The sequence below is a fragment of the Thunnus thynnus genome, chromosome 9 (assembly GCF_963924715.1).
Source record: "Thunnus thynnus chromosome 9, fThuThy2.1, whole genome shotgun sequence".
Lineage (NCBI taxonomy): Eukaryota > Metazoa > Chordata > Actinopteri > Scombriformes > Scombridae > Thunnus > Thunnus thynnus.
Window position 1 is genome coordinate 2,992,283 of NC_089525.1, and position 144,179 is coordinate 3,136,461.

Genomic DNA, 144,179 nt, shown 5'->3' on the forward strand with positions numbered 1-144,179 from the left:
TTATCTGTACATGGGGTGTCGGAGAAGAATAAACACCTTAAAAGGGAAATAAGTCTCCTTCAAAATACAACATATGCTAAAGATCCAAATATACAACCTGCACAGCTGCAGCATGGATGGATGGATGGATGGATGGATGGATAGATTAGATAGATAGATAGATAGATAGATAGATAGATAGATAGATAGATAGATAGATAGATAGATAGATAACCTTTATTTACTCAGTGGAAACCAATTGAAAGCAATGCTTTAATTTCCAATGGTGCCATTCAAATTCACAACCAAAACAAGTCATAATAAATGTGTAAAAGTGTAAAACCAACAATCTTATACCAAACATAAATACAACACAAACACAAGACAAATGACTTATAAAATACAAAAAGAATGCAAAGACAAAGACAGTTATATAAGTACAATTACACAGGGATAAAACAGACACATTAAGAGAAACAGGAGCATTCATCACATAAAACATCATACAACATAATCTTAAAATGATCTTGGGTTAAAACACTTTCTAACTTAAGGGAGTCCTGAAACTTATTCTACCTATGAGGAGCATAGTAGGTGAATGCAGTTTTTGAGAATGCAAGGTAATCCATTCTTGTGAATGGATAAGGTATCCCATATTTCCAAGTCTTAAAAGTGATGATAAATAAAATGGCAACTTATTTAGGATGGCTTTATAAATAAAAAGAGACAGCATTGTTCCTTTTGATTGGTAAGTGATGTCCATCCCACTTTCTCATAGAGGATACAATGATGGGTTCTAAAACTGTCACCTGTAATAAATCTAAAAGAACTGTGATAAACAGCCAGCATCAAGGAGTTTGAGGGTATGAGCAGCGGCATGCATGTAAATTACATCTGCATAGTCACACACTGATAAAAATCTTGTCTGTACAATCTGCAACCTACTGCTAAAAGAGAGGCACTGTTTATTTCTGAAAAAGAAACCTAATTTAAATTTAAGCTTTTTAGTAAGTTCCTCAACATGAGTTTTAAAAGATAATTTTACATCTAACCAGATACCCAAGTCCTTTATAACATGGGTTTTTAATTTGAGCCCCAGTTATTGTAAAACTGGATTTTTCTTTGGGATCTGGTGAAGAGCCGATGAGCAAATTACTGTGTCGTCAACATAATAATAAATAGAGCTCTTCCTAAACAATGAGCCCAGGTCATTTATATACAATGTAAACAGGATAGGACCTAGTATTGAACCCTGTGGGACCCCTTTTGTAACTTCAAGGAAGTCAGATTGATTGAACTGTGAAACCAGTTGCATGCATTTGTGTCAAAACCAATTTATCTAAGTCTATCCAAAAGAATCAACGAACAGGGCAATACAACACTCCTTATCCAGAAAACAGATGATATCATTTACTAGCTAACATGCTGCTGTCAAAGTGATATGTCAAAGTGATATGTCTTAAAACAGACTGGGGGTTTAAAATGCAATACTCAAACAGATGCATTTGATTATTGATGAGCTTTTCTAGGATTTTGGCTAAATGTGACAGTTTAGAGTTTGGGCAGCAGCTATTTGGATCGCTAGTGTCTTTATTCAGCGGCAGTAAATGTGCTGCTTTCCACACTTTAGGAATAAAGTGTGGAAATCTTCTGGATATAAGAGTTAAATTAGAAGTAGAAGCTATAATAGGTAAGAGTCTTGAATTCAAGAAGTCTGCTCCAGTAGCCTTTTTTGGGTGAATTGAGGCCAGGGCATCAAATACCTCCTTAACAGAGAACTTTCTAAATCTTTCCCAAAAAGGGCTATTTCTATTACAGCTGTGCCCATCGTTGACTGAGGCAATTGTAGATAGATTTGGATTTTCAAACAGATGACCAGAATAAATGAAATGACTATTAAAAATGTCACAGATTTGTTCTTTCTCTGAGACAATGACAGAATCTAGAGAAACATACTTGGGTAGGCAGTAAACATGACCATGCTTTAGTGACTTCATTGTTTTCCATTTTGCTGGATTACCACTACAATCGGACAGGATATCAACAAAATAACATGTTTTTCATTTCAAATTGCCCTGACACATTTGTTTCTTAACTGTCTAAGGATCTGCCGCTCTATAGAGGACTTTGAGCCTTGCAATTTTGCCCATGCTACATCCCTTAACCTTAGCATCTGAGAATACAGGTGTGAACCAAGGATTTGATCTATTTTTACCCTGTATTTCTTAAAGGGAGCATGTTTATTTGCCAAGGAGCTAAAACATCTGTGAAATGGCTTAGGGCTAATTCAGGGTCAGGAATAGCACATAACCTTGTGATATCACTGAGAAATAAATTACGAAGAAAAGCCTGCTCAGCAAAACGTTTAAAGTCTCTCTTTATAATAATATGTGATGGATTTTTTTTGTCTTGAATCTCTAATGCAGAAAATTGGACAATGATCACTTCAGTCTCGGGCAAACACACCACTGGCTGTGAATTTATGTGGTTATGTGGTTAGGATTATATCAGGGTCGACTTTTCTGGATTTCTGGTGTCTGGCTGAGTAGGTGAAGAAATGAGCAGAGTTAAATTTAATTCAATACAATGATTTTTTTTTAGCCCCTCAGAGATAGAAGATAACCAGTCAAGGTTAAGGTCACCCATGAGCAAAACTTCAGAAGCCTCATACTCAGATATAAGATTTACCAATTTATCTAAGGCCCTTTGATGAGCAGACATGGGGCGATAGGCCCTGATTACCACCATATTATTATTAGCATTTAGAGAGACATTTTATGCTAGGAATTCAAATTCTTTTGGCAGAGACACAGAGAGTTGTGAGAGTTGTTCAGTCCACCCTATATGTATTGTAACCGTCAAGTGCAATAGCATCATCCTTAATTTTATCAGACAACCAGGTTTCTATTAGAATTAAAATATCTGGATTGGTTTGTTGGACCCAGATTCTAACAGAGTCTAGTTTTGGTACAAGTTTCTCACATTCATGTGGATTAACCCAAGAAATCAAGAGTCAAGAAGTCAAGAGGAGTTAAAACTTGATTAGTAGTCTCATTTCTCAAGCCAAGCCCTTGGTCATAAAATGAGTCACAGGGGATTAGCTTTAGATTGTCAGTATTTACACCATTTTGCCAGTATTTACACCTTTTTGGCCGTGCCACTTGCAATTGGTATGTGAGAAGCTTGTGTTCATCCCTGTCTCTCCCTCCCTCTCAGTTTGTGTTGTGTTGGTGATCAGTCTGACAGACGGAGGCTAATTCATCCAGGTGATAAGGCGTGTCATTGGCTCTTTGTGCTCTGCGACTGTCGCTACTGTGCTTAATTTGACCTGCTGCATGTCGCCGAGCGCGCTGGTCAATATTAGCTCTGCAGCCACTGACTCAAAAGGACATGTTTGTTCACCCTGCACCTCCCCTCTACCACAGAAAACAAACACACACTTCCAACACACACTCACTGGCAGGCACACACACAGGGTGGTGATGGCTCTGATAGTAGCATGGAACAGTCACTCAGCAAGGCCTAGAGCCAACAACAAAACACAGGAGCAGCAGATGTTTGATAAAGAAGTACTCTATTTGTCTGAGGCGGGTTGTCACATGTTTTTTGTGGTTTACATGTGTGCTTATGATTTCTTTGTTTCATCACATTTTTACAATAATCCCCATCAAACATTTTCATACCATGCCTAACTGATGCCTGGACACTTTGATTAAAAATATTTTTTCTCTATGATTCTATATTGCACTCATCAAAAAAAAATAAACGTATCAATTGATATATAACCAATATACAACCTATAGAAGTTAAACACTAACATACACAAATGAAATATGACAACATGACATTAAAAGTGAACAAGTACATAGAGAATAAATTGCAAGTTCAACAGTGTTATAGAAATTAATTACATTATGATGTAAGAAACATGTAATCATCTCTCAGAGGAGAAATTTAGCAGAATCATATTAATTCCATAGTCCCTCCATGACATTTATACCAATTTCTATCAACTCTTAGTGGAGTGTCAATGTTATTAATTAGGGTTCAAACCCCAAAGGGGTAGAACCCTTCTATGTTTGTGGTTTATTATTATTATAATCATCGTCATTATTATTATTATTACTCATGTTTTATGATTATGATGATGATGATGATGTTGATGATGATGATGATTATACATTTTATTCTGCCACGGCTTAAATTGCCGTGAGTTGGAATGAGTGAAAACCATGAAACTTGGCCCAATAACTGGAAATGATGTACATGTGCTTCCCAAGAAATATTAGTCCAATCGGCCAGATGGTGGCGCTATAATTAAGCCCCAAAAATTCTTTTTTAGAAAGGCCACGCCCCTCACACCATAAGTCCGATTGATTTGAATTTTTAAACACAAGACCAGCTCAATGTGCTCTACAGAAAAGCCTCCGGACCATAAAAGCCCACCATGATGGATTTTTTGCTAATTTGCCTAATGTGAAAAACAGCAATATGACATCTACTTTTTGGATTTTGACTCAATCAACACCAAACTGGGTATACAGCCTTGTGAGACTGAGATACACATATATAAAAAGGTAGCACATCTTAAAATTGTATTTTTGGAACATGCCTACTGGATTTTGGGTTCAGCACTCTACTGATAATTCTATTGTTGAGGCACAACCTCCTTCTCCAACTGAGATACACATTTCTATTATAAATGAGTAACATTTATCAAAAAACATGACTGACATCAACCAAAATATCTTTGCAACAGATGGGACTAAGAGAATATTGGCCATAACTCATTAACTATTTGTCCAATCATCATAAATCTTGGTACATAACTTCAGTCTAACATTGGCATCAGGTCTACCAAAGCATTTTGAGCCTGTCCCATAACAGGCGGACAGAATTTCACTAAAATTGGTGTGCTTGCTCTGGGGGCAAGTATCAACCAAAATCTGAAGCGTGATATTGATCAGTGCAAGTGGGCGTGACCTATCACGTATTTGCTCATAACTCAAATGCTTGTGAGCAATCCTGATTAAACTCACTGGGGGCATCCTGTGCTTCCTACTGAACATACACACCAGGTTTCGGTCAAATCCGCTGAAGTGTGGACGAATGGCGGAACTTTGAGTGCACAATTATTGAAATGCTGCAGGCATTCTGATGATGAAACAAGTGTGTAATTGTTCTCACTCTTTTAAACAGAATTAAACTAGCTGAAGTGACTTTGCTCACCTTTGTGAAGCGTGAAACCCAATCGTTTTTGCTTATGCCATTAATTTTCAACCATTGAGCTGCTTCCTTCTGTTAAGCGCAAAAAGGTTTGAACATGCAAATTGCCATTTGCAGCTATATTTGTAAATTATGTTTAATCAAAATTTGCCTTTCCCAAACAAACAAACAGAAAGAGAATCATTTGTTTCTCTAACATTGCTCATTTGAATGTGCCTCCACAATATATGATGGCACCATCTTCACTCAGATGTTTGAGGTGGGTAAATTGTAAATTGTTCATACCATTTTTAACTGAAAAGACCTTCAAATTAGCAGCACACTGTGGTGTATCTTAAAGTTGAACTGAAATTTTTAGATAAGAGAACAAAACATTTTGGACATACTGTGTGACTAAGCCTTAGGTTCACAATTTTTAAAGTTTGTCTTAAACCAACAGTCAGCTGTCCATATGAACAGTGAAAGAGGTTTTCCTCACTGTAATCATTCCTCCTGTTCATACTGGTTAGTAAAAGATCCCCTTCAAATGTGCTTTCAATGTAAGTGACGGGGAACAAAATCCACAGTGTGTCCACATTAGGGGTGAGCGAGTACACCATTATCTGTATCTGTATCTGTTCAAACAACTAAATTACTGTATCCGTATCTGTGCGTGGAGAGGTCTGGGCTTACACTGGAAATGGGTAGGGCTTAACTGGGAGTTGGTATTTTAAGCCTGAAATGGAAATGGTTTTATCAGAACCACATTTATTGCTTATTATATATTTATTGTTTATTAGAAAACTATTTACAGAACAGCCTCAGAATTGTGGTTATAGTGAGAAAAAGTGTCAGGCACTCAGTGCATGACCAGCCATATTTTAAAAAAAACATATATATATATATATATATTGAAAATAAAAATAATAATGAACTTGCACAAGTGTGTTTAGCAAATAATGTGTGTGGTCAAATACAATATTGACTATAACTCATTAACCATTTGTCCAATCATCATAAATCTTGGTACATAACTTCAGTCTGACATTGGCATCAGGTCTACAAAAGCATTTTCAAATACATTTTCAAATAAGTAAAGTAGCTATAGTATAGGTACACAGGTCAAAATTGAGCTTGAGTTATTTATTTGCAGCCTAGATTGTTACTCTGTTTGTTTTTTGTTTTTTTAAATGAACTGATGGTGTGAACCTGGGTGATTTATGCAAACAGCCCATGTTGGCGATCCAACATGGAAATATGCATTCAGCCTTGCAACTGTTTTCCTGTCAAAAGCACCGTGTCTGGTACGAGCCAAGTTCTCCAAGTAACTCGCCTGACTTTAGATATTTTACAAACCGAGATAGGACAGGTGTAGAGGCAGTGAGAGTTGCGAGCTGTTAATCCCTGTAGACAGAGTTGCTGTGACGATGGCAAGATTGTGTTGTGTGGTGCAGCAGCAGTCAATTTTGTATAGACTCTGTGTATGGCTGGCCTATCGCAGAACGATGTGGACACAGCTACCCAGTGAGGATTTTCCTTCATCATGAGTACAGATATTAACACATTTTACTCGGATGATACTTGTGTTCGTAAAAAGTACCTTATCCATACTGGATACTTGTTTCATTCGAGTATTTGACTCAGCCCTAGTCTACACAGTTATTTTATGCAAAAATGTATTTAAAAGTTTATCTCAAGCTTATATGAGGCTCTAGCAGTCTGCATTAGTCATATCAAGTGGATATCTACCACTATTACAGTCTTTTTAGCATCAAATGTTGAGCTGCAGTGGAAGTATAGTAACAAAAAGAGGGACTTTGGCACTAAAAAGACTGTAACGTTGAAAGATATCTACTTGATTTGACTCATTTGGACGCTGAAGCTTCATATTAGCGTCACATAAACTTTTAAATACATTTTTGCACAGAAGGAGGACTGTTTTTGACAACTGTTTAAGATGACTATGTTTATTAAGCAGCTGATAGCTCACATTTTGTGGTGATATGTAAGATTCGACAATTGACAATTCTATATTGCACAGAATGTAATTTTTGTATGGATGGAAAAGCCTCTAAAACAGCATGGGACACTAAAACTCTCCACTGAATCTCAGCATAATAAGTAACTATAAAATATATCGCTACAAATATTTCAAACATAATTCAGCAATCAGGAATCAATCAAACTTGAACATGAAAGGTAGAATACAACTTCAGCAACAGTATTTCACGTCCTCTTCACACTCAGAATGCAGAGGTGAAAAATGATTTTGTGTTTGTCGTTACACAGCTCATGTGTGTGTTTAAGTGTCTAAATCCTATATGAGGATTTATGGTGGGCAGGCGGGGGCGGACTATGTGAGTGTTTCAGCTCATATCCTGTTTGTTTAGACTCTGCAGCTCTGTGAGGGCAGCAAGGTAGCGGCTCACTGGGTTTAGATTGTTTGTCATTTGGCATTTCAAGTGGAACTAACAAGCCTATAAAATGGTAACGAGAGGAAGACGGGAGGAGGCGGAGGGCAACCTGGAGGGGCGAGAGAGACATTCAGAGGAGAGGGGAGGAAGGAGAGAGAGAGGGAGAGAAAGGTGGGTAGAGGTTAGCACAGGAACAAGAGATGGATGGGTAGAGACAAAGGGTACGAGAGAAAATGTGAGGTGTAGATATGAGAGACAGGAAGAGGTTGAGTGGGAAAAATTTCATGTGAAATTGTTTGTGAGATTTGGTAACAATATCTGGTTATTTCATGCTTGCGTGGATCTGCAACCCCTCCTCTCGCTCCTCTCTGATTATTTCTCCTTTTTCACTCCAACAGCAGTGATAGAATGCAGTTGATGTGTTGAAGCCAGCTCATACAGTAGACGGGTTGAGTGGAGTTTCACCGTGAAACAAACCCATTCCAAGAAACAAAAACCAGCAGCTACGGAGATGGGCACCATTGTCCAGCATGTCCAACACTGGGTCAAATCCAGTGCTGGTAAAGATCAAAACGCAATATTTTGACACTAATAACAATGACTGTATGATGAGAAAAGTAGAGTAAGATCATATTCACAAACTCTGTAGCTCTATGCAGTTTGTAGCTGATTTTAGCCAACCCAGTCTCACAGCAGTTTTTGAAATGTTTTTTCATGAAATTTATAGATTTGTGTACATGGACACAAATTTTCCATTTCTTTCATGACTCTCAGCAGGACTTTCAGACTAATGTATTTCAATTGGAATATATTTTGTGAATGCACCATGTTTTTTTCTGTCAGTTGGGACTTGGGAGCACAGGTTGTTTGTACCATGCACTCCAGAATGACCCATAGGAGTGTTTTCTAATATGGCGCTTCCATCGGCAGGATAACATAATGTGTCTGTTCTTTCCAAAACTGTTACAAATCACTGTTTAAAAAATGATGATGTTTTATGGTGTGACAAGGCTGTGGTTAAGGTCTGGTTAGGTTTAGGGAAAGATCATGGTTTGTGTTAAAATGATCACTTGAAATGTTGTGTGGGTTAAGGTTACTACTTCCTTAAAGTTAGGCAACCTTTGTTGTCATGGCAACAGTAAATACCATGACAAACATTAGTTATGTTTTTTGAAAAACAGTCCCACTTGCAGTTGGAAACAGAAAGTTAGGATCTAATTGGCCACTAAACCCGCCACCTCCGAATATAAATGGTAAATGGTAAATGGACTGTGCTTGTATAGCGCCTTTCTAGTCTTCCGACCACTCAAGGCGCTTTTACGGTACGAATCACATTCACCCATTCACACACATTCATGCGGTGAATGGGTGCAGGGGCTACCATGCAAGGTCCCAACCTGCCCATCAGAGAAAAAATGTAATCATTCACACACTTATGGCACAGCCATCAGGAGCAATTTGGGGTTAAGTATCTTGCCCCAGGACACATCGGCATGTGGACCGGAGGAGCTGGGAATCAAACCACTGATCTTCCAATTAGTGGATGACCCGCTCTACCTCCTGTACCACAGCCGCCCACCTTATGCATAGGTCATCTGAACTGAACTTCACCTTAGTAATGGCAATTTTTGGTCTTTTAAACACATAAATTCCACAGTATGACCGGCTGATTACAACTCACTGAACTTGCTGCTGGTCTGGTCCTCTGGCTGCTCTCTGCTGTAGAGAATACCAGACTGTTGTGCTGCATTTGGATGTTCTAAAGGAAGAAATGCCAAAAGAAAGAAACAAGGAATAATTTCATGGGCGAGTAGCCATTACACAACACTCTACTGTCACCAACATGTTAATGTTATCATAAGCCATGTTAGGTGGCTATTCCTTTGCAGTAGAACTTTATAGTGAATTATGAGTGATGTGAATTTGTAGCTTCCTTGTATCATTATTATTATTTATTATTCCATTTATTGACAGCAAACCTGGATATAAGGCTGCGAAGTTTGAGTGTTTGTTTTCCAGTACTGGGTGTTGAGCACATCTCAGGCCACTATAATGCTGAAAATTCAACTGTATGTTGTATCCTGACAAAATAAGAAATGACCTGGAGCAAATAACATTTCAATCAAAATGCAAAACAGTTATTAGCAGGTACTTAAGTAGTCTATCATATCAACCAAACTGTCTGCAAGCAGCAAAGTGTCCACAGGCTAACAAGCTAACAGGCTAGCAAGCACTGAGTCTACTGTCCACAGGCTAACAAGCTAACAGGCTAACAAGCAGAGTCTACTGTGTAGAGGCTAACAAGCTAACAAATGCTGTCTGATTCTTGTACATGAACAAATCTGGGGAGCCCCCGAGCTGCTGGCCGTGTTCGGTATTCTTCAGTGTATGTGCAGCAGAACGCAGTACGGGATGTGTCGAGGGCAGCAAGTCTGTACAAGAGCTGTTATCAGATCAGTATCAGTATCAGCAGTCAAGTCGAGTTTACAGGTTTTTAGTACTGAATAGTCTCAGCAGCATGGCGAGCGCATACAGCTATGGTAATTCCCGGGGGACAAACATGTCAGTCAGTCACTACCTGCACTTGCTTAAAGCAGCTAAATGTTGTCAAAGAGGGACTACACAGTTTAAGGTTGTAATGCTTCTATTTGTATCTCTGGCAGTTCGCCTGGTGACATATAAAACAGAGTATGTGGGAGAAAGTGAGGGCTTTTTTTAGTGTCGGATTTTAGAGTGTCAGTATATGGTTACTTCCCAGAGGCAGTAGGTACCAGTGCAGACCTGATACAAAAGAATCTGCAATTTGGATTTGTTCATTCATTTTATGCCAGCATTACCTGGATACAACCATATACACACACAGAAGCCAACCAGTGTCCATGCACCCACATGATCTCCCTCAAAGAATAAATGCTGCTTTCATGTTGACTAAATTTAAAATTTCTCTCATATAAAAACATGCAGCCCACAACTCAGTTTCATTTTGGTTTTGCTGCTTTTGGTTTTGTTTTTACAATTTGAAAATAACATGCAACTGTTACCCTGGAACTACATGCACGAACTGATGATATAACTTACTGTATGCCCCATTTATGTAAATAATGTGGGAAATGTCAGTAGAGTGTGTGTGTGTGTGTGTACAAATACATGTATACATGTATACATTTACATACATGTACACATACATTATGTAAATGTCACACTCATGTTGCTGTTAGATGAAAAGTCAATGGATACCTGTACCTTAGTACACTGTGACCATGAATATCTGTACCAAATTTTGTGCCAATCCATCCAGTAGAGATTTGAGATTTTGAGAGCACTAGCATTCTGAATTTGGTGTTGGAAAGTTGATGATTTCACAGTTGACTGCAGCCTTTGTTGGCATTCATATCCAGTTAAAGTTGATGGGAGACATCATGCAGTAGAGGGTCATGAAGCAACCAACAACACAAGGATTTGGACAAGCTAGTTAGGGACAACTGCAATGTGTGAAAAAATATAATATAAAATAAATAAGAATATAATAATAAGATAATTACTGTTGTTGTGTTTAAATACTGTTGTTATGGCATCCCCGCTCTTTGCCTTGAGCTGAATCCCAAAATATATCAACCTTATTCTAGAGTATACAGTATATTTGTATAATATTACTGTCTTAAACATCTGTCCTAAACATTTTCTCAAAATACTGACTTTATTCTTGAAAGCTGCAGTGAGTCAACATCAGTGGAATATGTCAGAACAGTGGTCTAGAGGCTGGAACTCAATAGGCCGTGGTTTGGATGTTATAATTTAACTGTTGCAACAAAATCTACAATCCCCTGTAAGCCAAACCAATATGAGAAAAAAGCAAAAGACGAATGAAAATGTGTCAAACAGTGCGAATGATTCAGATACAGAATAAAGATAAAACGGCTGCAAGCAGATGCTCCAGGGGCTAAGCAACAATGTGCCAAGCCGAATACACTTCACACAGGTACAATTAGAACTACTCTACCCACTGAGCAATTCTGGGATATGGCCCACTACTTGTTTGTGTCTTTGATGTCAATTTTGCCAAAATGGTCTGGATTAACTGACCTGAGGTGACAGAGCAGTGGGAATGTTCAAAGTATTTATTCACCACAATAAGTAACTGTTTTTCATTGTGAGTCAAGCGCAAGCCAATTATTGTAATTAATGTATTCAGAGTACATGCTGGCAGCTGAAAATATCCTGCTCACTTTTGGCTTTGAATTGTGATCTGAATAATAGTTCCTGTTGTCTGCATAAGAGACCACAAAAAACATGTGGTCTCTGCAACATTCAAACCCATAAACAGGTTGCAGTTAGAATTAAACTAACAGGGCAAAGTTTGGCCAAATCAGTATCATCTATCATCAACTGAGGTCAACTTCATCACTTCATATTCACACTGTCTGAAATATGAAAATCATTTTTAAAAATAATTTCTTGTCAAAAGGGCCCCCACTTAAACATATAGCCTAGAAAACATATATACACAATTTAATTGATAACATAAAAGATAACTGTGTTATCTGTGTTTCCATTGCCTTTGTTGCCTTGGTTTTACAAAACATTTGTTTAAAATTACTAAAAATGGCTGAAAGTCCACATTTCACAACTGAATAATATTATGTAGTGACAGGTGAATTTGACTGTCTTTGGTCTTGATTTGGAGGTCACACCACATGTATCCTTTGTTGCCCTCAGTATCCCAGTGCCTGCTGATCACTTGCTTAGTGATCTGCCTTGGTGATGCAATTTATGCACAAAGCCCAAAAATATCATGTCATGTCGTATGTATTTACCAGGTGATTGTCATTTCACTATTAACCTGGAACTCTACAAGGATTTTGGCAAATGTCCATTAAGTGTTTAAGTGAAATGTCACAACTTGTACTCAACTCATGGATGTATCATGTATCGTAGAACTTGCCCAAGTTGACCACCGATATTTACCGCTTCAGTTGGAAAATTGAGGACAACTTCCTGGCAGTGGAAACATGAAAAATTCCAGCTCAATTGTTTGATGATGACTGCCCAAATGCACAATTGGTTTTGGTCTCTTTGAGGTGGAGGCAGGAGTTTGGGAGTATGCTGAATACTCTACTGTAGAATGTCTTATTTGGGAAGTTTGGGCAGGTTCAACCAACTATTCTTCAGCCCTCCAAAGGAAAAGCATTGGTGTATTGTATCTTTTTAAGGATGCAGTCACTGAACTGGAACACTGCTTTCATTCAGTGAACTTGTCTTGACCCAAGGACTCTGAGAACCAACAAACATACAGATACATGCAAGGGTTTAGAGTGACAGGCTTATATATGAGGGTTGAACTTATACCTGGAGATTCCCAAGGAGATTCACTTTGGCAAAATGTGTGATGAAATATTCTAAAATCAACAATCACTTACTAGCTTTTAATGGAGCATTAGTTCCATTCACTGAAGGCCTTGGGATAAGGCAAGTTAGCGTGGAGCTCAGAAAATTTTGTCACAAATATGAAGGTAGAAGTTTGGACTGCTGGTGGCACTGCTGAACCAAAATGGTCCACCTGCATGTATTCAACTGAACCCCATCAAAGTGCTAATCTTGATAAAACTTCACCCTTGTTTTCTATGGCCTGACATGGACTCCCATTTTAGAGAAAAAAGCATACCAAATGAGTAATAAATAAAGAAAAACAACATAGTGTACATGATGTTAATAATTTTATTAGGCTGAATCTCTCTACCAGAAGCTCCAATCATTTGATCAGAATCATCAAACAAAAGGCTTGACAGGGGACAGAAAACAAGACGCCACGAAGCAATGACACAGTAGAGGGAGATTCCTGTTGGGAATTTACATTTCTTTAGAAGTTTTGAGAGGACAGCATGTTTTATAGATGAACCACATGAAATAACTGAATATTAGCGCATTAGTTACATAACATGTCATTCAGTGACCCAGCTGATGTTCCTCATACTGTAGATGTGGAGAATTTTTACTTTGATGTTTCCCAATCAGGCTCATTGAGTTGCATTCACTCCAATAGCAATCCAGGGATTTACTCACAGAAACAAGCTGCCATATCCTGGATCCGACCCAAGGAATCGCTCTCCTCCCATCCAAGTCATATTTGCTTGTTTATCAAGTGAAAATTGGATGAATTTAGTCATACTGTACATGGACTGTGGTTTCCATTCAGCAGGCAGTTCAAGCCACACACGTCTAATTAGACTGTATCCTGTGATGAAACACATGTAGCAAAGCTTCAGTAATATAATGGTCAATCAGTAACAGCCTGAGAGATGAACAATGATTGATTGGATGGTCAGCCAGATTACTATATAGTTAACGTGTATACAGGTCAAATTGAGGGTACAGCTGTAAAAGTCAGACACATTCGAACAATCAAATCTCTCAAATTATATTCATTTCAGGGGTTTTGATTAACTTTTATTACATGTTGGGACCTCTGCATTTTACTAATGAAATTGCAGACCACAACTGCATCATCATCTTCCATTTTCTTTGCTCAAAACTAAGCCTGCCCAACATCCTGTTGACTGTTGACTGTCAAAGTCCAGAATGTCTTTTGCTGCTCAGCTGCTGTGTATAGGGCTTCCACAAGCCAGAAGAAACCATAATGGAGATGTTTCTTATTGTGTCTTAAAGGGGATCATTATTACTTTGTTCATGTCACAGGTGAAAACCTGCCTTTTTACGTGTATTTTAAGTCACAGTCACAGATCACAAGCCAGTTAGAAAATGTTTAACCATTTATTTTTACAGTGTAGAATGATAAAGTACTAAAAGTAAAAGACTAAGTTAAACATTACTGATTTTGCCACTAAAAGTTAACACAGATAAAACATAAAAAATCTATAAAATGATGCAATCCGCTGCGGATTACTCCATGCTTCCAACTCTAACACTCTGTGCATGCTGGTGTCAATCGGTTCCAGGTGAGGCGGACATTTCTGAAAACAACCAAGGCCTAATCACTGGGAGGAATTTTTGAGGGCAGCTAGCCTACACATACGTATCCAACCACTTCAGATGTTCCTTTACTTATTGATTTAATGGCTCATCAACCATAAGCGCTGTCAGCTCGTTCAGACCACATCTGGTCCCAATCTAGATCTGTTTGACATGGAGGAAAGATGCACCCATCAGCTGATCATCAGCTGGGTGCCCTTGAACTGAAGAGGAAGCAGTGTGGCACCTTGGGCAGCTCCAGCAGAGTGAGCCAGGTATGTAGGTGGGACGTTCCTTAGGGGAGGCTCTGTCAGTGTTTATAGGTTGGCTTACATCCTGGTGGCAAATCATTACTTCTTCATTACGACTTAATGAACTATGTTGGGAGAAGGATACAAGCAGAGCACATCGGAGTTACTGCTTTTTACTATCTGATTGATCAGAGAAAATCCCTGCACTCACGTGCTGACATTCATACATGCTCCTATTATTACCAAATGATCTGCAGATGCAGATGACCAATTATAAGATTGCTTCTTGAACAGTTCACAATCAGTAGATGGATAAAATAGTTTTTGAGTTCATGCAAAAATCACATAATCTACTATTGCAGAATCCTGTGGTTGGTCTGTCTGTTTTCAGACCACAAACAAACCTCACCAGAGTCCACTTGGAAGGGACCGAGATCCCCCTTTTCAGATGGTCTTGGTCCAGTTATTTAGTCCATACCAGAGTCCGCGTGCAGCCCAGAAGTACTGTATGCACTACAAGCACGCCAACTGCGTATTTGCTAGAAAGTCAAACTGGACGCTTGTTTCGTGGAAGTAATGGGGTACAAATGGGGTAACAACATGGCTTAATATGATATAAAATATATGTTCCAGATTAAAATGGTTTGAGCTGTTTCAACAGTGTTGATTGATTGATTTATTTGAACAATTTTGATGAAAGACATGATAAGTCACTGAAATGTTTTTTTTTTTTCACAAGCCATTGTTGTGCTAGTGGGCTAAATATAACTGCTAGTTATTTGTTGAGAATAGCAAACATCATCAGAATTTATAAATATGGACAAATTAATTAAAATGATTACATTACAATGATTGCAGATGATTGTATGTTTGTGTCAGTGGTTGCTTTGTTACACTGTGAGTATCTGCTGTTTTAAAGAGAACATTGAATAACAAAGGCCATTAGCATGAGATAACCCTGGCACATCTACTGATTGGACTGACTGGATTGCATTAGAGACTTGAGCTAAGGTCAACACAGTTCACTGTGTGACAGGAAACTAAAGCTGAAATTAAATGATTAATTTAGAAACATATCTATATTGTCACTTTTACATATGCCATAGAAGTTAAAAACAAAATTCACCCTGCCACTTTCTGTCTAAAGACATTTCACCATTTTAATCTTGGACCTGTCTCACACACTCTTTTTCTGTTTTACATAGACGAGATCAAAACCAAAAGAAAAAACAAAGAGGATGAATAGCCAAAAATTACAGGTACAGTATGTTTTTTGGGGGGCTGCAAGAAATGCTGAGTATTTTAAATAATGTCAACAAGAGGGATTAACAGCTTTGTTGTGAATTGAGTGAGTGCAACAATTACTGAGGCTGAAAAACATCTTCAAAAACTAACTTTCAAATATTTTTTATACTCAGTAACACTTTGTACACTTTCTATACTAATAGTATAATAGTTTGCTTGAACAGTGCCTTTGTTTATAACTGATAGACTAGTGATATTTTAAACTTATTTTTATGAAAAAAACAAAATGTAAGACAGCAGAATTTCAAAAAAAAATGTGTAGGACTTGTTTGTGCAAAATGTCACAACATTCCATCTCATAGCTGTCAAGATATTTCACTAAAAAAGCAAATATGTCAACCTGCTGGTGGCACTTGAAATAAAGTCATGGAATCATGAAATCCTTAGGATCTATCCTCTTGCAACCATGAATGTCCATCTAATAGTTGCTGAAATATTTCAGTCTGGACCAAAGTCATAAGGGCTGATAACAATAACCTGAAATTCCTTTCCATTTAATTTTCTTACTTATCAGCCAACAACATATTGGCCTCTGACATCCCTACATGTGACATACTGTACAATACAGTCATGAGGCCACAGAACCAAATTGATAATGGGTGTCAAAACATGAGGAAAGGTCTTTTTAGAGGGTTTGGCAGCTGTTACTTATGTTTTGTGTAACATGACATCATTTCCATCACCTATAACATTTCTTATCTACACCATCATCAGCACATATTCTCTCCAGCTTGCTAGTTCCAGTGTATCTGTAGACCTTACAGCCAATTTGGCAGTAGACCTCCATGGTGGAGCCAGATGTGGTCACAAAGAAATGTATGCTGTGACTGCAAAGTCTCTATTGTGATGTCACAGTGGTTGTTATTTGATGTGATGTCACAGTGTTGTTCACCATATGTCTCTCCCTGGAGAGAGGAGGCTCTCTGCTGATTAGCTGAACAGCTTGTTGCCCAACAGGCCATGAGGTTGAATGACCTCTGGGGGTGAACAGAGAGGCATGTAATTTGCTTGATGGGACAAGGTTGTAACACTTCTCTGTGTGTGTGCATGAGTATGTCTGTGTGTGTGTATGTGCATATAATCAAATGCAATAATTAAAATGGACTCACTGATTGCAGTTTACGATTTGTAACTGACGCTGGAAAAGCTGTTAAGACATGAATAGAAGCATCCTGCCTGTCATTGTTTCTCTGCCCTCCCTCTGTATAGAGCTGATTCTGTGTAAAACAAACCAGATAGTTTGGTTAAAAATTCTAATTCTCCAGTTTGTACTTAGACTAAAATGTGACACTCTGTGGCATTAGCGTTTTGCAGACGCAAAATGGGTCTCGGCTGCTTCCATCACTAATTATGGATTGTTTACAAGTGATTCAAAATGCTGCTGCTACACTCTTGACCAGGTCCTCCAACAGGTCTCATGTGACACCAATTCTGATTGCTCTTCACTGGCTCCCCATCATCTATGTCACCAGCAGGTTTAAGGTCCTCTGGGTTTGCTGGTTTTTCCTCATTCTAGGCTTAAAACCAGAGGAGACTGTGCTTTTGGGGTTGTGGTTCCTAAATTTTGGAACTCTCTAGCTTTGGATTTAAGATCTGTGGATTTAAGATCTTTCAAAAGCAGCTCCCCATTTGTTTAGACTTGCCTTTGTGCATTTTTCTCTGTTTTTTTTTAATTTATTTCTGTTTTTACTGTTTTTTATGTCTATATGTATGTTTATGCTTTATTTCTCTGCTCTTGAAAGGTGCTATGTATATAAAATTACTTGCTTACTTAATTACAGGAACTGCATGTGAGAAAATACAAGCACACGCGATGCTAGAGTGTGTCGGTGTGCATGTATGTATGTGTGTGTGCTTGCTGCGGGCCTCTCTCTAACCGCTATTTATGGTTGGCCAGCCATTAAAGTGTCTCCTCCAGCTCCTCTCTCCTCCATTTATACAATCATCCAGTTGAGCGGTGCACCTAACGGCCCACACCACAGCACTGTGCATGAGGAGCAGCGCCACCACAGCACTGCGCTCCACACCTGCTCTGCAACAAATCCATGCGCCATCTACACTTGTGCAATAAGCACACTATAAATAACACGTGCTTTGAGCAACAAAATCTCACAAAATGTTTTTTATGTGTAAAGGGTTAGCTAATAATGTTAGTTTTAAAACATGGGTTAAAGTTGAGGTTGGTTAGGGTAAGGGTCATTTTATATTAATAAATTATCATTTTTCTGATGTTAATTGTTACTATGTTTAAACTACTATGTTTGTTTTAAACTGGGTTTAGGCTACAAAAACACTTTGGTTAGCAAAAGACTGGTTTTGGTTGGAAAAAAACACATCTGTGTCGTGTCACCATCAAGTTTTTTTTTCCCTGACCATAATCAAGTTTTTTTTAGTTGTCTAAACATAACTATAACATGATAAAACAATATTGTAGGGGGAAAAAATAGATACATTGACAGTCAAACATTTTTCTGATGCATTCAGTATGAATATACACTTAGTGATGTTCAATAAGTGTTTCCTTATATGTGTGCTGTTGCTAGTTTAATCCATACATGAACATAAAAGCAATATTTTGTGGATTTAGGGGGACTTACATAATGGGACTATTTCTTGGTGAACAATAGCTGGTCTCAGTGAGGTTGTCAGCTTTGGTACCATTGTGTCTGTACAAAGACCAACACCACAACTTGTACTTACTGACTGTATCCAGCAGCTCACACCATAGCTGGAGCTGCTCCACTGAAGTGTTGAGTAGACCAATAAACTGTTGTTAGTCAAGGAACAGTTACATCATGTAACCCTAAAACAACAAATAACTGTTTTTACTTTTTTCTGTTTGTGTATGAATTTAACAAAAGAGATCAAACCTGTTAAACTGTGAGCTTTAGAGGTGGAGGTAAGTGTATTTTTCACTTTGGACAGAACCCAGCTATCTGTTTCCACCTACTCCCACTCTTTAAGCTGATAGACTAATCATCTAATCTCACTCTCAGCAATGCAGAAAATAAGCATTTATCCAAAAATGCTGAACAAAAACTTCACAAACTGCAAGTATATATTTCCCTTGAGATCAGGATCCCGCAATTAATTTAGAACAGATGTCAACAAATTCAGTTATGTGCCTTTGAATGTTTACAGAATGCAAAGAACTTTAATTATTTAAAAGAATGAAAGATATTCCTTTATTTAAATTATTTTTCTGGAGTCTGGAGCAGAACATATAGGTTTTTAAAAGTCAGGAATATCACAAGAGACAGGCACATGAATGAGTTTACAAGATTCATGTAGAAACATTTTCATTACTACAGGCAGCGAGAGTTTCATTCCATTATTATTCTGTTGTGGTCTTACGTGCAAATGAAATGAAAGTGATGCTACAGTGGTTTAACAGGTGGAGCCCCTGCGGCCCTCTAAATGACCCCACTTTGTAATCCACTGCTTTAAAGAGACAAAATAAGTCTGAGGCTACATGTGGGGAAAGTGGCCCATTATTGTATTATTGCATAATACTCCCAAAGTTGCTTCCCTTTGTAGGTTCCACCTCACACTATTGTCGCCCGAGGCCTTTACAATCACTATAACAGTTCTCATATAACTGCATTTATATTTAGCCTATATTACTATGATATTCCTTTGGGAATTTATAATATTTCTCTGCACTCACTGAAAAAATGGGGGAAGCATCTGTTGAATAAACTAAACTAAATCACATCTGCTCAATAATTAATTATTACAGCTTAGAACATTATGTTGCCAGATAAAGTGAAACAGGCCAAAAGTGCTTTGATTGTGTTGTGATCAAGCCCTGACTACCACAGCTTGAGGCTGAAGCCTGTGTGGAAGTACCTTAAAGTGCAATATAGTGGAAACCACTCATAGTGTTCACGGTTACAGTGATCAACCGCTTATATGAATCAAAAAGCTCAGGACAGAATCATTCCTATACAAATGCTGTTTAGATAACTAAGTTATAGTAATCACGTAGTCTGCTTACAGTGTTCATTTTGGGTCTTTTCATACAGAACAACATATGGAAAAAAATGTACTTTACTCCTATGATACATGATACATGATACTATGACAAACTACCAAAAATGAGCCAATGAGATGCAGCAGCAAAACAAGTGTTTTAAACAGCTGTTCTGTATTTTGAAACAGTCAATAAAATTCAGTAAATAGCAAAGTTGCCAATTTTATTGCTTTATATTCGTGTGATAAATATACAAATAGATGGTGATCTGCATGAGAGATAAAGAAAAAGAAAAAAATCATCTGCTTACAGTGATCAATTTGATCCAGACAGACGTGATCAATATAAGCGGTCTCCAGTGTACCACAGATGGCCACGAGATGCTCCAACTGACTCCCATTCAAAAAGCCTCAACTTCTCTCTAGAAATACTAAATCAGTCATTATTTTCAATAAGTCATTATGGTCCCAATATCTAAATTCAGGTCCTCTAATAAGTGTGCTGGTGGTCATTTTGGAAATTATTGCTCTTAGATGAAGCTGTGGTGATTACACTTCAACTCAACTGTACCTTACTGTACTGTGACAAAATCAACTCAACTCAAAAGTCCACTGACTTCCTGACTCTTTCAGAAGAAAAATAACCTACCTGACCATCAGATGCAGTCAGTAATGTTATTCAATCTGTAATCTAGCTATAATAAAAATCTGATATATCATGTATGTATTAAGAAAAACAAAATTTAACATGGACCGATCTGTTCATTTTAATATATTTATATGTGCTCATTTATATTTAAATGTGATGATATTTGTACATATAAGGAGCCCAAAGTCTACAGAGGGAGCGCTGTTGTTCTGTCCAATTAAAACATGAAGTTTCACTTTATCTTCAGACAAACTCATGTAGCAGCAACAAGTATTAGATTTAATCTCTGAGACCAAAATGTATCTTTCAAAAGAATTATATCTTATATATGTATGGAGACAACAGGGCCAAGCGATAAATTACCAAAGAGATCAGACTGATCTCCACAGGATGTCGACAGAGGTTGACTGGCCAGTCATGCCAGGGGCGAGCGGCTCTTCCCATCTCTGGAAATGTCAGAGTGAATTTCCAAACAGGCATTATTTGGGTAAACTTACATAATGGAAATCTAAATGGTTACTTTCTCACCTCAAAAAATATCAAACTTAATAACGTGACATAATAACAGTCCTACGATGAACATTATAACAGCTTTGAGCCTGCATCAAAATCTCTGCCATTGCTGCTGGTTGGTGTGAAATGCATTCTGGGATACTTTGGATACTTAGAATGCATTTCTGTCAGCTCCCGATGTATCCTGGATGAAATGGGCGGAGCAAGAACACCTCCTGTCATTTGGACTGTACTTGGCTAGATGTGGACTTTGAATAGGAACAGTAGTTGGGCTGTGACTGATGATGTTTCACAAGAACACAAGTGCACACGAGAACACAGACTGAGAAAGACCTTCTTGCTCTTTAGCTGCTAAATGCTCCACTGTGTTCACCAGCTAGTCTCTAACTGTGTGTGTCTGCTGTTTGGTGCTGAGCAGGTAGTGTACCGTGGGTTTATCAGAGCATTTTCTCTGAAACAGCTGCCTGCTGCTGCTGGAAACCAGGTTGATGAGAGCAGAGAGACTGAAAACCAAAACAATGAGCTGAAAGAGGCTAAAATGCTTGGTGGAGCTGACAGGAACTGCAGAGTTGGTGATGATTCTCTGTGGGTTTGTAACTATGAACACAATTTTTTTTTTTTTTTACCATACACATTACTGTATCCATATAATAGTAATGACTAACAAGTGTTGGTATATTAGATAATAAAAACAATCATAACTGACTTTATTACATTACAATACATTAAGATAACACTCATCTATTGAATCAACACAACTGTATAAGTTGCTGTTAAAACATTAGGGAGTGACTAATGACCACAATTTTATTAACACAATATTATTTTAGAGACTTTCTAAAACGTTGCATCAAGTCTACAGATGTCTGTAGGCTGCATAATCTTTCTGTTCAGGAAATTTGAAGACACAAAAGCTCTTCTTCATGGAATTTTAAAAAGATGCATAAAGAACTCTGGTACAGTACTTTTCACTGCATCGCTTATCTGTAAGAGACCTCATTGATTTTTACTGGGAGTTGAAGCATTCTATAAAGTGTTCAAACCATTAAATATGCTATTTCAATAGACTGTAGCCGGGGTGGAGGTCATGCTTGAAGAGAATCAATTTAATCTTTGGGTAACTTATATTAAGTTACAACAAAATACAATTACTATCAATACAAATATTGGATTTTTTTTCAAAATTAATAAACCTGTTGGCATAGGGTGCAGATTTCAAAAGGCTCTTGTAATGACTTCAAATGCTTCAAAGGCAGTGTCTTTTTGGGGTAACAGGAATGTGAATTAACTAAAAATTCAACTTACAATATCTACTCATAAAGACCTCAATACACAGTCTATTTTCTTCCCTTGGTATACTATCCCTAAAGGTGATGATGATGATGGTGATGATGATGATGATGATGATGATGATGATGATGATGATGATCTGAGAAGGAGGAGGAGGAAGAGTAGGAGGAGGGATATCACCAGTTAATAACCCCAGCCTCCTCTGCCTGTCAGCATCATGATCGCAGAATGTACCGGGACCCCTTCACCAGCGGAGCCGCGTCGAGATGGGTGTCCGCGGACAGAGCTGCAGCCGGTGACGCTTGACATTTCCTCCATCCAGTAGTTGATTTCTCCAAGCAGCGCGGTGTGAAGCTGGAGCCTTGGCACAAACACACACACACTCTCACACACTCACAGAGGTTGCCTCTCCGGCGCGTAATTTGCTCCGACACATTCCTCCGAGGCTTCTCCTTCCTTCCGTCTGGGGATTTGAAACTTGAGGGGGACTTTACCGTCGCAGGCAGACAACAAAAGACGGACGGACTGGACGGAGAGTGTCGGTGCGGTGAATGTAGCGGCAGGCTGGGTGTCAGTCTGCGGGGCGCACAGCGGTGCTGCTGGACCAGCCGAGAACGCACCAAGTCCCGTCCCACATCCCGGTTTCCCCCCTCTGTCCTGAACACGGCAAACATGATTTTCCTCTGGATTGTGCTTGTTCTTTTCTTCTCAGGTAGGTCCAATTATTTGATTTTTTAGAATAAAACTGAAAGGTTGAATCTTTTGTGAAACTGTTATACCACACTCTTTGTCTGGATGCTCTTTGGCTCGCAACTTAAATGGAGATGAGGATGGAGAGCGGGAGGTGCTTCATTTGTAGCCACACATTTCACCCCAAAGTAAAGCGAGATATTTCTGCCTTCTTTTATTATTACCTCCATTACTCTGAGGTGCAGGTCTTTTGTTCGTTTGGTCAGTTTCACGGTCCTGGAGCCACAGGGATGTGAGGAGGTGTGCATTTTTTCCTCTCAACTTTTCAGCAGAGTAAAAAAAATGTCTCATAAAGCTGCCTTAATCCTCAAGTAGGATTTTTTGTTTCACAATAATAACAGCTGTTGGTTGTGCTTTTAGTTAAAGCAAAACAATATATATCGTCTAAAACGCCACTAGGCTACGCCCTTCCAGCTCCAAGCCCTGGACTGAAACTTTAAATATGATGATTGAGCTGACGGATATGTGTCAAAAGCTCCATAAAGACACTGGTGCTATTCAGTGCTTTTATATATATATATATATATATTTATATATATAGGCTACATATTTTATTGTTTGAGTCCCAGCAGAACAGCAAGAATTCTTTATTTATTTGTGAGGTTGTGGCTCTATATGGAGTTATGAAGCGTAAAGAATCTAATGATTTGTTATAATAAAATACAGTTTCATACATAAGATGTTTTAAAGTAAGTCTGTTTTAAAATCAGTGTTCTTTTTTCATACTGTGATTTCTAAATGCCATATTTTGACACATTTGCACATAAAAAAATCAGAGAAAGAGAAAGAAAAACCAAAAAAAGTTCATTATTGAGGAGCAAATAAATCATAATAAATGACAAAATGAGTACACATGAATGACAGAATGTCTTCATTGTAAACCTTAAAATCACATTAAATGTTCCATGTAGATTAAGAGGAATGTGAATGCAGCATATCCTAAAAAAAAACTATCAAACAAAAAATGTGATCCGCCGTCGTCCAAAATGAAACCCTGAATGTTGCTCCTCCATCTGCTCTGATAATGATTGTGCTGAACCACTTTATTTCAGGTGTATTTGTTCCCCTGTCTCTTGCAGACCAAGGGATGATTCAGACATGAAATTCAGCGGACACATCAGGCATGATTTATTAAGAGATAATTAAAGCATTCATGTTTTTAGGGGATATTTGTCCCCTTCATATACCTTCACAGATCTCCAAAGAGACGCCTTTTCTTTTTTCTGTCTTTACACAAGATGTTCTATATGCAGTAAAACCACTCTAGACCTTCTTTTATTTTAAAATGCCTTTTTTTCCTCATTGTATAGATTGTTTTCTAATGATTATCCACCCTGACAAGAGTCGTGACTATCTTTGGATGTTGGGAGAACCCTTAAAGTCCGTCTTTATTGATACAAACAACACTGAATATGATTCTTGATGGTTTGAAACTCCACCTCAATTCTACAAATTATTTCCTGAATTAGTGTGTGATTCACACATAAGACACTTTGCTTGATTTGGTTGAAATGTTAAACCAAATGAAAAATTGAACCTTTCTTGTTGCATTTGCAGAGCTGTATTTGTACGCTTGTATTCTCACCAAAGCAGCTTCTTGACGATCATTTTGCAATCAATGAACTTGCTGTTGGATGTATGTTGTCCTGAGGATTAACTTGTCATGTTTATTGTAGGACCTCTCTTTATCTCTTTGCGTGTGTTTTGTATCGAGTTTGGGAGTCTGTGTCTGGCGGCTAAAAGCTTGTAAATGAGAAAACTGAGAGAAAAAAGGCTTTTTTTTTCCAGCACCATAGACGTACTGTTAGAGAACTTTTTTAAAGGGCTGTTTACAGTACCATTCAGCTATGGTCAAGCCTGCAACAACCATTTTGTGGTTAATAATTGAGGAGGTTAGTAGGCCAAGTTTTTATCACCTACAGTAAAGAGTTTATGCAATCTTTCAGGAATTTAAGATAAAAGCAGTAAATTGGTCAACACAAACTCGTAGGTATATACGGAAGTTTAGTAATGACAAAAGAATGAAACTAATTTTTATCTCTCACCAGATTCTGAGCACTTGAGAATGTGAGAGTGCACACACACCAACAATTTATGACTAACGGGACACGCCCATGTCTGGCTATTAGCATGTTTTTCTCAGTTCAAGTCTGATGTGATGCCAAAAAAAAAAGCCGAAAGCTCACAGCGCACCTGCAAGTCACCTGACGTTATTTAGGAGGTGGAGTCTAACAAGATGATGCTTCAGTTTTAGTTTTAGTTGATTTGTATGCAGAACCTGTCCTTTACCGCTCAGCTGTGGACTTGACTTAATTGTTTTTTTTTTTTGTAATTGACGTGCATCCATAGATACTGTTCAATCATTAAGGTAGGATATATGTAAAAAGCATTTGAATCTTTCATTTTCTTACAATACATTTTTTGTATATGTGTGTTATTAAGAAAAAAAAGAATCACAGTTATTGTGTTGTAATAATTACGTTGGTGGTATCTTCTGTAGATTATATCAGCGACTCCCAACCTTTTTGTTTGGTGAACCCTCAGTCCTATCAGATCATTCTCACAGCTGCCCCCCCCCCCCTCCTGTTAAATGGGACAGCTTTATGGAATTGTGTGATAGTGTTACACTACAGTGGCTCAGGTTGATTCTTGGTTTACAGGACACGGTGATCCTGGAATTGCTCATGTTTATGCATGGTCTTTTTTAAAATTTTATTTTATTTTATTTTTTATTTTATTTTTTCCAGTAGATGCGGAGATCCATTTTGCATTAGTTCAGACACTGGACGTCAACCATTTATCCAGCTTTTTGCTTTTCGTTGGCTTTTTCCTAGTTTTCATGAACTTTCAATGGCAACACTTGTTTTTAAAGTATTATTCAGGTTGGTAGAAGTTTGCGTTGTGCAGTCAGACAACCACAGCATACAATACCATGAGAATAAATATATTTAAGATCAGCATCACCACAATTTGAAATCATATTTGTGTATTTATTTTCTTCCTAAACACACATATGTGGATGTACTGTCTATAATAAAATCATTATTTCTATATTTCTTTTCAAGGTATTTGAGCTCTTCCACAGTCTTTCCAGGTACCCCCTGGAAACTGTAGAAGAACCCCCTGGGGTATAAGTACAGTACCCCTGGATAGGAATCATTGAATTATATCAGTGCTGCTGCAGGTCTAATGAAATTCCCCCACAGTGGCTTTATGTGAGCGTGGTCTGCACAGCAGCATGGCCCCGCTGTGTTCATTAGCCGTGTTAATGATTGTCCAGCTTGTAGTGACACTATAATGTTGAGTGACAGGCTCATATATCTCGCTGTCTCTCTGCCTCAGGTTTACCCGGCCCCTCCCCTCCCCCTCTTTCTCTCCCACAAGGCTTTCAGGTCGTGTCTGATTTTCCTTTTTTTCAATCTCAATCTAAATTCCCCCTCGGATTCAGTGGCGCGTCAGAATAAATTGTTCAAGTCGTTCAATGAGGAAGTGCAGTCAACCGACGCCGGTGTGCAAACACATTTGGAACGGCGGTGGTTGACGTCTTATCGGTGCGGAGGCAGGTGTGCATGTTTGTGTGTATTTTTGGGGGTGGGAGGGTGCGTGACAGGGCTCATTTTGCATAGACGCCACTTGTGGGTTTTTGAAGACCTATACTGATACCGATACTTTGGGAGTGAAGCTGCCCACAGGGAATATTTACCTTCTCTTAGAAACATCTTGTTTCCCCTGAAGTAGCTTTATGGTTATTAAAAAGACCTTATCCCACACTGTCTGACCATATCATATAAATATATTGTATATCAGCTTGTCCAGCTCCTCACTGCAGCTATATGATGCCTATATTGAGTGAAATATTCAAACCAGTCCACCAAATGGAAATATGGAAATATAACATTCTTGATGTCTTGTTCATCATTTTATACACATTTGCCCAAAATTCAGCCTGACATACTTGATGTTTCTGGAAACTTTGGGATGCTTCAACTTGACTAATTTCTTGGTGAGAAAAAAAAATGCTATCAGTATTTGTCACAGAATTCTTTGCTTGACAGGGAAGAAAGACCTCAAAAACATTTATACTACAGGACACTACATTTCTCTTTTGAAAACCAGGGAGCTGGTGCACCAAATCTGCAACATGTAAGCTGCAATTGTAACATGAGATATATTCTTGATGCCATATGCAACCCATGCAGGAGCATGCAGAGGCCCTGAAGCACTACAGCAAATTAATGGCAACTTGCAAAAAACAATCATTTGTGATACATGTTGGTGTAACCATTTGTGACTTGCATGTAAGCAGTGCTCTTAAATCACTTTGTGACAATAATAATCATAATATAATAACACTCATAATAGTATACCAGATCCATTTAAAGGTGCTCTCCAGCAATTTAGTGTTACACTTCCATAAAGTTGAGGGACTTGCCAATGGCAGATTAAAAAAGGAATAGTCAAAATTGAAGAAGCAGAGGCTGAGATATCCTGACTTTTAGATACTAGTATGGGCCAGGCTCCAAAAATACTGGATCCTAAATTTCCCACATCATCTTTTCATTAGACTCTCCCTGCCTGGTAAATGCTCACATCTTTCAAACACCAAACTTTCAGTTTATAACGCAAACTTTTTGTTAAAGCAATAATTCAACATTTTGGTCTGAATATGAAGCTTAGCTCAGCACAAAAACTGAAAACAGGGAAACAGCTAATCTGGCTAAGTCTGAAGGTAAAAAAACACACCTACCAGCACCTCTAAAGCTAACTAACATGTTATATTTCATTTGTTTAATCTGTTCAAAAAAACAAAGTGAAGAAACAACAATTCACCATTTACCTGGGGTTATGTGCTGGACTATTTCTTGGCTGGGAGCAGTGTCCAGGCAACTAGCGGAGACTCCAGGAAGAAGGCCGTAGCCTTATATTTAATGGACAGACCAGAGCGTGGTGTCTATTCTTTCATCTCACTCTTGGTCAGACAGCGTGTTTCCCAAGATGTTAAACTATTTCTTTAAAAATACTGTGTCTACAAATCCTTCATCTTCATCATCTTGGCTACTTTCTTAGCCTAGCCAAAATCTCCTCCAGAGCCACAGAGGACATTATACAAATGTTTTCACAGGTTGAGTTGCACTCCTCATGCTGAGTAAACTGACCTTTAGGTGTAAAATCTGTGGAGTGCCCCTTTAAATAAAATGGAAGCTATAGGCAGATTATATAGTGGTGTGATGCAATGGTCTATCCTTAGACATTACCTCATCTAAACACACAACCTCCTCTTATAGCATATAAAACACACACACACACACACACACACACACACACATACACACACACACACACACAAACACAAACACACAGGTGTCAGGTGTTTCAAAGTATAGGATGGTTGTGTGCCTGTCTCACCGTGCTAACACACCCATTACTGCTGATTCAACGGCACTGCAGGGGTGTGTGCTTTGAACAACAGGAGACCTTCCAGTAGGTAGGCAGAGAAAGAGAGAGAGAGAGAGAGAGAGAGAGAGAGAGAGAGAGAGCGAGATAGAGAGAGAGAGTCTCATCTGTATTGATCTCCAGTGACAGACGATGACGTCTATGAAGAGCAATGAGGCCAGAGAAATGAGCATCATAAACCTGCTTTGATGATAAGTGTAAAAAAGCTGCTTGGAATAGGAGAGGCCATCATCCCAGGTCAGAGAGAAGGAGTGAGAGGGAGAGATGAAGAGGATTAGAAGTGTGTGAGGTGAATGAACTTGGTAAAAGAAGTGAGGAAATCCATCTTCCTTCTTCTGTCATATTTAATGAAAAATGAGAAACTCACCTGGCCTCCATCCACCTGGTTTCATCTGATCTGAATGCAGAGGTGTGTGTGTGGCGTGTGCATGCATGTGTTTGTGTGTGTGTGTGTGTGATAGCGTTCTTCTCAAAGGGAATGGTGTATCCAACGGGGTAGTTTGGAGGTCTTCTGTGTGTTTTGTTGATAACTGGGATTTGGAACTCAAACACAGGGGCGGCAGATGGTGTGTTGGCTTCTGCTTCCTTGGCTGTGTGTGAGTATGTGTGTTAATGTGTGAACAAGCCTTAGATTGAGTGCTGCGTGTGTGTGTGTATTGGTGTGTCCTCACCCAAACTCAGTGTCGGACACGATTCAGCGGTCCCTGAAGGTACCACTGCTCTCTGTGGTCAGAGCCTGGGTTGATCCCAGGCCTGACCTCAGGCCCATCTGCTATCATGATGACAGATGTGTCAGAAACTGGCTTCAGATCTGTGGCTGGACCCTCAATCCCCAGTTAGTCTTTCCGACAGACCGTCCTCCCTGTTGGCAGGAGGACCCCTGCCAGACATTTAGTTTACTTTAGGTTGGGACAAGACTCTTCAAACATTAAAACGTATAGAAACACATTCTTTACTCTTTATATGGAGAGTTTTGGCATAATCATGAAATTTAATTATAATTTTAAAAAACACATTGCAGCACAAGATCAGTGTCACTAAGTCAGGAAATTAGTGCTAAATAACAGAGCTGTTAATATAAAATAATGAAAAGCTGAGAAAACATAAGTAAAAAAAATATATACGTGTCATGAAGATTGCTAAAACTTACAAAAACATTTTTTGAATTAACTAAAATAATTTTACAACACACTGCGCTCTCTTTCTCTTTCTTTTCAAGAACAATATTTACACACATTTTCATTCTTTTCATGCCAGATGCACATTTTAGGGCTGGGGCCAAAGTGGGGAGTAAACACTTCCAACCCAAATAAAGCTAAAAACCAAATCTAGATTAAAGATGTATTTGTTGTTATGTGGAGAAGACTTAAGATTTAAAGCTCTGCTTGGGGCTGCAATATTCATTACACCCCATAATTACTGTTAAATGGAATGAACAACACACTGGCATTTTTCTGTTCTTATAGCCATACCAGTAGCGGGGCTATAAAGGTGGTGCAGAATGAAGGCCATGGGGTCATTCAAATCAAATGCATTTATTCTCTTGATGATCAGCAAATTTCATGACAATCTCTGTCATTAGTTACTGAATATAAAGCGTTTTTATTTTGACCTGTAGATGGCATATTTCATGGCAATCTGCTTTAGATGTTTCAGTTATACAAGAGTAAACTTGGGCCTGATAGTGGCATCAGAAGAAAGATCAGGGGGGTCACCAAATCTTTAGGATTCATCCTCTGGAGACTCTGAATATTTGAAGCAAGTATGATGGCACTCTGGCCAGCAGTGTTAGTCTAAGTAGTAGAAGATTAGAGTAGTAGAGACTGTCCTCCCAAGATAAACGACACAGTAGATCGTAATGTTAGTTGCCCAAAAAACAACATATAATCATGTTTGAGTGACAGATGGGATCTAGTGGTCAGAGTAATTGTGACTGGGAGCAGATGACGTATATAAATATATATATGTGAACAGATTTACTCATTCAGAGGAGGAGGGGTGGATGGAGGCATGAACTGATTTTATTCCTGTTTCCAACCGCAAGTCAGGACATTAAAAAAAATTTAAAAAACCTTAACCTTAACCCCATTGTTATTGTAGCCGTGACGACGAAGGTAACTTTAAGGAAATAGTAACTTTAAGCCACACCATGTTTCTCTAACCTTAATAAAGTGATCATTTTAACCCAAACCATGATCTTTCCCTGAACCTACCAGACCTAAACCACAGCGTTGTCACATCATAAAACATCATTATTGTTTAACAGTGATTTGTAAAACTTTTGGAAATCACAGACAAATGATGCGCACCAGCCGCAGGACATTGTTATAAACCAAACCGCAGGCAAAAATAACTGCAGATTTCATGTGGAATGGTTCTCCTGGAAAAAATGGCTAACTGCTAGCTTGTCAAAGGAGGCACTTTTTTGCTTCCCGTGTGTGTCTTCTGAGTAGACGGCACCTGGTCAAGAGCAGGTTTTAAGGATCTCAAGCATCTTTCCAAAAGGATTACCAAACATGAAAGCAGCGGGAGTCTTCTAGACAGTGCAGTAAAGTTGGGCTTGCTCAACCAAGCAAACGTAGCTAACGTTTCTCAAAGTGACTGCGCATACAAACGCCAGTTACAGGATTTTAACACCAGAGTCATTGAAAAGTTTGTCCAGAGGAAGAACCGCCGTACCTTCTGTCTCTTCAAGCGAGCTTTGAAGTGGTGAGTGAAAGAATTATAGTTTATCTTGCTGTTAAAGCGTGGTATGTATTTTTGTGTGTGATTCTTTCTTTTCTAATGGTCGTGGTTGGATTTTATGGTGAATCAAAGGCTTGGTGCAGAACTCACTGCTGCTGAACTGTTTAATCCTGTGAATAGTGAGATACTTATTTGCCTTTACTCATGTGGGTGTCTACCCCTGCTCCTCCCTTCCTACAGTCATCTTCTGCTCTCCTTCCTGCATTTAATTAAAACGTGCTCCCTAAAAAATGCCACTCCCTTCTCCTCCTATTGCTATCCTTCAGCCTGCAAACAGCTTTTGTATTAACAGTCACATTGGCATATTTTATCTAGTCCTGTAGTGCCCTGTAGTTATGCTGTAGAAGAGTCAAAATATCATTTCAGGGGGGATATGAAAAGATGATGATGTAATTTTTTGGTCATGCCTCTGTCCAAAGTAGTTGTTGCCCCACCATTTTTTTCCACCTAAAAATGCCACATTACAAGAGTACTGCTGCATATGTATTAAGCCTTTTGTGGCTCCAGAGGGAGCTGACATAAAACTCATTGGGTGTCGGGTGTCCCTGATCTTACTGTAAACAGGGCTCCCTTTAGCCAATGATGGGTCTCTACTGTCATCACTGTCAACCAGCTTCTCATTCGTGGTCTGTGTTGTGGATCCTGAAGATGCCAGGTTGTAAATTTCCAACATACCCTGTCAGATGGTCTAATCTTGCAAGGCATGATATGCAACCAATACAGCTTGGGAATTTTCATCTGTTTCTTTCGTTAGTGGAAGGCTTAACACTAGTGGCAGTGACTGTCTTAAAGAATGATATCATGACCCCCACCAACAGCTATCCTGCAGTTTGAACTTGCCTCAGCTGGCTGACTGACTGTGCAAGAGCCCTTTTCTTGTCATTATCAAATGTAATTTGTGAAAAACCACAGGCTGATGAGAGTCTTTGCCAAAACACAGGGAATGGAGGCAGAAGCTCCTTTACTGTAATACGCAACGACACAGCAGGAGTTCTTTTGCAAAATGTAAAGAAAAATGGGAGGCATTTATCACTGTCTGAGACCTTCGCAACCATTCAGACAGTATCCATTATTGTGCTCTTTGATCATAATTATACTAATTATGCCTCCACTATTACCTCGGTTTTTCATAAACAAGGAAGCAAGGGAAATGAGAATGTAGAGGCTTAGTGGTTCAGTCTCTGATTGTCTGTGAAATGTGATTAGAAATTTGCAGGTGACACACTGACTTTTGTGTGAATTATTCTGGTTAATTTAGGCGAGGGAAGAGCAGTGGGTTGCGGGCATAAAGTAACAGAGGGGGGAACCAAAGCTCAGCTCATATCGGTCATTTTCTGCAAACTGCTCCACATGCTCTTACTCCCACTGCTTTTTTAAAATGATTGGATTGGTTGACCTACCCTGAAACTGCAGAACTAATTTTACCAATATGAAGTTTTTGCTCTGTTAAAAGGTCAGACTCCCAATTATTGGCTCTCAACCTAAGCTTTTACTAAGGAAGCACAGAACATAGAGCCAAAGTCCATGCTGTGATCCTGAGATGTCCTCTAATCACAGGCTGGCAACACTCTGTTTCAGTTTCCACAAGTTCCAGCCATCAGCCATGATGGGAAACCATCTCTTCACATCAATGAAAGTTACTTTTCCAGATGCATTGCTCTGTCAAACTATCATGTCATTTGTTGAAATTAACAAGTTGCATTTTTAAGTGGCAGCAAAAACCTTTATCCAGGATTTTTGCATCTATGATGTTGAAACCAAAATGCTTTTTGCACATTCAACAAGATGGTGTCATGACTGTGGCTTGCTAGTTTCCTCCATTTTGCATTAGCAAAGATATAAACAAGACGCCTTAGCATGAAAGTTCATTCTTAAAATGGAGTTGTTACTTTTACTAAACAATCGTTTAGTTTCAGATTTTGCTCATCATCAACTCCAACTCCTGATGAGGACAATATGATATGGTCAAAAAATGGTTCATAGCCCCAGAAAATGCTTGTAGCAGCTGTAGGAGGAGGAACTTGAGTTGGGATTGTGTTGTTAAAAAAATGTTCAGTTTATTGATGGGGCAACTGGGCACACAATAGTGTATATGTGATAGTGTATAGTAATGGAGTAGTCTGTAGTTTGAATTGCTAAATATTTTTTAATATGACATTTCTAAAGAACAGAAAATTGTTGGTTTCTACACTAGTTTGTGGATGAATTGTATTTGTTTCAGTTAGTTTTTCCCAACATTTGTGCACGCAGTGACTTCATAACATAGTAATGTCTAAGACAACTAGAATTGCTGTGCATTCTTGAAGCCATCTGAAGTTTTTTTTTTATGAGAAGTGAAACGTCTTCAAGAAATATGCAAGTCCAGTTACATTTGACTTAGCATGTTTAGATACCAAAGCTCTATTTCAGCTTCACAGTGAAGTGGAGATGAATAATCAAAGTGGCTTCCTGTTTACTTATTGTTTATCTTATTCCCCAAAATGTAGACTCCACCCATCTGACACTGGCACTGAAGTTGAGAATTCTTGAGGTTATATCTTCGTTTTGTCTCTTTGATGCTAAACAGTCATTGCTGTCAGAGACACTGGTCACTCTTGTGGTATCTTTTCCCCGGGTTTTGTTATTGGATGCTCAATTGAAGTTTGTTTTTTTTCTGGATGGCTGTCTTTGTCTGTTCATTCAACTGTGGTTGGCATCACTTCTCATTTTAACCAACCACTTATTCCTTTTTTTCTTCCAAACAAACCCGCAATGTGAAACGCATCACTTCCATTTCTCATCACAGTGCTGGGAATACTTTCACCCAGAGAAACACTTTTCACCTGATTCTTCACCACAGCTAGTTCCAAGTCTTTCTGTGCCAAGTATAAGAGGGAGATATTTGTACAGAGAGAGGGATAAGAGCTGATAACTGCACATGATAACAGCCAGTATACAGTATATTCTCACCAGGTAATAACAGAAATGGAATAACATTGTGGATTAGGTGCAGTCATGCTTTGTGCTGTAAATTAATCCTGCAGCTTTCACATTAAAACCAACCCTGTGGCACACAGTGTAAACACTCTGTGAAGGCCAGGAGGAGTTGGTGTGGCTTGTTTATGGTAATTATATTACCACCTCAGAATGAATGCGGTAATGATTTATTGATGTTGAAGTGCATCATTATTAGATGATGAGCTGGTGTTTCAACTGTTGCCTGAAGTGGCCTCAGGTGATGTTGTATTGACCTCCGTATCACACTGATTGATTTGTTTATATGTACAGTTATATTTGTTCAACTGTCCTTCACACACTATAGGCTGTGTCAGAGATCTAATAGAATTATAATGAAACATGGGGAAATTATATTAAACCTTATTTTCAGAATTACACTGACCAAAAGAGGGCACTACAATTAAAAACAAGATGGTGTATGAATATTACCATGTATTTTAGTGACATTTAGTGACAGAGGTTGAGCTAACACAACCTCTGACTGGTCTTAAAACATGCCAAAAACTTTGCAATTTGCACAGATGTGTCTGAACAGTGTGACTTCATGTCAACTAGTTCCATTTTATTTCTAAACAGCCAACGTACCAACTGTACAGATGTTAGCTGTAAGCTAGCTAGCAAAGCACATACACATACTGTACATACACACGTGTTCATGTGACAGCTCAGCCTCTGATTTTGAAACTCAGCAGGAATGCCAGTTTTCTCTGATATTTTCCTCCAATTTATCTCCCTTCCCCTCTTGTCTCTGTATATGTATTAATTAGTCATAAGTCCCTGCATAAGCCCAGATTTTGATCCAAGCTCAAACATTTGCAACCCATGCCTTTGTTTTGATTGAATAAGGGTCACAGTACAGCTTTTTTACGTTGACTTCATGCAGTGGTGCTGCCTCTAAAATGTGCCACAAGTTCAGTCTGAAAAAAAGTATAATTCAATGTTTTGGAAAATATGCTTATTTGCTTTCTAGGGGAGTGTTAGATGAGAAGATTGAGACCACTCTCATGTTTGTAGGGTAAATGTGAAGGTGCAGCCAGCAGACAGGTAGCTTATATTAGTTTAGACTGGAGGAACAGCTAGCCTGGTTCTGATCAAAGGTAACAAAATCCAGCTACCAGCAACTTTAAAGCTCACTAATTAACATGTTATACCTTGTTTGTTTAAGTATAAGAAAGACAAATTGTGGTTTTATAAGGGGTGGGGGGCGTGACTTCCTGGAGTCTTGTCACTGTAAGGGTTGTCAGGCACCTGGCCAAGAAATTGTCAGTCATACATGACGTTTCTGCTGGAACACTTGGCAAGAAACGTGACCCGTGATTGCTGGATTGAGTCACTGTTAAACAAACGTGCTCAGTCTGAATGGATGTCTTCCTCGAAGCAGCGCTCCAGACTCTTCTGTGTATACACCACAGTGCTGGTGTGCAGCAGATGGCATACTGTTCATTGTTTTCAATATAGGAAAACAATGATAAACTCCACCAGCACTGATGGAGAGTGCTGCCTGCCGCCTGCAGACACAGTGTGGCAACAAAAGTTTAATCTTCCCTTCTGCCATCTACTGTAGCTGTGATGACAAACGGGCTTTTTTGGAAATTCTACCTAAACGGAGGCACGTACATTTATTTATCAACATGTACTTCTTGTTCTTTTCTGTGAAGATAAATTAGTGAAAAGCTTTCTCTGAACATTTTGGAGTCTGGGAGGAAAATGGCTTACTGCCAAAGTTAGGTTTAGCTAAACAATTTCACTTTCATGCTTGGCCCTCTTTGTAGTCAGCCTGGCCCTCCTTACTTGGCAACTTGCACACTGTGGCTTGGACTTCCTTTGGGAACACCTCTTGAGAAATAGTCCTCAGGCTCACATCTACAATAGCAAGGCAGCAGAGAACAAGGGCCACCTAATTCATTTCAATGAGACTTATTTTGGTGCGGTGGGGGGTGCCTGTTGAAAAGTGCTTCAGCCAAAAAGACAGAGTAGTGCATCAAAAAAATTGGTTCTGCCACATGTCGGCATAGTTCACTCTGTTGGCCAGTCAAGTACATACAACATTCATAGCAGCTATAATACAAGACAACAGCATTACTCTGTATTGAGATGGAGGAGAAGATTATAGAGTCAAGTGAAACCTGAACTCCTGGGTTCTGTTTCAGAAGAAAGAAAACCTCATTCAAAATCACATTATGTGCATTTCCATCCATGTGTTTTTATTCACATTTTGTATGTAATGGAAATGGACTTAAGGAATAAATCATGAAGCATGTGACTTAAACATTTGCATCTACTGAAGAGATGAAAACATCAGTGTGACTGGAAATTTAGCTCCACAAGCTGTTTGTCTCAACAACCCAACTGATAATATTTGTGAAACGTCAGTGGGTGGAAAAGCACATTAATTTGAATTTTTATTGGCTGATTTTTACTATTTAGGTGAAAACCTAGCTACTGACTGAAATCCAGCTTTGGAACAAGACCATACTCAACAGTATGTTGCGTGGTTTACTCCATATGTCCAGATAAGGATGATCATTCTTTTCAAACATTCTAATATTGTTCATTTAAAGTCCCACTTCACTCAAAAATGTGTTTTTCTTCTTGTTCCTTCAGTTGGATGTTTGCTGATGTTTGCATTCATCTGCTGAAGGAGGAAAGTTTCTCTGTGCTCACCTGAAATCTCAGTTTAAGGTGTGTACCTACATTCATGATTTGTGACATCATCGCTAGTTTGGAGCCAATCATGGGCAAGTATGCAACTTACACAAGTGTGATGTGGAATCTTGAAACCTCCAGTGCACAAACACTGAGAATGACTTTATGACAGACTTTATGGTGAAGGATGAAATTAATCGTATTTGCATATTTATAGTTTCTGGAATTTTTAATGAGGGAAAAGAAGGAGATTTTAAGAATTTCAACATGATAATTGATTTTTTTTGTGGAAAAACCGTATGAGAAATTATTATTCAAATAAATTTTATATACATCTTAAAACATGTCTGGAGGGGATCTTTAATATTTCTGTTTCTGGTGGTCTTAAACAAACACCATATCCCACAAACCTGAGACCTTCTCAGATAAAAAAAATCACCAGCTTGACATTGTTGCTCTGATGGATTTTCCATAGTTCATCTGGCCACAAATACAAGGACATGAAGTGTTATGTATTGACTTGGCATCGATAAACCTTCAAAGAAGCCTGGCTAAGATTTGATGTTCTTCACCTGTACCCTGTAGCAACATGCCTCACACCAACAATGTCTTTACTGTTGTTTTCTATACGGAAGCAAATTAAAAACAGAATTGAAAACAAGATAGGTTTCTACCCTAAGCAGCAAATCTTTTGTAAACAAAAGTGACAATGTATATTGCTTGTAATGGCCTTCCAAAATGACCCATATATGCAATTTTACCTGATCTGACACTTAAAAATCACAATTATAAAAAGAATGTGTACGAATTGTGTACGAAAACAGTGAGAGCTGCATCCAACCAGATATTGTTTTTGCAAATTGTCACACTCATGAGCCAATGGGATTGTTTACAGCGTGACAAACACAGCGCGGAATATCTAAACACAGAGCTCTGCTCACCTTTAGCTCATAGTTCCGGGTGACAGATTCAACATCAGAATTCCACATGATGGAATAACAACGATAAGATTCAAGACTATTGTTGTTGAAAGTTCAATCAGTGAAAACGAATTAGTGACAGTGAAAACATAAACGATGGACAGATAAATAACGATTTGCTACAGATAGTAGCTGGCTGCCAGACAACAACTCCATGGAGTTTCCACAACTTTATGCTTCAGAGTTCATCAACACGACACAGTGAGCATCGGCGTTTGTTTCACCGTTTGTGTGACCCTTACAGGCGCTCACCAACACACCTGTAACTCAGTGTTGGTAAAAAGTAAGAGGCTCTACATGGTGGCACAACTGCATCCTACAGCAAATCTGATGAACATTTTCTGACAGTTACACTGCACATCCCTCGTCTTCTGCATTATTGGTTAATATATTTTTACTCAGTTGAATTATTGACAGCAATTAACCCATAAACATCCCTACTTTCTATCATCTGTTTTCTCTGTGCTAGTAGGCCCACTTTTCATAAACTAAACATGGATGTAGGTGGATGTGTTTGAAGGCACCACAGTTGAATAGAGACAAAATAAATTTTGTTCTTCTATCACAATTAAACTTATTAATATAAACCCACATATAATATATTTGTATTATAACCTTTATTTTTATCATGGAATTATGCAAATTAGGCAAACTCATGTAATCAGAACGTATGTACGCATGTAAGTCAGAACAAATATAACTATTTCAGGTGCGTTGTCTTCCCTTAATCTTTTGTGTATAATAATTATTAATTAATATGAAAAATAGAAACATATGTACTGAAAAGTTATGTAGATGGCTGATTATTTAAAAGTAAAAACTGAGAAAAGCTTTGCAAAAAAAAAAAGAATCAGTCTCATTTCATAGACAGAAAATGGCATTGAAATGATAAAAAAACTAAAAAAAATAGAAAAGTTGCTCAAAAGCATCGACTTCCCTTCAAACACCTCTGCTCTAGAGTACTTGATGGCTGCAGCAATGGTTCTGTGTGGAGTGCTGCTGAAACCTCATAATTTTACATATTGTGTTATTTGTTTAGCATCAAGTAATGCCACTTGAAAAAATTTTCAGTCAAAAGATTTTTTTTTTTGCTTTAATCCCTGCAAACTACTTGGTAAGATTATGGAAAAATCATGGTGTCATGATCATGTTTACTATTGTTATGAATCCCACACACCAAGTCCAACACCTTCCTCCTCCTCTTCTGACAGACATGAGTCATACGTCACATGGTCTTTGTCAGTTAAATGTAAACATATTTGGGTTTTTTGGCATTTGGCTGCCTAATTTTGGTATATTTTGTTGATTGCAATCAAAGCTGAATTTGATGTGTTATCAGACTGGTGTTGAATAAGAAGCTGTGGACCAACACCAGAACTGTGAAGTGTTTGTTTAATGGCGTCTATGCCAAATAAAGTACTTAAAGACAGAGTTATAACAAATCTAGTATTGAATGCAAAAGTACATAAGCTGCAACTTACCCCGTGGCGTTGTTTATCAGTTGTAGCTATGGTGTTTATATATTTATGTATTTATATAACTTTCTTTGGACAAGAGCATCTGCTACATCCTGAAAATGTAGTCACAGCTTCAAAATAATCTATGTGATCCACATTCAACTAATGATCCTCTTGACTGGGCAACACCTTTACTGGTAAGAGGTCACTACTGAGGGTTTTTTTTTTGCAGTTTTGCAGTGAAAGTGTAGATGTGTCCTCTTACATTTCTTCTACCTTCTTCTGTTTATTCCAACAGAAGCTCAGTAAAGGCCAGTGGACAGCACAGTGTTTGATGTGGTATTAGGCTGTCTGGAGCACTGACACAGTGCCCAAGTACTCTCCTCTTTTCCTGCTTCTGGTCTGAATTTGCTGGATCCGCTTGTCCGTGTAGAGTGGAATAAAGCTGTTTTGATAGTGTCACAATATAGGAAAATAAATATCAAAGTATTCACGATCTATTGAGGAAAAATAAGTTTCTCATTTGAAAGCCATGAATGAATGGCAGTGTGATAGATTGCTCTGTAACCCAGTTTCTCTTGTCCTCTCTACTTGAAAACGTGTACTTTTATTCTATTTTTATTGTTCCAGAAGTTTTCTCATTGAAACCGCTGACTGCTGTGTGTTTGTGAGTTTATGAAAATGCTAAACACACCCAGTCAAAATACAACAATTCGTTTGACTTGTACTGTGAAGTGAAACACATTTTTGCCAGCTATCTGAACGGTAAAACATCTTCAACCCCATACAAAAAGTTTCAAAGGTTGAGATGATGATCTCTTACTGAGATGATGCTACACTATGGGTACAACACAAAAGCTACTACCTGTTTGTGTTATTAAATATGAAATGTATTCAGAGTTATAGCAGGAGTCAACTTGCTAAAGTTGGTTAGAGTGTCTAATTTTCAGTGTTAGATTGTATTCTAAAAAACAATTTATGCTCCATTTATATGTATGAGCTTATCTGCTCATTAAACACTAAATATCACATAACTATTTGTGAAAATGTGTGTGAAAATATTCAGAATAACTCAGTGGGTGATATTGTGTGATTTTTGTTTAAAGCGTGGACGTTCTAATGGAAGGAGGCCTAGATGGAAATATATTAAGTGCCTATGATAAAAAATGAGTTTGTGTATTTAATAGGAGAGGTCCTAGATGTAAATACATTTGGTTTGAAGTATTATATATATATATATATATATATATATATATATAATCTTTTAGTCTGTATTTGTTTACATTTTGGCAAATCTGCACTAGATTTGATGAGACAGATATAAATAAGAATATATACCGCCTTGAGCTCGGCTCAGGAAATACTGAGGAAAGATACCCGAACTAATGTCTCTCTGCTGCTGCTGCTGTGTGCTGCAAATTTTCCTGGAAGACATTATACTGTATGTGTGACCTGAGCATGACATGACCCCATAGGGAGCCGCTAACATCAGAGGATAGTGGCTTTAAAGGGATATGTAGTGTTTTGTGTGCATTTGTTTTTGTAAGTGTTTGATAATGTGATAAATGGCATCAGAGAGGAGACCCTCTGGCCAGACAGGCGGTCAGAATCAGGCCAGTTGGGTTGAGCGGTTAGTCTGATGTGCGGACAAAGTGAGTTGTGACGGAGTGTGGGGATGCAGCGCTCCACAAAGGCTGTTTGTTCAACCAACAATGTTTTATGTATGTGGTTAGTCTTTCATCAGCACACTCAGTATTCAATTTACATACTGTCTACTGATCCGGCACTGAATGTTAAGCTGTTTATGCTCTCTCAGCCACTTTATTCTGACACCGCGATGTGTGTGTGTGGAAGTCTATGCGCACGTGTGTGTGTGTGTGTGTGTATGTATGTGTGTGTCTTAGACAGATTGCTTTGCCCCCTCCGCCCCCTCCCCTGTGGTTGTGCAGTATTGTGTTCTGGTAATAATGATGGGTTCTGTGCCTCCCAGTCTCCCTCCCAGCAGGACACACACATAAAAGGGTCCTTCTCAGGGCAGCCATGCACGCGTGTCTATGTGTTGTTTTTCACTAGTGTGTGTGTGTGTGTGTATGTGCGTGTGCATATGTGCGCATCTTGGTGTGATTCTAAGAACATCATTTTCGGCGGTGCATGCTGATTGTGCCTCATACTGTGCGCGTGTCCAACCCATCAAGGTTCACATTGGTACGCTCGCTCTCCGTCTCTGCCTCGATCTCTCTCGCTCTCCCACCTCTCCCTTTTTCCATCTATCTTTCTGTTCCCCTATTTCTCCTCAACGTATGACATTTCTGCTGTCCTCACACAACTTCTCTGCACTTCCCCTGTGCGTATCAGCTATTGGATTTTTACCAGGGGAGCCTCTCCTTTTGCTACTGCAAATTGAAGCAGCCACACTTCAGAAAACAACAGTTCCTCTTGAAGAAACTTTGGGTTCCACCATCCAATCGTCCGTCTGTAACACATAAATAAATAAATAAAGGAGAACTAGCTCAGCTGGCTGTGTGTGTCTTTGGCTGAAGATCTACTGTAGGTTGCCACAAAAAGAAAAGAAAGGAGAGTGAGAGTAGGATGTTGCTCATTGAAAGTTAGAAGCAACTTGTGTTTGTGTTTGTTGGCGTGAAGTGTGGTCCCCAGTCATTTCTAACCTGTAGGGGTGCTTTCACACCTTAGTGCGGTTCAAATGAATTTTGATACATTTGCCTGTTTAGTTCAGTTGGTTTAGGCTGGTGTGAAAGCTGTCACTCAAACTCTGGTGAAAAAAAACAACAAAAAAATGGCGGAGAATACTTGAAAAGCTGTCTGTCTGTCTGCTTTGATCAAAACTGTGCGGATGATGTGTCAAACATGTATAAAACTAAATGTTAACACTCCATCTACTAATCATTTCATCTATGTAAAGCTATAATTCAGCTTTGTCCATCCTGCTTGTGTCTGTTCCTCCTCATTCATGACATATGAGGTCCAGCTGCGGGCTTGACTTATAATACTCATTATCAATTATATCTTGGTGAGCTCTTTGTGACACCAGAGAATATAAATAAACACATTAGTTTCAGGAAATTGCAGCATGATTCGCTGTCAGTCGCTCAATTCAATTTCCCCCATGTGAGTCCATGCAGCGCCGATGATGCAGATACTCATGATGTCACCAAAACCGTCCAATGAGCGAGTTACCTGTCAGTCCATATGACTTTATGCTTGTTTTATTTGTAATGAGTCAGTATGAAAACAAAATTCTGAAATGCTGTTCCCAGTCTTTATGACTCATCATCACAATACAATAGTCACTGATACAGTGCAGCTGTAGAAATGAGAGCCTTCCCTTTGAGCTTCAGTATATCAGCTTGAAAACAAGACTCCCTGCACATCAAACTTCTTGTGTATATTTAAGTTTGGGTTTATTTTTGCACATGTCTCTCAGTGACAAGTGAGTCATTCAGAAGTGACGTCTGTTTTTAAATACTTCGCTTGTTTCTGGGGCAGAATGTTTGTCAGGTGTAAAAACCTTCGAAAATCAGGCCTTCAGTGAAGTTTCATGCATAATGAAACTTACCTGCTGTGTAATCTCACAATGTTCTAACCCTAATAAAATAATTATATAAATGATATAAAATAAAAAATGTAAGATGAAGATATGCTTATATTATCTGGAAAGCAGGGAATTGGAATAAATCATTTCAGTAACCAAATACTTCAAGCAAAAATGTAAAAACACTCTTCTATCAGCACCTGTCAAGAGCTTTTTCAACAACTTTAAGTGACCTTGTTTTCTTTCAGATGACCTCTGTGTGTGCCACACATTCTTTTGATACTAATTGCATAATTTGAATTTGCATTCAATCAGTTAGTGCTCATCACCTCAGAAATAGTAGATATTATGTTAAAGTGAGCGACATAATGAGATTGAACTGTGAATTCAGCTCAGTCAGACACTACATGTTCTTCTATAATTTCACTCTGAAGGTTAAAATGAGAAAATCTGTTTCATCAGCATCACATGCAAGCCTGGAGAGAAAAGTAAGAATAAAATATAAAGTCATGCTGCATAAGCTTATACACACGCACGTGCGTGCGCGCGCACACACACACACACACACACAGAAACACACACACACACACAGAAACACACACACACACACACACACAGAAACACACTGGATTCAAAGAGACAAAAAACAGGAGAAAATGACAAATTCTGTATCTCATAATTATGATTTATATTCTCAGAATTTTGAGAAAAGATCTCATAGTTATGTGTCCCGTCCAGACCTGAGCTTCAGATATATTTACTCTGCAGATGTTTTCATCATACTTTATTGCATGCTTTATTTTGATAGCTGTTACCAAACATGGTGCCAGCTGAGATGTATTTCAGATACATGACTTTGTATCGGTGAAGCATCCGTACTGTTAGCTACTCCTAAACGAACAGAGCCACTTCAAGCACGTCAGAGTGTTTTCCACCTGAACAGACCCAAAGACTTTACATGCCTTCACAGTCTTGACGCACTACTAATAATAGCATCCGCATTACTCAGTAACATTAACAGTGTCTCAAGCAAGGAGGAAATAAAAGCAAACTAAATCACATAGTTCCATCACAGCCACCTGAGCCTTCATAACCATCATTATAACCGCTATCGTAAGCATCTTTCCTTTTCCGTATAATTACAAGATCATCACGAGATACTTTTCTTGTAATATGAAATCGTTTGATTCATTTGTTTGGTGCATTCTCTGAAATATGAAGACACCATGATGGTTGTTGAAGAAATCAAGTTACCATCCTGATATTTTAGAATAACTTTACCTGATTTATAGTGTCTGAAATCACTCATTCACTACTCTCTGTATATTAGTAGTTGCTCTATCATAAGCAGTAAATCGAGAATTCAGACACTTATGAATCGTTGTCCTGTGTGGAGGTGTGGAGTCACACATCTGTAATGTTTACAAAATACATAAAATGGACAGTTCATACTGTAGACTGTATTGTAGGTAGGGAGTGGTTTCAGATCAGCCATGGTTAGAGTTAGTATATGAAACATGGTGTAAAAGATGGACATCAGCCTGCTCCAGTGTTCCACCCCCAGTAACTGTGATTACAATCTGCAGCTGTGTAAAGCTGCTGTCTGCATTGTTTTATGAAATGATAATTGAAATATATTTTGATGAGTATTTTGGTGATATTAAGGTGCCTATAATGATCATCTCTTTGACTCAAAATATTACAATTCAATCAAGGCTGTCGTAAAGGAAGAAATAGCACGTTCATTATTTTGAGAATTAAGAAATAAAAAACAGTCTTGCTGAATGTAATACTCTAGCCTGGTCCAGTATGACTATTTTTCCTAGAATGGTGAAGTCATGACCTGGCCAACTCTGCTTCTGATTGGCTAGTACTGGTTGCCTTTGTTGGTTGGGTTGGTTAGGTTTAGGCATGAGGAGCGGGATTGGTTAGGGTTAGGGTAAGAATATCAGGGTAAGCCAATCAGATGCGGAGTAGGATGGGTCATGACTTCACCATCCTAGGAAAATAAATATTGCAACCGGTTTATGATGGCTAATGTTTGCTGATGTTAGCTAACTTTGGATGGATATTGCTGTGTAACTGATATTACTGAGTTTGCTTGACTGTGAAGTGAATATGTGCCTCACGGTACTCGCACAAATTTTACATGTTGTGTTTATTTGCTCCAAGTATCCAAACATTAGCTTTACCTAGCTAGCATGCTAGCAGCAACCGTATATGTGTGGAGTGCGTTTTTCCAGTTATTTCTGTTATTATTCGGTATCTCTTCGTCTTTTCTCATCTCTGGATGTTCATGAAGTAGATCCATAAAGCCCTGCGATACGTCACACAGTGGCTGATGTTCAGCAAGTTACACTGGGTTGCTTAATGATTTAAAAAGTGAAAAAAAGAAAGGAAGGAAAAAGAAAATGATTATTCCAGATACTGTCATACTATCATAATGAGAGGATTTTGTGTTGCACGTTCTTGACTGTTTGTCTGAAGTATTGCCTGGTTGGTGCCAGTGTTGATATTTATTTACAAGAAACTGTGAGTGAATATTATTATAAATGGGTCTTTTAATAGCATGCAGGTTCTATGTGTGAGCATGATGTTATGAAGAACTGCTGGGTTCCACCAACCTTTTGTTCATACCACAGTAATGTGATGTATCTGATCTTCATACCTCCTCCTTTCCTTCTCCATTCTTCTGTTTTCCCCTTCCAACACATCTCCCTCCTTCTCTTTTGTCCTCTCTTAGGTGCATTGCCATCCTCAGCAACCAACTTCCCCTACCCTCTCTCCCCCACTGACTGCGTTGAAGCTCATCGGGTGTGCTCTGCCGACCCCCAGTGCGAGGCGTTGTACCGGGGCTTGGAGCTGTGTGCAGCCGATGCAGCGGTGTCACCGCTGGGGGAGCAGGCGGCGGCAGAGTGCCTGGAGAGACAGGATGCTCTGCTAGCCAAACACCCCTCTCTGTTGGCATGCAAGTGCCAGCGCGGCTTCCGCAAAGAGGAGCAGTGTCTACGCATATACTGGAGGGTTCGCCTGCTGCCAGGTCAGTCACAGCTCTGGGGTGGTGAACGCAGGTGAATACAAAATGCAGCAGGGAGGCTTAATGTGAACAATGCAAAATAACTGATTTTCACATTGTGATTTAGGTTGATCACATTACTGGTTAGTAGGATACATTAATTGTTAGTTTGGGTCTTTTCATGGGATTTGATGTCAATAAAAATATAGAATGCTGCCAGTCTTGTCCTTTAAAGCTGTTGATGATATTAAAAGTTTGTGGTGCCGCGTTTGCACACCTGACGCACCTTACGGACAAAATAAATAGACAGAGTAGAGATGAGCAAATGTAATAAAATAGGTGTAGCATTGACAAGACCCTATATGCAGGTGTTTTAAGACACATCTTACGTCGTCGGGGTGGTTGCCCTTTACACATACAGGCATTTACTCATAATCACAATATCTATTTATTTACCAACTTCATCACGTATCACACTGGTTTCAGATAGAAACATTGTGCTGAATCTTTCTTGCTTTCATGCTTAAATAATTCTGCCTTCATTCCCTAAATCCAAAAACATTTTTACCTGTTTCTAATTTCAATTTTAACTTTGAACTTGTTTCCTAACCCTAAACCTGCCTCGTGTAGAAGTGAAGTCCAGTCAAATAGACCTCACCCTGAGATTCACACACACACACACACACACACACACACACACACACACACACACACACACACACACACACACACACACACACAGTAACAGAAGCATATCCAGAGTGCTGGTGTGATGTGTGCATCAGTAAGTGAGCTAACACTAGCCAGCGGACTCCTCCTCCCCTGTGGCCTATTAGTCAGCGGAGCATTAGTGTAATTACACACTCTTCAGTTTCTAACGCTGCTAGGCTGCTCTAGCATGTCATTACCATAAATATATAGCCTGGAATAGGATTTACATACATAAACACTTTACATGCCATTACATTCTTGATTGAGTTTGTACTTTGGAGTGTGTTTAAATAATTTGCAGGAACAAACGGCTCGTCCTCTAGTCAATCAAGACTCTGCTAATGGGTTTCAAAACTGGACAAAAGCTGCCTCCAATAACATGAGCTCATGGTGACTCTGGGTGTATTGTAATAGCATTCTCATCCCTCATTTTGTCCATGCTGATGGGATTTACTGTAAATGACAGAGCAATTGTGTTTTTTTTTTTGTAAATATAGTTATGTTGCACGGATATAAAAACCTCAGTGCAAATATGTGGGTTATTATATTTATTCAGGTTATAAAAAGGAAAAAAACAACAGAAAATTTTAAGAATAACAAAAATGAAATCAAAAATTGAAGCATCAGGACAGAAAATGACATCAGTCTGAAGGGCTTTCTTCATAATTTCAATAAAGGTGAAATGAATAGTTCAACATATTGTGAAACACACTATTCGCTTTCTCTTCTAGAGGTACATAAAAGACTGAAACCATTCTCATATCTGTGGGTCAAGCACAAAGCTAAAGGCAAGAGGTGATTAGGCAAGATCAGTGGTTCTCAAACCTTTACACGTCAAGGACCCCTAAACTGACACAAAGTAGACCACACACCCCCATTTGATAAGATTTTGTCCCAGGTTCTGTATCTGATAAGATTTTTGCTTTTAGATGTTTTATTACAGAAAGTGTTTGAAAGCCATGACTAAAATAGACATACATTCTGTCACTATGTTACTTATGGATGGAATTATAGTGAAAATTGAAGAATTGAAGATTGTCCTTTTTGCTGGGGAACCCTCGGAACCCCCTCAAGGAACCCTAACTTTGAGAACCACTGGCGTAGATTAGCAAAACATTGTTCTAGCACAGAAATGCTTGCTCTAAAGCCAAAAATTGTAGGTTTTACATTTCTGTTTGTGTATGGATTAAGTAAACCAGATACAGCATGGTAATAGTCAGCTTCACTGGTGTTGGCAGGTGTATTTTTGAACTTTGGACAGAGCTAGTTAGCTGTTTTTTTCCTGCTTCCAGTCTTGTGTAGTGCAAAATTCAGGGCCCTCTTCTAACCCTGTACTACAGTTATTTTAGACTTGCTGAGCAAGGTTTGAATAATTACCATCCACACACACACACATACCAAACAGGCTTTAAAGCTAAAATACAGTGCTTTACTATAATAAAACTGTCCACTATCACTAATGTTACACACATTTAAATTAGTCAGTTTTGGTTAATTCTGCTTTCGTAGGCCGACACCCATTGACTGGTAGCTAACCGGTTAAATTTAAAGAAAAGTTGCGATGTGACTTTTGTTTGTGAGAGCTGTCCAGCAATCAGGGGCCAGAGCTAGTTGTCTGCCCTGGTTAGCTTGACTTTTAGCTCATCCTTCTTCATCTCAAAATGTTTTCACTACATTTAGTCACAGTAGCTCTCGATGGCATAATGTAGTCGGCTTGAGGTACCGAACTAGCTCTTTCAATCCCTCACCCTCTACCACACAGATTGGCAGCACATCGGTCATCATGTGGCACACTAACTGGGTGGTGGACTAATAACAAATTAATATCTCTGTTGTTATTACAGATAGACCATAGGATTAGCCTGGTAGGCTAACAGTCCGTCAGCTGTATGACTTTATAGCCGCGCTGTGATGTCTTTCAGAGCACACAAGCACTGTAATCATACCTGTCACCTGCCCAGCACGGTGCTGTTAAACCAGAGACACCACAGCCACACCTTATTTTATCTATGGGCTACAAACAGCACGGCACAGCTATGCTAATGATGCTAGACATGCTAGCTACTAGTGTCGGAGCCTCTGTGTGAGACACTTCGGTTGGTAAATGTGCGTTTCTAAAACTTATTTCGGGGCTGCACTCTCAGTCCTGGAAAGTACTGAAATTTGGCACCGAATGATCTAACGTGAATAACGTGAAGTAACAAGATCAGTACCCAACCCTAGTATGCAAGTTAACCTATAGACCAACATGCGTAACTGGTAAAAAAATATTCTCAGTGGTTAACCGATGAACTGATTAACTACATTAAGATTACTACTATTAAGATGAATTACATAGCCTACCTGAGCAAGTAGAGTGGCTCTTATCAGATGTGAGGTGCTGCAGGGTGACTGATCTCAGAACTGCTGGAGACTTGGCATGCAGATTACTGGCTGAAAGAGGAAAAAAAACTGCACACCCTCTGCTTGCTGTGACTGGTGCTCTACCACAAAGAATGAAAGAACATAAATACGACGATTGCACAGCAGTAGTATTGTATTCGGTAATGAGACAAGATGAACCTTCCCACTGTCACTTGAGATCAGAAAGTGAATAAAAAAATGTAAACACAATTACTGTGGGGAATATAATTAAAGCACAATAAAACCTGATCATGTACGATACATCTGTCTGGTGTTGCTGTGGTGCAATCACAAGGTTAATCTGATGCTGAAGTATAAATCAAAACTTATGCAGAGGCAAGTAAGGAAGCTGAAATATTTGAATGTGCAAAGGGGTGGTTTTACTTCAGGGACCTCTCTGCACTGCAGGGGATGCAGGCGGGAGGCCTTTGTTATCCTAATTAGCTTTGTGAAGTAAATATCAATTTGACACAGTGAACTGTCAGAAAATACATGGAACAACTTCATTTCGAGATAGAATAGATTATAACACAGAATCATTTGTTATGCACACAGAGCAACATGCTGTTGAGGATAGTTTAATGATGTTAGATCTGTTATCAAAGAGTTATGATTTGAACATACTGTACATGATAATGCAGATGACTCATGGTCACACTGATCTTCTTTTCACTGGAGTTTCCACCACTGTCATATCTCTTTTCTATATCACTGTCCCTGATTATTTTATTTACTCTCCTGTGTGTCATTGCTTCCTAAGAATTCTTCCTCCCTCTGCACCTCTATAAAGTGTTATCTTAACTTGATGGTAGATGCTAGAACCCTTGCAGATTGTTTTACCGAGAATACTGCTTATCTTATATCCTCTTCCTCTGATGACCTAATTACCATCTTCCATAGAAACCCAACAACCCACCCCAACAACCCAACAACCAACCAGGATCACCTTGTCATTTTAAAGGAAAATGTTGCAAACTGGGATCAAACTTGGTAGGAATGCTGATCCAAAACAAAAAAAAATCATTAAATGTTCTTTTCCTTTTTAAAATTGTATTTTAAATATAATCCATTAAACAGAGAAGACCAAACATTCAGCAGTGTTCACTGCCCATGCAGGTGAATGAGAAAGAAAGAAAGAAAGAAAGAAAGAAAGAAAGAAAGAAAGAAAGAAAGAAAGAACGAAAGAAAGAAAGAAAGAATGTATGATTTAAAGGAAGAATGAAAGAAAAAAAAGAAGAAGCTATTTACATTTTGGTAAGTTTTCAGGGGGCACTGTTAAGATTAGATATTCTGTTTGCACTGCATATGAGTGTAGTAGTATGTTTGAGTGTGTGTGTCTTTGGACAATTATGATTCTGTACACGTTTCTGTGTGTGTATTTGTGTAAGGGAAGATGGAGAAGTTACAGATAAAGAAAAGGTTAAATAATCCAAAGATATTAATAATAATAACAGTTGAAAATATGTAGAAAACTATTACAAGAATTGAAAGAAAGAAGGGAAACATGTTCTTTTGGGAACAAGGGGTTAAGGTTAGGGGTTTAAGGATGACGGGTTAGGGGGTTAGAGACCCTGAGCCTGGGGAACTCTGGATCTCCCACCCAGAGTCCTCCAGGGCTGCAAGGGCCCGGTCAAAGGTTACCTGTCCTTTAGAGGGTTATTCTGTAGGTTCTGTGGTTAAAAAAGGGAGGAAGGAATGAAGGTGAAATGGATAATAAAGAGAAAGTAGTAGAAAGAGTAGGAGATAAATACACAGCTGAGCAGATACATATTTAAATGAATAATAAGTAAATAAATTGATAAATAGAAAATATATAAATACAGAAGTAGACGGGTTAATGGGTGAGGAGATCAGTTCTGTATAGTTCAGACTGTGCATGTTTAGTGACAAAATATGTACAAAATTATAACAATGGCAATTGCCATTATAATAATTACAATGATAATCTGCAAAGACATTTGTTTTAATGAATTTGGTTAATATTGGTGGAAAATGGTCCATTCTGGTACTTTGTGACCATTGATGTGTTCAATAAAGTTATTGTGGCTTTGGCTCTCTAGCACATTTCTCAACTGTTTTAAACTCTTTCACTGGGCCAAGACTTTGTTGTTTCCCTGAGGAAGTTCTGTACAGAGAAAGTAAATAGTTTTTGTGGTGTGCCCCAAGGTTCAATCCCAGGCCCCATTCTTTTCTATCTGGAGAAGAGATTTAGCTGTTTTGGATTATTTTGCCCAAAGAAATTCTCAAAAAAGACCTGGATGTAGAAGTTTGGACATGGTCTTAATAAACACTGCATCTTCAAATCATTTCTTTCAACTGTAAAAATCTTAATACTTTTAATTCATTTTTCAGATAATTTCACGGCCTCATTCCAGATTATATTGATGAATCCTTATACTGCATTTGAAGGAGGTCACATTTAGTTTCACTGGTATTTTCCAATTTTTGTTTGCTTTCTTTCCCTCATTGTTTGTTCCTTCCAACCCGTTGTTTGTGTGTTCCTTTTCTCTAGGGGAAGATGAGCTGGAAATATCTCCCTATGACGACTCACTAATGGATACTCGTATGGCCTCCTTAGTGGCAGGTAAAACACAATACACATATACCAACACACAGAGTCACTCAAACAGTCTTTGTTATGATTCGGTTGTTGAAATCAGTGTCTATCACCATGAACTATTTAATGGCAGACAGCTTCATAGCTCTGATATACCTGTCATACAAGTACATGCCGCTCAATAAATCACTAAGCCTCAGAAATTTTATGGTGTTTTCAGACCAGGGGTTAAAGTGGGATTTGGCAGGTAGGGGAATCCTAAGATCTGGTGTAGCGGTGCAGCAGGGAAAAACGACTCACCTCAAAATAACTCAAATTGATTTGTACTGGGAGCTCCAGTGGGCTTGTTTTCTTTGTGGACAGGCTAACTTATCAGCTGACCTTCTTTCAAGCACCCATGGCTCTGAGCTGTGCTGCATTTGAATTAACCAGATAACTGCAATAACACATCATGTATATCCACTGTCTGATTAAAAAAAATCTAAAATGAATGACATTACTTATGCAAGCTTTGAATTGTATTATTATCACACATTAACATTAATAAAGTACTTTCTAATTGGGAAGTGCTCATCCCAATTTAAGGGCACTTTATGCTCATCATACTAGCAGTGGGACCAGTATGGTGGAGCTAAAATCACAAGTTGAAACATTTTCCACTCATGCTGGCGCATATTTCTGTCTACTTGCATCTTTACATTGACTTTGTAGGTGATCGTGCCGTGCAAAAAATTTGCTATGCATTTGGTCTGAACACACCATTAGTCAATATGTATCAGTCAATACAGATTTAGTTATTAGTGACAGAGGCTCTTTACATTTGTCTTCTCCATAGTCTCTGTAGACCACAGAGCTGCCACGTTTTTGGCCTGCGGTCCTTTGGGGCCAAGGAATTGGGTTGTCAGTCTTTCAGTTGGTTTGTCCATCCATCCAACACTTTGGTTCAGAGTAAATATCGACAACTGCTAGCCAGATTGCAGTAATGTTAAGACCCCGAGGATGATTCCTAAATATTTGTACGACTCCTAGATTTTTCCTCCAGAACCATAGCCACACCAATACTTCTATCATGAATAGTCATCTAGACAAACAATGGATTTTCGTTTTATGTATGTATACATATGTATGTATTCAAGGACACCAGAGAGAAATTCTATTTTTTTTTTTTTTGATTTCCTAACCTTTCGTGTAGCAGCCAGTTTTAGTTCTAGTTTTGAATTGACCAATTTTCAGCAACAGACTAAACGTTCTTCTTAACTGAAGAATCTGAATGGTGTGAATGTTGAGGTTGGAACAGTGATGCGTTCACTTACTGATTTACATATTGAGTGTATTTAAATGGTCACATGATCGCCTAACGAACTAAAATGAATGCACTCTGTCTATGAACTACATAGACAGAGTGCGAATCTTTGTACTGAATTAAACAAAACTGTTTGAATCAGTAAAGTGATTTGTTATTTCCACCTGTACTGTGCACATTCATGCACCCCAGAGGATGCTTTGAGACTTTGAGATTTCCTGTACTACCACCCTCAGGACAAAGTGACCTTTTTTTAAACTAAAAGCTATAAGAGGCAATTTTTGAGCAATTATTATATGAAGCTTGGGACTTCCACGTCCCCCTTCACAACTTTCTGCTCACACAGGGGTTTTGCGTTTGTTAATTGAACTTCTCCTCACCCCGTCAGCCTCATCTTTCATGCAACTGGATGGTGAGAACCAATGCCTGAAAGCAGCTCAGGACTGTGGCTTGTATGAGAAGTGTGGCTCCCTGCGATCAGAGTATGTCCTGGCCTGCACCAAGCGGGTGCCTCTAACCAACCGATGCAACCAGCACAAGTGTCACCGAGCCCTGAGGCGCTTCCTGGAGCGGGTGCCTGAGGAGTACAGTTTGGGTGTCCTGTTCTGCCCCTGCACTAACACCCTGTGTGGTGAGAGGAGGAGGAAAACCATTGTGCCCTCCTGCTCCTACCAGGAAATGGACGGCCTGCAACCCAACTGCCTCCACCAGCAGAGCTTCTGCCGCCGGGATGACCTCTGCAGGTTAGACATGACACCCAGACAATATATGGGGCTGATACTGTCTGTTATCATAAAATTTTAAAATGCTACAAAATGGCCCCATATATGGGGCAAAATGGCACCATATATGGGGCCATTTTGTATTGTTTTATTATGGAATTGATAGCAGTATTATGTAACATTGCATTCATATGTGTCTGAAAATATATTTTATAAATAAAAAATTGAGGTACATTATATCAGTGCCCCAAATCCACCAATTTCCTCACAGCTCACCATTGATTTAAACTCAATGTTTCAACATTTCTGTAAATAAATGAGAGAATTTTAAGATTTTGGTGCTACCAGGTGCTATAAAATGTATATAAGCAAAGATGTGTTAAAATTAGTTACTGTAAATGTAAAGGGTGGTGCTTTGTTTGCTAAATTTTTACTGTGGTGAAGCTGTGGTCACATCATAAAGTGCCTCAACAAAATTCATCTGTGTGTCTTCACATAATAGGTGCTGTAAACTTTGTAACGTACTGGCTGTTTGTAGGGCTAGCTGACGATGTACTGTAGCTGGCAAGCTAACCAGTAACATGATAGTTAGCTGGGAAACTGCTTGTGCTAACTAGCCACAATAGTTCTCCAAGGGAGCTTGCTCACAAGCTAACTAGCTAGGTCACTAACTGTTAAAACATTAAAGCGATGTAGGCTATTTGTATCATTGGCTCCTATCTCACATCTAGCAGTAAACCATGCTATTTATGAAGCTGTTTACACTCTGCCAGAGGAGAGTTAAATAGAATTGGATGGTGCAATATCTAATCTGATAACTTCTTCTACCTTGGACTCTGTGTCTCCCTGTTCCTTACTGTCGGAAAAGATGGTGAAAATTATTATGATGAGGTAACAAAAAAGGTAATGATTATTCATTTTAATGTCCCACAGTGTTTAACTTCAGGTGATTATACACTAATTAAAATATGCTTATGAATTTTATATTCCATTTCTGCCAAGTCCGTTCTGCTAGATGCCACTAAATTCTACACACTGCACCTTTAATATATTAGGAGAGAGAAGCTGTAGGAACAGTGAATCGAAAGCAGATATAACAAAAAGATAGTAGTCATGAAAGAACATAGAAAAAGGCAAAATGTGAAAGTTCTAAAATGTGTCAGTACTTTAAAAAAAACATTGGTGCTCGACTAAAACCCCACATCCTTTGAGCTTAAATTTACAGGCACGCAAACACACCCCAACATACATTTCCACCCAAATTTCCTTCCCACTTCTTGTGTTTGATGTTGAGTTGTTGTTTCTGTTGTTGCCAGGTCCAGACTAGCTGATTTCCTTCAAAACTGCCAGCCATCTCCTCTGACGGCCAGCGGCTGTCTGAGAGACTCAGCAGGCCTCTGCCTCCGAGCCTACGCTGGACTCATAGGTACGAGGGTGGGGTAGTAACTCTAACTATAATATCTGCAGTTTGATAGACATACCTATACCCTACATGTACTTATACCCTACACTATACCCTACTTAAACTGACTTGTAGAAAACTAACTTGGTAGCTTAGTAGCTTATCTTATCAAATATGTTATTATAATAGCAGATACTCATTCACATGATAGTATATTTGGAAATGTTATGTAAATTAATTTAGAGCTATCTTTTCTCAGGTAAAAAATCAAGATAATACTTACACATACCAAATATATCATTGTCTCACTGTGTAAAATGTGGCTGATGGGTGATGCTGACAGTTGAGGTATGGTCCACTGTATACCTGACAGAAATAACTGATACAGATGAAAAGTTCCTATTGATTTCCAAAGGGAATGCATAAGGGTCTTATTTGACACACTTGCTCTAAGTTTAGGGTAATAATACAAAAACTTGATTTCTTAAAAAATAAAAGAGTTAAATAAAATTATTAACTTAGAAGTTATCAAAAACAGGATTTTAAATTGGGGTTTTTCAAAAACAACCTTTTTCATGAGAACTTTTACTTCAATTGTGAAATAATTGAATACTGTTGGATGGAAAAGTGGTATCAAAATGTCCTGAAACTTTCCAGATGCACTTCTTCACTCTCCATCCATCTGCTCAACATTATAAAAAAATGTTGTTTTCTTAAAGAGGGCAATTGTTGTTGTTGTTTATTTAGATTGATTAATTATCAGATTAGACTGATTAAAGCTGGTTTTGGGCACTTTGTTTTTAATTCACTTTTGTCGGTAATATACTTCCATATATGAGCTGGTCTTCACCGTACTAATCAGCACATGCATGCTGGCTGGCATGAAGAGAGGGACTGATATGAAAAGGAAAGACAAAGAAGTTATGGTTATAGCTTAAATTGTCATCATGAGTAACAACTACATGATAGACCTGGCAGCATGTTAAATATATGTCTTATTCGAAGACTCTCTAAAACAGAACTATAATGTACAAATGTCAAAATAAAAGTGTGGTATACAGTGAATGGATGGGTTTAAGGATAGATGGCTGGAGTGGGAGAGTAATGGGTGGAGAAGTGTATGAACAGGGTGATCAGATGGAGGAGAAGACGCAGCAAGATAGAAACTGAAGACGCATGACAGCTGACAAAAGATGTGGATCGAGACGCGTTGAGCGGCTATCTGCTCGCTCTGACAATGATAAATGACTTTTCTATAAGGCTTATAGCCTTCTTAAAGGCACAACCCGCATAATCCACATATTTATAACAGAGTAGTCTGCCAGAGATAACCAAACGATGTGAACGCAGTGCCTTGTTTTCCTGAAGAAAACATATTGATAGCAGTTTTTTGTGTTTTGCATTCTTCAGGAGTTCCTCATCATCATCATTGATCATTAGAAGATGTTGACAGCTCATGTATTTGTATGAGATATAGGCTTTAAAACTGTATTGTATCCTAAACTCAGGGCTGGCCAAGGCTTCTATAGCCCCTTGCTATTTCCTATTCCAAGAAAGTTTATCAACGTAATGAAGAAACATTGTTAATGAACATATCTGACAATTCTCAAAATGTTTTGCTACATGTATCAGTAAAGTGTGCACTGACAATGTATTCAGTCAAATATCCAGTCATAGTAACTAAAGCATTATTCAACTTTTTTATGGTTCTGTTTAGACACTTAAAATTTTTTGGAAAGATCGTGTTCTTGGATTATTACAGAATTCCACAGTGATTGAGACATGATGTGTTTACTGTATTAACATGTAACCATAACGACAATCTTTCACTAATCTTAAACCTTAACTTCCTACACTAGAAAATCCTGCCTGTGAACATAATCCAGGCAGCAGTTATGTTTTAAGACACAACTTAATTGGGAAAACAGAATGATATTATATAAATGTAATTTCTAGGAAACTGGGATGGCCCATAAGGTAGAAAAATACATCCATCAATCAAAAAAGCTATGGTATGCTGTGGTAAATGGACAGTTCTAAGTTAACAAAATCATCATATCTCATTAAAACAACATTTTATTGTTATAACATTATACATTGATATGTTGTTAAGATTTTAATAAATTTGTTAAAAGGAGAAAAAGACACAAAGACAGGATGAAGCCCACATCAACTAGAAAGATAAAGTGATATGTTGCAGCGTATTGCTGCCACCATGACAAAAACTGGCGGCAGCAAGCCTCTGTAAACTATTTCCCATTTCTAGTTTCCAACTTAATGCAAAAACAATTTATTTTCTCATCTCACTCGAGGAAAAAAAAGTGAATCAGTGCATTTCCCAAAATGAACTGTTTTATTTAAAGACTTTTTGGAGGAGAGTGTGTGTTGCACTCAATCATGGTGTTTGCTACCTCATCTTCATCCAGGCTTCAACTTATTGCCGCAATTTGGGCTCTCTGGCTTTAAAAATTGCCAAGATGACACTGAGCAGAAAAAGCTCAACTCCAGTCCCTTCAGCTCCCCTAAGAAGCTCCCCTACATCATTTTTTTCTACAGGCTATGTTTCAGCTTAGTTTGAAGTAAAAGAACAGTACCCTCTTTCTGTTTTGGGCCATAAAGCAATTTATCTGATTTCCTGCCAAACTGCTCAAAGTAAAATGCAGTGTAGAAGCCAGTAGAGAGTTTTGTTGGCCCATGACAGTGTTTGTTTCTGGCAATCATGTTTATGTCTCTGAAATATTGTGATAAATGAAACATGTGGCTCCTTAACTAAACTTTTTGTATATGAATTTTGACCCTCTTGACATGTAGGTACCATCATGACGCCCAACTACATCAGTAATAGCTCTGCAGACGTGTCGCTGTGGTGCAACTGTGAAGGCAGCGGCAACCAGTGGCAGGACTGTCTGAGACTGCAGCGCATGTTCACCCACAACACCTGTCTGCGTGAGTCTACACTCTATACTCATGTTTTATATACTGGTCTCTGCAGAGACACTGAACAAGTCACAAATATATTTATTGTCTATCAAAACTTAATCTGCCTTGATTGCAATATGACATTTTGATCAGATTCCATGCAGAAATTTATTTGTCATTTTTGCTGGTTGGTTTTGATGGAAAACTAACATTTTTCCTACAGTTCAGCTGGAATACAGTGAAATTATGATGGTAACCGTTCTTGCAGAGGCTAATCAAATCCTGATTTCAGTCAATTGTCAAGGCTGGATTACCAACTGGGTAAAGCAGGCAACTGCCCCCAGGACCCCAGACCTCCAGGAACCCCCCAAAACCCTTGGTCCACAGTGTTTCAGTTTGATTGTGATCATTTTATTAACTGCACATTTGTTTGGGAATATGCGTCACTATAGCACATGATCAAAAAAAAAAAGATGTATTTCCCAAATAAATCTGCTTTTAATCAAATTACCACAAAAACATACATGGAAAATCCAGGGCCACGTAGTATAGTAGAAAAGTTTAAATAATGTGCCATGTGTAAATGACTGCACTTGATGGATACTTATGGATACTAATCTACAGAGAAGAAAGACATATCACTGGGGGCTCTAATCTCATCTTTGCCTCAGGGCAACCTAGCAGGTTATTCTGATGCTGCTATTGTCAATGTTCTTTTTATAGTGAGGTTGTTAAAATGTCTGGTGAAAATCAGACAAAAAATCAGCCAAACTAAACTGAGGAGGTGAAACTTGTGTTGGTAGATGAATCTGCCCTTCAAAATGCGATTAATGCAAAGTAAATAAATTGGAAAGTGTAATCCAGCCTTATACAACACATAGATGGGTTGCTATTGAATCTGCCTTTACAATATACTTGAGTTCAATAATTTAGAAAATAATCAACTTGCTTTCTTTGAGAGAGTAAAATGAGAAGATCAATAACAATCTCATGCCTGTATGTTCAATAAGGAGCTGGAGTCAGGATGTGGTTAGCTTAGCATGAAGACTGGAAGCAGGGGGAAACAGCTAGCCTGACTCTGTTCAATATAACACCTACCAACACCTCTAAAGCACACTGATGCTTTTTTAATCTCTTTTGTTTAATCACACAAACTGAAATGGAAAAAACATCCATTTGGATCTATTTGTTGGTGAACAGCTGGATGCACAACCTTGTTGTCACTGTGAGGTTGCCAGTTTTATAAATTTGACTTCATTTATCCTTTATTTAACCAGGAAGTCTCTTGAGGTATGTTATCTCTTTTGTGAGAGAGACCAGGCCAAAATGGCAGCGTACATGTGTCTGTACAGAGACCAAAACCAAAACCTGTGCACACTGACTGTTACTACCAGAGACACTGCTGTGCTGAATGAGTAGATGGATAAATAATTATGTCTCAAAAAAAAATAGTTTATGCTAATCTAGGCTAACCACGTCTTGACTCCAGCTCAGTACTGAACACACAGACATGAGATTGTAACAAGCTACTTATCTCAGTCTCAGAAAGAAAGCAAACAACTGTATTCCTAAAATGTTGAACTATACTTTTGAATTGTTTCCCCCATCTTTGCCATCTTTTATTTAGAGAAATTTCCTAAGGACAAAGCTTAAGTTAATTTTGTGCTTCAAATATTTTGTATACTTATACATATATTTAAGTGTCTAAAATAAATAGTTCTTTGGCATTTTTATGAAACCCTGCACTGTTGTAATGGCATGTGTTACTATCCCACATATCCACATATATTATTCTGAGAATTTAGAATTTTTGAGAATTTTGGGAATTATTTCGAAGTCATTCCACTCATTTAAAAGATACTGACTTGTTACAAAAATATTTCTATCCATATTGTTTTTAATAAACCTTGTTTTAAATAAAGCATCATAGGAGCAGAAGTATAAAAACAGAATTAATGTGTCACCATCAAAGGTACTGTGGGGAACAATTCAAAGGGAATAAATGAAAGAAAAATTACTTCGACAGAATGTCTGTTGAATCTGCCTGGGTGGCTGACTCCTGCAGTGATGTTCACAGCATGATCTGAACTCTATCTCTTTATACGTCAGCTACAGTACATCCTACAGCCTTAGCATTCATGAGAGTCTTACAGTTTGTATCTACAGCACGAGGCTTCGGCAGAGCGCGAAAGGTGTGAAGAGAAGAGCCGGAGGGTAAAACCCTTCAGCTGTCACTCAATCACAGCAGCTGTCAATAAGACTGTCGATACACACTGAGCCTGTATGTCCAAACACTAAAGCCTGGATCGACGCGTCAATGCACTTCCCATAAAGCTTGGTGATTTATCAAGCTGCCGACAGCTCAAACAATAAAGCTGCCAAATAGATATGTAGGTTCACACCCACTCAGATGCAGCGTTGCAGCACACAGGCCAGCTGAATGCACACAAACACACACACACAGAGTCAGTGACGGGGTTGTGTCTTCATGCAGGTAACTCTATCAGTTGGATGGGGAGCCCTGCTTCCCTGCCTGCCGACATAACCCCCCCTCCTGCTCCTAGACCCTCCCCGCTGGTTCAGGAGGATGAGCTGCTGAGCAACAACCACCTGCCTGAACACAACAACATCGTAAGTACACTTCAGCTCATCACGCGTGTCGCCTGCACATTTTAGATTACCTTTCAGAATTTTATCCCAAGACCTTTCCTATGATCTTGGGTTGGAGCTCATCTCGTCACTGTCACTGTGTATTGTTTATTTATTGTATTTGTTTTATCTCCACTGCTGGGGCTTTTTATCTTTTTTACTTTTACTTTTTTAAAAAAAATTATTTTACTCTTTCCCTTCAGTTTTATTTTTACAAACTCACATCATCTTTCTCTTTGGTTCCTGACAGCACTGAGTTAGTGATTTGATGTAGTCTTTAGATATTTGCCATGATGTCATACTTAGCTTTGCCACCAGCACCACACCATCATCTCTCTGACCAGTGCTTGACCAACTTCACAATGAAAAGGAAAATATTACCTTGTACATGAAGGAAAATGTTCAGAGGGGGGTTTATATGTTTATTCGCATATTAAATCTGATCAATTTTTCAAGCCAAGTACAGTAGAAGAATCGTTTCAGATGGAATTATAGTTGAAAGATGAAAGTTTTGAATATTCTTAGAGTATACTTTATATTATAAAACAATATAATATTATATATGGTATTTTCTAATAACAGTGTTACTCTTATTATCCCTGCTGAGCAGCAAAGTATGTTATCATACAATATCTACCTAAAGTTTGCTAACATTAGCTAACATTACCCACAATAAGGTCATTCCAGACCAAGGAAGATTGGAGCAGAAGAAAATTAAAGGCTGTGTTATACTGCTTATGAATTAAACTTTTAATGTGTAAGAGGAAGAATGTGCTATCTGTTCTATGAAAAGTTACACAGTCTCACTCTAAAGCTGCACTAATCAATTTAAATGATGTGTCACTGGTAATGACGTATCAATAGAGAATTACCACCTGACTCCCCTCACTATGAAGCCTTTTGGTGCCTTTCAGCTCCATGTTTTAGTTAGATAGTCAGTAACTTTACTGTTGAATTTACTGTTGACTTTATTGAACCTGTACTTGTCAGATGGCCAGAAAAATATCTCCAAATGAACGCTAATGTTCAGAAGATAGTAATATGTAGATAAATATGAGTATGTTTACATTCACTCAAGAAATGAAGTCACTCAGAGAAACTAGGTTTTGCAGGTAGTCAGAGAACATGTCCACATGACCTGCAGTGACCTGGTTAAATCCACATATATTATTATGGAATCATTATAATCATTATTCAGGAAATTTAGCTTATTCTTTTAACTTTATTAGTACTAGAGGACGCTGCTTCCTGACTTTTTTTCTTTTTTGTGTGTGTATGTGTGTGTCGGAGGAGACTGACGGCACAGTGACAGAGCACAGCTTTTCCTCACAGCATGAATGTGTCTGAATTTTATAGTCAAAGGTTCAGGGTAGAAACCAACATATTCAGACTTCACCCCTGAACAGAAAGTTGGGTTTACAATCCATTTAACTTGTATCATTTATGCATCCAGTTATGTTTTTGGTTCATCAGAAAGCCTATCAGTGATGGTTGTCATAGAAGGTCATACCTCTCAACAGCTGAACACAATAGAGTCAGCATTTGATTTGAGGATCAAAGGAGTTGCTCTTGGGCAAGAGTTCTCTGAGAACTTTGGCTAGCCCTCAAAAGATTAATAGTGTAATCCAACAAGTCCTGAAGTCACAATGATAGGAGAGACTTCATGAATACAGGTTGAGTTATCTACAATTCAACAACTTATATCTGATTTATTGATCTGATTTAAAAAATTAAAACACTATTTAAAGAGATGATTAGATTTTAATCTCAACATGTAGCTAAATGGAGCAGAAAAATTGTTTGCAATGTGATTTATGATTTATATGGCAAGGTTGCCCAACTCCAAGCTGATGTTTCTTCATGGCTGTTTTTGTTCATTGATATGTTTGTTCACTGCTGATGAAGAGATGTATAATTCAGGCTCACAGCCTAACAAATACTGGATTTTTTAGGACGAAACAATAATGATATTCACAAATATCTGATAACAATATATTATATGGGATTCTTTCATTTATTTTATATAAACATGTAACGTACACTGACATTTTTGAAGAACTCTTTAAAGTTTGAATCCTTAAAGAGGACATATTATGCTTTTCCTTATTTTCAGTCATATATATAATGTTACAATGTCAGATGTTCATATTAAACGTGGCCAAAGTGTCAAATAATGAGGTAAGTGTATGTAGAAGTAATCCTATGGGCAAAAAGCACCGGCTTCAGACTGCCCTCAATTTCCAACGTTTTTTTCTACTTTCAGCCCGAGTCGACAAGCACTCGTGACAGAATTCTTTATATGGTCCTCTACTCCACGCACAGTGTATCAATTCACTGCTCCACTCTGCTAACATTATGGCATTTTTCTATTGTTTTGGGGGTAGTTATACCAAGCTATGACTGGAGTTGAGCTGGCACACTATGAGTGTTTTTCCATAACACAGCAGGGCAAAGTAAAATAAGTAGTTTACCTGGTGGAGGTGTGCTGGTCGTCTGCAGCTCCTCATCAAACATCATCATCACTGTGGCTGTTTCTGCTTGTACTATTCCTCCCTTCATTATTTCTAATGGATCCATTGAACAAAGAGCTTCAAATATCTACATATGTTGTTGTGTTGACCGGTTTTTATTGTCGATAATTTAGTTCTGCTAATTTGGTGAGGAACAAATTTAATTTCCTGTAAATTCTTCACGGTAAAAGTCTTCAGTTATTCAGTCATTTAAAAGCTTTTAATATGAAGCAGCAGAGCAGGAAATGTTGGGTTTGCATCATAGACTGTAAAAAATATGGATGTAGCCATCGTGACATCACCCATTGGTTTCTGAAGAGCGGTTTTGAAGTTCAAAGTGGGCAGCTCTAGCTGTCGCCATCTTGGCAGTGCCTGACTCCGCCTAACTCCCAGCTAATCCACAATGGGCAAAGAGGTGGAGCTGAGGCGGGCCGAATGAATCCTGGTTGCTGAAACAAGCCACCTAGCGGCTAGCGACCTGTCACTCAAAAGTGGCCACATCCTTAATTATGCTAAACTTTATGACTTAATAAAATTTAAATGGGTGAGTTGTAAAAAAAATTATCTGCCCTGTACAGTTGTCAGGAAAGGAGAAATGAGCTATAGAGACAAGACTGTTTTTTGTACCAGTCTTATTTCTACTACAGAGTTGGGTATTTTAACATGGGGGTCTATGGGGATTGACTTGCTTTTGGAGCCAGCCTCAAGTGGCCATTTGGAGAACTGCAGTTTTTGGCACTTCTGCACTGGCTTCTTTTTTCAGCCCCAGAGGTTATTGCTTGGTTTGCATCGGTGGTAACTTGACACAATTCTGATATGGTTGCCCCTTAGCAGGCTTCTGGAAAGCTGGCCAATCAGAACAGAGTGGGCGCATTGGGAGGGTGGTCTTAATTAGACAGGAGCTAAGATTGCCTGTTAGAGACAGAGGCTGAACTGGGGGCTGCATAAAGGGCCAGTATAAGATAAACTGTGAATCATGCAGAGCTACTCTAGTGGAGTCCTAGAATAAAAATATGGAGCTGGAAATTAGCATAATAGGCCCCCTTTAAGATTTCAGTCCTGGTTGATTTGGCAACACTTGTGGTCACTAGCGGTAACTGCAAGTGCAGTTTAATACTACAACAAACACTCTGAGCAGCTGCTTTGTCAGAAATATAACAGTAGAGCAGCTGTTGTATCTGTTGTACAGTGCTGCCAAACAAATGTGGATGAGGAAAACAGAAATTTTGGAAAATAATCACCTAACTGTGTCTTCAGACAGAACATGAAGCAAATTTTCATGTTGTGTTACACACGCGAGTTTGATTGCTGGACTGTTTGTTTATTTGCCCCAAACAGCCAGAATACAAATTGTACATTAGCTGTACGCTAGCTAGCAATGGACGGACTAACCGTGTCTGAGGGAGTGTGTCTGGGTGTTTGTGTTCATTTCAGCCTCTGACTGAACTCAGAACTCAGCAGAGACTCAAGTTCTTTCTGTTATGTCCCTTAAGTCTATCTCCTTTCCCCTCTAGTTTTAGTCTAGACAGTAACACACAGACATGCAGAAATGTGCTACAAACACATATGTTTTGAGAACGCCACAGCTCCTGGCTGCCCTTGTCCCACACTGACCATTAAATGTGGTCCAATCCAATCGTGGTCCTGGCTACTGTAACCTTGGCCAGACCACAATCTGCCATGGCTGCGGCTCTCTGGCTCCCAGCATGCCTCACTGCCAGAGATAATCTGGGCCGCCAGACAAGAGGGGATTCCAACTCTCTCTCTTCCTCGGTTGCCCTCCTCCGCCTGCTCGCTCTCTCTCCCTCTCTGTGTCCGTCTGTGTCTCTCTCCCAGTGAGCGGATTAGATGAGGTGTTGGTTGGAAGCAGTGCATCAGTCAGGCTTCATTAGTATGAATTTATTCATGCCCATATGTCTCCCCCCTCTTTCTCCTCTTTCCCCAAATCCCCTCTTTCCCCCCTTTTCTTCCTTCTGTCCTTTCCTTAGTCTCTCCATCCTCCCGTCTCTTCTTTTACTCATTCTTTCTTTCTGTTCTAAGTTCATCCAATCTTGGATCCTCAAGCCTTCACTGTATGCTTCCCCTCCCCCCTCCACCCATACCTTCTCCACATCCTCTCATCCGTCCGTCATTCAGCTGCTTGTCTTGTCTCTACGAGGAGCTTTCACTTGTTTCTCTAAAGTGATTTTTCCAGAATTTGAAAGGTTTCACTTTGAAAAGCTGAGTCTTCGCTCTGGCAACGGGAGAAAAAAAAAAGTCACCTGATGTTCACAGCTCAACATTTAGAAGCACAGATGACTGCTCTTTGTTTCAAATGTTACATTTCCACAAGGAATGCAATCAAATATGTAGTGACCTGAGGTTTTGATGTCATTATGGATACCCGCCTGTTCATTTTGTCATTTACAGGGATATGCATTTTTGTTTTTACATAACTAAAAGTTTAAGTGACTTCAAAACAGCCAGCAAAAAAGCATAAGAACATTACATTATTTTGAGTTTAAAAAAGTAATTAGGATCATTCAAGTCAAACTGGAAACAACATAGGAACGTTTTGATAATTAATGGACATATGGTATTGTATGTCCTTGCTAGCACTAGTGCCAGCTCTGCTTCAACATGTTGAGTGGATTTCTTTTCTTAAGAATGGGTCATTCACACCTGGCCAGACCGCCTCCAGATGTGGTCTGGCTGATCCGATCACTGTCAGATGCAGTGCATTCTGCATGCAGTTACACCTGAAGTAATATGTGTTTTCTTATCCAGATAAGATATTCGGATACAGATGGCATGTTAATACCAGGTGGAAATTGGATCTAAAGAAGAATACAATACTAAACAACAGCATTAAACATGAGTATAGAGTATGTATAACTTCCCTGGACATGTGCTGGTCCTAAAAAGAACCAAAGTCTGTCTGTTTCACTCCAATTATCTTCAAAGAAATATTAACAATGTTCTTCAGGCTCTTTCTGTCCCTCACCAATGAGTTATAAAACCAGCAGATCAAAGGAAAGGTCACAAGACTCTCAATAAAAGATAGTGACTAAGAATAGCTGTGCAGACTGGAGAAAAGTTTAAGCTGAGACAGAAGGTGTTCTCTCCGCTGGTCATGCTTAATATTTTGAATGTTCCACTTTAACTGTTTTTCAAACAAATCCGTAGAATCTATTTTAACATAAATGACATAATTGTTATCACATCATTTCACAAAAGTGGGAAAAACACAACCATGATACAGTTCTGCACCCTGAAGGGGATACAACAATGCTTTTCTAGCTCAAATTTAACCAATGTAACTGTCTTGTTTACAACCTCTGTAACTGTCAGACTGGGTGATGGAAAGCTACAAATGAGTCTAAAAACGCCAGTCAAAAAATTAAACTCCTTAAAACAAGCAGGCATCAGGAGCAGTATTTCAGTGAAATGATTGGTGGCATGTTATTATCAGTAGAGAAACAAGCTGCACACAATAACCTAGCATGGGCCTTGGGCTTCTCCAGATGTTGGTGCATATTACTGAGGATGGACAGCTGGGCATACCTAACACTTTTAACACCCATAACATAACATAAGTTTTTAATAGACTCCTCTAGATCAGTGTTTTCACACATGAACTCATCATGTTTCATTGCAAAACAGAACACATCCAATTGACATATAAATAGAAAAGTATAATCACTCACTTGTATGTTATAACACACATGATTTGTTCAAGCGGGAACAATTAGTTTAGTTTAGCAATTAGTTTGCATGCCTCTGGCAGATGAAAGTCTGCTAAAAATGTTTATAAAATCTCAATTTGGTTCGAAATTTGCATTTTTAATTATTTAAAAAAATATTTCTTTCTACAGCATTTAAGCATGGAAACTTATGTATGGTTAAGATTAGGAAAAGATTGTGATTATGTTGTTTTTTTTGTTTTTTAAAAAAAAAAAAGCATTTATTGGTTTGCAAGGGTTCATGAACTTCATTCTCCCGCAACCCCCACATGCTTACTTATAGGACCTGCTAGAGCATTGTGTTGTTTCAGGCAGAGCGCTAAAGTCATGCTTGCATTAGTTAATGTCATGAGCTGCTTTATTCATGCGTTACCATCAGTGTCTCATTTGCTGAATGTTTGGCTACCAGCTGGTTAGGAATGTCCAATCATTATAACCTAACAACTCTCACTGTTTATCTTCTGATACTCTGCCTGTGTTGTTTGCTGCTGCAGCTCCTTCCACCACCCCAACCTCCTCTTCAGTAGCTGTATTTCTTACTGTTGTTGATTTAACTAAGATTCTAACTAATATTCATGTATATGACCAGTTCTCCCATAACAATCCTCATCACTGTTTGAGAGCTTCCACAAAGAGCAGAACATTATCCACCAAATCTAACTGTCTAACCATTTGCTATAATTGGATCCTTGGTGCTAGTGTCTGTGACTGACCGTCCTGCTCTGGCCATGAATGTTAACAATCAAACCATGTGCTACTCTGATATGGACATAATGCAATATGATAATTCCTCGGGATACTGGCCTGGATGCCTACATTCAGGGACTTGGGAAAAGCACAACTGAGATCATCATCTCATTTTCAGCCAGTCCTAGTCAACTGTAGGAAAATATCAGACCTGACTTGAAGTGCAAGATAACTAAATGTCTGCCCCCAAACAAACAGATTAAAAGTGTGAAGTCATTTGTTGTAATTTAGCCTCTTTAAAATCATTGTTCATGACGCAAGTGATTTTTTTTAATCAGGAGATGGGGCATGTCAGGGGGGCTAATAAATTTTTCTTAGGGCTGTACAAATACTTCTTCCGGCCCTGGAAATTGGCTGTACACCATCCACATCTCTTCTGTGTAGTGTGGATTGGTTGGGTTGAATCAGTTGAATCTGGGCTTGTTTGTTTAGTCCCTCGATGCTGTGTCTTTGGAAGTTGAGGCTTAATTTAAAGAAGTGGATTTTAGATTGGTTGCTCCACCTGAGTTTTATTTGATTTCACATCTAAAAATTGAGGTGAGCGTTATCTCCTGCTTGTGTCTGCTCTTTTTTAGCATTGTAAAATGTGAAAATATCCTGAATTAAAAGCTGAGAAATGCCCCGGCTGATTTTGCTCACACTGTCTCCTCCCTGTCAGGTGGAGGAGACCGAGGAAGAGGAGGAAATTACACAAACGGAGGAGGAGGCTGATGAAGGTGGCCAGTTTGACGTCATCCCGCAGTACTCGGAGAGGGCCACCATCTCTAACCTGGGCTCCTCTGTGGCTGGAGGGGCTGCATCCCTTACCACTGGCCCTCCTAAACCCATACTTCTGCTGCTCCTGCTTCTATCTGCCTGCCTCAGCTGGGGGTAGAACAGAGGATACAGAGAAGACACACACACACAGAGATGCACACACACACTGGACCTGCCAACAATCCTGGACTGACTGCTGTAAAATTATAAGAAACATAGTGAAGAAACGGACTTCACCTTTTGTCAGTAGCAACCCCTTGATTACCCACTCCTGCCCTTGCTTCCGTCCTTCCCTCTTTATTTGAAAATGGCACTTTGTTCAACATCTGACTGCAGCTGCAGTGGTGCGTCTCTGTCAGGAGTACAGGAGCGCCAGTCGCATTAGTGTTCACATACTGCCATCGACCAATGAGCATAATGTAGTTGTTCCTGTCATAGGTCAGGAGAAATGTCTTGGTTTGAGTGGTTTGCACGGTTGTTAGCATATAAATATTAACAGGCCAAGGTGTGTTAGCCGGTAACATACTGGCATGGATTGGAGAAACTGTTCATGTTAGCCTGCTAGTTGTAATTATGAGCAGAATCTTATCAATTTCTGACAGCTACAATATCTCCCTAGAGGCAAACATATGAGTAAAATACCATATAACACTATGAAATGATGATGGAACTATTTAAAAAGGAGTTACAGCTTACACAGTTTGCCTGGTTTATCTTGACAACTAGCTGCTACAAATATGTAGCATAACAATGGTAGCTAATTTAGGCTACATTTCAATTCATCTGGCGTCCTATAAGGCTAGCTGTGGAGGTCTTGGAGAAAGTGCTCGCAAGTCATAACAACAGGACGTTTTCCTGTTCTTCCCATTCTGAGCATGCTGTGAACTAATCACTTTACCATAGCATATGTTATAGTGCTAAAATATTAGCATGCAAACAAACACAAACTACTATGTTGTTTACTGCTGGAATCTTTTATTTCAATTTCAATATATTCATCACTTGACAATTGGCTGCTTTTATGTAACAAATATTTTTCACTTAGAATAATGAACATTCCCATGCTGACTAGCTACCTTTTTTTCTGCTATGCTAGCAATGTAATGAAATTGCTAGCCGTACAGCTTGGCTACATGCTCCAGGCTCTTCATTTGGCTCACTGAAATTTTACAACATAGAAGAAGAAAATCTGAAATGGTTGGTACATTTTGTGTTGCCAAAGTGCAACAAATACTTTTAAAGGTAAAGGACCAGAGTGAAAACACTGACCATCCCCAAACAGCAAAAATATGTCCGTCCAAAAATGAACAGTACATTTTACCATATAGCTAGCCTACATGTTGTCAAAGCAGCTAATGAGTCAGGAGACACTCAAAGAAAGGATGTGAGTGGGAGTCCTGTGTGAACACCTTATACAGATGTGCTCCACCACCACAGCTGCAGTTGGACCTTCTTGTGTGTCCGTGTTTCTTTTAACTTATTGACGGATGATGATTTGTGCCACTGGTTACGACTTACCTGTCCATGGGTCATCCTAACAATGACTGAAGGGGGAAAGGGTGTTTGATGTATGATGCATCAGTCAAACTTTATCACGGTGATGAATGGAGCGATCCGCCTGTCCCTGCCGCCGCCCCTATTCTATAGCCACGCTGAAATGACAAATTACACACTTGTCTCTCATTGTTTAATGAACATCAAGTGCCAAGTGTGTGATGTGTGTGTTTGTGTGCGCACATGCAGGGATCGGGCAGAGAGATTGCAAAGAAAATTGGGTAAAGCTTTTTGTTATAATTTGAGCCTTACATCGTTTCATCGTTCCCACCCGTGTCAGCACAGCCACACATACGGTGCAGATTTCCACACGCACACACATACATTTGCACACATACTGCCTGCCACGTATTGAGCCGATGCAGCTCTTTCTTGCTTTATTGCTCTATCCCTGTCCCTATCGCCCTCCCCGGTGACTCAGGGCCGGGACCCAAGCTGCCACAGGCACCGATATGAATAAAGCCGTCATAATAAAAACAACACACCAGAAACAATATGAGCTCTAAAACGGCAGAACAAATCAAATAGCTCCCCAGCAGGCGAAAAACACACGCTACTTCTGACACCGACACAGAGACAAAATGAAAAGAGTTAGAGAACGAGTGGGAGAGAGAGAGAGCGAGGGAGAGATGTATGGAGGACAAATTAAGAAAAAAAATAAGGCCAAGTCCCTGTGTGGTCTTTGTGCGTTTGATGTTTTACTTGTTTTTAGTTGGAGGCTGATAATCAGTCCCTGACAACATCTCTTTATCATCTGACAGGCTCCTGGGGGAAGGTGTGTGCATGTGTGTGAGTGTGTGTGTGTGTGTGTTTGGGGGGGGTATCAGGCAGTGATAGAAATAGTGTGCTATAGCGAGAACAGAAAGGACCCTGGAGCACAAACATAGCAGAGAGAATCGCCGGCTCTTGATTTTCTATGTCTTATAAATCTTTTGCTGACACTAATTTTTTTTTTCCTTGTTCCTTTCCTATTTCTGGAGAACATGTAAAATTAACTTCCATCTGCAGGGGCGCCAGTGATGGTGGAGGGCAAGGAGACAGAGGAGGGAAAGAAAGAAGGAATGAGAAACAGAGAAGGGAGAGAAAGAGACAGAGGGAATGGGAGGACATCAAGCGAGAAGAGACAAGCAGAGAGGAAGAAGGAGGTAAGGAGAGGAGAAAAGAGGAGTGGAGAGAGAGGAGGAGGTGAAAAGAGGAGGAAGGTAAGGAGAGGAGAAGAGAGGAGGAGAGAAGAAAGGGGGAATAGAGGGGGAATTAGATACAGAAAGACAGAAGTTGGGGAAGAAAGAAGGAAATAGACATTGAAAAAGCAGCAAGGATAAGAAGGAGAGGAGGAATGGGGAAGGGTGTAGGAGAGAAAGAAACAGCAGAAAAAAAGAATAAGAGTAAACATGGAGAAAAAAGAGGAAAGAAAAAGATGGAAGGGAGCAAAGAGGAAGTGTGAAGAATTAAAGGAGCTAAGGAAAGAAAAGACAGCAAGGGTAGATGCAGAAAGAAAGAGGAAAGGAGAGAGGAGGAGGAGCAGAGGAAGGAGAGAAAAGAGGAATGAAAGAGAAAATGAAAAGCTGAGAAAGAGGAGAAAAAGGAGAAAAGGAAATGGAGAGCAAAAAGGAGAAGGAGAAGTAAAGAGAAAGAGGATGTTTGCTTTGTGAAGCCACTAAGAACACAAACTACAAAGGGAATGAAGGAATGAAGAGAGAGATGGAGGGAGAGGTGACAGGTCTGCGGTGTACTTTAACCTCTCTTTCTTTTTCCTCAGGCACTGCTGTTGCGCACAACTGCTGAGAAATGCACACACACGCACACACACACACACAATCTCAAAGGCCTTTCTGTCTGAACACACCCCTCAGACAAAGCGTCTGTCAATCAGTGAAACAGCGATTAGAGACAGAATGAAGCTCTGTCAGCTCACCTCAGATACTTCTTTAAACATTCAGCAGACTGAACAGTAAACACTGCTGTTCTGTGAGCATGAGTTTGCCAAAGTATTAACTAAGAGCATAAACAGCAATCAAGCACTGTAATCTAACAGATGATACTGATTACAATGAAACATTCATTGAATGTAATAACTACAAATTTCTCCATGAAGTGTTTTCATTAAGTTTTACAGGGAACCAGTTCATGACAGATTTGTAGAGGGTAAATACACACCATGTGCACCTTAAAAACATCCTATTTCAGTAATTGGTGTCAGATTCAAGTTGGTGAAATGTTTAAATGATATTTTTTTTTGTCAACAAATTCCAGAAGAAGATCCACACCACAAATGAATTTATCCTATCAACACGTTTTGTGTGTGTATCAAACCCTGATATATCTTATTCTTCTGTGCCATACAGCTCCATTGTTGTCCAAAAACTATTAAAAACACATTAAAGAGCCACACTGTTGCACTGGGTGACATGTTCCTTCATTACCATGAACACACACTGTAGTTTATTTTGACTCAATCACACACACACACCATCCTGCTGCCAGAAATACTCACCAGAGCACCAAATGTGGATTCCCCGGCAAATCTTTTGTATTTATTTTTGTATTTATTTATTTATTTACTTGACAGGGACAGTGCACCTTAATGAACATTGCTGTAAATATGCCAGAATTAGCCAAAAGGCCTAGCCTAGCCAGATGTTACAATATGCTCCCTAAAAGTAAAAATTAAAAAACAAACAAATGGAACAAAAAAAAGGTAAAGATAAAAACACAGTTATTGAAACAGGGTGCAAGCAGCAACTCATGACAAAACATTGATAAAATTGACATGTTTCATTAGAGAATGTTAACATGGATGTTAATATAGCTAAAATGATGTGACAACATTGAAGCAAGCAGGCCGTAGCCAAAGAAGTACATAGTACATGAATCAAGCAACAGGACAACATTAAGCAGCGCTAAGCAAATATGAGTTGAAGCATGCAGGCAGTACAGAGGCATATAGGACATGAAGCAAGCAACACATACAGTACATGTGAAACACTGAGAGAGATACACAAGAAACACAAACCACAACAAACAACACATGCAAGTACAGTAGTTAGAGAAACAAGAGACAAGTTCACAGACAGACTGACATTAACAAGGTGGCAGCAGCAGAAAGGAAGTGGTTTTTAGTGCTGACAGATTTGACTATCAATGACCCAACATTTTAAATGAGAACTAAATGACCGGTATGTGTTGAGTTCTCTGATGTATGTTGGAATAGAGTTTCACTCTCTGAGGCTCTGACAGAAAAGGCAGACTGACTAAAAGCACTTCTCCTAAGTGGAATAATGCAGTTCCCCTCTTGTAACTCCTCTTGTGATCCAATATGAGTTTGCTCTTGTGCTTACAAAATCTCTGAGTGGAGTGGAGGGCCATACTATCTATGATTTTGTAGATGAGACATACGTTTACATGCTTATTCAGGTTTTCCCAGCTTTTTTTAGAATTGCACAACGGTGGAACTGATTTGTTTTTTTGTCTAGTGTCTGTTTATACAAAGACTGTAGTGGTTTCAATGTAGTGTGGTTAGCCTGTGACCAGCTCGTCAAACAGTAAGTCATTTGAGAGAAAATCACTGAGTGCATGTACATCTTGGCTGCCTCAGTGGACATGTAGTTTCTTATGAATCTGAAATTGGCTAGATTTTTTACCTGGGGCGTGAACTTGAGGTTGGACTCTATCAGAATTCCAAGGTATTTAAATTATTTTACAACTTGGAACTTTTCTCACAACACAAAAACATCTGGTTCTACAGTAGAGTAATTTGTCTTGGTGACAACAGCGATTGACCCATGTTGTTATATTGACCATGGATTTTGTGAGGCAGTAACTTGTGTTTTTGTGCTACCATGTACATACAATACAGTGTCATCAGCATGCATTTGGATTTTTGGTCTTCTCAAGGGATTTGTTGACTATGAGATAAATAATAGAATAACACCAGCCTTATCCTTTTACTAGAGAGAATTCTGTAAGGGTTTTTATTTATGATACAATGTGTTTCCAGTGTAGTTTCTCTTGCTTCCTTTTCAACCTTTTTTCAGTAATGTTAAAAGTTTTAAATCAGTGGATGAAAAGCTGTTAATTGTTTAATGAGATCATTAACAATCATAATTAGTAAATTGTTTTACAGAAATAAAAATTATTTTTAGTTTTAGTTTTAGTATAGAAGGTACGATTTGAAGGTAACTTTGAGCGGTTGGTATACTAGTCTCAGGTCAGATATTTAGCCAGATATTTGTGCAGATATTTAGCCAGTAAGTTGAATGAACAGTTTTGCCTCAGGCGGTGTGGCATAAACAGATAAGTTGATTTGAGATACATGGTTAAAGATGGCTCATTTGAGAAAAATTGTTCAAAATCGTTTGCTGGGTTTGGAATGGAGCTTGTTGGAGGCTGTACAGAGCCTGAGTGTAAGCTCCGTCTGATCATTTTATTTGAAGTGGGCTCACACCAGTGAGTCTGAATAGGGTTATTTTAACTTGGAAAGGGCAGAGATTGGTACAAGTTGAAAATATTGCCCTAATTTAACCATTTTTGTGAACATACTGTATGTACAAAACTGCCAGGTCTGCATTGATGCATTTATGCATGAGTTACGTATCTATATCTATCTATAATATATACACAGATAGAATGAAGGCCTGAAGGGACATCAGTTCATTTCAAAAGAATAAAGTCCACCAAATAAATCTGTGCCAATCTTTTGCATCAAGTTAAACTTTGATGAATTTTGACATGGAGACTTGACAGTTCTGACTTGAATGGAGAATGAGACAGTCCAACATATAGGAGCTAACATACTGTAGCCTATTAGCTGTGTAGCACCATACACTCAAATATAAACTTCTCAATATAGCTAGCTAGCTTGCTAACTTGACAATTTTTCAGTTAACAAGCTAGCTAGCTTGGACACTTACTGTGACTGACCTTGTGCTGGCATGTTCCAGCTGGCTAGCAATTAGCTTGCTAGCTATAGTAGTTCTAGCTGTGTGAGTAGTCACTATGTCAACAAGCTTCAAGTACCACTTATTTTGCATGAATGCCTGGATGAACTTTTCTGTGCCACTTTCTGGTGTGGCCAGGGCTTCAGACATGAAAAGATTCCAGAAAGTGATGGAAACAAGTTGGCTTGTATTTGACACAGTTGAAAAGATAACCAATGCCTGATTTTGTTAGCCTGCTTTTTAGGATTTTAAGACATAACTAGAATAGACAAAATGTGACGAGAAAGTTGCCACCTCAAGTTCCCATACTGGCTTTGAAATCAGGAGTTCACAAGGAGAATGATTAACGCTCCACCTTCCTGAAACAAATGAAGTGAAGCTAGTTCAGGCAGTCAACTTGAGTTTACCCTGACACTCACATGACATACTCCTCCGACTGCAGCATAAATCCAGTGCACCCTTTTGATCACGGTGCTGGACTTAAGCTGTCAGCGCTGTGCTCACTCTTCACTGCATGCCTTCTGCCACACCGTTCACCTGGAAGCTATGCCGCTGCTGTTGATAGCTTTTCAACCTCCCACCTCCACCCAGCCTCCACCTGTAGGGTCTGAGTCTATGTTACCATAGGGGCACTCCCTGCTGTGCTGAGCTTGGTCAGCAGTCAAAGGTTAAGCTGTATATTCTACATTTACATAATAATTCATTCCACATGAACTTCTAACTGAGCTGCTTTTCAGGTTGATATCAATGCCTTGCTAAAGGGCAGTAGCAGTCTGTGATTATATTGGAATGTGTTTACTGGTTACTGAGCTTTTCCAATAACAACACTCTTCTAAATTTTGACAAAAATGAGCATAGTGTTGAATAAATTATCTCAAAAGACGATGAGCAGTTTCCTCTGAACTCGGAATCCTTCCCTTCATTCTCCCCCGCATTACATAGAATTAGATAGCCAGGTCAGAAACCCCCACACCCCCACCTCCTACCACCCAATAGTGAGGGTTAATTGAGATCAGCAGGGGAAGGCGGACGTCTGATTGACGTGGCCGACGGGGGCTGGAGCAGTGGCCTTTTACTGGGCCCTGTTGTTCATTTTAATTGTTGCCACGGCTATTTGTCGTTGGGGCCGACACCCGGTGGCAGGACGACAAGAGGGATGGACAGAGACAGAAAGAGAGAGAGGAGGGAGTGGACACCGGTGATTTACATTAATATGTACTGAAATAAACAAGCGGAGAAGCCATGCGTTAAATCAACTCAGAGAAAGAGAGAGATAGAGAAAGAAAGCCTCCAGGGTGAGAGAGGAAAAGAGAAAGAGGATGTGTGCTTGTGTGTGTGCTTGGAAAGAACCACTCTTTTTTTGTTCTATTACCGTGCAGTAGATTTAGACGCACGTAAGTGCACACACGCACACACTCACACACACCATGTCAGATTTGAGCATCTACTGTGTCTGCTTTCTCTCTCTCTCTCTAGTATTTTAGTATTCTAATCCATCATTGGCCTGACATGGGGATGCTGTCTCTCTCCTTTTCCTCTCCGTCTATGTCTCTCTCTCCATGCTTCTGCACATACACGGCATCCAAACGGAAGATAAAGGCAGAGCAGGGGGGAAAAACAAACTCCACAGCAGGGATAGCTTTATCCAGAGAGATAAAGCAGCGGAATAAAGCAGCGACGGAGAGATATAGAGGAAGTGGGAAAGATGGAAAGAGAGGGGAAAAGGGAGGGAAGAGCAGGAAGGGGATGAAAATGGAAGTGGGAAAAACAGGAAAGGAGAGGAAAATGAAGGTAGAGAGAAGCGAAGAGGAGTGGGGGGATGTGGGGGTGAGAGAGCAAGAGATAGAGACGGGGAGAGATGTGTGTGTGTGTATGTGTGTGTGTGTGTGTGTTTTGCAGTGTCGCGGCTGAAGCCTGAACCTCCCTGCTCCATTTCACACTCTGTAGGTCCTGACGCATCGGCGCTCAAAGACACACACATACACACACAGTCACACACATAGAGACACACAGGCTCTATCCTTCTTTTTCGATTTCTAATTCACAACACACACACACACACACACACACACACACACACACACACACACACTCTCATTCTGCACCATTTCTCAGTCATGCACGCAGATAAACAAAGATGCACAAACACACAGTCACAGTCACTAAACTGAAATCCCTGCAGCTCTTGCCCTTGACTCTCTCTGCTTCTTGGATCCCTGCTTTCAGTCTATTACACTGGGTTCAAGAAAAATTAAAGGAAAAGTCCCCTCTAAAAAATGTAGATGCTTTTTAGAAATAGTGTGGTGCACTTTCCTTTCAGGCTTCTTCCTGCCATTTTGCACTGATGAACACTTTCATTCAGTGAGAAATCTATCAGAGAAGCACAGAGGCGAGTCATGTCAGGAAGAGCTGATGCAACTAAAAAGTTAATTACAAGACATCACAAAATAACTGAATGTGCTGAACATCACTGTACACACGATGAAGGAGGCTGTGAGGGGGGACTTCCTGTAAAGCACTTGGCTTCGACTGAGTTCACCTAAATTACAAAAAAACATGTTTTCTCACTTATCACTAGTGGTATCTAGGTTTTGGGATATCTGTCTCTGAGATCTCTGCCTCCACCCTAACCCAATAAATGGAATTTTGTTTGTATCAATGAAAAATGACATTTAACTATAATGCCCTTCTTCAATAGGACTTTTTTTTTTTTTTTTACTAATCCCTATGAAAACCGTTACCCTATCTCAAAACCTATGCCAAAATGTCAGCTTTTTCATTATATTATAACTTTTTTCTCAAAATTTTACAACTTTATTCTCCAAATGTCAAATATTTTTTGCTAACAATGGCCCTAACACAATGGTACCATGGTAAGTGAGAAAATGTGTTTTTTTATTTGGGTGAACTGACCCTTTTAAAGAGTTTATCTCTATATTTCTGAGTTAAAGTTGTTTTTATAGTTTAAAATTTGTACTTATACTTGCTTGCCATCTTATCCTGAGACAAATGGCAGGATATCGATATCATGTTTGTGCATCCGTTGTTGTGTGTAGCCTAGCTTAGCACAGAGACACAGAGAGGAAATACTGTACTATATGGGTAAATAGAACAGCTAGCTTGACTATCAAAAGCAGAGGTAAACAACACATTCATACAACTCTGAAATTGTCTAATTTACAGATATCTTGTTGTTTGAAAAACCCACACGCCAGTTTAATGTTCTAAACAATAAAATGCTAAGCTACTAATGCCGTTCTATGCTCACCTAGAATGTAACACCATTGGAGGTGTTGGACCAATTAAAAAGTTGTCACATGAACAAAATATCACACATTAATAAGACAGCTGTGGAGTTTAATGAAGGCTTGAAGTTTCCAGCTCCTTTCAGTGTTTGTGCTAAGCTAGGCTAAACACTCCTGGACATAGACTATCTCTGTTCTCTGCACACAAATTAAACTGATAACAAACTTCTTACATGACAGTGGGTAAGATGTCAGACGAAGGGTTCGCGAATCTGTAAGTGTTTGCTTATATGGGCTTGAATTTGACAATTTTTATGATAAAATTGCAAAATCATCACACCAGATTATAACAATTATTCATTGTTTTTCCCGCTGTGTTTTCTTGTCAAGACATCTCTGAAACAGAATTTACACTATGATAGGGCATCCAAAGACTCCAGAATACAATAGTCAAGACTATGCCACTGTGGCCACAAGAGATATTTATGGGATAATGATAAATGCCAACACATAGTGTAACAGGAAAACAAGTAGAAACATGTCACAAAGTCAGCCAACTGACAATCTAACATTAGTCACAATCAGCTGCTGGTCATACCAGAAAAAACTCTATTGTGTGTTGAATCCAGTAAGGGTGCGTTATACTTCTTCTGAATTCAAGCTTTCATTTTTAAGTGGAAGAATGTTTTAAATCTTCTTTCAAATGTGATGCAGTCTCGCTTGAAATGGTTATCAGCTCATTTAGGCAGGATGAGGCAGGTTTTTGTGGTTCTATTTGGTCAGACATATGGCTTGAAAGGATGAAAACATGCTAAGTAGTTGTGTCAGAGTGGACCTCTAACCAGCGAGTGTACCTCTGATATGATAATGTCCACTTGATACAAGCACAAATCCTCTCATTTCCATTCAAATGCAGTAGTGTTGAGTTTGATGCTGCAGTCTTTTCATGTGTTGAACTGTGTCATAATGTGTGTAGTAAGGGGACTTTGTTAAATGTCTTCTCATTTGACAGTTAATTAGCTTTGTTTTGTATAATTTTACTCAATTCCCAGACCTGTGTGAGGATATTTATGCTGTTGCTTTATGATTCAGTTGTATAACCATTTCGTTCTTGTACATTCTCTGACTGGGATGCATTTCTGTCAAATGTGTAGTGAATGAATTGGTTGGGACCTCCCGGAGTTTCCTTGAGGACCCCCAGCTATCCTCTCACGGACTTTCTGGACTCTCTTTGAGAACCACTTCCCTGCATTGAACATGAATTGATTTTTCTTTAGACAAGCGCTTCTGCAAAGTGTTTTTGTCTTTAGCTGAATGTTTTTCCAGCAGACACACAGATGCACAAGCCCATCACAATCGTTGCCATGGTTACCCAGGTCTCACCCAGGTTTCTGCACCCTGGGTGATCTCAAAAGGTAAATGGAGCTGAATGATCTTTCGGATGTCTGATTCTTTTCAATACACCAACACCTGGCGAGGGCGCGGCGGCCATTTTGATGCTTTTCTTACCTGCTTGACTGACTGACGGACTGAACAAGCCCCCCTCCCCACCTCACCCCCCCCCCCACCCCCACCCCCAGCTCCTACCCTCCCGCCCTGCTCCTATCCTGGCAGGTGCCTGGCTGAATGGGACATCATCGCCATGGAGATCGAGGCGATGTGACTCGAACATGCGCACACACACACAAACACACACACACACACAGTCACGGACTCGAAAATGAGACTGACTTTCATGAGCGAGCGGCTGCACAGTCTGACTCGATGAAAAGTTGTCTCTCCAAAGGGAAGACAGCCGCGCGGATTGAGCTGTCACTTGAAGGGAACTCTGCTCTGCTCTTTCATCCCTCTGTGTGAAAATGGACGCATCTCACCTTCTCTTTCATTCTGTCAAATGTAAACCTTTCCTTTGGGTAATTCCAAACTAAAGCTTGGGGCTGAGAGACAAGCAGGTGGAGATAAATGTACTCCTCCATTTAAAGAACACTGACTGAGGCTGAACCCCCCCACCCCCTCCTCCTCCCTACCCCCCACCCCCCTGCTTCCTGTCTAAAGCATGTCAAGTGTACAGTGCGTGCAGAGTGAGGGAGGCACATCACCGCAGGGCTTTCCCTGCTCTCTTCCATTTTAGTGTGTGATCCATCCTAACGCTCCTCCAGTCTCCAGGTTCTGTCCTGTGCTTTTTGCCTGTTGGACTTGGTGAAACTTTGTAACTCCAACCGGGCTTTCCTGCACACAAGTGAAAAAATACATAAATAGAGGTAAGCCTTGACTCCAGTCGATAGAGATCGGTCGTTGATTGGTTTTAAACTGTGTTGGTGAAAAACTATGTATCTCCGGGGGGCATATATGTGGCCCCGCATGAAATATTTCTATTTCTGATCATTCGTTGACATTTTGCCCTGCTGAATGTGCCCCCCGAGGGGATATGAAACACTCCATGCCTCTGCTGTGTTCACCTGTGAATAATAAAATAAATGTACAAGCTGACATTTCCTTACCTTGACTTCCAGTGTGTCTGTTCTCTAATGACTTATTATAGATTCAACAGTGCATATTTACTTTTCTGTCTGGCCAAAGAGGTTTTATGGTGAAACAGTGAAATGTTCTTGATGGGCAGTCACCATCAGAAGACCAGACTGAAGGTAAAATAGTGCCTGAGGCAAGTCATGATGACTGCAGTCTGGGAGTGTCCCACCATCTGTGGATGATAGTCATCATTCACTGACTGCAACAGTTTCACACCAAAAAAACCCAAAATGATTACCTAAAGTTTATCTTAATTTGTCCAACTACATTATATCAACTAAATTTGGAGGGCTATGTATAAAATGGGCTATAATTCCTACATTTTAAAGTGATGTGGTTGTAAACACCCTCAATTTAAAACTGAGAATCACTACATTAACTTCATATGCTGGAGTACAGAGCTGAAACAACAGTTTTAGTTTAGTTTGATTTCACTTTAGTTTAGTTTTTCTTTTTTTTGTATAATAAGTACTTCTTGAATGTTTGGGTGTATGTCTGCTGTAACTGTAGCCATATGTAGCAGTTTCTAAGGCTCATTCTGTTTGTTTATTCAGCTGTAACAATCACACAGGTGCACATAATACAAGATTGTGTCCGGGGTTTGTTCATTTGTTGTAAAGGTTTAATTGACCAAACGGAGTCTGGTCACTGATCTTGCATGTAGTTGTCTGGGTAGACAACTTTTTCATACATGGTGTCCACTGTAGTGAATTGTTCTTCATAATTCTTATCTTTATATCTCATTTAATGATATATATTTAATTACAGAGGGAGCTGGAGATGCAACCATATCAGGAATATGGGTAATCTTTGTAACTTTATTTCTTCAAGTTGTAATCCTTAAGATTTCAGTCCTGTTTGATTTGGCTACACCTGTGGTTACCATGATAACTGCAAATGCAGAATATCGCTATTGTACAGCAAAGACACCTTGAGCAGCTTCTTTATCTGTTCAAGCAAATAAACTCATGTTGTTTTAATTAAGAAGTCAATCAATAATAATTGCAACGGTGATCTGATTTCCCGCTGTACACAGTATAAGTAGTTTTTTAAACAAATGCAAGACACATTAACAGTAATTTCTGCTGTTCCCCTCAGCTTTACGGAGCGTTTTAGTGTCTTTCAGCTCAAAGTTTTGGCTTTAGGGCAACCTTGTTTTTTCAGCAGCAGCAGCAGCAGCAGGCAGCTGTTTTCAGTGAAAAAGCTCTGAGAAACCCACTGTATACTACCTGGCCAGCGCCAACCAGCAGACAGACACAGTTAGAGACTAGCTGGTGAACATAGTGGAGCATTTACCAGCTAAAGAGACAGATATTTCCCTTAAGGAGTTGGTGGAGAGCAAAAACAAAGGTAGGAGAGAGTGAATACTGGAATCCAAAATGAGTACTGATGTTCTGTGTTTGCTGAATGTGTAAATTGCCACCTTACATATTTCAATATATCAAATTTATAAAGTGATAATATGTCAATTTTCTGTTTACAGCTTGTTACTGTGTAGCCAATAAATAAATGAATGCAGGTTTAACTGAACTTTTAGTGAACTCTGGTTTTCATTTTGATTGAGTGTTTTTCACTAATAGTTATTATTCCATATTCACTTTTGTTTACAACAGCATATGTAACACAATGTACTTAATCACTAGTTTCCATGTGAAATGCTAGTATCTCCAAATTGTGGTGATTTTAATGAGCTGAAGAGTGAGATGTTGGAGAAACCGCTCTGACCTCTCAGTCTCATAAATCAGATAGCACGAAAACATAATATGGCTGGGTTTTTTTGTTTCCTCAAAAAGCCAACAATTTGGAGATACAAGGTATTCAGAAAAAAAGAGCAATATATAACACCTGTGGGATAATGAGATTGACAGCCACACTGACTGTTGCTTTGAACATGTTAGGCTCCACGTGGTGCATACAGATGGACAACGACTAGTAAATATTTCTATGCATCTGCAAAAGTCTGCATTGATCAAGTCTCCAAACGGCAGAGTGATATTCAGACTCGCAGGGGAGGGCGTTTGCACGAACATATGGCCACAGTAATAAGCATGCACATACATAATGATGCACACGTACTACATGCAGGGATCGCTGTAATTTGAATCGACTTTACAGGCAGATTGATTTTCCTTCAGGCAGTAGTTTTAGGCACTGGACAGATTGCAGCCCACACAAATGGCCTGATACAGCAAGATCCAAGCCTCAGTAACAATACCCTCATTCCTGCATTCAACTCAAAAAAGTCTGCTCCAGACAAAACTAAGAAACTTCTTAGCTTTTCTTGCAGGTTAGATCAAATTCTTTGAATTACTTCTCCTATAGCTCCAATTTACTGGCTAAAAACCTGCATGTTAAAATTGGATTGAAGTAGTAAATATAACAAGCTCAATGAATATACATTGAAATAGATATGTGTTAACTCCTGTCTGCTCGCCATCTCACCATCCTCCTTGCCATGGGAATTACTCCTGTCAAACTGTGATGAGAATGAGTCCAAGGGTGTTTTTAATAGAGCCTGTCAGTGTGGGACTGATGAAAACACACTGATATCTGAAAACTCATTTGATGTTGGCACAAAGGAAAACAAGCGCACAACCACATGCAAACACTGGCAGAAATGTGGAAATCTCTTGCTGTACTTGCAAGGACCATATTCACCTGTTTATCCCTAAACTACCTTCAGTCTTTAAAGGGGATACAAAGTTGAAAAAACTCCTCATTTAACTCATACTGACCCTTTACACAGCCCCTCTGTCTGAAACAGGCCATTTACCTCCTATCTCTTTAAGGACCCCCTTCCCAATGAGCCCACTCTCTTCTGATTGATTAGCCCCTGGAAGCTCACTTTTGGCAGGTACGTAAACAAGCGGTGGTAGTAAGATTTCACTTATTTTTCTCGTTCTTTACTCAAAATGACAACTTCTCAAATACATCTGTATATGTTCAAGCCAGAATGTGATCCAAAATATGAGAGTGGACAACACAAACACCACGTGGAAAAACCTCAGCAACAAAGGCTATGGAATAGATGGCCGTTTATGGGCATGTGTGACAGTAAGGTAGAAAGTTGATATAGCAGGTTGAAGCCCTGGCTTATTACTTGCAGGGAGCATTTTCTACGTACAATAACCTAAAGTTTTGGAACTCTGACCATGTTTAGCATAGATATCCCACATCATAACAGTACATAAATTACAGAAAGCATAATATGTCCCCTTTGAAGCCAGACTATATAACTTTTGAAGGAAGAAATGAAATGGTCTTCTGTGTAAAAATGAAAAGCTGAATTTGCATGTGATAAAACACCTTTACACTGATGGGTTTTGTTTCTACAGTATTACTTGGTCTGGTATGACCACTCTCTACTTATACCACTGTTCTACTCAGCTTTAACACCTACCATTATCCAGTAATTGCCTCTCTCCACAGCAAATGTTACACAGGCTCCCTTAAATCTGATTCTAATTCAAATTTAGAAATTTAGAAGTATCCTTTTGTGTATATATAACCCAGGTATATACAGCCTCTCATTTAGTTTCTTTTGGTTTTTAAATTATGTTTTTTCCATTGTATTGTAATGTTTGGTTGCTGAACTTGTAATTAATCTCAAATGGCAATTTGTACATATCCACCTTTTTTCCTTTTTTGCAGCTGAAACTCATTTTAAAGTGATGTAAAATGTATTGTTGATATTTTTTCAGTGAGTCTTTGGCAACATATCAAAAGAGCTCCTTTGGGCTTCAGGGCTCTTAGTAGGAGCGCACAGGTTTGATCGTTAGTTGAGCAACGAGACAGAAAGTAACTTGCACTTTTAATTGTAGTTTGTAAGCCAAGAACAGACAGCAATTTGCTACCAGTGGTGTTGAGGTATAAGGACCACAACATTCAGCATTGAGACTGACAGATCTTAACATTAGCAGGTACGTTTTAGGCTGTTCAGTGTGCTGCAGCATACTAACACATTAGCTATTTAGCCCTCAAACTTTTAGCCTCACTTTTCCTAGGTGGATGAAGTGGATAGCTTCTCAGCAAGCCGATGCAACACATGAAATTTCTCCATGCTTGCTGATAAAAAAGGGCATTAGCGAGAACGCTAACACGATTGCTCATAGTTCAAGGCCTCTTTTTGTGTCTCAGGCTGCTGTCTGGCCGTTGGTTAGTGTCACTGTCACCCAGTGGCAGTAGCCTACAGCAGTGCATTTACTCAAGTGCTGCACTATGAAGTATTATTTATTTATCTTATTATATATGAAGCATTGTTATACATTAAACTACCCATGAGTCACAATTAGCACCACCATGACCACTTATAACATGCATCAATTCAATTCAATTCAATTTTATTTATATAGCGCCAAATAACAGAAGTTATCACAGGGCACTTTTCACATAGAGCAGGTCTAGACTGTACTCTTTATTTGACAGAGACGCAACATTCCCCCCATGAGCAAGCACTTGGTGACGGCGGCAAGAGGAAACTCCCCTTTAACGAGAAGAAACCCTGAGCAGAACTGGGCTCTAGGTGGGTGGCCATCTGCCTCGACAGGTTGGGTTGAGAGAGAAAGAAGAAGGGGGAGAGGGGGAAGAGAGACAAAGAGATGCACAGCAACAACACTAAAAACAATAATAATGATAAATATGACTAATAATAATAATAGCAAGCATAGGTGTCAAGCAGGACCATGGCAGCACGGGGTCTGCAACCATGTCCCACAGAAATTTGCAATCCATAACCAGTTGGTCCATGACCATGATCCATAGGAACCTGTGAGAAAAGAAAGCACAAAATCTCAGTAACATAGTAACATAAATTAGTAACATACATTAATGGTACATGAATGTGTACAGATGGAGAGGAGGAGGAGGAGAGAGGGGCTCAGTGCATTATGGGCAGTCCCCCGGCAGTCTAGGCCTATAGCAGTATCACTAGGGGCTGGTCCAAGGCGAGCCTGGTCAGCCCTAACCATAAGCTTTATCAAAAAGGAAAGTTTTAAGCCTACTCTTAAACGTAGAGAGGGTGTCTGCCTCCTGGACTCAAAGTGGAAGATGGTTCCACAGGAGAGGAGCCTGATAGCTGAAGGCTCTGCCTCCCATTCTACTTTTGGAGACTCTATGAACCACAAGTAAGCTTAAGGATAATACTTCCTTAAACAGCCTAGTTGGGATTGGGTCCAAGAGACAGGTTGATGGTTTAGATGAAGCAATTGTTCAGTTCAGGAAGGTTGATTGGAGATAAACTGTCTAAATATATGTATATATATATATTTATATATATATTTATATATATACATTGAAACACACTCTGCTTGTATATTGAGTACTTTTACTTTTTGATACTTTAAGCACATTTTGCTGATGTGCTTTTACTAAGGTATAATTTTGAATGGAGAACTTTTACTTGTAATGGAGAATTTTCACATTGTGGTATACTTCTATTTGATTAGTTATAGCAAAACATTTTTCTGTCTACATTATGAACCAATGTAAACTGAATTGGTTAATGCAAATGTAGGGAATGCCATCATGAAACAAACATAAAATATAAACTTCTCTCTTTTGTGTGCTGATTTTTTCTCAAAGGAGAGCACAGAATATTTAGTTATAGAGCAAATCTATATATTGTAGTGGAAAAGGTAAAAGAATATGTAATTTAATTTCAGTTGGACTGAGGATCATTCATCGACGTGTGTCAATAGTGTGAATAGTGTTTCATGCACAGAACACCATCATTATATGCCACAATGCATGGAGTCTAGAGATAGTGACCCCATCCTCTATTAATTCTCTTTTGCTACATTTAGAAACAGTTCTCCTATGACTAGAGCAACACAGTAACCAAATGTTCTAACTCATCAAAGGATAATTAATTTAAAGTGCCGTGGCAATTCTGCACATCCTTTTGTACAAGGACACTGGTTTCCAACTTTGTCAAATGGCTCCACTCTGCTCTGATAGGGTTCTGCTTTTAAAGGGAAGGAAGAGAGGTGATATGGTTGGTCATCACTACACCAGCTGTTAATGTATTCTGACTAATCCCATGCTGTTTGCTTACGCTGTGCACCTCAGGCCACAAAAATTACCACAAATCACTTGCCACACCCTGTGCTCTTGTGCTATGCGCCATTGATTCACAACGATAGAGCCCCAGGTGTTTGGTAGAGAAAATATAAAAGCTTTCATAAAGTGGGTTCGTTGCAGCAATTGGTGATGAAGAGCTGGAAAGTGAACATTCATTTATATGTCACGGGTTATTAACTTATGGTATCTTTAAACCTTAAAATCCAAATACCAAACCAGCTTTTGAACGACAGGCTAAGACAGATCTAAAACTTCACACACACACACACAGAACCCTGTGAGGTCCATTCTGAGGCCTATTAAATAATCAGACGAGTTTCTTCCCCACCAGCAAAAATCAGAAGCCATCGGCTGCTCCTCAGTAAACTGCTGTGTGTTTGTGACAGAAAGAGAGAGAGCGCGTACATGAGTGCAGGCAAGATTCTTTATATGTCAGTGTGTAGGTGTGCTTGCACAAATCTAGACGTCTATGTTATCTGTCTGTGTGTTTGTGTGTGCTGCGTCTCCTCCAGCGCTGCCATTCAGTCTCTGAGGAGCAGCTCCAGAATTAGCGCTGAGTATTTTCAGCCTCCATGGCTCATCTCTCACCAATGACCCTGTTTGAATTCAGGCCTCAGCTTCTCTTTACCGCCACATCCACCCCCATCCCTTTGATCTCATACCACCATCAACCCCCACCTCCCCTTCACATACACATCTCTTGCTCATTCTCACTGTATACTTTGAAATACACTCTTTCACTCACCTGTTTTGTTTTATTCTTCGTCACCCTTTATATGATTGTACTGAAAAATTTGTATGGTCATTGCGTAGTGATGGAAAGAATGAGATAGTGGATACATGCAGCCAAAGTGAACTTCCTTCACCAGGTGGCTGAGCTCAACTTTCCATCTTAGGGCAGATCCACAGCACACTGCATGGATTACATATCCCATCTGTGCTGAGAGCATCTTGGGGTCCCTCAGGAGGAAATGGTGGACATGGTTGGGGGCAAAGGTTGAGCTACCTTTTTTTAGCCTTCTGCCACCATGACCCAGACTTGGATCAGTGTGTGAAAATGAATGCATTGATTTAATTTAAAGGTTGACATTGAACATCCAAGGAACATCCAGCCAGTTGAAAGATCAGAAGGAGTGATATGGATATTGTCTTGGTCATGGAACAGTGGACCACCTTTTCACTCTTGTAAGGATACTGCAGGGGTCATGGGAATTTGCATATTCATTGTGCATGTGTTTCGTGAACTTGGAGAAGGCTGATGACCATGTTTTTTAGGGTGTCTTGTAGGGTTACTACAAGAATATGAAGTTCTCCAAATTATTCAGTCTGAGTTAGAGCTGTGTCCTATCTACTCAAGCACATTCCCAGGGGGTGTTGGTTTACATAAAGGATGGGCCTTTTCACAAATTCTGTTAATGTTTTCATAGACTGAATCTCTGAGCGCAGCTGAGGAATGGCAAGAGTCTAACTCTAACTTTTTGCAGATGTAGTCATGTTGGCTTCATTAAAGGGGACCTTTTATGCTTTTCCTTTTTTCAGTAATAGTATCAAATAATGAGGTAAACGTATGTAGTAGTAATCTCTGTGATCCAAAAAGCAACGGCTTCATACTGCTCTGAAGACTTGGTTTCCAACATTTTTTTCTACTTTCGGCCTGAGCCGACGTCAGCTTGTGACAGATTTCTTTATATGGTCATCTGCTCCACACACAGCATACATAGTTTACTGCTCCGCTCCACATAGCATAGCATAGCATTTTTCCATTATTTTAGGGGTTGTCACACTGAGCCATGACTGGAGTCCATTACAGAGCAGGGCAAACTAAAATATGTTTACATGTTTGAGGTGTGCTGCTCATCTGCAGCTCTTCATCAAACATCATCGTCACTGGAGCTGTTTCTGCTGGTATTATTCTTCCCTATATTACTTCTAACTGATCTGCTGAACAAACAGCTCCAAATATCTCCATATCTTTTTGTGTCAACCAGTTTTTAGCCCTGCTAACAAAGCTCTGTTAATTCAGTGAGGAACATGTTTCATTTCCTGTAAATTCTTCAAAGTAAAAGTCTCCAGATATTCAGTCACTTAAAAGCTTTTAATATGAAACAGTAAAGCAGTAAATGTTGGGTTTGCATCGGAGGTAACTTAACATGACTCTGATACAGCTGCCCCTTGCAGGCTTCTGAAAGCTGGTCAATCTCAACAGATTGGGCTCATCAGGAGGGGGCGGCTTAAAGAGACAGAAGCTAAAACTGCCTGTTAGACACAGAGGCTGAACTGAGGGGCTACATAAAGGGCCAGTATAAGATAAATTGTGAATCATGCAAAGCTACTCTAGTGAAGTCCCAGAATAAAAATATAGAGCTGGAAATGAGCATGAAGTGTGACCTCAAGTGTGGACCGGGATATTTACAATTTCGAGTGATCTGGCTGCAATAAGAGTGAGCAACTCCAAGCCTGATGCCACAGTACTGTGCCTGAAACAGTGGAAGTCACTTATTGGTTGGGGAGCAAGAGCAAGATTGTTCAACATATTGTTCAACCACAACTTTATATAGACTTTTCTTAGTGTTTATATCTTTTATGATTGGCCACACTGGAAGGTGGAACAAAATGCCTGCTGTCCTAGCCTTCCCCTAATTTCATCACACTGCCTCCTTGAGCTCTTTTCAAGAATTCTGTGGTTTTTACATGTCTTAGTAGTCTCCACATGGTGAATCGTACCAAAAGGGCTAAAGACAATCTCTCCTTGAAGGTATTCATGGTGTTGCACTCTGTTGTATATACTAATAACGACAGACATAACTGAGTGAAGAATGAGAGAGCTTAAAGGTGCAGTGTGTAGAACTTAGTGGCATCTTGTGGAACAGACTTGGCAGAAATGGAATACAATATTCATAAGTATGTTGTCATTAGTGTATGGTCACCCGAAAATAAGAATTGTTGTGTTTTTGTCACCTTCAAATGAGCTCTTTATAGCCACATAGAGAGTTTTGCGGCCACCGTAGGTTCTCCTACATGCCTGGAAGGGGAGTGAGAGGGAGAGTATTCAGTTTGTTGCAATCTACAACCTCACTGCTAGATGCCACTAAATCTTACACACTGCACCTTTAAGAGAGATGTTCTGACCTTGCTTACTTTCACACCTTTGCACACCTGGCCAATCACTGCTCAAACAGGGCATGTTTGTCAGATTGTTGGTTTCTAAAGGTTCCAAAGACTGTCTGATGCACTCCCATTTAATGTCAGAAAGGTATGCAGTTAGGACCAGTTGAACCACTGAACCACTTTGACAGGAATGAGTTGAAGTGGTTAGGACATCTGATCAGGATGGCCCCAGGACACATTCCTGTGTAGGCATTCTGGACAAATCAAACTGGAAGGAGACCTCAGGCTATTCATACTTGTCTGGAATTTGTTCAATTTATCATTTACGAATCAGTTAGCAGCCTCCCATCAAACAACAGGTACTGTTGCACTGTATCAGGCATGAATCAATAGATTCAGGTCTGACCTTCAATAAAATAACTACATCAGACTCATGTATGAACAAATCTTTTATTTGTACACCCGTACTTTTCTATTTTTTCCCTCCTTCTCCGCCTCCTCTTCTGTCTAATCCTTTCTTCGTTGCCATCATCTGCCTAAACAAAAATGATTCTCCAGAGCCCCGATGGACAAATGCAGAGAGAGGGATGATGGTGAGCGAGGGGAGGATGAGTAGTAGGTGGAGGAAACAAAGTAAAGCTTTTAATCTGTAAATGGAGAAGGGTAATGGTCATTTAAGCATTAAGATATCCCCTCTGTCCATCTGCTCTGTTTGCGTCTCCTTAATGCTCCTTAAACATTTATGAAGGCTGATAACAAAGAAAGACTGTAGCCACGCAGAGTAATCAAATCACTGCTGGTTATAGGGCTGTACTCGGAAGAGGGAGGGAGGTGGGGAGAGTGAGACAGAGGGGAAGAGGCTGGGAATTAAGGAGAGAACACAGAGTGACAGTGTGAGAAATAGAGACAGAAAGGGAAGAAGACAAAGAAAAATATATTAGCTCTTAAAAAAAGTCATCTTGCAATGTGCAAATAAACTGCTGCGTGTTGCTGTCAAGGAGAATATAACACAGTGTGTATTATGCTCTCCCTAAACACATCTCCCAAAACATCATATATTCATTTTACAGAGTGTGTTCACTGAAATTCATGACTCGTTACTTTAACAGTTGAAAATAGTAGGATTTTACAAGCTAAGGTTTTGAGATAGCTATTAAGTTAGATAATACCCTGTGGTAAGTTTTATACTGTTATATCTTGTGGTAAGGTTCTAATATGATAGTGTCAGAGCAGTGGTGTTCAATCATGTGCCATGATAGACAGAAAGTCTGAAGGCTTCCATTTTTACCCTTCACCAGCTGACTTTGTGGATTGTGATAACTTCAGGGTATGATCTGTAAAATTATGGATTTTTAAAAAAAATGTCTTTCTTAACTTTTGTTTTACAAGTATTATGCAGATTAAGAACTCTGTAAAACTGTGGAAGGTTACATTATCAGTACATGCATTTTGTTTGCTTTTTATTTCATTTTCCCAATATCTATTTTGCAGTGAAGTTAGTATTGTGCCCAGCTTCTGTCATGTGATTGATGAAGACTTGCAGACAATTAAGAAGAAATTCTGTCATTATAATTAAAAAAAAATGTGCTAGAGTGTGGAGGTTCATTCTTGACCTTGGGAACACATACCTATGATACAATATTTTAAACTCAAGGTTCAATTTTTCTGGCGCTTTCGACACATTTCATGACCTACTGCAGCGAATGGAGCTTGCTCAGGTGTCACATACCTGTACATGGAATATACAACAATACACTATACACATGACTAAGTTTCATACTCACATCATGGCATCCAAGAGAATTTACTGAAGGATGACTGTGTGATATGGTCAAAAGGCTAGTAAGTAAACCTTGAGTTTGTAATTTGTAAGCACATTGGCCCTTGTAATACTTATTTGTAAACAGTATAACTGAATAACAGTAAAAAGCATAAGTGCAATTGTAAAATAGTATTGTCCATTTTTAATAATACCAGATTTACTTCAGGCAGAAGTGTTTATTTATTTCACATTTTTGCCAGCTATAAATGAGGACACTGGTTACCATTATAAATAAACAGTGTACCAGACAACTGTGGAAGGGAGCTGTTGTGCTGCAAACTGTACAAAAGGTGGAAAATGTTCAGTATACCAAGAGAGAAACTTGTCTTTCAGCACATTATTTTATTCCTCCAGAGCTGAGACACAAAGTAGAGAAAGAAGAAAAATGATCAAGAGGATGAGACTGTCATAACATCAGAAGCCGTGGCAAGCATGTGGCCGAAGTGACCACTACTAGCAGGTGACATTATTAAATTTGGAGCTGGGAATGATATAGCATATAGCAAGTAATGATAGCTAGCTTTGGCAAGCATGATGCAATGAAGGCTAACATGTCACTAGTAATCTCCAAAGATATCGATAAATAGCAGATACTGTTTGTAAGTACACCGTAGGAGAGGTGATGAATATGTTTTGGTAATGTATTGCCTTGGTTGCAGGACTATCAAGGACATTCAAATCTGACATCAGAGACCATCTTTGATCAGAGACAGGGGTTACCATGTCCCCCACTGCTATGAGATACAGCTCTAGAATTTTTTGTACATCCACTGTTTCCAAAGTCAATAATGAAATATCAAGCTCAAGGCATATGAGTAGTTTTGAAGGCATTGACAAATGACCTGTTTTGTCTTTTAGGTATGAGGACTTGATGCTTTGGTAGTGTGTGTAGATTGTGTACTGCGGCCCATCACAGCAGCCACCACCAGCCGTCACATGTCTATCAATGTGTGGAAGGCTGAGGAATAAGTGTCTCATAGAAATGTACTTCCAGAAAAATAATCTTATTGTTTTTCCTACATGTAGCGCTGTACCTAAATGCTATCATGAAATTATACCAATGTGTTTTCTGCCCTCCGGTTGTGTGCAAATCCTGGATAGATTGTGAAATGGAATCCCTCTCTTTTCTGAGACCGGTTAAAATTTGGTTATGAATGATCAGTTCAGCATGACTAATGTTTAATCACCCACATTCCCCTGGATATTAATCCCGTCTGAATACGACAGCTGACAGTGTAGGCTCCCCTACATTTAGGAAAAAAAAAACAAACATCTTATCGCACTTATTTTTTGCTCGTGGCTCTACAGAATGGATCTGCAGTGGCACCACAACAATCTCTCTCTAGTATTTCACTTCTTTTTGTAGACTGGATGTGATATGTTTATGATATCAGACGTGGATGCTGGGAGATATTCTGTACGGTATGAATGTATCAGAATAGAAGTCACTTTCTCCACATGATGGATCTGTGTGATGATCTTAGTTTGGAAGCATTTCTTAATTTCTCTCTCTCTCTGTATTGGCCTCTCCTCATTCTCCTTCTCCACTTCCTCCACTTCTCTCCTGTTATCCAAATCTCCCTCCGTGTGACAAGGGGATGAGTTTTGGTTTGTGCTGATTCACAGTAGATGTGGCTGAGACAGCATGGCCAGGTAACAGCGAGTGGGTCAGGACAGATAAAGATGAATTTTCCTCCAAAAGCTGGTAGAGATAGCAGCAAAAGTACACTTCCTCATATACGATCTGTACAGCCTATAGGTTGCCAGCAGCTCAGTCATCCAGCTGGCTGGCAGAGGAGGGGACGGGGTGGGGGGGGGGTTACTTGGGGTTAAATGGAGCCAATCACAGACAGAAAAACAGCATTACACACCACATTAGGCATCATCTCACCGCTCTCTCTCCTTCTTTCTCACTGTTCTCTCTCTCCCGCTCTCTTTCTCTCTCTCCAGGTGTGCAGCCAGCTGATAGTGTCGGCTCTATTTGCACATTCACTTGAAATTCTCCAGAACTAATAGATTCTACCAGATTCAACTAACTCAATACTGCTGATCTGCAGCTTATTACAGCCAACCAGCCAACTAGCCAATCATTCAACCAACCAGCCAACCAAGGAACTGAACTGCAAATATAATATGGATATGAGGTCTGCATCTGGAATGTAATCTATAAAGTCAGTCCTTTATTATTGTTTTACGATAAGCTGAGGCAATGCAGAAAGCTTAATAACATCTCCTGGATGACTGTCTGCTGCACGGCAAACACACTCCATCTCAACAAATGTATAAATCTTGTATATTGCTGTAGTCAGATAAACATAGACCTTACCTGCACAATGCAGAGGGAAAATCATTTCAGGTGTGCAGAGCAGCAATAGATTCCACTGTTCATGACTCAACACATATATGAATGACTGTGTTGATCCAAAGGAAGTCACATGTTGCAATCCATGTGTTTTTTTAACTGAAGTAACTGTATGCAATTCTGTGTATGCACCATATGCTTCTTAGATAATAATAATGTGATCTTGTTTTTCGCGTGGGAAACATGCAACAGAATCAACAATAAAGGCCCCGTGGTCACTGTGTGTCAATTGGTCATTTGTTTACTTGGAAGCTTATGTGGGTTCTGCATTATTATTTTATCTTGTAGAAGGGCCCTTTGTCAAAATCTAGTTATAGAATGAAAACAGACTTATGTTAAAACAGTGCAGGGTGCTGTGTTGTTTAGGTACTGGTGAGACAGTGAAATATGACAGTGATATGATGTCACGCTGCGTTGCAGCAAAAGTTTAACCAGGTTCAAATTTATTGCTGGACAACCCTGCATTTGCACCCCCGCTGCATCATCTCACTGCCCTCATTCAAATAAATGAGAGGGCTGTGTTTTTTCATGCTGAGCTAATGTCAGTCTGAATATGGCCTTAATTTAAAAAAAAGAAGTTGTGTTTAATATAAGCACCACAAAGTTACAGTGCAGAAAACCTGGGGCCAGTATTCCAATATAGGAGTACTGGTTTGGTCTCTGCCATTTATAGTGTTGTATTTTTTACCAATTTCTGCACCAGGGCCCCCAAACAGGTTAATCTGTCCATGCACAGCTTTGACATAACACTTGACAGTTATTTACAATTGCCAACAGACATTTTTCTACACTGAGTTCACTTTTTCAAATCTGTTCACACAGCTGTCTTCAGCTCAGATCAAGATCATCCCTTGTACCAGAACACTGACAACATTTGGCTCCCAACAAGAAACTTTGTCACTCATTACACACTGACCTAAAAATACAAACAAGTGGCATTACAATATTCAGTATACAGTATTGTCCTTTAGGTATCTTTTATCTATTTATTTAGCGTAAACCCTGATTCCATTACAACAACAAGAATGGCACTTCTTTATTTATTGCATGGATGGTGCTACCTTACCGTATAGGTCAGTTGCAAGGAATCTTGGCGTCTGGTTTGATAGTAATTTAAGTTTTGAGCAGCACACCACAAAGCTTGTGCAATCATGTTTTTACCATCTTAGAAATATTATAAAAATATGATCATTTAACTTTTAAAGACAGAGAAAATTTTACCTTTATTTCATTATTGCAACCACCTTTTCACTTGCCTGAACCAAGAATCTATTGATCGACTCCAGACTCTACAAAACTCAGCTGCCAGGCTTTTAACCAGAACCAGGAGACGTGATCACATCACTCCTGTTTTAGCCTCCTTACACTGGCTCCCAGTATGTTTTAGAATAGACTTTAAGATCTTACTGATTTCTTTTAAGGCTCTTCATGGCCTGTCTCCCTGCTTTATCTCTGACCTCTTAGTACTATACGAGCTGGTGTGTACTTTGAGATCCTCAGGCAGAGGTCTTTTATCTGTTCCAGAGGCCCGGCTGAAAACTACAGAGGACACAGTGTTTGCAGTCAGAGCCCCGAGGCTGATCTGCCTGAGGAAATCAGGTCGGCTGAGTCAGTGATTTCTTTTAAGTCTCTTCTTAAAACATACTTTTATCAGAGAGACTTTCCTGATTTTACTTTTTATTTTCTTTGAATTGTCTTTTATTTCCTTTAAGAAATGTTTTTCTATTCTTTCTGTTTCCTACACTGAATTGTTTTTTTCTTACCAAATTGTTTTTATGTGTTCTTTTTGAAATTGAACTGAAATGATTAAATGGAAATTAAATGAGAAATCCCAAGATCAACAGCAACAAAAACAAACAAGAGCATACTTACTGCTGCAAACACCCCAGAGGATCTGCATAATCTATTTTAAATCTGTAGAAGTGGACTGTGGATAAACATAGTTTACATGCTTTACCCTCCACCAGACCCTGTCAGAGCCTTAGCAGTAGTGAGTCCACTAATATCAAATTGTTCCAGTTGTCTTGAGGGGGGTTCCAGAGGATAGGTACTGAGGTCGGAAAATTCAATAGGGTATATCCATTGGGAGCATGAATGTACTCAGTACACGTTACACCTTTTAGATGATGCAATACTGTATGTTGTGTGGAAATCTGACATTTTTGTCCAGGGAGGTGTGCTGCAGAACTCATGGACTATACAAAACAGAAGTTGTTCATCACCTGGGGACTGCCAAACTGTTACTTTAGTTTGTTTTGTGCAAGTGCTAAAAAGTCGTATCCTCTGGTTATTATAAGTATCAACAGTGACTCTATACCTTGTTATGAATGTCTGAATGTATGAATATCTCCAGACAGATATCATAATATCTGGACAGTCATTGGAAACTCTGGACCAAAGTGTTGGAAGGACGGACAAACCAACCTGAGAAACCAAGCTTAGGTAATGCTGCTACTACTACTAACAACCAGTGTGTGTTTCGACATAGCAGAAGTTTTTTTTAACTTGCATTGTATTTATTTCCTGCATTTTGGCAATCAGTGTTGGATGATTAGGATGGAAGCACTGTAACTTACATGTTTTTATGGGTGAATCAATTTAACTTTTGAACCTTTGAGGTGGTTTTACATGCGGCTTCAAAGAGAAAAAGAAAATGTAAGGAAAGTGAGAAACAGAAGAAGGAAAGACAGGATGGTGGGAAATCTGTGTAAAGATGGAGATGGATGGAAGTAGAAAGCAGCTACAAAAGCCAAAATGGCAGGAAGACTGGACAGATTGGTGTACACAGTGTGTGGAACTGTAACTGAAGATGATTTGAAAGTGCAGAAGAAGGAAATAAGATGTTACAGAAGAAGAGAACAGATGATATGTTGTGTCAGTGGTGCTGTGAACATTATATATTTTATTGAAACATAAATGTGAATTTAGTAAAGCCAGTTAAAAAGTAACTGGCTGATGATGACGTAGGTTTGTTGGTTTTAAGTTTGGCTGAAACCTACACCTTTATACAGAGAAATTAATCAAGAATAATGCCGAATGGAGTCTAAACTCTCAAGTAATCGTCACCATCAGACTAAACTCTCCACACTCAACAATGTTCAATCATTTTTCCTAAAACTTTTCATGTAGCAATAAAGCTCTTTTTCCCTAAAGTTGCGTCAAGATGAGTCCAACATTGTCAATTTCAGCCAATTAATTCAGCTGGCATTCTTAAATTTAGCCAAAAACAAATGTTTTGCTTCTTCTCCCACATATGTGATCCAGTTTTCACCATATGTAAAAGAAAGCATCTTTGGACGCTCAAACTGCTCAGCCCTGGCATGTCAGTGAATTTGGCAAGAGAGGAAGTGAGCCGTATTGCTGAATTGTTCTGCCTGATCAAGATAACAATTACTCTGCAGAAACAGAAGTCCTTAATCTACCTGTCCCTGTAGAACCACTATCAGGCTTAAATTAAGGTTACCTTTGGCCTACTTTTGCCTTATTTTATGTATCACAAGAAACCTTTACCATCATGATTCAGGTCAAGATTAGAGCAGAAAATATAGTATGATCAATTTCAGTCAATATAATGACTGTTATGATATGATATATGATATGATAGTAGCGATTAAAAGGGGGAATAAGTTAACCTCATCAGAAAAAGATATAAACAGGATTAAACATGAATACTATAAGAGTCTGTATACATCAACAGTTACTTCTGGTTCTACTCAAGATGATTTTGGCTTATTTTTCTCCAAAATAAATGTGCCTAAGCTTCTCTCCAATCTGGTAAAGAGCTCAGAGTCATCTGTATCTGAGGCAGTGGCTGTGTCACTTCTAAAAAACGGGAAATCACCTGGTTATGACGGACTTCACATAGAGTATTACAAGAAATACATACTGTAGATATTCTTGCCCCAGTTGTACAGGGGGTTTATCATGAGATATTTAGGAATGGTAAATGGACTGTACTTGTATAGCACCTTTCTAGTCTTCCGACCACTCAAAGCGCTTTTTACACTACGAATCACATTCACCCATTCACACACATTCATACGCTGAATGGGTACAGGGGCTACCACGCACGGTCACGCAAGTTTAACTTCAAATATGTTCAGGAGGGAATGAAGTAGCAGTTACCCACCCAAAACCACACAGAAACTGTATCCTGTCCCCCAACTACTTAAATCAATTGAATCTAAAGTAAACAAAAGAGGAGTCATTCATAAAAATCTAATGAAACTTAAGACCTCAGTATTGATAATAATCTTATTGTGTATTTTAAGTTGCCACACAATTTTATAAATGTGTCAACATACTATAAACTGTAATTGCTCCAATATTAAACTGCTCATCTAAGAGAAGAAATAGAACCGGGAAGGTGGTTAAAAATTCTGGAAGAATGTGGGAAATTTATAAAGGGGGCAAAGGGGAAATTTACAATACACAATACAAATACACAAAATATTACATTTATACTATCATACACCATTAAGACTATATAGAATGTCTCCCTTGACTATGAATGATCAATGATATCTGAAAAGAAAAAAGATATTTCCAAAGACCAAGGTCGACCATCATTGCTGTTAGCATAGCTAAAAATGTTTGCATTGAAACTTTAACAATGCTGTTGACGAAATCATGTCCTTCACAGAATCATCATTGTCAAGTCATTTGAGATTTTGATACTCCAAACTATTTGTCTTCAGTTAGATTATATTGATCCAAACCCTAGTTTATTTGATTAAGAATGCTACCACATAATCCAAATTCCACAGTGATCCTCTGTGCAAATTAAATTGGCATAATTTGCTTTTGCATCCATCCCATTTAACATCAGAAAATTCAAACCCATTCATGTTTTGTGGAGTGATATGAAGACAACAGGACACAGTTTCTCAGCTTTAGGTGAGCAGGAAATGTTTCATGAAAGGCATGATTTCAAACTGCATGCATATGTTTCAGTTTCTTATTGTGGTGAATAAATTATTTGAATATCCCTGCAGTTATGTCACAGTTGAAATATATCAGGCACGTATCACGTAGGCGGGGCGGAGTGGGATTTTTTTACCTGCTGCACAGACTTTGTATTTGTTGCATGTGGTTGTGTACCAGCCATTGAGTTTTGCCAAGTGATAGTGAAGTTGGTTATGCAGAGTTTGGAAGCCTAGGCTATATTAACTGGTATTGAATTAATTAACTATATTGTTTTAACTACAGGATCGTGGATACACATTGATTTGATTGATTTATTTTTTTAAAAAACCACAAGGTTGCACTGCTGCATCACATTGCCTCTGATACCATGAGGTATATTTATTTGAATCATCTTTAAACAGACTCGTTTTTTACACAGTGACATGTAGTTTTTACCTGTCGGAGGGCTGTGTAGCTGTGCGTAGTCAGCTTCAGTTGATCGCGCTGCGTCTCTGCTTGGTGTATTTTGGCCGTCAGACTCAGGTGAGACCATTTTGGCTATGAAACAGTTGACGGTACAGACACAAACAGGAAGTTGGCTACATCTCAAAATTGCTAAGTGGACGACAAGTCGTAATTGTAAATGTGTGCAGTGTACATGGCTTGAGGAGCTTTTGCTTGGTGCCTTGCAGCTATATTTGTCGAGTAAAGATGGACAGATGCAGGTGCACTGCCATGGTAACCATTGCAAGCACTAAGCAGCACATATATTCCAGCTGCTGTCCGCAATATTACTTTTATCCTCAGGTGTAGCCAATATAAAACTAACATGTGTGTTGTGTTCAGACCAGTGTATTCAATGTGGGTCCATTCAATGAGCCTATTCTTTTGTCTGTTTGAAGATGCATTTACTGCTATGAGCATAATAGCACAAACTTGATATGTCTTTATTTGCCTCACAGAGGCTCAGAAACCACAGGCAAGCATTTCTTAATATGTAAACGAAGGCACAAACAAGGAGATGATTAGATTATGATCCCCGGTGGGTTGCTCTCGAAAATCAAACAGAACTGACTGTCAAACAGTGAAAAAGACTGTAAATACACAGCAGAGTAACAGCGTGATGACTTATGGCATAGTTCGTGTCTTAAATGGTTAATCATTGTACATGCTCTGTTTTCTTTTATTTATAACATTAAAAAAAATTAAAAACATAAATCAAAAACAGGATGTGTTTGGTTTACTTATACTGTATATTATTTTAATTATGGCACTCCCTCTCGCCTCAGCTGTACTTTGTATTAAAGGATAAGGCTGGTGATTTTCTATATTTTTCTTATTGTCAACAAATCTCATGTGCAGATCCAAACTAACAATGATCTCATCCTACTTACAATTATTGTGTATTTATCCAAAGCCTGATATATCTTACTATTCTGTGCCATAGACCTCTATTGTTGTCCAAAAACTATTGAAAAAAAACTACTGCACCCAGCGCAGCGGTGTTCCTTTGTCCATGAAGACAGTGGTTAGAAAGAGTAGTGTTAATATAGTAACCTGCCACTGACCATACACATATCATAGTCTCTTGACTTTGTTCTACATAATAAATTTCTCAAAGAACTTCTGTACAAAGTCAAGAGGTTGTGATATGTAGTACAAGCTAGTGAAACTCTGTAAACAGAACCGCGCATGTGCAGTGGTGGGTTACTATCTTACCGCTATTTTTACTCTTTGGAGTCATTTCTAAAGGTACGGTAACCATTGTCTTTATGGATGAAGGAACATGTCACCCTGTGCAGCAGTTGAATTTTCAATAGTTTTTGGACAACAGTGGAGGTCTACGGCACAGAGAAATAAGATATAATCAGGCTTAGGATACCCCCCATACTTGTTAGTAGAGCAGTTCACTGTGGATTTGGATCCGCACTTGATGTTTGTTGACAAAGAGAAAAATATAGAAAATCACCAGCCAAATCTTTTAAGTGCTAAGTAACAAATGTAAACTAACACACTGTGTCATATTCTGTCTGTAGAAAAGTTTATCTGTGCCAACCTGCCCACCATCCAGGACTTGTACGCTTCCAGAGTCAGGAAACAGGCAGAAAATCACTGCAGACCCCTCACACCCTGGACATAACATGTTCCAACTTCCAACTTCACTCTAGTAGGCACTATAGAGCACTGTACACCGAACCACCAGACACTGGAACAGTTTATGCCCCCTTGCCGTCACACTTATGAACAGTTAAGTCACTGTGTCTAAATACAAAAATGTGCAATACATTTCACTCACCACTGTATATCTGAACAGACTGTATACACTGTACATAACCACCTACTATATGTACATAAAGTAACATCTTTTTTTTTTACCATTTAATATTTATCTCATCACTTCTTGCACTCTTCACTTCTTTGCACTATTTGTATCCTGTTTACAGTTCACAGAACCGTTTCACCTGTATTCAGTCATTCCTTGTGTATGTCTGAATATTGCTGTGTTGTTATTCTGTGTAAGTATGCTGAGAGCCACTAAGCCAATGTTAAATTCTTTGTAAGTGTAAACATACTTGGCCAATAAAGATGATTCTAATTCTGATAAAGTGGAGCTTTTTTGGCCTTAATGAAGAACTTAAAGGCATACTGTGCAGGATTTGTCAGTTAGTGTTTGTAAATACAACATGCAAAATTGGTCCCTCCTCCCTGGCTGCTCACCAGAGTGATCAGAGAGAGAGAGAGAGAGCAGCGGTGGTAGAGAGTGAATGAAGAGAAGGATCGGCGTTGGTGAGAACAAAGCTGTGAGTCAGATAAATAAAACTTTATTTTCTGATTGTTTCTCGGTGATTACATTCTAAAGCACAAATAAATACGCCCACACCTAACACAACCCTGTGGGAAAGTGCAGCATTGGCAGATTTTGTGTGAATGCAGAGCTTCATCCTGTCTGTTGTGGCCTCTCTGCTCTGTGTGTGTGTAGCTCAACTCCGCCCTCGGTCAAACAGACACAGACATGTTCTCTTTATACATCCATGAGCAGAGAGGTGCGGGACCAAATAAACAATGTACAAAGGAAAAAGAAAGTCCGCACACTGTAGCTGCCTAGTGTTGCCGTTAAAAAAAGTCCAACATGGCAAGAAACAAAAGCAGTAAGATGATAATGCATGTTTTAAACAAACTGCAACAAACTAATGATTCCTCTAATTCACTAATTTACTGTCATCTTAAAATATTACCCCGCTGTTTTTCCTTAATAGTGGATTAGTGGACATTGGTGGGTAAATTCCCAAACTTGGAACAACTGTCCAATGAGATCACCCACCTGCTGTATCTATTATCCAATCAAACCAGAATCATACTGCCAGTACACTAAGTATGTGTACTACGCTGATAATGAGACTGTTGAAATGTTAATGTTTTATCACAATAAAGGCTTGTACATTAATCAGAGTGCTCCAGTCAATTAGTCCTTTCAAAGATACAAGAGCTAAACTGAACTACCTCAAGCTAAATGTTGCCTGGAGCATAGCCTGCTGAAGTTATCATTGTGAGTACTTTATGTTGGTGGAGAGAATGATAGTGAAAGCTTAATGAGAGCACAAGACAGAATTTTGTCAGTCAAGAAAGAAATGCTAAAGAGCCATTAAATTTTTAGAATTAAACACCATTGGAATTGCAGTGATGTTTGAAATATGGTGAAAGACATCTTCTCTGTTGAGGAAAGGGATGAGAAGAAGGAGGGAAGGAAAGGAGTGAAGAAAAGGAAGATTGTGAAAAAATTAGGATAAGGCGTACAGAGAGAGAAGGAGAAGAGAAGAAGGCAGAAAAGGAAGACAAGAGGGCAAGAAGAAGGCTGCAAAGGTAGGACAAACATGAAAGAATGAAGACAAAGTAGGAAAGGAGGAAAGAGAGAGATGACATGGAATAAAGAAGAGAGGGAAGAAAAGAAGAAAGGGAGGCGCAGGTACAAAAGGCCAGAGAAGGGGAGGAACGGGAAGAGAGTGAAGACAGAGAGGTAATGAGGGGGACAGCAAAGAGAAGAACGACTACAACGCTCATTAAAGAAGAGAAGAGCTCCATTAACCAGCAAACCGTCTGTGTGTGTGTCTGTGTGTGTGAGCATGTGCGTGCACGTGAATGTTCATCTGATGTGTGTGTGTTTGCGCACTACAGTGGCTGCAGGGCTGTTGTCTGTACCTCATAAGTATAATGATGGCACATAAAGGAACTTCATGGCATTACACACACACACACACACACAAACACACACACACACGCACACAGCCGGTCCAGACTGCAGTGGCTCCTAGCTTCTAATTACATATTGATACAGCAAACAACACAAAGCTAGTCTCTGCAAGCTGATCATAAATGAACAGAACTAAAGCTGTACACTGAAAGAAAACTGGATAGACTGACACACACACATACGCGCGCACACACACACACACATTCACTCACACATTCACTCACACATACACCGGCAGCAACTATTATAATGCCCAAAAATTAATGAGCTGAATTGTAACTGTAATATGGATATGGCTTTGCATCCGACGAGAATTCATAAAGCAGATCCTTTATTATGGTTTTATGAAGAACTGAAGCATTGCAGAAAACTTAATAACACTGTTTGGCTGACTGACTGGCTACGTGCCTGACATCTTAGCTGCATGGCAAAAAAAAAAAAAAAATTCTGATTGAACTACTTGTATTCAATCTCAAAATCTTTTTTCATTTTCCCCCTAAAACAAGTGAAGCAAATTCAGAGTGAAAATGCAGCTGTGACACAACTTTAATTTCTGTGATGCCAATGGATGAAGACTTAAAACAGCCAATGCCTTTTATCTTTTTCTCAGAAATAATAATGTGATTGCTCAGAATGGATGAAATGATGGTGAATAGTCCCCTCTGTGGGCAGTTACGGCAGTCGATAGTTATTGGTTGGTGCCACCGCTGGATTTGTTTCATATTATTTTGCCTTAAGAACATTTTAGGTTCTTTTGTACTTTAAAATGCACGCCTTCCATGGAATCAGGTTCAGAGACTTTTAATTAGTTTCATTCTCTCCTCTGCTTTGTCTCTGCATCCTCGCCTGCTGCTGAATCTGCCTTAAAGGAACAATCCAACAGTTTGGGAACAAATCTCTGTTCAACTCAAAAACAGCACTGTGTTAAAACAAGAGTCTACAGCCACGCTAGTGACTCTATGAGACTGTATTTAGGCACAGTGGTGCTTTAAGCCGGACGTTAATGTCTTCCTGCTAACAGTGACAATGTTACAGTAACATGCTACTGTTTAGCAGGTATAATGTTTACCATGGTTAAAAGCATGTAAGCAACAATTGATAATTAGCAATAAATATAAAATGTTAAGTATAGCTGATGCTGATGTCATTGGTTTTGCAGATATGTGATCATAAACCAAAACTTACATTTTTCCTAATTTTGGCTCTAAATGAAAAGGCAGGGGATGAGCAAAGTTATAATCTTGTGGGGAACATGAATGTCTATACCAAATTTCATTGCAATCCATCCAAGTATCAGCCTGCTGGTGGCCCTAGCTGAAAAGTCACCAAGTCATTATGGTTCATCAGGTGGAGAACTGGACTTTCTTCATGAAATTTCATGTCAATCCATCCAATAGTTGTTTACATGATTCGCCTAAAACCAAAAATTTCAAAATCATGGTAGTGCTGGAGTAAAAGTCAGGTGATCACCAAAATCAGTACAGTCTGGGAACAATGAATGCATGTTCAAAATTTTGTGCCAATCCATCTGATAGCTGTCCAGATATTTCAGTTTGTTGCTTGCCAGGCTAAAAATGCAAGGGCCTGTATTGGTGTGGGCACATTGGAACAGATTCTGGAGAATGAAATATAATCCAGGAAGTCCAACTAGAGTATTACATCCATGAGTTGAATGCTTACTAGATGCACAAAACACTACACAGCTGCTTATAAATCTATGAGACAGGAGAGAAATTTACAACTTGTGAAAGCTATCATAGCAACAATCAGTTGATTGTTCATCTCTGTAATTGTGAGATAAACAGCAGAATTATGTTGTTCAAGTTACAAAGTCATCTATCAGGACAGGTGAATCATGTTAAATTGTGTTTATCCAGGTTCAACATTTTTGTTGGGATGATTCTGCAATCTCTTTCGGAGCCCCCTACCTGGGAACCTCTGCTTTACCGACATAGACAATTCAAAAATGAATATGGAGGTGACATTTTTTGATGCACTAATATCTGTCTGAAACCAGGCTACCAAGAAACAGTAGGGCTGTGTACCGGTACAAGTGGTAGTCCTCCCTGAATCTCTCTTGGCGCAAAGCCTAAGAGTAAACTCAGAGTAACAGGCAGAGCCCAGCGTCCTGAGATTTGTGATGCGACCAGCTGGCCTGCATTATCATCCTTCAACCTCTGTTCTTAGTAGGACACAGCTGTGGACAGCTGCGAAAGGGAGAACTAACAACAAACCTCCCCGACAACCAAGTGTGCAACTGGGGAACAGATTTGCTACATTGTTGAAGGACCTTGGATATCTGTCTGATGACCTGGAAAACCTCTCATCTTCACACAGCAGGGTAAGAACTGAGAGTAACTCAGAAAGTAAAAGACTACAGGGAAAACGACTGGGCTTCAAACTCTGATTGTGGGTGACTTTGCTGTAAGAGATGTAGGAATCATGTGCAGTAAAAACACCAAAATACTCCCAAGTATCCCAAGGATATGGTCTCTGAAATGACTGAGAGAATCCTGCCTATCATGGCTGCACATCCAACTGTGAAAAATATCACAGTGCACAGAGGGACCAATAATCTTGTGAAACAACAGTCTGAAGTACTGAAATGAAACTTAATTGATCTGTTGATCACAGTCAGCTCTTTAAATGGTGAGGTGTGTATCAGTGGCCCTCTACCACCAGTCAGAAGAGGAGCTGAGAGATTCAGCAGATTGTTGGCGCTGAACATGTGGTTCTCAAATGTATGTACCATCCATTCAGTGTACTTTATTGACAAAACTTTTTCTGAGGCTGCAGACATCTTTTTAAGGCAGATGGACATTGCCTTAACAAGTCAGGAGTAAAATTGTTCATCTCTAACCTATTTTAGTTCCTGCGTCACCCATCTGTTCCCTTTGCCAAGGACAAGAGACGAGAGGAATCAAAACAAGAAGAAGGCATGACACAGCACGGCAGAAACCTTGAAAGAGAGCCACTTAAGCCCCCGCCTAAAGAGAGCTTTAATCATGACAGACATCAGAGCCTGGATGAAGGCCTGGTTTACACCTGGCATTAACATGCATCTTGGGTGATACAATCATAAAAGGACAGCTCTAAGTACGTCAGTTCACAGTTGACATCACAATACGTCTCCATATGCATCTTGAGTGACCACTTCCCCCTCTATATGTAACTAAACTTGTACCCCATTTCCATGTTTAATGGGTGGGAACAGTCCGTGTACCCTCCATCCAAAGCTGTATTCAATTTGTTTGATAACAGGATAAACATACATACATTGCATTATTTTGTTTTTACATTTTTTGTGTGAATTTAAAAAAATTTAAATCCTCATGCTTTTCCCATTTATGTCTTCAAATCAGCAAATAGAAATTAAACCAAAACAATTCTGGTATCATTTGTTCTTTTCATATTCAACTGAGGATCCAAAATTGGGAAATGAAAAAATGATTTGTTATTTTGCTTTTTATTTATGAGTCCGATACCGAAAAATAAAATAATTTCATGCCCAGACCAAAAATAGGAAATTAAAAAAAGGGGCCATGGGCCCAACTTCATTCTTATATTTAATTTGTCTGATTTGTGTGACCTTGAAAACTGTCTCATAAGTTTGATTCAGTTTTGCTAGCCTTAACAAACTAACATGGAGAGTTTTATCTTGTTCAGAGGAACTTAACACTTAACTCTCAAGGGAGACAACATGACAAATGAAATAAATGGTAGGATCTTCCAGGTATTATAGTTTTGTCTAAAAATACGTCATATTTATTCTGTAAAATTGCACAGCCATATGTTATTTTATGACCTCTAACTTTTTAGTTTACTCCTTCTCTCACTGTTCATATTTGTAAAGGTACATGGCCCCATTCTCTACATCAACGATGAAAGCAATGTAGCTTTATTTCTTGGGACTGACTGTCATTTTAGCCCTTTAGACCTCATAGTAAGGGGGCATTACGAAGTGCACAGCAAGAATATCAGCGTGGAGGACTCATCTAGTGTGCCAGTAACACACAACCCTATCTGCTTTTCTTTCCACCACCCACTCAGCGCTGCTGCTGGTTCTGCTCCAAGAGGTTCTACAATTCCAAGAGCCACCATGGCAAAAATAAAGGAGACCAAATAAACCTTTCACTCCTCATATGCAACTGTTATTTTGAAGCCTCGAGTTTGACATTTTCACCATCGACATCTTGGCTTTTGGAGCCAGAAGTGATAAGAAGTGACCATATTTGGATGAGAGGGTGGAGCTGAGCCTAATGCTGGCTGCTAGCTTGGTTAGCACGGTACATTTATTGTTTATGGTTAACTTTGATAATGAAAGACAGGCTTAATTTGATAATGAAAAACAGGCTTAAAACTATTAAAACAAAATATACTTACTGGAAAAACTCAACACCGACTCTTTAGAAGGTCTTTTAGTACAACCAAATGCTGAACAAGACTTTTTTAGGCAACCAAAATGTTACAATTAACTTTCATGAACTGAAAACACACTAAAATACCGATGGCTACGGCTACACCTATACTCTGTGAATCTGGGGTTATGCCATGTTGACGTTACCTAACCAACGTTGTTGCCATAGTAGTGACTTGTCAATCACAACATAGCCACATCCTAAAGCATACCATGTTTTATCGTAAAATTTAAATTAAATGGGACCACAATTTACAAAATGAACATCATGCTGTGAACACTTGAAACTAGCGATTGAGACCATAAATTCATCAGGAAAGTGTTCATTGAGGAAATAAATCAAGTGAGAAGTAGACTCAGACCTCTATACAATCAGTCTTCTTTTCGGAGCCAGTGGAGTCGCCCCCTGATGGCCATTAGAAAGAATGTAGATTTAAGACACTTCCACATTGGCTTTACTTTTCAGACCTGGAGCTACCCGCTTGATCAAGATATTTGGTCAATTCTTATCTTGAGTTGTTGATAAGATAGACTTTTATTAGTAACTCAAGTACTGCGTAGTGAGAGCCCAGATTCTGTGTTGGTTTTTTTTTGTGTTTTTTTCCTGCTGAGAACTCTGGTGGGTTTTCTTTGTCTGAACAAGCCCATTAGCTTGCCATCTTGTTAGCTACAATGAGTGGGATATTATCAGTGAACAATATTAGGTGTAAAGTTCACATACTATTACCAAAACCAATCGAAGTAATGTGAGAGTACTGTGAAATGTTTACGTATTGCATTTGGCTCATTCTGTGTGCTACAGAGCATTTAGCTAAGTTACTGTGTTCTTAATGTGTTTTACTGAAGTACTAATAGAAAAATAATGCATTCATTCCATGTTGTTGAAGGAATAACCTACAGTTCATCATATGTTTAAGATAAAAGCTAATTAACCATTTAAGGAATATCACTTATTACAAGAAAAGAAATGTGAAAATGCCATTGTTTAAGCTTTTACCATCATTTGGTTTCCTCAATGCAAACCATTGTCTCTAGTCAAACAGACTCCATTCTGCAGAGTGACTGAACTCATTTGCATTTGCAGGATTTCAGATACTGGATTCCAGAAAAGGAATGCTTAGAGGTGTTTTATTTTATAGATTGACTCTCTTTATTTTTTCCAAAGACAAACCAAAAGAACATTTATTTTGTTTTTCTATTTTTCCTAAAACAAAAGAGTTCTACATTTTTGTGAATGTGTTGCAGAGATTGTGCAATAAACCTGCCAAGTGTTTTGTTTTAAAAGCCATGTATCCTTGTGAGTCTTGTCAACTGTAATGCTCAGAGCCTAGGTAACTGAGGGATATCTATCCTTTCTAATTCAGAATAGAGGTACTACAATTGTATTAGGAGTAATTGCCCAGTGGTCTCTTGAGACCTTAAGGTTTCAACATTATGTCACCCTTGAACCCCTTGAAACTTTCTGATTTCAAGGTAACCACCCCATCTCCAGAGACGTGTTACACCATTTGCACAACTATCTTCTACACAGGATCAGCATTTTGGAAGCAAAATGCAAGGAAAGTATTTGCTGTGAAGAAAGAAGACTTCCTGCAGTTACAAGCAAGTAAAAAGAGGAGACTGAGGTACTTAAACTGGATTTGCATTTTTTGCACGTTATTATGGTTGCATATTTGAATGGATGTTTTCCTAAATTGATGCTGATTGATTGAAGTGAGTAGTAACTTTTATCTGTAAGATGTTTTGACAATACAGGCCCCAGTACAAATAGTCACATATTGTTCCAGGTAAAGACTTTATAGAGAATCTCAGACACAACATTGACTTGACTGATTCACAACCTTCATTTTGGTGTAGGTGCAATGAATTCTCTGTCCAGTTTCTGGGATGTTATCTATTGTATGGGCATGCTTTGCATGAGAGTTGGAGTCGCTGAGATTAAATTTATTTATGGATTTTGATTTTGATTAATGTGTTAATCAAAAATAATTCTGAATCACACATTAGAGATTACCGGATCAATGGAGGTAACAGTAGGTAACATTGTGCATAAAACTGTCTGGATTTGAAATACTAGTTTATGAGTTTCCAAATTCCTACATGCAGAGCAACAGTTCACAGGTTTTTTAAGACTGCTATCGCAGAGCACATAGCAGTCTGTTTACCTAGCTACTCAACAACACAACTGATTGGGAAAAAACACCTCAGCGTATCAGTTACTTTTTTCAGACATATCATTGGGTTACACTCATGATGAACAACAAGGCATCTTGGAAAGGAGAATAGTAATTGTTTACCACATAATTAAAAAGAAGAGAGATGTCAGGGTAGTTCTCTGCAAAATCCTGTTCTGCGTGGCATCTATCCTCATCAGATGAAAAGGGGTCAGTTCCATTAACTGACACCGAAGTCAACAAGGATCCCAGATCTTGCTCATACATGTTTGTCATAACAGAGGCACTGGGCGGCAGCTCCTCCAAGATTTTAGCTGGACAGCCACCTGCTGCAAGTTCAATGATAGTATCCCATGGCCTAAGAGAAGGAATCATGGTAATGAATAATTGACAAAGCAATGCCATTTATGTTGTATGTGGCTAGAGTGTAAAAAAAAATAACCATTGCTTCTTAAGTGTTGTACATATTCAGTTTAACAGACTTGGGATCCTGTGCACATTCCATTATTGCACCTCTCTGCCTAGTCCAATTTGGCTTACTTGACATGTCAGGTTTGAGATACAAAATTTAGTCATATTTTCCTCCATGTTGATGACTTCTTGATCCAACAGATGTACCAGGGCCTGTTTCAATGGGTAGTTTGCTAGATTGTTAACCACTCGGAGATTCTGTTGACCACAAAACATGTTTTCAGATGGTATGAAAATACAACTGCAGAAAATGTAATTGTAAATTATAGAGCAGTTTCTTATGCAAGGAAAATGATTTCCCATTTAAAATGCTTTCAGTCCTTATGTTTCAGAAGAAATAATTGGTCAGAGTCTTTCTTTCTCTCTCTCTTTCTTTCTTTCTTTCTTTATGTTTAATTAGATTAGTTGTACAGTTTTTCAGTATTACAAAAACCTTACCCTTGTTGATGTTGTTTGGAGGTATGGTGGCCTGCTAAGGTTGTTTATGTGTCTTGACAGTTTCTATTGCATGTACAGGCACATTTAAAAGTCCCTGGTTGACCTTCAGTTGGTCCCATGTCCCATGGTTGACAATTGTGGATTTGGAATAAAATGTGTACATGTGCATATGGCTGCACTGAACTTAACTGATCCAATAAGAAAAAGGCATTACATTCAATGAAAAGACAATATGCATAGCACAGAAAAGATTATGACAAGATTATGATAACATTGGTCACCTTTAAACTTCCTCATAAATCACAAGGTTCTTTTTCACTGGCATTGGCATCAGTTTTGCTGCTGTAGCCATCAACTACCAAGACATGTGTCACTCTGAACATCCCAAGCTTCTCATTTTGATCAATGTGAAGTTTATGGCCCATATATTCAACATGATAAGGGCCTGGATTTAGATTACAAGCACACTGAAGAAAATTGAAATATTATGATCAATGCAGGCTTCTATCTTTCACATTAGCCCACAATACTCACAAAACGTGTTTACAAGAAGGGAATTCCTAAATACATGAGCTGGTTATAATATTCTTGTTGCTTTAAGTTCCACTAAATACAGTATATTTAAGCTATTTCTAAAGGTGATGTACATCAACATGGTTATTGTTATTATTATTATTAGCCTACATAACAATATACTTATTGTTTCACTGAATTCTTAGCATAATACTTACCTGGCATCGGAATTCATGGTATGGCTGATGAATCACTCTTAGGATTTATCCAACTTGACATTCTCGTGCACGCATTCCTCATGAACCTACAGCCATAAGATGGGCCCGTCTGTTAAGAAAAATATAGCCATTTGCTAACGTTTGAAAGATAGGCAGGATATAAAATGTGAAAACCAAAATGAAAACTTATCTCATGTATTGATCCAATCACAGCCCTCTCCAGTTTTTTGTCCAATATGTCTTTTTTGCTTAAGGGTGTGCTGAACACAGAATCTTCTAACTCTTATTTCAGAGTATCACTGGATACCCATCTGCTGCAGTGAGGTGGAAATCTCTGCATGCGTCTTGCCAGTTCCAAATGAGTCTTGATTTAAATATGCATATGGTTCCTGTGCAGCCATGGTGTTGGTACTAAAATACTCAAAAAAATACCAATTCATTGACATACAACCACGGTGTGATTCTGTTTTTTCAGGCCATTTTAACACTGAACTGTAGGTGAATTTGCTGCAAGCCTATCAAGTGCAACACACAGAGAAGTCAGTAATTTCTGGGTCACACAAATCAGACAAATTAAATATCAAAATGTCTAGCAGGGCAAGCTTCCCAGGTGATTTCTTTATTGTATTGATGTACGTTTTCTTCAATGATTTACTTCAAAAATTAGAGGCTGCTTTCAGTAATTGTTGTTTCAGTAAACATTTCCATGGGCACAGTAATGTCACTGCAGCAAATATTGTTGGGACAAGTTGAACACAGCATTCAACAAAGGGTACAAGGACCAGGAGGCAGCAATGCACTTCCCGTGCCTAGTCTGCTGGAAAATAGAGAGGACGTCAGTTGAGTAGGCGGTCCTTTAAAGTGGTCCAGGACACATTGCATTCACACTGAGTCCCTTTACACCTTACATTAAAATGTGTCTTGTATCCAGATTGTATATAGATATGATTTAACCTGATTACATTTACACCTGGTTTTAATATGTGTCTTGAGTGTCCACATTGAGATCCATTTGAGATCAGATCGCTTTGTCCCGCTCTAACAACCAAACGTCACCAAAAGCAAAAAAACAAAACGATGGAAGCCATCTATGAAGCTGTGCTATTGTATGGGTTTTTGCTTGCTCTTTGAAGTGGGGGAAGAAGTAGCTTAGCTTGCTAACTGGCTAGTGGCTGCTACCTCGCTGGTTTGGAACAGTCACATTCGATTACGTATTTTGGCCCATGTAATTGTTGTATATGAACTGACATCGTAATTGCATTTACACTTGTGTTCAATGTGGTCACAATGCATCCCTGACGACCACTGGAGGTGGTTTGGACGATCAGATCACAATCCGTCCTCAATACATCTTGGGTGCATTTACACCTGTAATTTCATGTGATCAAGCACTATCCAATTGCAATCCAATCACCCAAAATGCATTTAATACAAGTTATAAAGGGGGGCCCTGTTGATGAAAGAGCTCTTCACTGCTGGGAGCAAACTTACACCTCGCCCTTCTCCCATTTTGTCTCCCCACTTTTTTATAGGATTAAAGGACTTATGTCTCAGCAGGATTTGGAAAAACTTGTCCATGCATTTACCTTCAGAAGACTCGACTCCTGTGACAGTGTCTCCCTAAAAAGTCAATTAGACAGCTGCTTGAGGCTTTTGATTCATTTCTTGCACTGCACTGTAACTTTTATTCCCGTATTTTATCTGTCACATCCTATTTTAGCTAATTTTTATTTTCTATTCTCTCTAGCTGTTTAATAACTATTTTTAATTTTATGTCTTTTTATAATGTGTTTCTTTTGCTCTTTGTCTTAATGCATTTATGTAAAGCACTTTGAATCTCCTTGTTGTTGAAATGTCCTATACAAATAAACTTGCCTTGCCTTGAATGTAGCCTTCCACAGAGTCAGATGAGAAGATAAACATCAATTTTATCTCAGCCTGTTCATAACAGACATGATTAGCCTAGCAAAGCTTGCCTAGCTAAGTTAAAAGGGGAAAAATATGCCTTCCAACATCTCCAAAGCTGTCTAAAAAAAAAAAAAAAACCTTTAAAACAAGCTGTGCTTTTACAAGCTCTTCCAAGTGTAAGGAGTGCTGAGCTTTATTAGCCTGGAGTAAAACAAAAGAAATGGCTACTGTAATTCTTCATTCTTTTCATCTGGTATATAACCGGGAACCACACATCAGCAGCTGCATGTACCCTTGCTGGACCTCTCAGATCTCCTGCTTTCTCAAAGGAGGAATTAATAGTACTTTTACTCAAGCGCACTGTGACGCAATGACAGCAGCTTAAGGACCCATTACAAACAGGCAGACTTTTGTTGCAAAATAATTATCAGGAGAAGATAAGAAAATTATATTTAATTTGGTATCACATCATTAACTGTACTAGTCCCATTATGTATTGTCATTATAATCCTTATCAGGCACTCACAATTTGCTTATGGTACATTATAATGCTCTATCAGTAGCACTTCTAAATAGTACTACCATATAAAGGGGGAAATAGGACAGATAAAAAGAAAAAAAGGGCACAAGGTTAGTACAAAGGTACCTGGGACATAGTATAATGATTTTGAAGTAACTACAAATATAAATGAAACGGTTTAATTGAAAATACAGGTTAATGTATACGCTAATAATATGACTGACAATTAGATTTATACAACAGTTCCTTTGGACACAATACAAAAGAAAAAACTGAATCAAAAATTTAGATCTATCTGACAAAAATAATGAGTTCTTCATATATGGATTCTCTAGTTTCTTTCAGGCTGGACCCTCAGTGGAGCTGATTTCAAACACTGTTTGACGATCCAACAAGCACTTTGTTAGAAGCATACTGGCATCTTTAAACTCAAAGGTTAGCTCAGACATGCATTGGATGGCAAATGAGACTAGAAGGTGACCTGAGAATGAAAAATTCTTTCTGTGCTGACAGGTCCCAGTGTAATTTGAACAGATTCTTACTTTTGTTGTTACCAGTCCTATTTTGGTGGATTCAAATGCTATTATAGAGTTTCTACTCAGAAACCTGGGCATGTCTTAGCACAGTTGGCAACACTTTTAAATATTAACATTTCAGATGGGACACGTCTCACGTATAAGCCACTGATTTGGCACTAATTTGTGAAAGCAGGTTTGTTTTGCTTTTAGCTAAATTTATCTTGAGCAAGCAGTTGTGTTGAAAATGTTTCAACTCTTGACCTCTCTCAGTTGTCTTTGCATTGAGATTTGTCTGGCAAAATGGCTGTTGTTGAGCAGAGAGAGCAGAGGACAGATGTCAGAACAACACTGGTTAGACTGCATAGATTTGCCTTTAACTAGCCACATTTGTGAACAAAGTCTGGTACCTCAGGCTGTGAAAACTATTTTACAAAGTTAGCATACAAGAATTGTCTGAAGGCTGTGCACTCAAATGCTAACTCAGTGGGCATACTTTAATTTGTTGCCTGGTAACAAAAATAATTAACAAGAGTAATTAGGCATATCAAGAACCAAGGCCAAAAAAAGCAGTGTAAAAAAATCCATCATTCCAACTTCCATTAACATTGTAAACAGGTCTACAGTGCACGTGAACAAAGTGTGTGTGTTTTTATTTTATATCTGCTAGTCTTTTGATAAAAGATGTGTACTTTGTGTCACATCAAAGACTAACTTCTCATACATTGTGATGGACAATAAAGTTTTTCTGAATCTGAATGACTACCATACTGCAGATATTTAAAGTTACATGCAGAATGCATTATTTAATCCAAACTTTGCTGATTCCTTTGATGCCATTCCTTTCTCATGGCAGAGTTTTTCCCCACAGGAGAGCATCTGGTGTGTTATCTCCCAGTCTTAAATCATGAGGCAGTGTGAAAGGATCATTGTGGCAGGGGGCTTAGAGCAGACGACATACTCTGGCACTTTATTATCTTTGTTTGCTTGCTGGGATGCAAGTTGTCCATTTTAGAGAAGAACTTGGTTTTGTTGTGGCACCCAACTATGCCCCCCAAATAGAAAAAAAATGCTATTTTGAAACACAACTATGAATCATGCTGGGTTTCAACATAACAGCGGTGAGCTTGGAGAAATTTGCAGATCTGAGGGTGTCATTGAACACCATAATGAATGCATTAAAGCTGCACTAATCAATTTTTCAAATGTAATATTACCAATGGATCAAATGACTATGTGTAAATGTGAAAGGGCATCACTCATAGTGGTGAATCCACAGATAATTATCATCCCCTCAGCTCTATGGAGCATTTTAGGATCTTTCAGTTTATTGCTTTCAGTCAGTTTTCAGTTTGCAGCTTTACTGTTTTGGTTCAGCTCTCAACAACCTCATTTCCAGCAGCAGCAGGCAGTGAAAAAGCTCTAAAAATCCACTGTACACTACCTGCTCAGCGCCAAACAGCAGACAGACACAGTTAGAGACTAGCTAGTGAACATAGTGAAGCATTTATCAGCTAAAGAGCCAGATATTTTTCTCTGGAGTTGGTGGAGACCAAAACAGAGCTATAAGGATAGTGAAGATTGGGTAACACTTCATTTTACGGTCTGCGAATTTCATGGTAATTAGGTGGTAATTAGTAAGTAACTTCTTTGAAATTTCTTTGAAATTACCCCAAAATTTACCTCAAATTTCATGGTAATTAGGTGATAATTAGCTAGTAACCTCTTTGAAATTTCTTTGAAATTACAAAATTTACCTTCAATTTCATGGTAAATAGATATAATAAGCAAGTAACTTATTTGAAATTTTGTTGAAATTGCCCCCAAATTACCCCAGTATTTACCTTGAATTTCGTGGTAAGTAAGTGATGCTGTTGCAGCTTAATTTCCAAGTAGTTTCTGTCCAATTTCTATTGAGCAGAGCCCTAAATTGAAGTGAGCTGTTGCAGCTTAATTTCCAAGTAATTTCTGGTTAACTTCTGTGGAACATAGAAATTAAATTTATACAAGGTTTCTAACATGAAAACACAGCGTTGTCATGTTGTGTTACTTTTACACCTCAAATAACACTCTGATGTCTTTAAAAAGGCATCCAACCACTCCATCATGTTTTTTGGCCAACCAGTGGTTCCACTCAATGAATCTGAGGTTCATCTTAAGAGCCCCCTGAAGCAGTAGATGTTCTCCTTATAAGAACGCCAGGCTCTCTCAATATGTTGTTTATGAGACCCTGTCTGTAGATACACAAAGTGTCGCCTATGGTTGACATGATAATGAATGGAACCATCTTGTGACAGTCTTTGATGCGCTCTCCAATAATCTTTGATAAAAACAAAACTAATAAAAACAAACTACTGAAAATTAAACTGAAGCTAAACCAGATTCGACATGAAATTCAAAAATAGTATAGAAATAACAGGCTAATTCAAAAGAGAAAATTATAATAACTCTACAAGCACACAAAACAGGCCACACAAAAAACACACGACCGCTGACTTCTATGAAGCCCATGTCCATAATGCCTTATAAACATTCTTATATTGTGTTATAATCTGTTTAAAGCACTGTATAATTATAGTTATAAGCACTCATAAATATTTATAACTCTTTATAACAATAATCATAACACATTATAAAGCATTTTATAATGAAATAAGGTATATAATCACAATACTTAACAATTGCAGGTCACTCACTGACATTTTTTTGCAAGGATCAGTGTATTATAATTCTCATAGTTGTAATACATTATAATAATTTATAATGCATCAATAATCACTGTCATAATGCATGAAAATGTGATTATAAGTTACTCTAATGCTGGGATCCCACCAGGCTTGTGTGCGCCGCGTTTCAGCTCCGACGCAGTTTTTCTCCGTCCTCTGCATGGCGTCCTATCCCACTGGGAGTGTTGCAGAAGTGGAGCTTTTTGTCTGCAGGGAAGCTGTGCACCTTTTAAATTCAGTTGCACTCCTACTTAGCTTAGTCAAAGCCAAAGAGTGGCTTTAGGCTACCGTAATTACTGTAGTAGTAGGGCAACTAAATTGCCCGATTATGTTAACTTACTCAGATTTCGTTGATTTTGTCATTTTCCTTGATTTTTGTGCTTCTATTATTGGTAAGTAGGCTACATAGTTAAATGGCTTCTCAATTTGTCTATTTTAATTGCGTTCATTATTGCTATACAATGAGGAGTCTGCTCTGTGCTGCTTGACGCGGTTTTACTGGCCTGCAGAAATTAGGCAGAAACTACTTGGAAATTAAGCTGCAACAATTCACTTCAATTTAGGAGTCAGCTCAGTAGAAATTAGACAGAAAACACTTGGAAGTTGGTATGATCCACAGAAGTTAACCAGAAATTACTTGGCAATTAAGCTGCAACATCTCACTTCAACTTAGGGATCTGCTCAGTAGAAATTAAGACAGAAACTACTTGGAAATTAAGCTGCAACAACTCGCTTACTTACCATGAAATTTGAGGTAAATGCTGGGGTAATTTGGGGACAATTTCAACAAAATTTCAAATAAGTTACTTACTTATCATATCTACTTACCATGAAATTAAAGGTAAATTTTGGAGTAATTTCAAAGAAATTTCATAGAGGTTACTTGCTAATTATTACCTAATTACCATGAAATTGGCAGACCCGTAAAATGAAGTGTTACTGTAAATAGATAACTGATTGCTAATGTGTTTGCCATAACAGTATTAGAAAATAACATGTCAGTGTTGTTTACAGCTTGTTATGCCTCCCCCAAAATGGCCCAAAATATCAGAGCATATCAGGACACACATGTCAAGGTTTTAAGCATTGGTTCATTTCAACCTGATGTATTTCTCATAAATGTGGCCATTGTGACTCAATGTGTCACTTTGCTCTCTCCAGCTCTGTTATAGAGATTCGGGGAAATGAGTGGGACATCTTTTTACTGCCAGACTCAGAATATCTAGAAGTGTCCACAGATGTGAGTGATCCCAGCTGTGTAAGTATTACAAATGAATTTGTGGCAATGGCCACATTTATGGGAAAAGTTTAAATTAACCTGAACTTCCCTTTAAGTTTCTGAAAGCAGGCAGCAAGGATACAGAGCTCAGCATTATTGTATGCAGACTGAAAGAATGCCAAATGTTTATGTTAAGCCTATTGATATACAGTAGATACGCTGTGGACATGATTGGAGGATGAACATGTGACTATAAACAATAGATTTCTGTGCCTGTCTGAACTACTGCTACTGTAGGCTCCATTCAATGCAATTTTAATTAAATGGGTGGTTTAAGTTTCTGGAAAACTGCTTTTTTAATGAATAACTGTCTAATGCTACCAAAAATAAAGACTGTAGGGAAGAAATGGAGAAAAGCAGAGATGAAACAGAAGAAAAAGGATGAACCAGAAGAAAAAAAGAAGAGAGAGGTGATTGAGAAAAAGGAAGAAAGACAGGAGGAGGGAAAAGATTAGAGGAAAAAATCCAGGACAAACAGATGGATGAAAGATGAGTTGGATATGAAGAGGAGACGGACAAAAATTATTGGGGAAGGCATAAAGAGAACATAAAAAGATGAAAGCGATGTTATATGCGTAGATCTACTGGACAGGGAGAGTATGTGTCAAGGGGTGTGGGTCAAACAGAGTGGAAGATGGGATGAGTAAATAATGAGATGGAGAGGGGAGGAAGCGGGTCCTTAGCTAAGTCAGCTGGCATATACTGTAAATCCCTCCGACCTGTAAATAATTCATAAACACTTCTTTCCATGCTGATGATTGCTTTTATTTTATCACTCACGTCCACTACACATCGTCTACTTGACTGCTGGACCTTGTATAGTACAAAGACACTTTTGTTCATCAAGCATCTTCCTGCTCCTCCACACACCACCACCCTGTCCTCCTTGTCAGTTCTGTCTCTTTATTGCTCTCACTTTATTGCTATTGCTTTATTGATCTTAATTCCCTTGCTTTTCTTTTGACTCTTTGGATTTCTGTTGTTTTAGGCTCAACAAGACTGAACATAACTGAATTGATGCTGGACTGGACCAGACTGGGTTGGACAGGGGTGAATTGGAGACTGAACTTAATAACTGATGTAAAAACCTGATAGAACCAGGCTTGTAGCCAGTAATAGGCCTGGCCAGCACTGGCCCACCCACATTACACACTGGCCCACCCATCCAAGTTTGATCAATATACATTTTGTAACAATAAATATAAAAAAATATAAAAATACAAACTTGATTTATTTTTGACTTGTTGTGTCTGTTGAACTGTCTGATTAAAACAGAACTGTTGAAACTGTGGAAGTCTCTGGAATGTAATTGGTTCCTCTGGTTCTGACACACAGAGCTTCCTGAGCTGCCTTCAGCCATCTAGCTGGCTTTTCAGGCAATGTAACATTAACACTACAACAACGGCTAAACAAAGTTTTTAATGTGTTTTGATAAAGTTGAGGAAGAAGACATGCCACCTCCTCCATCGACTGAGTCCACCAGACTCATCAGCCCACAGAGAGGTCAGCCTGGCCACTTGCTCCCTGGAGGTACAGCGCTTTCTCCCGGTCAGCCTGATGCGGGTTTAGCTGTGGGAAGCAGGGGTGCTGGGGGTGCTGCATCCTCCAAGTGGCTGGCAGTCTACAGGCTGTGTTGTTGCAATATTTTTTTTTTCCAGCAAAAATAGACCCTGTGTGTAAAGATGGTGGAATGGGGAACCAGGTGTGAGACGTGTGGCTAACAGACCTGGTTGACACATGCCGGTTAGAAAAGTCTCCGGCAGCCCAACTACTAAAACTGTAGTTATGAACTGGACAGGACAGAGCAAACTCTGCAGAGGAAACCAAATTAAACGTTTAGCTTCTGAAATATTTTTTCAGAAAGCTGTATGAGCCTGGACTGTGTGTGTGACCTTTAGGATGTGTAGAAGAACATTAGCATTAGCATTAACATTAAATCCTGGCTGATCCTGTCGGTGGGTCGGGAAATTTAAATAATCAATGAAGTTACACTGCTGTGCCTCATGCGTAAATGCGCACAGTGTCTCTCTGAATGGGGAGACACACACGCTGTAGTGGGATTACTGCAAGTATTTAATAAACTCAAACATTTTAGGGGGAGGGGAGTGTTTAATAGTCAGCACCCCTACACCCGCGCATCCCCTGCACCCCCAACTGAAGTCATGTTCCCACGGCTATGAGTTCACCCACCGATTTATGTACCATTTATGCACCACATTCACAACTAAATTTGTATGTATTTCCCTGCACAGTCAAGAATGGAATATCAAGGTGCTTCTCATCACAGTGGTGTGGATAGTGTTCTTGATGGAATAGAGTGTAAGGACGCACTTTTCTGTAAAATGTGCAGATTTGTTTTTTCATGAGCTGACCAGTACTGAAGCAACAATGGCTGTAGGCTATAATGAATGCGTCAGCGATATGTTACATGTACGATTTCTGTCTAAGTTAACACCTTCTCTGCTGTCTGGGGTTATGTTTAGTTGCCACTTTGTGCAATAAAATAGTTAATTAACAGTGCCATGCACTGTAGAGCCGATGTGCAGCTGGGCTTGCTGGTGCAATTATATTGTATTTTAAGCTGGAGAAGCTATAAAAGATACTTTTTGCCTATACTGTTGTGTACAGCCTTTACTGGTTGAGCATGTTAGATAGGCAGTGTTTTATTGTTATTGTCTTTGTGATGCAGAACGTTGCAAAGTAAACTGGTTGCTCATTTTTCAGTTTGTCTATATTTACTCTTTTTTTCTTCTTCTGACTTTTCAGTTTTTTTTTTCAGTCAGTTTTTCTGGGAAAAGATATCCCACCCACTTTTGTATTGGCCCACCCAAAATACAATTTCTGCCTACGCCACTGGATAGAACTGCCCGGAATTTGACATAATTGGACTATTGTGGACTGAATTGGGCTGATTTAGCTAAATAAATGTAAACCTTTGGCTTATTAGCTGTTAGACAGAACAGCATATTGATGTTTTTGCTATTCTTGTGGCCTTGCTGCTATGGGGCTCAACATTTTTAAGTGTGATGTTAGACTGGCACTAAAAGACAGATCCTGGATAAACCAAATTCATGAGGGTTCAGCCTCAGGGGAGCATATTTGTGCTCAGAAAATTCCATGGCAATCAGGGTATTACAGTGCAATATTTTGTGTGCATGTAGAAATGTTTGTGCAAAGATGGTGCTAAAGGAAATGAAATGGGATCACCAAAATGAATGAGGTTCATCCTCTGGGGAACATGAATATCCACAGCAGACCCAATGGCAATTCAGTCATTAGTTATCTTGTGCACATACATGATCATTTGGAATTATAACTAAAGGGAAGGTCATATATCTAACCAAAATGGGCAGAGATTTCACTGTCAATCTGCCTGCATGATTGTGACATAATGGTAAAGTGGCAATAACTATTTTTTGTGGACACTTATGGCAGAGGAACTCCACTATGAGCAAATGTGTCAGCAATGGTGGCCTATTTACACATCCAACAGACACAAAAAAAGTCAAATATTCTCTCTCTTTGTAGCTTTGTTTTAGGTTCAGTCCAAATTCCCCCCCTTAGCCCTACCACTTAGCCCTACCCCTCCGTTTTGCACGCGCCTGTGTAGGGTAGGGCATCCCGTTTCTGTTGGGGATCGATATAGCCCTCCAAACAGAGTATTTTTCAACCTCTACCCCTTGTGGCTCCGTTTTGAGGGACCACTACCAATGGAGGGCACTCCAAAACGAGTGGTAGGGCCAAGGAAAGGGATTTGGGACTGGGCCTTAGTCTCCAGGCTGCTGAGAGAAAATGTCTGGCTTTTAGCTGCTAAATGTTTCAGCTTTTTCACCAGAAAATTGCTAACTTTGCCTGCTGAGAAGTCTGCTGCATGTTTTTCACATTGCTCTTTACTAATAAATACAGGAGTGGAGAAATAAGAGACTTGAGATTTATTAGCTTTGTACCTTAGCAAAACTGGGTATTTTGCCAACCTATGAATCAATTCAAAAAAGTGTGAGTACTGCTTACAACATGCAGCGTTGTGTTTCATAACTGATTGTTGCTCACAATTTGCAGATAAATTTGTGAGTACTGCCAGGCTCTTGTATGGTCATGCACGTCGTAAGAATGGCATTTGTCTTGATTAGTCAAGCGTGTCAAAATGAAGAACATAATCCTGTGTTACAAATTGCAGCTGGCATGTTGCAAATTTGGTGAAATAGATCCTCAGGAATGGAAACAGCTAACAAAACACAACATGTAAAATACAGAGGACAAAAACCAAACCAAATGTGCTGTAAAACCACAACAATGAGCTAAAAAGGCCTAGGAAGCTACGCCCAATAGAGCTGGGTGGTAACTCTGTGTGGGTTTGATGCTACAAGCCTCTCCTTTCACATTACAGGTAGACATTTAAATCATTGTGAATATAAAATCATTGATTAGTGGAACTTTAAATAATAATGGCATCAAAAACTGGAAAATATGTCTTGAGGGTGGTGCCAGAGCACCTCATCACAATAAGTGGAGTTCATCTTCTGGAACCTAGAACCATCTACATATCAACATAAAATGTATTGTACATTTGTCTATTAGTGGAAAACAAATGGACACATGTACATTTCATGTTTTCCACATACATCATAGATAAAGGGGAAGATTTGCTTGATGATGGTGTTCATTTTGTGAATATTGGGAATTTTCCTCAGGGTACTGTGAATATTTACTGCAAATTTCATGACAAGCTGGACAGAGTTATCTGAATCAAAGTGTTGGACAGACAGACCTCTCAGACTCAGATCTCTGCCCTTAGGCCTTGCTGCTGCTGTATTCACTAAGAAAAAACATTATAGTTCGTTTTTTTTAACTGGTATTTGTATTTTGTTGCTGTTGTGGGAGAGAAAACAAGTTCCAAAAGTGATAGTGTGGAAAACAACACACACAACTGTTAAAACAAAGTGGCAAATATTCTTTTTTTCCTCATATGACCCATCTCGAAAGAAGATGAGAAGGTGGTAAAAGAGCAAGTGAAACTAAGGTGGAGGTGGAGGAGGGGGGAGCCAATGAATGAGTGTTGTGGAGAGAGACTGCGAGGAATGATTTGAGGCCTGCAGGTGTTTTCATATCCTAAAAGAGATCGATATTTGCGTTCATTCTGACGCTGACTGTACTGCGCGGCTCCAAATAAATAACCATAATCACAAAACGCCCCGAGATTGACTCTCAATAGAATTATCATTCTTTTCTCTTTGGCAGATTTGGATATTGCTCCTTCAGGGTTCTCAAATGACTTTGTTGTCGAGTGTGTTGTGAGTGTGTGCGTGCGTGCTTGTTTATCTGCGTGTTGAGGGCATTCAAATTTCATTGAGTCAATGAACTATGGGTATTATATGAAGTGTGTGTAGGCAATCTTGTGACAGTGTATAGATCCGTGCTTTCGTGTGAGTTTGTGTGAACGTGATTGCATGTGTGTGTGTGTATGTAGCCATGGGCTGTGAACAACAGGCCACAGTAATTGAATCTTCATCTGAGCCCTTAAGTCTAAGCATTAGACAATGATAACACAACACACACAAACACACACACTGCTCGTTCAGTCTCATTACAGTATCAGACCAATATAGCAGTAGCTGAAGTGCAAAGCAGTAGGTTTTGTCTTTCATCATTAAGAGCTGATGGCCCACTGTGTTTGAGCCTGGAGAGAAACAAAGAAAAGTGATATGAGGAGGAAACTAAGGAAAAGTTGCAAGGTTATGTTTTTAACCTGCTATTAATATGTAATCCATGTAACGGAATATCTCATCTGGATAAGGAAAAGCCCATTAATGCGAGCTATAAATGCACACAGCACGTATTGTGATGGAATCTGCCAGAGCCAGTCAGGTGGAAATGCAATTCTCTCAGTGTGTTTCCTTTCCATCCTGTGCATAGGTGTCGTCACTGCAGGTGGAATCTTTATCACAGCAGCTGAAACAAGTCATCATCATCAGCCGGGCTGGAAAAACGCCATCACCACAGGTAGAGGCGTGATGGCCAATAACAACTACAGTGGTGTTTTTGGCACAGGGACGAAGCACGTTGTCACGCGTACTGGAGCGTAGTACAAAAAGACCCTGGCCCTGTCCTCAGTGCTGATTAGTGTGCTGCTGACTAATAACTCTTGGTCAGAGCTGTCTCCTCTCGGCTCTGTAGTCACCACTACTTTAACTGTTGTCTTAATGGAGCTGTACACCCCCATCGTCCCTACTCATCCCCCCAACCTCTCACGTCTATCTTTCCCCAATTCTACTTCAGCCCGACTCTGCAAAAAGCAATGAAATGGAATTGACTGATACCCACAAAGTGCATTACAGTTCATAATAGGATATCAATAATAATAAATAAACAAGACTAAAGTCTAAAGCCCCACTAGCAGCCCCTAGAGGATGTAAACTTCATTACAGCCCATAATACAAAAGTATTGGACAGAGGGAACAAGATGATGATTTATGGTTTTCTTCAGTCTTAAAATACAAAAAGTTTTGAAAAGTATAGCAACAGTTCATGCCCATAGGTAGATGAATGTACTGATGCAGATTTCACTGCACTCTGCTTATTAGATTTGTTGACAAGGTGGTGCTAGAAGAATGCGCATGGGGTCAAAATCCAAAGGGTTCGTCTTCAAGGGAGCATGAACATCTACAGGAATTTAACAAGAAGTCTGGCACCCTTGTCATGGACCAAAGTGTTGGTCGAGAGGAAACTCTGGCCTGACGATGGCAATTATTGAAACATCGGGTCATGAAATTCATACGGATTTATCCTTAGGAGATCATGAATATGCTAAAAAAAAATTTACAAACAAAAAGTACTAATGATTCCAATAAAGACCTTTTGAATGGGGATTATTTGAGGCTGTACTCACCAGAAAAAGTACATCACTGTCTTTTTGTTCAAACACTCAAAATGACCTGTTAAGATGTTTATATATTACAGTTTTGACAAACAATCTCTAATGGCCATGTGAATACTGACTGTTGTCTTTCGGAAGCAATGGTGGATGTAGTCTAATTTGGCTATAGTGCCATAAAATACCTCCTAAGTCTGTAACATGCTTCTTTCGACTGCATGTAAGCGAGAGTGCACAGGGGTCCGTCTCAGACTTTGTGTGGCAGTTTCTTTTAGTTGTAGGGATTTTAAGTATAATGTGTTCATATTTTTTCCAGAGCCTGCCTCGAGACTGGTGTTTGATCAACCAATAAGCTCGCTGGACGCTGAAGTCCTCAAGATGTGTTGTTGAGATTTGCAAAATGTGGTTGTCATTCCTCTGCCACCATGTGCAACCGACAGTTACCCGTAAAACTCTTACAGAGATGGTTATATACATTTTCGGCAAAGCATAGGGAGGAGGTCGAGGTGGATGGATGTCTGTAAAAAGTGCACAGATCAAATTGCCAACTATCCATTAATACTGGTTTCTTAAAAGTATGACCACAATCTTTCCCTGACTTTAAGAATGTTATTCTAGACTCATACCTCTCAACTCTTCCCTTGAATGGCTTCCCTCTGAAGATGCCTTTGGAGCTTTAAATGCTCAACAGTCCGAAGGAGAAAGACATTTATTCCTGAGGCAGTTTGTGTCCCCAACAAACCACCTCTGTGACAAATAAAGTTTATTGAATTTAATTTAAACTTAACCAAATCTTAACCCCTGTGGCGGCTGATGAGGAAAGGCTAATAGTTGTAAGGGTCATTTTTGATAGCACTGACAAATGTTTCTTGCAAATTCAAATCTTTTTTATCTCAAAAGTATTATTATTTATTCATTTGTTTAAAATTTAAATTTGATACCTTTGATATCATTGACATTCACAATCACAGGCAATACCTATGGTAAGTTTTAAGGCCCGGTCACACCAGAAAGTGATATTTGCAAGTCGAGCTGGTGAGCTAACCGCTAACCTGCTAGCTGGCCTGCCGGGGCTAGCACTAGTCAGTCAAAAATGTCATCATATGATACAAATTAATAATAAGACAAAATGTTTTATGATTGTAACCATGAAGGTTCTCAATAGGTTTGTGGATGAGACGTGTATTAAAATAAGGGAGCCTGATTCTTTTTTTAAAGTGAAATCACTAGAATTTAGGTAAGAGCTTCATCTGTTCGTAGAAGATAGCACTCTTAAAAAATGGATCTTGAGTCTTATTCTGTCCCACAGCATCTCATTAAGCAGACTGCGATAGGACAGTCAGTCAGTCTGCAGCTGCTTCATCTCGAGTCTGGGGGACTAATTTTGATGTTGGTAGCTTGCAGGATGTGAATATCTAATTTTTTTTCCAATTGTCTTTTTAAAACAGCCACTGGAACTGATGGCCAATGTAATTCAATTTTTTTTAAAAATTGAGCTTAAGTCTAAATTATGTACTGTATTTCAAATCTCATGCTCCGTTCTCTTCCACTATTTCTTGCTCTTCATTTCTTTCTCCCTGGCTCCCTGGAACCCCCCACCCCCCCCACCCCCACCTTCTCTCTCTCTCTCTCTCTCTCTCTGTCTCTCTGTTTCTCTTTCTCTCACTCTCTCTCCTGCTCTTTGATGAGTTTTATTGTTGTTTTAATGGCATTGTGGAATCTGCAGTGCAGCTAGACTGGACTGGATGGATTAAACTTGAAAACAGGTAATGAGTTTCTTGCTGGCCCAGCCAAGACTCACAAATTAACAATATCACCAGGAAAGCACTTGTCTCGATCTTAGAGCTGCATTATGCAGGTATTAATTTGAAAATGTACCTGCTCTTTCAGTCTTAATCACAAAGTGGGGCTGCAACAACAACAAAAAAATCTCTAATTGAGACGCACAAAATCTATATTTAAAATGCAGGAAGTGACAAATAAAATTGGACAAGAATGTTTTACAAGCATCCTTTTCCTCTTTGGTCCCTTGCTATGAAGACATCAAACATCAAAACAGGTCATGAACATGCCATCTGCAGTTCACTAACATCATTTTCCAGGATGTCTGTGGATTGAGGTTCTCCAAACTCAAACACACACTTAACCTCTCACTCTGTTTGTTGAATAGTTCTATGATTGTTAAAGGTATGAGAAGAGAATCCAGCACTGAGGACACACTACAGATGATATCTTCTGTTCATTTCTCCCAGACAAGCTGCCACCTCCATCAATATCATTACCAGTGAGTAACCCATACCATTTTATGTCAACAAATCTGAACTCTCCCGCTGCAGAATATAACAGCAATTAAATAGTCTATCGATTATTTGTAGATTAACAGAGTTAACAAGTTTTCAAGGTTATGTCCATATTTTGCTTATTTTGTCTGTTCAGTTAATCCCATGTATACAGATAAAAGGTGCAGGAGGAGGAACCACCGAATGTTTACATTTTTACTTGAATAAATGACTTCAATTAGTAAAAAAAAAAAATAAATAAATAAATAAATAAATAAATATATATATATATATATATATATATATATATATATATATATATATATATATATATATATATATATATATATATATATATATATATATTCTTGTTGATTAATTATCATTTCAGAAATAAAGTCAATGGAGACAAAGGCTCATTTGATTTAAAAAAAAACATGTTTGGCATCTAGGAGTAAGGTGTAAGACATGTTAGACACAGACAGACAGATAACATGGGCTTTTAATTGGTCAGCATTCTTAGACAGAACTGTTTTCTGTTATACTGTCTTTTTTCGCACTGTAGCTTTGAAACTGTGATTGAAAAGGCTGAACATTTAAGAAAAGTCACAGACTGGCCTAACCAAGTAGAAATATGTGCGATAGAAATATCATAAGTCCCTGCAGTTCCTCCAGTATTGAATATGAACAGAAAAATGACTTTTCTTTTTCTCCTCTCTGACCAATCGATTGGCAGGAGTGATTATCCTTGGTTAAGGACAACCCTAGATTTGACCTTTTCTGCCATTTCTCATCCAAGTATTGATAATATTTCCACCAAGCAAGGATGGATTATCAAACAGGCCTTCCAGGCACCAGGCATGGGCCCAAAGAGTCAAGGAGCCCCGAGGCCAGAGCCTTTGTTTGAAATGACTATAAAAATCATCTCTTGTTGGACAATCAAAGGGCTCAGTCAAAACAAGGGATCCTTTTTATCTCCCCTCGCTAAAATAGTTTAGGTAGCACCTTTCATTATTAGCTAGTTATTAGCTAGTTAATTCTGTAAGTAACTTGAGAAACAGCCAAAATTGAATTTGAGCTGTTGTCTAGTTAATGTGTGTCTGTATTTGGCCACTCTTTGTGTTTTTGCAGTCCAACAAGACCAATAGATGAGTGCTGCGTCCTCTCTTGTAAAGACAGTCTATTTCATAAATACTCAACAGGCGGACTCTGGTCCAGATCTGGACTGAATAACAATTTAATCCGGACTGGGAACAAAATTTAACTGCAACCTGATCTGGACCACTTTTGAGTGATGCATCACTATCGCATCAGCTTTCATCATTCAGCCGCCCGCTAGTAGCCAAAGGTAAGGTTGTTGTGAAATATAGGAACTCCGGTTATAAAGTAAAATGTCTTGTTCAAAACTAGCTGATACAGAAAAAGAAAAGTTGACAGTGAAAAACACACATTTAAGGATGACTGGACTGAGACGGGAAGTATGAGACCATTGTGCCATGCATGTAAGAATCACAAAACTGAACCAGTTGAAGTTGTGATATTGAGACTCAAGCAGAATAATTGTCAAAATAAAGATTTTCAACAATAAATGCAGTGAAGAACTCAAGAGGTGCAATAGAATCTCCCAGTTAAACCTGTATGCATAAACATACAATATATAAAGTTTCTCAATTGAAGATTGGGACCTTCGGCATTTAGAGAAAGTAGCTTTCGACAAATAAGGTGTGCAAAGTTGGTTACTTGCAAACACTGAAAGCCAAACCTTACCAGCATCAATAAGGAATTCTAAATGATTCAGTGGATTTGATACTAGATTCATCCACCCATCCATTTCCTGCATCTTATCCAGGTCAGTGTTGCAGTGGCAGCAATTTAATCAAGGTAGCCCAGAAATCTTTCTCTCCAGCCATGTCCTCAGCTCTGCCTGGAAGATCCGAAGATGTTCCCAGGCTGTTCAGGATGTGTAATTCCTCCAGCGTGTTCTAGGTCTACCACAGGGTGCTCCCCCAGTTGGACTTGCTTGTAATACCTCAACAAGGAGGTGTCCAGGACGCAACTTGATCAGATCTTAACTGTCTGTTTTTGATGCAAAGGAGCAGTTGTACTCCTGGTTTCTTTTTGGATGTCTGAGCTCCTCAACCTCCCATACTACCAGCTCCCATACTAAAATGCTAAACTAAGTGGTAAATGCTAGTGCAACTGTAGACTCTTGTAATAAGCTATTTTTTGTTTGTTTGTTTGTTTTGTTGGTATATTTTTAGATTTTTTGTATTTGTCTGTACCCAGGGACCCACTGTCATCATGAACAAGAGAAAGACAATGTTTCTCCATAAGAAAGTGATGAAAATCTGAGAATACTGTAGGTTGAGAAATCATAGAAACAAAAGAAAATACTTATTTTCTGCTTGACTCTTAAAGTTACTACAAAGAACTTTTAGTGGCCCCTGTGGACAAATGCGGTAGTTTTTTCCAGGAAAGAGGACTGCATTTCCCATAAGCACCACTGCCTCATGTCATAAGGATCTTGGCAAGGTAAGGCAAGCCAGGCAAGTTTATTTGTATAGCACATTTCTATACATATTATATTATTTGTATAGCAAATTTCAACAACAAGGCAATTCTAATAGCCTTACATAAAACATAAAAGGCATCAAGACATAATGTGAAAGCAACACAAGGTGTGCCTTGTGTTTTGAAAGTGAGTGAAAGAAAGAAGTTACTTATAGTCGTTAAAGTAAACTTTGTTTTAGTACCGTTCAAACACTTGTAAGGCTGCGTTCACACCAGATACAGCAATGTGGCACCTTCCTACAGGGTTGTATAGAGGTGTGGGCATGTTTATTTGTCCTTTATTTATTTGTGTAACTGCTGTGAAATGAGAAAATAATGTTTTATTTTGTCAGATTCACTCCTTTTTTCTCACTACACCACCACTCGCTCTCTTCATTCACTTTCTAGCTTGTTCTACCCCGCTGCCCTCTGTCTCGTACTCTCAGCTCAAACGCACTCTCTCTCTGTCTTTTTCTCTTGTCATTTTAAAATGAGTCGGGAAACCAACAACAAGCCTAACTTTACTTTTAACATTATCATACGAAGAGAAATGTCCTCCCCTTGTCCTACTAACATCTTTGTACTCTCTCATGCCACATTGCTACATGTAATGTAAACATAGACTCTTCCACTCTATGTGCCGTAAGTCATTTAGTCTGATTTCAGACCTAGTGGCAGGCATTGAGAATAACTATATAGAAATAGCCATTCTTCTCGCTGATGATTTTGTTTGCTTATGCAGGTCATATAGAGGCGTCCGAGGCATCATAAGACTATTTCATAACCAGTTAAAAGTTCCTTGTAGTAACTTAAACTAATTGTAGCACTCAAACTGAAATTAGTTACCCTGCTTTTCTCTGGAAGAAGTAGGAATATTTATTGTAATGTGATCGCTCTCACACAGTTGTAACATCATGCAGGCACGGTAGACACATCACAAGGGAACTGGATTGGTGGTTGTGTTTGCATGATAGGTCCATATGTGTTTTCCTCAGAGATCAGCCCATCACTCAGTTCCTCTCCTCCGTCCCTCCTCCCTCTCCTTCATTCCTCTTTCCAGGCCATATGTCTCTATATTTGATGTGTGAATGTGTGCGTATGCATCAACACAGTTGTGCTTGCTTGCACATATGAGTGTGTGTATGTGTCCATATTTGGAAGCAGTCTTAATCAGATTGTGTAGCTGAGTGAAATATGAAGAGCTGGGTGATTTCATTAAGGCGGTGGAGTGATGGAGCTCATCACAGCTCACCGACACCTCGGATTTCTCTTTATTTATCCTCAACATTAATCCAACAAAAACAATTCACCTAAGAGCCTCTATCTTTCAAACTCTCCCACCTCCTCCTCTCTGTATTTCATTTTACTATGCTATGTGGAAAGCTGAGGCATACGGTTTATGTCTCAGCGTGCTTTGTTCCAGTGTGTGTATGCAATCAAAACAGAGGGGACAGAGAGGGAAGTGAAATAGAGAGCAGATAATGTATATAACCGGTTTATTTACTTGCTTTCACTTGCATCATTTTCCGTCTCAAAATCAAACCCTACACACTAGGAGGCATGGCAAGCTCTGACATCACAAAAAAGCACCAAACAGACAGAGAGATGAAAAAGAGCAGCAGAGTGGAGGATTGGCTAAAGCATGACAGACAGACAGACAGACAGACAGCAGTGTCCATGGAGATAGCTGCAACAATAAATGATGACAACAGTTTGTCTTCAACAACAGACTTTATTTCATCGGGCTTGTATCCGCACCAGAATCACTGCAACCATACAGCTTAGCCTATCGTGCCACAAACCTGTATTAACATGCAAAATTTAACAGCTTTGTTTAAGCCAAAGTCAATACATGTCCTGTCGCTGGATATCATATCATATCATCAATGTAATGAAAACATTGTCTGCATGAATTGTGTTTGAGTGGTTAGATTGGTTTTATATTTTCAATATTTCATCCATTTTCCCCCAAGCAGTTTCATGAGAACTCCAGCAATTCAATTGGACATGCTCCTGATTGGATACCTGACAGCAGAATTACAGAAATCCTCTCAATCAGGCCTGTTTTCAGCAGTGGAACTGGAACACCTCCAGTCAGAAAATTTACATCATTTCAATCAGAGGAGCTGCTGTTGACAACCAATCAGGGCCAGCATGGTGAGGACACATGTCATTCAGTGCAGTTGTGAAGTTGGAGCAGCAGCAGAAGTTGGTGTCCTGAACTCCAAAGTAAAATACAGGGTTTTTTTTCTGCATAGATGATGTTAGATGACTGACAGTTTGAGTACTATGAAGGCTTGGACAGACATTTAAATCTCCTAGTTTAATCATCAGTGTAAAAGATGAACATTGTTAGACTGTACTGTACAGTGCTGCTATCTTGTAAATATTACAACTTTTATTTTATTTATAAACCAGTGTTAATTTTTCAGAGCAATATGTAAGAAAATAACTGATTCCTTGATTAAAATCAAGTCACAAACCTGTGTACATGAAAACTGAAGGTGACTGAAGTAAACTACGACTCCTGAAGTGCTTTTCAGAAAGAAATATCAAATCACCAATCTTAAGTAATGAAGTAAGTAAGTAAAGTTTATTTATATAGAAACATTCACAGACATCAGTCACAAAGCGCTTCACAGTCAAAATAAATCAAACAAAGATAAACAACAGATTAAACACACAGGGGAAAAACAGGCATAAAACACAAGTTAAAACATAAAATACCACACGCTACCTAAGTGCTTGTCTGAACAGGATTTTTACTGCGTTTTAAAAGAGTCCACAGAGTCCAGGGATCTCAAACTTATTGGGAGACTATTCCAAAGTTTAGGTGCTGCCGACTGGAATACACAATCTCCCCGAGTCTTAAAATGTGTCTAAGGGACCCTGGGGAGAGGACCTAAGAGCCCCAAGATTTTAAAATGAATTCTAAAATTGACAGGAAGCCAGTGCAGAGAAACATGATTGAGTCAGCGTCCTCATATAAGCATCAAAACTTATGGATTGGTCAAAAATCACACCAAGATTACACAGATTAGACCGAGAAGTCTAGGGTAGGGCCCCAAGGTTCTGCCTGATCACTGAGCGAAGATTATCAGGAGCAGTAATCAAGACTTCAGTTTTATCTACATTTAACTGCAGGAAATTATTTCCCATCCAGTTCCTAATTGCATTTAAACAGTTATTCAATACAGACAGTCTATCAAGCTCATCAGGTTTGAAGGAAAAGTATAACTGGTAGTCACCAGTGTACAAATGATAGAAGATGTTGTATGAAAACCAGATTGATTTGTCATAGTCCCTGTGCAAATCCAGTGTTTGAACAAATTCTTTTCAACAACCTTTTCTAAAATTTTGTAGAAGAAAGGGAGTTTAAAAATAGGCCTGTTGTTCCCTGACACGGAGGGGTCCAGGTTAGGTTTCTTCAACAAAGGTTGAACAATAGCCTGCTTAAAACAACAGGGGACACAACCTGATAAAAGAGAGCTGTTTATAATATTAACTAAGCGGGGGCCAATGAATTTAAAAACCTTTGAGAACAGAGAGGTTGGTAGGAGATGCAGTGGGTTTGAAGAGGGTTTAATTTTTCTAAACAAGGCTGTGATATTGTATGTAGTGACTGGACAAAAGGAATCCAAGATGGATGGATTAAAGGAACCACTAGTGAGTGGACTGGATGAGGGTGAGATGCCCTGACATTTACAACCCTATCTATAAAATATTTAAGAAAGTTACTACACTGTTAGAGAAAATTGGTAAATTTGGAGTGCCTGGAGAGACAGTATTGTTTACTGTATCAAGCAGGACTATGGTTTCTCTTGCTGGAAGATATTAGGTTAGAGAAATAAGAAGATCTCTCTTCACCATGTCATTGAGGATACCCATAAGTTCTATGAGATGCAACCTGTGTACTTCAAGTTTCCGCAAGTGCTTGGTCATCTGACATTTGTGCCTAAAACTCTGGATAGTTTCATTTATTCATGGGGATGAATTTGTGAATGGGATCTTTCACAAATTCTCCCAAGAGTCTGAGAGGAGCTACTTTATCTAGCACTGAGTAGGAGTGATTGTTAAATCATTGAACTAAGGTCTCCACCTTGCCATCCTTTAAAACAATATTGCTGTCAAACATCATAGAGACGTTAACAGCCATAGCCTCGTTTATGAAACAGGTGCTTCTCATATGTAAAGGAGGCTGAGACTTTAATTTAAAACAAATATCAAATAAAATACATTTGTGGTCACTGACAAATATATCCTTAGAGCCAAGAAGTTCAATAGCCATTCCATATGTAAAAATGAGGTCCAAAGTGTGCCCTCCCATGTGTGTAGAGCCAGATACATCTTGCATAAAATCGAAGGACTCAGTGAGATTGAGAAATCTGATAAGAAGGAGCCGATTGGGCCTGCTCGATGGTAAATTCAAATACAACAAATAGGGTTTATCCGACTGACTCTAGACATTTGTAATTCAAAAGGGCAGTAAGACTGTACGTAAGCTTGTTCCTAGAAATTACAGCAAGTCCATCACCATGACTTGTCAGCCGGGGTGTGCTGATAAAATAGCAGTCTGTAGGACAAAGTTCAATTAGATGGGAATAGTCCATACTCCGCTACCATGTTTCAGTTAGGAACATAAAGTTCATACTTTCCTTGCAAAAGAAATCATTAAGGACAAATTACTTATTTGCAATAGACCAAGCATTGATCAGAGCCATCTTGACTGGCGAAAGCAGAACAGCAACAGAGCAGGCGGAGGCTGGTGGGGGGTCCCAATGCACACACCACAGTGATAAGTGAGGTTGTTTTTGTTTCCACCTTTAGATGTACAGTGTGGACGGGAGGCCCTGTCACCAGTAATGGTCTGTATGGGGAAAGCCCGGGGAGAGGGTTAATGACACATGAGTCCATTGGGGGGAGCTAGCGAGGGGGACAGTACTCTGGGGTGCCACCATAGACATACATAGAGATGGAGGTTTTAACAACCTTCAGTGAAAAAGGTTGTTACAATCATTTTTGGTCAACTCAGACTGCTGATGAGCTGCATCATTTGTCCCCACATGAATTATCACTCAGACACTCCTGATTATGGAATCCCCAGCTATTAATGTGGTTGGGGAGAAGAGGGGACGAGGAGATGACAACTGTGAGTTCTCATGGCAGGAGAGTGCACGATCTGTTTCCACACCATGCCATTTTCAGATCAGGATGAGTCAGAACTGCAGGACCATCAGCTGGGTGTACTGCAGTGCTGTCAGACAGTGTTACGTAGCAGTTGGAGAAGCTTAGGTAAGGTGGTTAGGCCACAACTTTGGATCAGGACAACTGATGGTTAGATTTTGAGCAGAAGGAAAGCCATGGGCAGGTGGGGAGGTCCCACAGAACTGTGTCCTTGGTGGTTGCACTGAGAGAGGAAATCCATTTGCACTGCTCAGAAGCCACAAAGCTGGACAAAAGAGAGACTTTCTTCTGCAGTTTATCAAAAAGCCGTCGAATATCCTCCTTAAGGTCAGGAATCTTTTTGTTTGCTTTCTGGAGTAGCACATAGTCCTCACAGGGCATAGTTGGCGTAGTTGAGTCAGTTTAGCCATCAGGCTAAAAATGAGCCTGGCCAAGTAAGTAGCCAGAGGCAGTAGGCACAGTGTAATGCAGCTGATTTTCTTCCCACACTGCTCACAGGTGTATGGTTTCTTTTAGACAGATGGTGTTCCGCAGTCAGTTTCTCTTGGTTAGGATTCCTTCAGTATTCATCGTTCAGGAGGTTTTTCACAGGGAGCTGAATTATCCACAGAGGTCTACTCCTCTCCAAGACAATCGGATCAGTGTTTCTCTGACGCTGTTCGGTGGACAGATGACGACCAGAAGTGGCTGTTGTCACTGCTATGAACAGTCCTTGAAAACAACTTAAAATCCACGTCCAATGACAAAAATCCTTTATCCAGTTAAATGATATAGCCAAAAACAACCAAAATCCAAAAAGTGTATGACAAAAATGTGACCCAAAACTGGATAAAAAGTCTATTTCTGACAGAGGCACTGGTGGACAAACACAGACGCCGAAACATATGTCGAAGGGAGAAGACCACATAGAGTCTAGTGTTCTGTTGTGTTCGCTACTATGTCTAGGGGAAGCTCAAGACTTGTAGAAACCTGATAAAAACATTCAACATTTAGTTCTGGATTCTGGGTTAATTTTGGATGAATTCACCAACTATGGTACACTGTTTCATTCCCAACTGCAACAATGAAGCACTTTGAATTTGTACAGCTCAGATTCCTGCCTTTGACTGGCTGTTTCTTCATCCTTCATCAGAAGCTGAGGCTCAAGAGAACTGTGAAACCACCAACCAATCATCGGCCATACCAAACTGACTAACAAAATGTTGACAGACCTTAAGTAGGACTCGTAACATAATATAGCATAATTAACTTATCCATGAAACTCCTGTAATTCTATGTTGAGAATATCATTAAAAGAAAAATATTGGAATTGGGATTCACTGTGGTAAAAAATCTGGAAGTGGCTGCTCCATCAACTTTGCAATTCTATGAATATGATTAAGTTGACCTTCTGACCCTACATGCAGTAGGGCATTCGTGACCCCCAAAGGGTGAATCATAAGGTATGTTTTGACTCTGAACTTTCATCTAGTTCCACCACAAGGCTTCATATTCATATCAAAATCTCACGGACAGTTTGCCATAAAATCTGGTTTCCAACCCATTTCCAAAATTTCCAACAGTTCTACTTAGGCAGCAATACCCTTGGACAACGCACAACAAGACAATTTATTCAAAGAAAGGCTGTGAAAAGACATATTGGCATGCACTTGGTGAGTAATTTGAATTGGAATGAATGAGCAGGTTTCTTGGAACACGGTATCCAGTTCTCTTGATGGATTGCACACAGAATCTCCAGTCCTGTACTAACAGGATTGCTAGATTTTAAAACTATCATACTATAATATTTACTGAGTCCAGGAATGGGATAATTTGGTGACTATCTTGTTAACCTAAAGATAAAGCATTCATCTAAAACAGCTTTGGAATTTCTGGAGTCTGTACTTAGAACTTTAGCAGTTCCCCTCTCCCCAGTCTCTCTGCTAACAATATTTAGCACCTACAGTGTCGATGCAGAGAGATTAAATATCAACCTTCCCTTCTGACTAATAGACAAACAATTATATTTCCAAAAAGTCTGACCGTTCCTTTAGATAACTAGCAATTAGGAACCTTTAAAGTGAACATGTTGCATACAATAATGGCCGAGCCTCTAATGCATTTTGTCATATAATTGATACGATTAGACCTGAAGGCTGAAACCAAAATTTGACAGAATACAAAAAGAGAATGTAATTAAGTGCATTGTACCTATGAAAAATTACCAATGCAGTGAAATGCAGTGTTTGGAGTTTTTCATTGCACATTTGATTCAGTTTTCACCCCCTCAAAGGAAAGTGAGTCCACCCAGCTAGCAAATTAAGCAGCGTGTAGCCGTCTTGCCTCTTGCCTGATCTAAGAATAGCCTGAGGCCCCCTTCCTCCTCTACACCTGAACTAACTTGGTTGGATGCCTGAGGAAAATTATGGTAAATATTATGAAAAGTCTGCTGTGAATTAATGATCATGCTCTTACTATGTAGACCTTTTTTAAATTGGGGAATCCTACAGTCTCCATTTTTTTGTTTCGCATGAGATGAAAGTTCCCACATCTTTCATATTGTTACATTCTGTCCACTGGTCTGATATGTGATTTATTTTTTCTGCCTGAGAACTGGCATCCGCATCTCTGTGTTGTTTTGATGTGATAGTGAGAGGCCTGGCCAATAGGGAAACCAGCAGGACAACAGACGAAACAAGAAGAGAAGCTCAGCAAGAGATAAGGCAGAGGGACAATAAGTGTGTGTGTGTGTGTGTGTGTGTGTGAGAGATAGAGAGAGAGAGAGAGAGTGCAAGAAGAAGAGACAAACTCAAAGACAGGAACATTGACAAAGAACTGAGAAAAAAAGGGTTAATGATCAGCTTCCCTGCTGTTCAATCCTGTCATATTTCCGAACAGCTCTGTGTGTACTCATGTATAAGTGTGTGTGTGTGTGTGTGTGTGTGTGTGTCTACCAGGTATTCCTCATGTTGTGGGCACTCACCTCCCTTATGGGACAAAAAGCAAGTCCCCTTAATGTAAATCATTACATTTTAGGGTAAGGGTTAGGGTTAGGCATGTGGTGGTTATGGTTACGATTAGGATAAGACTCCAGGAAATGAAAATAAGTCAGTGTAATGTCCCCTGAAGTGACTTTGTGTGTGTGTGCGTCATCAGTCAAGATAGAGATGATGGAGTAAAGGCAGTGTAAACACAGAGATGGAGAAGGGAGCTTAACTGTGTTCTCAGCTCTGTCTGTGCACACACACACACATACAAACACACACACACACCAGAAACTTAGACTCATACATGCACACATACGCAAAAAACACAGCTACAGATTTACACACTCACGCACACACCATGACATTTGGATTCCATTAAAAGTCTTTGACTCTGATCAATAATTTAATAACCTGAAAGGATGAAAGACTCATCATAATCGATACAGCCTCTTTGTGTGTGTGTGTGTGTGTATGTATAGAGAGAGAGAGCTGAGAATACAGTTAAGCTCCTTGTAAATGCAAACTCCATATATATACGTGTATGTATATGTGCTTGTGTGTGTGTGTGTGTGTGTGTGTGTGTGTGTGTGTAGAGTGAAAATATGGTGTGTTCTCACAGAGGAAACTGACAGCTTTCGGTCTTTGACAGCTAGCCTCTGCTTTGTTCAGTGTTACTTTGCAAATACACGCACACACACACACACACACACACACACCCGCGAACCCACACGCACAAAGTGAATACTTGGTCTGGTCCCAGCTGTATGAGCTTGGTGCTACAATAGAAATCTTTTGTTTGAGTCTTTTTTTTTTGTCTTGCATTGTCATTGTGTCTCTGCTGGCGCTGCTATTAGTGCTGCTATTAGCGCTGGAGTCCACAACACATTTTCATTCATACATCCTCCTCTATTGGAATTTTCTGTGTTTTTTATTTTAATAATTTCTGTTCCCTGTTATACTTAGTCACTGTTGCCATGTTCCATGTTCAGATCCAAAGATCAACTACTGGTCAGTTTGCCATGTTAAATGATATGAATGTTAATAGGTCCACCACTTTGTGCCAGACTGGAATATCTCAGCAAGTATTGGATGGATCAGCAGAAAATTTTGAACAGAGATTCATGGTCCCCAGAAGATAAAGCCTACTGTTGTTAATTTCAATAATGAAAACTATGACTAAATATGCTCGTTAACAACCTTTTTTCCCCTGACATCATTAAACACTAACTGTGACTATATCACATGCAATATTGTTGACAAAAAAGATGAGACTAAAATGTAGTTTAAAAAATAAAAACTACCAAAATCTCTCTTTATTTTCATTGACAAAAAAGAGGAGACAAAATATTATAAACTAATGGGAGGCATAGCCTGCCAGAATATACGCATAAAAAGGAGGAAAATAGACATTTACATGTATATAGTGCAAGTCAAACTTGAACCATTACGCGTCCATGTAGACAGCTGTATTAATTAAAATAACAGTGTATAATGTTTTTTTAACCTTATGTCATTATTAAGTCCATGGGGCACTTTTTTTTTCTTTTCTTCAGCACCACCTACAAAAACTTTAAGCACAGCAAGAGAAAATCCCAGGAAAAGTATGTCATCATAAATAAATAAGTAAACGAGAGTCAGTGCCTTCAGTGGCTGTAACCTGGATGTCTGACAGTTTCTGAGAAGTCACCTTTAGTTAGTACAAAGCCCTGTGCTGCTGCTGTGTTCATGTTTGAATGTGTACATCGTGGCCCTCTCATCGCTCAATGGTGTTGGTTTGGTGTCTGTGCTGTCAGTGTGGGTGTTTGTCTGTGTAGAGGTATACGTGTCCATGTTAATACCTTTGTCAGTGTTGTTTGTGCTGCTTCATTGTCATTCTGGCAAGAGTTAAGTACTTTTAATTATGCTGCAGCATCCCTCGCTCTCGAGCATTGCTGCCTGTTTCTTTGTCTTTTTCCCTTTTCTCTCGTTTGATTCCTTTTTCCTCCCGATTCTCATTTCTCTCTCTCTCTCTCTCTCTCTCTCTCTCTCTCTCTCTCTCTCTCTCATCCTCTCTCTCTCTCTCTGTCAGCATCTTCCTCCCTTTCTTCATTTACAATCTCCCACACACTCCCTCTTTCTCAAATTCCATTTCAGTGTCTTGCTTTGGCAGGACATGCTGAGCTAGTGCCAAGGCAATAATGAGAACTGTCAAGCAGCGACAAATGAACAGGTGAGAGAGACGCAGGGAGAAAGAAAGAACGAGGGACGAAGAGACAGAGAGAGAGAGAGACATGAATATGAAGTACTGGCACTGCTGTGACTACTGACAGTCCACTCACGCATGCATGAACACACAAGTACACTCCCATCCTGCTCTCTGAGCTTGCAATGCAGGCCTCCACCGATACGAGCCTCCACAGCCGATAAACACACTGATATCTAGATTGAAGCTGTTTGTTCTACTGTTCAACATTTTAGCAAGTGTAACATATTTCAAAGAAGCACTCCAGAATGAATGAAAATTGTTTATGACAGGTCAACTCAAACATGCAACCCCTTCTCCTAAAAATGACATTTATATACTACTAATCTGCAACAGATACAAATATGAAAGAAATATGATGATGCTTTTTTGTCACTATAATGAGGAGATATTTTGAAATGAATGGATCTGCAAAAATGCAAAATGTTCATATCTGACAATGTAATTCATGTATTTTCTCTACAACATCTGCTAGTGCTGCCAGCAGGCCAAAAAAAATATTTGCTCAGTTTCTCGATATGACGAAGAATAAATAATGAAAAGATTTTCTCATTATAATGAGACAGTTTACTATTCTAAAACTGTCCACAGAAACCAGAAGGAAAATAACCAAATCTACAATAAAATGTATTAATCATGGCATGTGTGTAATCTGACACACTTAGATTGTTGATTAGATAACTACAGTAGTATTGATCACTTTTATAATCAATCAAAAATACATCTTAGGCATCAAATTAAAGGTGGCTTTTCAGACCATCCCATCTTTAATAAAAGTTGATTGAACAATATCAGATCCATAAACACTGCATATATTTCTCTCCTTTGTTCACTATGTTTGTGTGTATTCTATATGTTGTAATTTGGTACATTAGTTGTTTTTTTTGGATTTTTTATGATATATACACTTATTTTCTATACAGTATAATACATGCCGTGGTTCATATTAAATTGCCAGTGTGCACAATAGACAGTACTGCATAAAAGGCTTCCTGTAATTTATAGACAGAGAGTCTGCAAATATGAGCATGAGATAGAGACGATGTTGTGACAGCATGACAGAGATAGATAGACATCTATGTGTGTGTGTGTGTGAATATAAACTATAGTACATAAATGTGTGCATATGGCATTGAGTGTGTGTGAGTGTGAACCATAAACAATAAACTGCAGATGGAGTGCAGTGTGTGTTTGTTTCCTGAGTGTGCTGACTGAGTCTGCAGCCATTTTACCAGACTGGATCATTCACTTTATCGGTTCAACACACAGTCATTTAGCATACTGTTGCCTTCAGCTTTTTTAAGTTTTGATGTTTGTTGTTTTGGACACACATTTTGATATAAAGTGCTTTTTAAAGCCTGCAAACTATAGGCAAGTTAGTGTTGTCACTGAGAAGTAAATCTGTACACATTTTTCACATCAAGTTAAATTTTGGTAAAATTTGATTCACAAATTCGCACCATTGACCAATAGAAGGCCGTCTTGACAGTGCTGACGTTTGAGAATCAAAAATGGAGAAAGCTGTCGTATTAGCTATTAGCTGTGTTGCACCATTCACTTTTATTTGTCCTCCTCCATCGCAGTAAAAAAAGAGCAGTGGTTTGCAGGCAGGCATGAGACAGGAGACTATTGTACATACCTGTTTGAATAAAGTGTGTTAAGTTATTGTACCATTAGTGACCAACATAACTTTCTGTTAATCAACCCTTCTGTTGTCTTCCCATCGACCATGCAACTTTTGTCCTCCCGGGTCAATTTTGGCTCGGGAGGACAAAAGTCCACAGATGCTATAAATTTTAGTAAAACACCCAAAATTCAATGAAAGTAGTGATCATTACTTTTACTTAAAAAGTGTGTGGTATGGAACCATCCATGTGATTTTCAGGCAATTAGATGGGAGAAATCCGTATTTGTGATATAAAAACATTTAAATATGGGTCAAATTTGACCCGAGAACAACAGGAGGGTTAACATACAGTAGTTATTACTGATTTGGTTTCATCTTTATTCAGAGAAGCTCTGACTTCACCTTCAGATGCAGCAGCAGCTCTCGGTTGCTCTGCTCTGTTGCGTGCGGGCTGACTCACACGCAACACTCACCACGAATGTGGCTGTACATGTTTTGAGCAGTGATGCATTTCTGGAGGGCTGAAGTGATTATGGATTGTCTTAGGGACATAATGGGAACTGAAAATTGCAATTGTGGTTTTAGGAGCTGGAAAACTGAGAGGGCAGCCCCCCAGCTGTAACTCAATGTTGAGTAGGCCAACACATGTTACTAAAATTAAAACAATATGCATAAAATAAAATAAGTAAGAGCGGATAAAAATATGAAATTATATAGTGATATTAATGTAAAGTAAGCTCGTTGTTAAGTTACTAAACTAGATCTACAAGGCTTGGAAGTAAAAAGCAGGTGGATTTATCAGACTGGATCATATTTAATTTAAATTATGTTATTATTTTTTTAGTTGCTTAGTAGCCCCACTTGTTGGTTCCATTTCCCAGGCTCTTTGCTTTCATTTCTCGCACAGTCATGGAACAATATGATGCATCTACTTGCACTTTTATCACACAGAATAGAAGTCATAATCAATAACTAGAGGCTCTCTCCTGCTCTGTCTCTTAGCTGTCTGTCTTTCTCACTTGCTCATTCTGTCTTTCACAAAAAATACCCTCCAGTATGTTAGCTATTGCATATAAATAACAATCAGAATGGTAAGTCATTTACAAAAAGCTTCTGCATAATATTTTAATGACTACTTTGGAGAAGCTAAGTGATGATGTCAGAGCCAAACATTACTAAACATTAATTTTGTTCACATTCTACATTCACATATAATCTATTCCATGTGAACTGGCTGACTGAACTGTTGTCAGCTCATGAAAAAGCTTTAGCATTTGCAGCTGGAAACACCTGGGCCCAGGGCTATGAATGATGCATTCACGCAAACACAATGCCAGCTCTGCTCTCCACACAGTAAGCGGTTATTAAAAAATGAAAGTGCTGTGAGAATATACCTGCAGCTGAGATTAACAGACATATTGAAAGGTGGCACAATGTCAAACAGAGCTTCAATCTCATTCCATTATATGATATGGAAGTCTGTGTATGATCTAGTGTGTAAAATAAGGACTATATATTGTCACCCGATTTGTACAGTGCAGTGTGAGTAACAATAAAGAACTTCACGTTTGATTTGCTACATGTTGTCAATCAATACATTATGGCTCACAGTATAAACCAATGTGTAACTGCTGTGCATAAAGATGCACAGGCTGTTTTGGCTGTTAGATAATGTTACTTGTCAGACCTGCTGCATGTCAAGCCCCAAAGCACCAGACTGTTTTACAAGGAGTGTGTAGTGGGTCCCCAGTACAGTCACTGAGCCTCGATCATTTTAATGACTGCATTTTTTATTTATGTACTGGTGCTGCCCCCAGGTACGACGCTAGCTGGTTAAACATGTCATGTGATGGGCTTTTTACCTGAGCCACTCAAGTGCATGTTCCTGCTGTCATCTTTGTTAAAGGGCTACTCCAGTAATGTACTACTGGACTTCCTCAAGGTTGAGGGAC

The 144,179-nt window shown here is 39.1% G+C and overlaps 1 protein-coding gene across 1 annotated transcript; it reads left to right on the plus strand.

Moving 5' to 3' along the window:
- The first annotated feature begins 22,463 nt into the window (after positions 1 to 22,463).
- On the plus strand, positions 22,464 to 77,031 carry gfra3 (GDNF family receptor alpha 3). Its single transcript, XM_067598531.1, has 8 exons — positions 22,464 to 23,256; positions 45,867 to 46,163; positions 51,766 to 51,837; positions 53,502 to 53,856; positions 55,152 to 55,261; positions 58,049 to 58,183; positions 60,651 to 60,787; positions 68,443 to 77,031. The coding sequence occupies exons 1-8, from the start codon at positions 23,217 to 23,219 to the stop codon at positions 68,656 to 68,658; spliced, it is 1,362 nt and encodes a 453-aa protein (XP_067454632.1). The 5' UTR covers positions 22,464 to 23,216; the 3' UTR covers positions 68,659 to 77,031.
- Positions 77,032 to 144,179: the final 67,148 nt, after the last annotated feature.

What these genes read in the sequence shown, in the direction of transcription:
- gfra3 (XM_067598531.1), top strand. Translation starts at nt 23,217, where the DNA reads ATGATTTTCCTCTGGATTGTGCTTGTTCTTTTCTTCTCAG. An exon ending in AGCCTACGCTGGACTCATAG is followed by an intron (nt 55,262 to 58,048) that starts GTACGAGGGTGG and finishes CTTGACATGTAG; the next exon opens with GTACCATCATGACGCCCAAC. An exon ending in TGCCTGAACACAACAACATC is followed by an intron (nt 60,788 to 68,442) that starts GTAAGTACACTT and finishes CCTCCCTGTCAG; the next exon opens with GTGGAGGAGACCGAGGAAGA.